We start from the raw sequence: 105,455 nt of genomic DNA on the forward strand, positions 1-105,455 counted from the left end.
CTTCAGTCGTGTGGTCTAAAGCATCCTTAATTGTCACAAATGTATTGCAAAATACTTATGTAAATGTTCTTTTATGAAACCATTTTTGTGACATTACGAGTACAACTAGATCGATGTTCTTTACAATAATATATTTTATCCAATACTTCGTTCAAAAGTCAAATAGTACTAAAGATAAGCCGGTTTTTAGATGCACTTTAAAATAAATAAGCTCGGCTAATAAGCTAATATTCACGTGATGACTGTCATCTAGATTCTAGAGTGATCTTCACTCTGTAATGGCGTCTAAATGACCAGCTGAATGTGATTCTCAGTAATGGCAACACTAATACTGTAGATTAGGCTGATGTCTATCGGTTGATAACTTTCTTGCTTTACTAATGGAATTGTGAGAATGTATGGTAATTGTTTTTCCCGCGATTACATTTGTACAGACTTAGTATTTGCTATACTGCTCCTAAGTACGTGCAAACTTATTGCCACGTACAATTTTTAAATGATCTTTAAATTATTTTATTGTTGCAGTTCATTCAATCTTTAGATGGGACATCTACTAGCACATCTGTTTATAAGTAACACATATAGGTACGCTATAAGGTTCTAGAGGGTGGAAAATGGGCCATGTATTCTGGCTAGTTGTCCTTGTACGAGGTATAACAACTTGAATCGACGGCTTTCCTTGCTCTCTGAGTTACCATGAAGAACCATATTGGCCTGTCTAGACTAGAAGCAAATATTTGTATATAACTAAAGTAGGGCACAGCAGGAATTTCCTGTTCAAAATATGGAGCAGCCCGACTGGGGTAGTACATCGACCTTACAGAAGATCACAGCAAAATAATACTATTTTCAAGCAGTATTGTATTCCTGTTGGTGAGTAAGGTGACCAGAGCTCCTGGGGGATTGGGGATTGGGTCGGCAACGCGCTTGCGATGCTTCTGGTGTTGCAGGTGTCTATAAGCTACGGTAATCGCTTACCATCAGGTGAGCCGTACGCTTGTTTGCCGACCTAGTGACATAAAAAAAATGTGTAATATAAATAAATATAATAGTCTAATCGGACACATTATACGAGAATGCCTGTATATGATTATAGGACCTAGTAATTATTTTAATGTTTTACAGTTTCAACCACAAGTGAGCGCTCAGCTTAAACTGTAACTGTCAGTAATTTATAGCAATGCACAATCTGCGCGATTCTCGGCTCGCGTGTTGCATACTTATTTATTTTCGGTTTGATAAAATTGTGTGTGCTATAAATAAAAGGACATTTAAAAAGGTTTTATATAGATTTGTAGAACTATTTGAATTGATATAGTAATCTAAAATTACAGTTCGTTACGTGTCATGTTAGTTTACTTGTCGTTAGATTAAGAAATTAATTTTTGTTTGTAATTATAATAATTGTTTGCTCGTAAATGAAAAAAAAAACAAGACTTCAATTACATCGACGAGTAATACAACTTAAATAAACGAAAAAATAGTCAAGTTAATAGGTACACGTTATCAAAGATTACTCAAAAAGTTGCCATCAAATCTCGATCAAATTAAAATGTAACAACAAGCCAAGCATTAGCATTCGATTAAAATAAGAATCATTAAAATCGGTACCCCTAGTAAAAAATTAAGCGGTTTAATACAACGTAGGTCGACGAAAAAATAGTCAAGTAAATACGCATTATTAGATATAGCTCGAAATATAATATATTTAAATATTAAACCTAGCACTTTTTTGTTTTCAATATCTTCATAAATGCTTGAACTCAAAACAGCCAATCATAAATAACGCCTGAGTCATGAGCTCATCAGTCATTGACACTCAAACTACGGGACTATCTATGGCGTCTATTTATAGAAAAACGGTGCCACAAATTAAATAAACATAAAAAAAACAATGAGCGATTACAAGCTGTTGACCTTTGGGTCGTTATCAGATTATTTATTTGTCATTGTATTGGGTGCTTTGAAAGCTTAGCTTCTAATCAAGTTTAAAATATTTGTTTCTTTATTAGGCAGGTATTTTGATTGTGTTCAATTCATAGATAACGGAATACACAATGAACACTTATATACTAAAATTACAAATATATTTTTTATGGAGTAAGGGACAGCAGAAAATATTTTGCACAAGATCTGGAACAGTCCGTCTGAGGATGTATCTCAACCTTACAGAATATCATAGCCAAATGATAAGCTGGTGACAAGATTGCTAATTGCTTTTTAAGCTATAGATATTCTGACTAATGAGTTAACGGAAAAATTTTCAACATTCACGACACCATTCCCATTTTTCTACAGATATACATACCTAATTTATTTTTTTTAAGTTTTGTAATTTTATTTGAAATACGTTTTAAATTATTATTATTCCAACAACAATATATTTTCGATAGGATAAATAAATAAAACTAAAAATTAAAATTATATCCACATTTATTAAAATCAATTTACAAACAGACACGCGCTACTTTGTTATATTTACAATATAAGATTTACGCTAAATGCAAAGGAATGTTGAAAAGAATAATTTACAAAAAAAAAATATCAAAGTAGTCTGTGATACACATAAGTAAGAGTCCTTAAAAAGAAAAACCTTTAAATGAGTTATTTAAAAAAAAATACAAATATAATTATGTCATAAGAATTTGATTTATATTTTTAATGAATTATTCAATATAAAAATAACTAAAATAAAATACATATACCGCTCCAAATACAAAACAAATAAAAAAAAAAAGTGTCATGTAAAAATGTCAACTCAATTAAAGACAATAAAAACGAACAAAAAAAAAAATAGGCAGATTACAATGAAGTATTTTGTAACTTTATTAATATTCTATTTTTTTTCTATAAAATTACTAATACTCTTGTTAAACATGCGAAGTAACATTTTTTTTTAAATTGTTATAATTATGTATGTCTGTTAACTTTTTAGGGCACTAAGAAGGTGGGTTATGGAATTAAGTTACTGTTTATTTTTCTATCAAAATAAAAAATAAAAATTAACAACTTACGACTAGACCAGGTACTACACGTTAAATACTTTTGTTTGGTAATAAATAACTTAATAATTATATTAGTAATATCCATATGTTTGAAATATAAAAACAAATGTTGTTATAATTATTTTCTTTAATTAGCATTTTTGTTTCATTATTATCAGTCATCACTGGCATTATTTACTTTGTTGAATGATAAAAACAAATTGTAAATGTATCTAGACATCTTGGCGCTTGATGTCCGTTAAGGTTGTATATACAGATAAAAAAATGTGTGTGCTTGATAAGAAATACAGTTACCTAGACAAAAAATTTACGCATTATTTTTCTTATACATTTCTTTCTTACATATTTATTTAACTATGTTCATGTCATTATAAGTGGACTTTTTGCGTTCTTATGAGAAAATAAAAATATTTAAATCTAAACCATATTAATCATTGAATTAAGTATGAAAGAGACGCATAAAAAAAGAAATATTTGACATTTGTATTTTTTTTTGTGTAAAAATGTCAAGCTTAATCAATTGTTGTCAGAAAAAAAGCGCGGGAACTTTGAAGTGAAAAGGCGGTCTTTTTTTTTCAAAAATATTTTATTAATTTTATAATTCATTCACTGGAGTTTTTTATAAATAAATACTTATAAATTAATCAAGAGATGGGGAGAAGTAAGAAAAGGAAAAAGAAGGAGGAAGGTAACGCTGAGGACGACTCGTTGAGCTCCGACTCCGAGTCCATAAAATCTGTTGAGCTAACAGACGCCGAAAGGTATGCCCCGTTTCGGGTAGCCGATTACGTGCGGCACTACCCTGAGAACGGGGGTAATTTTGACTATATTGTATTCCTGGAGAGTACAGAGGCTGACAAGCCAATCGGAACAAGAGACATGATGACACTCGCTAATAGCATAAAAAAATATAATAAAGGCGTGAAACAACTAAAACGCATTAATAAAAGTAAAGTTGGAGTTATCTTTGATAGACCTGCTTTTGCTAACGCGGTCTTAGGCAACAAAAAATATCTTGATGGGTACAAACTTAAAGCTTCCCTTCCGGCTGCCGCTACAGAGGTCACTGGGGTAATTTCTCATGTGCCTATAGAATTATCCAATAAAGAAATATATTCAGCTCTAACTAGCACGAAAAATATTATATCTATACGTAGATTTATGCGACGTGTAAGAGAAAATGGAGAAATAAAATTAATCCCCACAAAAACAATTTCTATAACCTTTTCCTGTCCCAATTTACCAGATAGTGTGGACCTCAACAGCTGGCGGTTCGAAGTACGGCAGTACATCCCGCCAGTAAAGCAGTGTCTAAAGTGTTTAAGATATGGTCATATTGCAAAATTCTGTAAAAATTCACAAAGATGCAGCATTTGTGGCGAAGGTCACAATTTTAAAGATTGTCAGACTCCTTATACTGCAGCCAGTTGCTGTCACTGCTCTGGCAATCACATTGCCATATCCCCTGCATGCCCTGTTAAAAAAGAAAAAATCCAGCTTAACAGAGATAAATTTCAGAAAAAAAGCTTTGTTGATGTTTTAAACAGCTCTCACTTTCCATCATTAAACAAAACTGATCAGTTCTTATCTCTTTTAAATTCCGAAATAATACTCAAATCTATTACAGAAGCTTTAGTAAAACTTATAACACTAAACAAAAATAATGAAATACCTATCTCTTCCCAAAATATTAAAAATGTCCTGCAAGATACATTAAAAAAGGTTACTAATAAATAATTTGTACTTTATGGATACTTTAAATATTGTGCAATGGAATGCTCAGAGTATTCTACACAATCAACATATTTTTAATTATTTCCTTTTGGACAAAAATATTCACATTGCGTTAATTTGTGAGACTTGGTTAAAGCCTTGTCAAAAATTTAAGATACGTCATTACAATGTAATTCGTCTTGATTCAGGAAACACCCACAATGGCGTAGCCATATTAATACATAGCTCTATTTCTTATTCTAAAATTGATACTTTTTATGATGACTCCATTCAAAATGTTGTTGTTCGTATAAAATACTCTAGCAACAAAGAACTTACTATCATAAGCTTTTACAGTCCAACTAATTGCAATCCTGCTTTTTCTAAATCTAAACTAGACAGGTTAATTAAAAGTTTACCAGAACCAATCTTCCTAGCAGGAGATTTTAATGGCCTAAACTCAGCCTGGGGCTGTTCTACTTCTAATTGTCGAGGCAAAGACATTTTAGAGTCTATCAATAACAATAATTTGGTTATACTTAATGACGGAAGTATGACCACTGTTGGTTCGCACATATGGAGACAGAATGCTCTTGACTTAACCATAGTATCACCTTCATTGGCTCTAGAGTGTGACTGGTCAGTACATGACGATCCCTTAGGCAGCTACCACTTTCCTGTAATCACAAAAATTTTACTTAATAACAATCATTACAATGCCACTCCTATTCCCAATAGTAGCTCACTACCCTGCTTCCCTAACCTGAACAACGTTGATTGGAACATTTATAATTTAAATGTCCAACTATTGCTCACTGAATTTTCTCTTGATACACAAGACCCCCTTCATAACTACACAAAATTTACAGATATTTTACACTCAGCACTGTGGAAATCATCTTCTATTTCTAAGCACTCTTTGGTTAATACAGCTTTATCTTCATGCTCTCCTTCTAACTTAAATAAAAAAAAAAAACTTCTTCCTTGGTGGAATTTCAATTGCACCAAAGCCGTATTAAATAGCAAAAACGCTTATTTGACTTTTAAATCTGATCCCACTGAGGCTAATTACATTAATTTTAAAAGACTACAAGCCACCAAAAAATATATTATCAGAAATGAGAGAAGAAACAGTTGGATAAAACTTTGTGAACAATTTAACAGATCGACTCCTATATCAGTCATTTGGACGTATATGCGAAAATTTAACAAAAGCTATTCTCCACCTTCCCATAACAACTCTGACTATTCTTGGATCTTTGATTTTCTCAAAAAATATACTCCAGATACTGTAGAGCCAGCCTTTAATCTTAATTCTTTCTCCCATATTCTTCCTAATCAAAATTTTATTATAAAATCTTTTACCATTGTCGAATTAAATTCTGCTATTTCATCCAGAAAAGACTCTACACCTGGCCTTGACTACATTTCATATAAAATGCTTAAACACCTGTCTTCTCAATCTAAACTAATTTTATTAAATATCCTGAATCTTCTTTGGGAGCATAATCTTATTCCTATGGATTGGAAGGTTGATTGTTTAGTACCTATCTTAAAACCCAACAAGGACAAGTTTAACTTTGATTCATATAGACCTATAGCATTGACTTCTTGCATGGGAAAAATATTTGAACAACTTTTAAAACAAAGATTGGAACATTTCATAGAGTCTAATCATATTTTACCTTCTAATCAGTTTGGTTTTAGAAGAGGCAGGTCTTCAAGGGAGAGCATTGCTCACTTACATCTTGATATTTATAATGCTATACAATCAAAGCAAGCTCTCGCTGGAGTTTTCTTCGATGTAGTTGGAGCCTTTAATAATGTTAACCATCATATTCTATCCACGGAATTAGCTGCGATTGGTTTACCTGTAAAAGTTATACAATGGATTTTTAATTTTTTGCACAGTAGGAAGGTATTTGTTAAGTATAATAATAGACTTATTGGTCCAAGGCTTTCTCATAAAGGTACATGTCAAGGTAGCATTTTGAGTCCATTGATTTTCACACTTTATATACATAGATTAAACTTAATTCTAGGCTCTCATATATACAATTTACAGTTTGCTGATGATTTGGTAGTCTATTGTTCTAGTAATAATATAACTACCCTAAATCTTAAGTTAAACGAAGCTTTAGTTAAATTAAATTCTTATTTTAATTATCTTGCATTGGACATTAGCTTTGAAAAGTCTAAAGTCATAGTTTTTAATAAAGTAGGGTCTGAAAGAATTAAAATAAACTATAATAATATATCTCTTCTTATCACAAATGAAGTTAAATTTTTAGGTGTTATATTCATGAATAATTTATCATGGAACAAATATGTAGACCACATAGTTGATAGAGCTCTTAAGGCTCTTAATATTTTAAAGTCTCTTGCAAAAACATATTGGGGTTCTGATCCAAAAATCCTTCTTACCCTATATAAATCTCTTGTACGCAGTCATTTTGAATATGGATTTCTATGTTTTTCTGCTAATGACAAGTTGGTTAACAAATTAAATATTATTCAAAATCACAGCCTGAGACTTATCACTGGCGCCATGAAAACAACCCCAATTAATTCGTTACAGGTCGAGTGCAACATTTCCCCTTTACACCTTAGATTTAAATATTTGAAATACTGTTTTTTGCTAAAACTGTTTTCCATTAGTAATCATCCTCTAATTAAAAAGCTTAATTACTTACATAGTAAATATCCTGTAAATGCTCCATTAACTTCTAATAACCCATTTATTCTCTTCGAATATTCATTCATGTTAAATCTAAATAACCAACACAAAATACACAGTTCTAGCAATTGGATGTGTTACGAAAAGGAGTTTGACTGTCTTATTAATCAAATCGATATTATTATTGACCATAAGCTAAAAGAGCGCCAGGAAGTTTACAACCTCATAGCACAATACTCTGATAAGTTCAAACAAGTTTACACAGATGGATCAAAAAATGATATAAATGTTTCCATGGCCTATTATGTACCTCATCTGAAGTTTGGCCAAGGCGTCAGATTGAAAAAGGAGATATCAATATTTACAGCTGAAGCTCTAGCAATTACTGCTGCCCTAGAATTCATTAAAAAACAAACTAATCAATATTGGCTGATCATTACTGACAGTATGAGCGTTCTAAAGGCTTTAGATAATTATCAATTCAGTGCTAATACAAACTTCATCATTTTAGAAATAAGACATCTCCTTTATCAACTATCCAGAAGAAACTACAACATCAAATTATTGTGGACACCTTCACATATAGGAGTAAGGGGAAATGAACATGTGGACTTTCTGGCACGTTCAATTGTTGACAGTGACAGCGGCAGCCCTGTTGATGAGAATGTTGCCGTACCATACACTGATCTATTAGTTGCTATTAAATCAAAAATCCTATCTGATTGGCGTGATCTTTGGCGACAAACCTTGTTAAGAAAAGGATCTTGGTATGCTCAGATAAATCAAGATATTGGAAAAAGTCCTTGGTTTACTAAATCGCATCAACATAGAAGCAGAAAATATTATACAATACTATGCCGCTTGAGATTTGGACATTGCAGATTTAATGCACATTTGAATCGTATGCGTATCATCTCATCGCCCGTTTGCCCACATTGCACCAACAACTCTACACAGTCTTTAGATCACATATTTTTTGAATGCTCCGCTTTTAATCTGGAACGCCTCTTATTTATAGCCAACTTGTTATCAACTTCTGGACCAAAAAATGTCCCGCGCAATACACAAGATTTATTGACTAATTTGGATAACTATACTAGTATATTTGAATTTATTTGCAATACTATCAATGATATTTGAAACAGGATCAGGACCTTCATTCATTGGATGTGAAATTTTATTTTGATATTTCAGGCTTCGGCCTATTACAGACTTGGTTTCGACCTCGCCTATCACTTATAGACAAAGAAGAGTAGACGAAAATATGAAATTTCAGACTTGGTTTCGGCCTTACTCTACCAGTCATCGAATCAGAAGAACAATAAAGTTACTTCAGACTTGGCTCCGGCCTTTTGATATATCAGAACGAAACTTACAAATTCAGACTAGGCTGTATGGATTATAGTCCTTTGCCTTTCCCTATTGGGGATAAATTTTAAAACAACAACAACAATTGTTGTCAAAACAAATAATCATAACGTGTCGTATTAATGACATCACTAACAAATACTTATAACACACAGCAAGCGTCAAGAAGAAAAGAAAAAGTACACTGATGGCTGAATAGTGCAATATCTTAGACGGTCATTAAAAATAATATTATAAAGTTAAGATTGTCGCCAAGCTCAAATTCACTCCTTTAATGGAAATAAAAAATACTTAATTATAGTAACAGTTTGATTTCTTTTATGAATCAATTAATTTTAAATATAAAAAATTTAGTACATCCAGAGAAGTAAGGACAGCGTCAGTTTAAATGTATATGTGCCAAATATTATTTTTATATAATCAAAAGTTATTGTTATCACATTACATTAAATTACATATATTTTCTTTCATATATGTATCATAATATATAGCCTGACATACAGTATGTTGAACCTGAATGAAAAATAAATACATCTTGTCTGATATCTGTCTTATTTAGATAATTGTATACCTACTTGAAAATAGTTTAAGAACAATTCTATTTATTTTTCAAGATAATTTTTTTTAAGAAAAAACTAAAATAAGAAAATATAAAGCTTTGAAGAATTTTATTTTTTTATTTTTTATTAACATATCATTTAAAAAGTTGCCATTTTAAAGCAAATTAACTCAGGTTTAACTGTCAAATATTTAATTCTTTTTTACATGTGTCAAAAGTAAAAAAAAAATTGTTATATAATATAATTATTAATTATAGCAGCAATAAAATTGTAATTAACAATAAAAGAAGGACACACATATTGAGTATATATTTATATACGAAATATGTATGTTATTACAGTATAATATTTATTTCTACTCTAATTTCTAAGAATTGTCATCATGGTAAAAATATTTATATTTATTTACACATTAATCTACAACTAGAATTAAATAAGCCTATTAGATATAAATAATCTAATAATTATTTATGAAAGTCGGCTATTGTTTAGAAATTTTTAATATAGTTTTTTTTTTTCAATTTTTTAAAGCACATACTAAGTTGTCATTTCACCTTATAAATCTCAAATCTAATTTTAATTACGAAACAATAGACAGAAGACTTTGAGCAAACTAATTTCTAATCTAAATAGAAAACTCTACAGACAAAATCATCACAAGAATTAGAAAATATCCTAATGGCAACACCACCATATTTTAATGTCTTTCTAAAGTCTACTTATGGAAAATCACAATAAATCACCCAAAATCACCATAGATCTTCACATACCTAATGCATATACAAACTTCAATACAATTAAAGAGTCCATTTGAAGGAATGTATAGATTCCCTTTACATCAAAGGTCTGTTTTGACCTTAAACGGCTTGAGGCTAAGGTACCACGACCCTCGTTTGGCTGGAGAGCAATCTTCGTACCGACTGATGGTTGTTACCATCACTGCTGGATATGTCGCTTGTGCTTACGACAGTTGGCTGTGAGAAGTTCTTGCAGAGGACCAGAATCTGGGAGATGAAATGATAGATGATTTTTTGACTTTTTAATTTATTACATTGTAACTTGAACGGTATTGAAGTTTACCTCTGTATACTTTTGTAGCAATAGTTACTTTTTTATTTCATACGTAATGTACACATGTACGTTAGTATAATAGGATACGAGTTAAGAGATAATTATATAATTTTACTAAGTTTATTAGACAAATATTAATTGTAGACACCAGCTGTTGGTGATGCAGCAGAGACATTTCATAATTATTTTTTTTACATTTTTTTTTATTTGTAGAAGAGGCGTTGGTCGCTTTGCCAATATGTCAGCCCCTACAAAATTATCTTTTAAATTACAAAAAAAAAAAAAATTACATCCAAAATTAATTTTCGGCTGTAATTCACCGTAAAATACACTTTTATGTTACATATTTATAAATAAATATTTTAACATTAAAACATAAAGAGTGTTTTGCTTACCGTGTATAAAACACTGGATAATCCCATGGTAGCACCACCTAACACATCCCACCAGTGATGTCGGCGGTCCGTGATTCTTGTGAGTGGACAAACCACTGCGTATATAATACACAGGATTTGAACAAGTGGTACCAGTAGGACAGTACGATTGCGCCAGCTGAAAGCTCGTCTTTGTAGGTACCACTGGAAGCAATAGAGAAAATATATTGTAACTTACAAAGCATTGGCTAAACATTCTATACGAGATATTATTGATATCACGTCGAACAATAAGAAAATTGACAAACTTTAAAACTTTGTTTGTCAAATAGTTATTGATTGGACTACTCTGTGTTATAGAGGACAGACGGGCTGTTCTTGTTTCAGGGTTAATTAAGTGAGCAGTCACTGTCAATGTCGCTTCCGCGTGGGGCGGTTGATTGAACGCGGATGGCGCGAGGGAACTCTGACCGAGGAACATTTATGTAATAATGTTAAAAATGCGCAGATATATTTACAGATACAGTGATTTTATTGTTGCTAAGGATATTAAGATAACAAAACGGAGTAATTTTCGAAAACCTGAAGAACAAAATTAGAATGATCCTCTGAAACGTAATGTTCACAAAATATTAAACGTATAAATTCAATATTATCTGAGTAATTTTCAAAAACTTTGAATATTTTGGTATTTTCTCGTTATTTGAAATAATTTATACTTCTATCTAATCATAATAAATTATAATCTATTATTTCTATTATCAAAAGATTTTCAAAATGTAATTGGTCAGTAAACGCTATACGTTTTTAAAGGATGGAAAATACTTTTGAAAACACCGCCGACGAGGCTGACTCCATATTTAAGCTATGGCCAGCCATATCCAAAAAACTGTCCGATTAAATTTTACGATGAAAGTTTTAAATATATAAAATTGTCAAAGGGACAAATTTCCACCACAGAACGTTTTTTGAAGTAATAGATTTATAGGTTGAAAAGAAATCGAGGTATTTCTTACCGCTAAGAATAATCCGCTGTAGACGGAGAGAGATGAATGACCAGAAGGAAAACTTCTGCTGGAGTCAATTTGTAAATACCGGGAGAATCGCGCTGATGTGCAGGTGTAGCTTGTTATGTACTCCGATCTGTGAAATGAAGACATATTAGATCATCTTGTTCGTTAAATTTATAACATAAACTAATTTTTATTTAAAATTGAATTTCGATTGTTCTTGTATATTGATTAATGTAGTTAGATTATAAACAGTATGGACAGTATTATTCAGTATGAGCTTTATGGGTAGTAGTATGTTTTAACCTGAATTTATTTGCGATAAAACTTAAAAAATATTAGCAAACTTTCCGAAAATCATCTTGCTTTAGATTTCTCTTTCAGAAAAAGTTTTTACTACTAATCTATATCTCACTACATAACATTTATACCAATATCTCCGATCCCCGTACGTGGTATACTTTTGGTATTGGCCATACAAATGTTTGCCGTGGTCCGGATGTTTATACTTGTCTATTGTGTGTGTTTCTGGACTCCCGACACAGAATTTAATCCTAGTGAGGGCTGTTAAGTGTGAGGCGTTTAATCTACTTTTTTATTTCGATACTAGTTCCAGTTCCAGAAACATCGCCAACAAAATAAGTTAACAGTACACAACAGCTTGACAGAATTTAACTAAAATATATCACCGACTTTAATTCGCTCAAAGGAAAATTCTTTTAATTTAGAACTTATTCACGAAAACGCTGTATTTTTCTATATATTTTACTTACCCATTGCACGTCCTAAGTTTATCTGGTTCGCATAAATCGAAGAAGGTCGGTCGCGGCGACCCGACCACACATTTGACAACTTCAAGTACCGTCAAATTGACCACTGCGACGTAGATGTAGTCTCTATATATAAACGCCGCGGTTTTTGCACTAGCTAGTAGTTTATTCTTCTTGATAGTGTATTCGTCGTCTCTGTGTAGGATCGTTTCCATTGTCCATATCTGCAATAAAATAATTGCGTAATTGATGAAGGTAAACTAATTTTATTATGTACCTAATAGGGCACCTTAATGACCCTTTTTTTTTAAATACTAGGTCGGCAAACATCCTTACGGCTTTTTTTGGTATCGCAGGGGAACCCATTTACGGGTGATGTCCAGGATGCCCGGGTAGGCAGTCCTAGACCATATGTCGGCTTCAGCACTTGGGGGTGCAATACCGACCAAAACCCCTGCGGGAGCTTTCAGCCGCTTTAATTGGAGGGTCCCAGATTTGCAGGCAAAAGGATCCCTCCAGCGACAGGCTGGCCTCGACGAAAAGGCCAGACTTCTCCTCCATGGGGACTGTCCGGCTCACCTCTGAACAATCCCGACGACGCCATGTCTAGCAGGACCGGGTTCCCATCCCGGCCCGACACGGGCACAGGGGCGTTAGTGGATAGCGCCTCCTACACACCCCCGTTCGTCGCCTGCGGAGGGGGAGGCCTCGTCTTAGCTTACGGCTCACCTGATGGTAAGCGATTATCGTAGCCTATAAACACCCGCAAAACCAGAAGCATCGCAAGCACTTTGCCGATCCGATAGGGTCGATTGGGGATAACCAATTAACCTGTGGACCTTACTCACCACAGGAACACAACATTGCTTGCAATTAATATATCATATTTTAGTACGTTTTTTTCATCACATTTACGCGGGGGAAGCCGCGGGGCAAAGCTAGTTAAAAATAAATTTTAAGGAACATTATACTAATATTTCAACCTTGTTGTTACAACAATTATTATGTCATTAAAATGAAGATGATAATATTTACATTTCTAATATTGATGTTAGTTCGTACTTGTATAGCCTTGTTTATGGGTGGATAATTGATAAATATTAACATACAAATATATTCTCAACATCCGCTATAACTATTTATTTATTTATTTTATTTTGAAATAGCAACACAAAGTACACTACCCTTTAAAAAATAATAATAAAAAACGTTAAAATTGCTTCCCCAATTATAGACGAACACAACTATAACCACCAACCACCGCCGACCAGCGCGGACAATGGCGGCGACGATCTGGATGATGGAAATCCCATCGTAAAATGGACTAACCGACGTTAATGGACTGACCAACGTTGAGATATAGAAAATATAAGCAAGGCGAAGACCCCAAGGGCATTGACACCCTGGCCCAATAGGGCCGAAATAAGGTGACCCCGGAGGCGAAGCCCCGGTGATGAAAGCCCGGGTAAAGAAGGCAACCTCGAGGTCCGTACCCGGACAGACCCTCGGGCCTGTCAGGAAGACCCACACACAGACGACTTAAAACAAAATACACTATTAAACTGTAGGCCGACACCGACAACCGACACACGCTGCATCTTATGGTATATAAGTATTATTCCGATCGGTTCAGTAGTTTTCGCAGTATAACCGAACAAAGACCGGCTCTCCATTTATTTGTATAGAAGATAATTTTTCATCGTTCTTTTAGCGATAAATTGGCGTCTGTAATTTTTTTTTGTCTGTTTCTATTACTACTAACATAGAAAATTTAGTATTCTGGTATACAATAAAGAATATTATTATTAAGACTTCTGTCACACTGCAAGTATAAAATTTGTATATTCATTCAAATGTAAATTTCTATAATTATTTTTGACGAGAGTACAATGTTTGTTCAAACGCGAATTCAATGGCTAACATTCGCACGTTAATAACAAACAAACATACAAAAGGATATGTAAACTTGTCATTTATTTGTGACAAATGTCAAGATCTTCGTAATTTGTTATTGAAATTTTGTCACCGTTATAATTATTCTAGATTTTGATGGTTTAAGCTTTGTTATCTATGACTTAACATCGTTTGTCAAATCGATGGTAATAGTTAAAAGATCTTATAGTACATCGTTTCAAATATTTGTAATTCAGTGATACAAGTCGAGCTATACCCATTTTGTAATTTTTTTTTAATCAACGCTTATTTTCGTGCGTTGTAATATGAATGCAATTGTATTTTATTTGACATTTGGTACCATTGAAACCTAAAGAAGAAGATTTAATTTGACATTTATTATACAGTACATTTGTTGTGAATAGTGATGTAACTTGAGCTATATCTCCCTGAATCTAAAACTTTCATAACCTTATATATTATTTGTATAAAAAATAATAAATCTTTATATTTTATTTGAAACACATTACGCTAGGATAATTCATTTTTTTTTTTGGGGCGTCCGTACAAGGCTGCCCGGAAAAACTTCCGGCATCAGACGCCCCCGGTCGCCGAGTCGTTGGACCCCGTGGTCCTGAACAGGGTGTTGGGCGGGCTTTTCCCCGCAAGAGACCCCAACCACACCCCCCCGCTCATGGACGTTTCCCCTCTCGTCGAGGAACTAGACGAGGGCTCCATCCCGCCTGTGTCGGAGGCGGAAATGGAGGTTGCAGTCCGCCGCCTGCATGGAAAGAGGACTGCGCCCGGTCCGGACGGCATCCCGGGCCGGGTGCTGGGAATCGCCCTCCAGGAGATGGGTGATCGGCTTCGGGAGTTGTTCAGCGCTTGCCTCGCCTCTGGGCGATTCCCGAAGCCGTGGAAGAAGGGACGGCTGTGCCTGTTGCGGAAGGAGGGGCGACCCGTCGACTCGCCCTCCGCATACAGGCCCATCGTCCTGCTGGATGACGCGGGCAAACTCCTGGAGAGAGTTGTGGCTTCCCGTGTCGTCCGGCACCTGGAGGTAACTGAGCCCGGGTTATCCGAGGCCCAGTACGGGTTCAGAGCGGGGCGGTCCACATTAGACGCCCTGCTCTGGCTTAAAAGATGGACGCAGGCGGCGGTCCGCGACGGGGAGAAGGCGTTGGCTGTCTCGCTTGACATCGCTAACGCCTTTAACAGCCTACCACACGCGACGATACTGGAGGCACTCCGCTACCACCGGGTGCCTCTGTATCTGCGGACGCTGCTGGGCGACTACCTCCAGGGTCGCGAGGTCCTATTGCCAGGGCGCGACGGTCTGCGGCGACGTCGTGTCTCGTGCGGAGTTCCACAGGGGTCAGTGCTGGGACCGCTCCTGTGGAACATCGGCTACGACTGGGTGCTTCGGGGCACGTTGCCCGCAAGTGTGCGGGTCTCGTGCTACGCCGACGACACCCTAGTCGTGGCAAAAGGAAGGGACCTCGCGGAGGTAATGCGGTTGGCCACGGCTGGCGCAACACTTGTGGTCGGCCGTATACGAGCCCTGGGGCTGGAAGTCGCCCTGACGAAGACCGAGGCCCTACTGTTCCATGGGCCTCGAGGGGGACCCCGTCCAGGTACGCGGGTGACTGTTGATGGGGTTTCGGTCCGGGTGGGGACCCAGATGAGGTACCTGGGTCTCACCCTGGACGGGAGGTGGGCTTTTGGGGCTCATTTTGCAGAGCTAGCCCCAAGAGTCGTGAAAGCCGCCGCCTCACTGGGAAGGCTGCTGCCGAACGTGGGTGGTCCGAGTGCCCATTGCCGTCGGCTGTACTCCGGGGTCATCCGGAGTATGGCCATGTACGGGGCACCCATCTGGGCGGACGCCCTCGGTCGCGCCAACAAAATCCAGCTGCGACGGCCGCAGCGGGTCATCGCGACGAGGGCGATACGCGGTTACCGGACGGTGTCCTGGACGGCGGCGTGCGTGCTGGCCGGCGATCCCCCCTGGGAACTGCAGGCGGAGATCCTCGCCGAAACATATCATTTTGTGGCGGCGAGGAGATCCCGGGGGGAGTCTCCTACGTGGGAGGAGCTCGCACGCATGCAGAGGCTGGCGCAGGACACCCTGTTGCGGCGGTGGACGGAGGACTTGGCTTCGCCAGTCCCCGGGCAGTGGACGGTGGACGCAGTGAAGCCGGTCCTCCGGAAGTGGGTGAGGCGGCGGTTCGGGCCGCTGACCTTCCGTCTGGTGCAGGTGCTTTCCGGACATGGGTGCTTCGGTAAGTACCTGCACCAAATCGCGAGACGGGAGGCGACTCCAGCCTGCCACGAGTGTGGAGCGCCAGAAGATACGGCGCTCCACACGCTGGAGGCGTGCGCCACTTGGGAACCGCAGCGGCGCACGCTTTCAGCGGTTATCGGACGGGATCTCTCGCTGCCGAGTGTCGTAAAGGCCATGCTTGACAGCGAGAGATCGTGGCAGGCGGTGGTCTCCTTCTGCGAAGAGGTAATGACGCAGAAGGAGACCGCGGAGCGGGCCAGAGAGGAAGACGCCTCTGCTGGCCCACTCCGGCGCAGACGTACGGGGGCAAGGAGAAGGCGGTTTGCCCACCTCCTCCCCCCCTCGTAATAGTGGGGTCGGCGGCCGATAGTCGGGGGACTTCGGCCGGCCGGACGACACGACCCCATACGTCTGGGGGTGGCCTTGTTGTGAGCGCGGCCACCCCACCATCATTCCGGGGCCCGGAAGCTTTGTCCGGGCCTACCGCTGAGGCGAGGTGGCGAATGCTAGCGCGACCCCTCTCGCCCCACCCAGGCGGATGACTGCTAACACGTGGTGGTTTTTAGTCAGTAGGAGTCTGACATAACCCTCTGGCGCCCCCGCGCTGGAGGGTATCCATGATGGATTTTCCCCACGTAAAAAAAAAAAAAAAAAAAAAAAAAAAAAAAAAAAAAAAAAAAAAAAAAAAAAAAAAGGATAATTCATTTTATATTTTATGCAAAGACAAGTTATAGGTAATATAACTGTACAAGTATCATTTAGAAGAAGGAGAAGAAATATACTTTATTGTGCATATTACAAGCTAACATACATAGGTAGGTATCTTTAAAAATAAAACTTACAGAACAACATTATGCACAAAGGCGGTCTTATCGCTAGGTAAGCGATTTCTTCCAGACAACCTTGGGGTAGAGGAGATTTTAAAATGAAATAGAGTATTTATCACAATTTCAGCAGTTAATAAATGTGAAAAAGGTACAACTCAAAAGCTTTTTCTTAAATTACCTTCAAAATTAGATTTTTATCAATAAAAACTCAAATGTAAATTCAAAGAGAACTTTTGCTTTACAAAAGATGATACTCTAGTTAAAAATAGACCACTTCATTCAAGAACAAGAATTTTTTTCTTGTTTTTGCTCTCCTGTAAAATCACGATTTTCGACTTGTATCATTTGTCACAGGAGGCATAGATTTAATTTACAAAATCATCAAAAAGTAATTCTTGAATAGAGAGTTCACGATTTTGACATTAGATAAGATGTATAGATTATCTGTAGCAAAAATGAATTTATTTTATATCTAGATATTAATACATAGGTCTGTTTCACTGACTGAACTAAGTCTGCCAGTAACGATCCACTGTAGAGTAAAGATATATGCCCCATTCAGAACCAACAAGGATATATATACAGCTAGATTGAAAATAAATATTTGTACATTGTAACAACCGGGTTTAATATAGGCACGTGCTCTCTGAGACATGGTGAGGAAACTCACAATATCACGCCGACCGGAAATAAATATTCGTACACAACGAAATATACATTGACATTTAACAAAATTAAAAAAAAATACTTACAATAAGATATGGGACGATGATGGTGATAAAGGCTATGACCGACATCGATACGGTCTCCCCAGTGAAGGGGTAAGAGAGATCGGGATCATTGCAACGGAAACCGCTTTTTCTACTCGGTAAGGCTCCCACTTCTAGGAGTATAGACACTGCTGCCACTGTAACAAGGAAAAAAAGTATTAAAATTTTAGACCAAAATGATAATGACCATTGAAATTTTGTATTGACCGTTTTTTTTTTTCTTCACAAATACCAACATATAAAAATTAATCATTTGAAAATTTTGTTATTGACAATTTTTTTTATGACTTAAGCGGGTAATTTAAAATCGTGATAAATGAATAACTTTTAACGATCTATATTAAATACTATATTAATAAAGTAGGTAAATAATTGTCAATCTTTGTTACAATAAAAACTTGTAATGTTTTATTCAAGTGGTTTACTTCTTAAATAATAAATTAAATCACTTAAATAGTTGATTTTCCATTTATTATATTACTATTGTATTGTATTTTATGGTTATTTTATAAAATTTTCAATTCAATAACGTATATGTGTGTTTTAAGCTTTCACACTCACTGTGAACACTTTTGATTCAACGGATCTAATCGGGATTATCATTTTGAAGCTTCGGGAGCTTTCATCTTATCTTGTATTTTCATCTCAAATTGTTATGGCTTATAATTTTATGCAAGGCTAGCACAAAAATTTGAAAAGTGTTACTTAGACCATACTAAGAAGGAACAATAAAATATATAGTATATGTAAAATTGTAGTTGTAATTTCGTGTAGGTATTTATTCATATTCAAGTTAATGAATTTACCATTAAGGTTAAGAATTTTTGTCGTTTGATAAGTAAATTAGTGTTATCGGTTGTCTTAAATAACTCAGACGATCGTTAAAATGTCGTTAAATATAGAAAAAAAGTGAAACGTTATTAAACAAACGGTATTTATTATAAATGACGAAGAAAAATAAAAGAATTCTTTCGATTTTGTAATCTTATTCGAATCTACATAATCGAAGCTCTATAATTTGTATTTTTCATATTACATATTTGTTTTAATGTAATAACTAAGTAAATTAAAAAAAATATTTTAATTTGTTAATAGGCTACACGACACAAAAGTAACGGAAAACTAGTGTCCAAATAAAAAAAAGCCATAAATGAAGAATAGGCCCCGTTGGTAACTTTGTCAAGTATGATCCTTTCTTATGTAACGAATATAAGAAAAAAAAAATTGCTGCAACCTCCTTTATGCATTCCACACAGGTGAGTAGATTGTTAAAAGTAATTTCATCTTTTTCCTTTTAATTTTGACCTGGATATAATTTTGTTCTCAGTAAAACTAAAAAACCCGATAATTCGAATCCTTATAGCTTATTGTGTAAAACTTTTTATTGACTGACTCACTGACGTAAAATTTCATGATTAGTTGGTCTTAAAATATTGCTCAAGTTTTATTTTATTAATTTTATAGATATCACTGACTTAAGTTCAGTATTTAAAAAAATGACATTTTAGACGTTGAACGGTTCGTAATTAAAACGAATAGTTTCTAATGAACTGTTAAATTATTAAAATGTCTATTATTTAAACCAAATATCTATACAAATAAATTAATTTAATAGTTAAATAAAACAGCTGACGATAAGCACAAAACTTAAGAACAGTTGAACTAATTTCGGCTAATAATCTTTACTTTATAGTTCTGTAATATTTTACACATGGATTTACCGTCATGGATTGTACCTGTTGCGCTGGCGTTTGCGGGTTCGATCCCCGTACATGACAAACATTTGTATTGGCCATACAGGTGTTTGCCGTGGTCTGGGTGTTTGTGCAGTTCTTGTGGGTCTCCCCACCGTGCCTCGGAGAGCACGTTAAGCCGTCGGTCCCGGTTGTTATCATGTACACCTGATAGCGATCGTTACTCATAGTGGGGAATATATCCGCCAACCCGCATTGGAGCAGCGTGGTGAATTAAGCTCTGATCCTTCTCCTACATGGGGAAAGAGGCCTATGCCCAGTAGTGGGATATTACAGGCTGAAGCGTATGGAGTAAAAACTTTAGAAAAATGTGAATAAAATCGATAAATTTAGGAAACATAACGATTATTTCAACTTAACGTGTTTCAAAATTTCTGTCAGGTCAGCTAGTAGGTCATAGTAATATCGATTATACCACTACATTAATAACTTTACTAAATTGTTCCCATCGACTTACTACGCAGGTTTAAAAATATAAATTTTTGTGTAAAACAAACAGATTGATTATTTAATCAAGCTAGAATATAAATATTTACTAAAAATAAATAAACATAGTATTAATGTGGTACTAAATTGTACTGGTAGTTAGTGTAAAAATGTTTTATATATTTACTTATAGAAGCAAAGATATAAAGACAAGATATTTAGACTACTAATATAATACTATTAACTAATACTATTTACTAATATTTACTAATACTCTCTATTATCAAGTGTGTCAGTTACCATTACTATTATCATAAGTCTTTTTATAATATTCGAACCATTTGAATTGGAATAATATTATTTTTTATTACAATCAATGACATATTTTTTTATAAAGCAAAACCTCATTTGCAAATAGATATCTTATTTGACCGCATGTAACACAAAACGCATTAAATTATAAATGTATAAGTAAATAAATTAATATTTACTCGTAGTACGTCCTTGCATTTGATTTTGCTTTTTTATACGTTTAGGTCGGCAAACAAGCATACGGCTCACCTAATAGTAAGCGATTACCATAGCTTTTAGACGCCTGCCAGAAGACCAGAAGCATCGCAAGCGCGTTGCCGACACTATCCTCAATCCCCCCAGGAGTTCTGGTCACCTTATTCACCATTGTGATCTTTTGGTGACTGACATTGTTTAACCAAACTACCCTTTACTGTTACTATATTTGTATTTCGTGAATTGCTGAATTGTAGAGGGTATTGTTAGCTTTATCCAATAAAATAGTTTTCTGATTCAAAAGCACGTTCTTTAAAACTTAAAAACACTCGATCTTAAGGAGTTGTTTTTACAGGCTCAAGCATTCATAATTTGTTATCGATCAAATACTGTTTAGTTACAACTAAAGAAAATATTTTTAAACAGAACTAACGAATACTGAATTTGTTTATTTTTATACTAGATACTAGCTGACCCCGTAAACGTTGTTTTGCCATATACTTATATTTTATTAACCCCCTTAATCCTCCCCCACCTTATAACTTAGGGGTATGAAAAATAGATGTTGGCCGATTCTCAGACCTACCCCATATGCACACAAAATTTCACAAAAATCGGTCGAGCTGTTTTGGAGGAATATGGTAACTAAAATTGTAACACGAGAATTTTATATATAAGATTAATTCCATGACTAATTAATTATTAAATAACTGTTTATTTTTCGTTTAATAATAAAAGTTCCCGTGTACGTACAGGCGTAACTAAATATCATGTACTTATTGTCTCGATGCGTGTCGCTCACTCGCTCTCAGGGCAGACGGTGATACGTCTGTACGACTCTGACGAAGCCGACGGTTATGCGTCAACGATTTGAGAGTTTCATTAATTAAATTATTACTTATTGTTTAAACTCGGAAAGAATGAATTATATTACAGGAATGTTTTTTGTAAATTTTATGCAACAATTATAATTTGTATGAACTTGTCTAGAGTGGCAACTCACAGAAGACCACAGTCATTACTGTTTTCGAGTAGTGTTGTATTCCTGTGCTGAACAAAGTAGCCAGAACTACTGGAGATATGCTGTGTTGAGAGCGAGTGTAGAGTCTACAGTAACCATCCAGTGGGTTTGGTTCTAAAACGATTCGTTTTCCACTATAATGGTAGCGAATATTTATTAACTATTTATTTTATTAAAGGTTTCGTTCTTTGGTCTGCTTATTTTTAGTTACGCATTATATAACAGTTTCCTTCCTGTAGTTTTAGAACACATTGTTATACAATTGTTATTAGTTACAAAAAAAAACACATTTTCGTTAAGTTGAATATTTAAGGAACAATCAACTTGAACAGACATTTAATTGATTCCTCAATTTGTATGCCCAAATGTGTTCAATTAATTACATCAATTACCAGACGACGGAACAAAGGGCGAACAATTAGTGACATTACAAAACACTAATCTAAATAATCAGACCGAATTTGGTGAGAGAAAGCATGCTATCAATAAAAAATGTATGTGGGCGACGAATAAGGACAGCTTTCTATGATACAGATATAATATTAGATGCTTATGTGAAGATATCTATAAACTTGACCTAGTTATTTAAATAATACCACAATTTTGTATCAAATACATTTTTCACTTAAAAAAAGTAAACATAAAACAATTGGTTGGAATATATGAGTGTCAATTTAATTTAATGTCAATTTTAATTAATGTAATTTTTTTTATTTAAAACGTTCCTTTCTATCTAATTTTTTTTTTAATTTTAATAATGCTTAGTATCTATACTTTTTTTTTAAGTCTGACGAGATTTTATATTATATTTTAGTAGTAGAGGAACTTGCTTTATTGCACGATTAAACTGTTATTTTTAATTAACATTTTTAATATAAGTTTGCATCATAATAGCTTAGCATTTCAATTGCGACATAAGCCTAATCTCTTCCAAGACGAATATAAATTACGCCCTTTATTACCGTTGAGACGAAAAGTCGAGTGGGAGATACCAATTTAACGATAAATTCACTAATTTACTGCGATCTAATTCGATGGCCCTTTTATCTAAAAAACGTTCTTGACCGATGACTGTACCCACTTAAAATAAAATTAAAATTTCAGAGAAATCTAAGTTAAGGTAACTCAAAGGTAGTATAAAGGTTTTACTATGTTACAAAGATAACGTTGTATTTATAAATATATTAATGTTTATTGAGAAAATTGACCAGTAGTAATAAAATTACCACGGTATAACACAGAAAGGAGAGCGACTGGTTGTTAGTCGCGGGTTCGATTCCTGTTGTTGTTGTGTTTTTATAGTAGTTGTGATCGTTTTTTTTTTTTTTTTGTGTTTTGTGTATTTTCTGACTATTGCAGACAAAGGCTGACTAAAGAGGCACAAACTTAGCTGACGAGTTAATATTATTAATTATTTAACGAAAATTTATCACAGCCAAAAAGGCGAAAATTTATTAAAAGGAAACCAAAGTTGTAAAGGGAAGTCCCATCGCAGATTTACTGATAGAAAACAAAATGAGACATCTTCACGTAGGTATGTAGTCATGTTACATAATATTAATTTAACAAATTAGTTTTATTATATAAGTTCAAAACTATGTTATGATGTTACATCTGATGGTTCACGTAAAAGCAATAAATATAATTGGATCCGTGAGAAAATACGTTTTTATCATACCTATAGGAGTCGTCGTAAAATAATGAGAAATTTATCTATTTGAATAATAATTAAGCTTAGTTACTTGATAATTGATTTAACGAAATAAATTAAAATGAAAAAAATAGTAACTTATTAGATCTTTTTTGGTTTTGATATTTTTTTTTATATATACGAGCTCAAGGCGTTAATTTAAACCACATGTACTACATGCCATATCTCAGCCAAACAGTTACGTACAACCAGTAAGTGCCAGTTCCGTCGACAAACTGTCACGCAGTTTAGCGGGTAAGAAAACGTAAAAGCGTTTGGTCCATAATAAAAAAAGAAAGTAGTTTAGGCAGAAGTAAGGCTTCAAAATGAGTTTAAACTATATGGTTTTATTATATGACCCTAGCTTGGATCCACTTGTAAATACGATATTATTTAATTGGACTGGTCAATTCTTACAATGGCGTATTAGGAGCTAGCATGGTTAAGCGAACAGAGCACGTAAAAAGTAACGAGCGGTTAAGATTGAAATCCAGGATAGCACTGCCGAGAAATTCCCGTAGGAAGCATGATTTTATTTTATTTATATTGATCAATCAATATAAAAATTTTAAAATTACATTCATTACAAAAGAATACAAAATTTACCAGTTACGTACGATGACTTGACAATAGTTTTGAAATAGAGATGCTAGCTGGAATTCTTCCTGGATAAGGAATCTCTTAAATCAAGTGTTGAACACAGTAGTTACATTGTCGGGCAATTAAAAGTGACAAAGCATTAAAAACCTTGAAGTGTTTCTTTCCGAAATACTACACAATTAATATATATTTATATCACTTGGTTGGCAAACAAGCGTACGGTTCACTTGATGGTAAGAGATTACAGTAGCTTATGCTATACAGTACCTGCAACGCCAGAAGCATCGCAAGCGCGTTGCCGACCCAATCCCCAATCCCCCCAGGAGCTTTTTTTGTAATTCACTAAGTTTTATTTATCTTTTAGTATTAGAACGTTTCTAAATTTCCATGGTTAACATTATTTGAATTCGATTTATCGGGATTTTTACCATGTACCTTTTTATCTTTGAGGCTCCGATATTTCGGCGCAGTTGCATGCGCCATGGTCACGGAAGAACTGTTTGGTTTTTGCGGGTAGATGTTATGGGCAGACATATCGGTCTACCCTCCGTCTCAGTCTTCTATTACGCTCGATACCGGTACCATTGTCTGCAAACTCACTACTCACTCGAACCTGTTCTCGACACACGACACTCACTGTATCCATTCGTGAAACGGCACTTTTACGTTTTCCGTTGTCCCGACACAAACGAACCACTGGACTCCAGACACTCGACAGTTTAAACCCTCAAAGATAAAAAGGTACATGGTAAAAATCCCGATAAATAGAATTCAAAGAACGTTTCTATTTATGTAAACGTCTAGATCCCGAATAAACTCATTAATTATTATAATTATGTATTGTAGGTATAGGTATGCCTAAGGCCATAATAGAGAGGGATTAGTTTCGCTATTAGAAATTGCCTCTCGCTACCTAGATTAGCTGTCGGTGCTTCTAATCCTAATGATAGGCGTTTATCTAAGATCTAGGGCAGTCTGCGTTGCAATTGTTACAGCAAGATGCAGGGCTGGAAACTTACGGTTGCGTAAAACGGGCGTGGCCGTAACGTTTTATTATGTGTATTTTTATAATAGCTAACAGGTTTTAGTAATTTTAATTTTAATAAACCACAAATTTACAAATTATTGAAAAAAAAAAATAAGCGTGTATTTAAAAATATTGTTTTTTTAACATTGACAAAGACGAAAAATAGCAACTCAAAGAGGCTAGAAATAAATGATAGTATTTACGTTATAATGTTTGATAATATACTTTTAATTAATAATAAAAATTAAGGAAAACCTTTCTTCTAGCAACATCACAATTCTTAGAAAACTTTGAATTTGTCTGCTGATGACTTTTATATGTCAACTCATCTTTTGGAAATTGTTGCGACCTCGTTCCAAATAGGCAAGCGTAAGTATTCACGATAGGATATTGGTAGTTAGAAGTAAGAATCGACCTCCGTTACAATTGAGATGAGGCGGCGTTATTGAAAGTGCATCTAACTTGACGGCGGCCCGATTACCATCATTGATAAGAATTTAGAACATTACGTCCTCATAGAGAAAGGACTGACCTCTTTTGATTGTGTAGGACATGGAATCGTCATCAAATAAGCTATTTTTATATCGCTAGGTGATAAACAAGTGGTGTTCCGCTTTATGGTAAGCGGTTACCTTAGCCTATGGACATCATTACAAGCGTGTTGCTGACACTACCGCCGCTGTAAGCACAGAGCAGCTTATGTTCTCTAGACACCTTATTCAGAACAATATTATTTAGCTGTGATCTTATGAAATGTTGAGGTAACTTCCCGTCGGGTTGCTCCAAATTTTAAGCGAGTAATTTTTATAATGCCCTTATTTAAGTATAAATGATTTCAATTAAAACAATACCGAGTAGTTAGATTTAGTACAATTATTTTAATATCTAAAGTTTATAAGAGATTCTATCATTGGATAAGTAGTGCCTTTGTACCAGCATTGATTATAAGAGCTATTTCCTATTGCTATGCTAGTCTACATAAATTGTTAAATAAATAAATAAATATTTGTAGGGACACGCTATCCAACCATCCATCCATATTTTCGAATTTATCATAACAATAATAGTCGAAAGAAACACAACAATATATGGCTGAAAGTTGAAAAAATACAGATATACAATTTTATTATTTATGAATTTATAAAAAATGAAAAAGGAAATATAACAATACATGGATAGAAGCCACAAAAATTCAATACACCAATAATTACCTAACATTGTGCAACTTACGTGTTACAAACATCCGTTCCCAATAACAGTTTACGTTTTATACCGTCACGGGAATATAGATTTTATTACAGTGTTCTAACATTTATTTTCCTTTTTTATATTTACAACCATCCCGCTTTGTACACGGTTTTATTAAATTAGCGTATTGCATCCAACGACCTCATTTTATTTTATGCGTGTTAATGTTTTGTATCGTATTTATAGACTTTTTAGGTTGAAATTTGTTTTAAGTATCAAAAGGTGTTTAGTGTGCGATTGTTTAGGTGTAATTGACGAATATATAATAATATATCGTATTTAGAAAGGTATTATTAACACTATATCTGTCTATACTGTGTCATAGGTATTGGCCCATGTATTTATTGAAAATAGTGGCCGCCCAGAGATCGAAATTCGACAATAATTAAAAATTTAAATTAAAGAAAACCAAAAAAATTATTAAAATAAAGAACCTTTTTCTAAAATTTTCAATTTAACTACAGACTAACAACCTACAAAAGAGTATAATATGCGTGTGTGTGTCAAATACGTAGTAGTGTGTAATGTTTTTTTTTTTATTGATTTTGACTAGCCCGTTGGCGCAGTTTGTAGTGGCTTTTCCTTTTTGTGGGTTGCGGGTTCGATTCCCGCCTGAGTCTGGGTGTAATATAATATTTGTATTTATATATTTATATATGTATTATTTCTATGTATGTTTATCTAAAAAAAAGTTATAACAGTCGGCTGTTACCTGTAACAGACGCATTAAGTTGCTTACCATAGAAACAGATGACCGTGTGTGTATTGTGTACATATTTATAAATAAATAAAAAGCCTCCCGTAAAGCTCTATTTACCTTAATGTGCACAGGAACATATAATTAATTATGAGCAGTAATATTTTAGTTATATCTCATATTGGATATATAGTTCTTTCAGATGTCGAAAATTGAAAAACGAACATAAAATACACTCGAAAAGATCTAAGTTAATCTTAAACTCCTTTGACGAAGAAATGAAAATAGCGCTAAAGATTGCCGATATAAGAGCACGATCCTTATCATTGATACAAGTGACATTCGCAAGTTTCCTGTTTGCCAAAAGATAAAGACTTACTCACGTCATGACTGTGTGGATTACTTCCTGCCATTATTCGGATTTACCGCTTTTTAAGGCGTTCCGTTATTTTTTTTGTGAATTATTGCTTGCCTGTTGAAAATGTTAATTTCAACTGCAAACTTTTTAGTAAAACTGCTGGCTATTATGACTGCTTATTAATCAATTTTGTCTTTAAGTGAAACTGAGATAACATACACAGCCAAGTACTGACTTCTAAGTGCCGAGTTCAAATCAAAAAAGCGTGATTCAAATTGCCGATTCAAAGTTTACTAATAATATTTTAGTTTTACAAACGTCATATTATACAGTCGTGTGACTGATATTACGTCACTTCCGTTATATATTTTTCTTACGGTTTTAGTATCACATTTTTTTCAGTTCGGTCGCCAAATGTCAAGCCTGCCGTAAGGAACTTCGTTCCAATATATATATATTACACCCAGACTCGGGGTGGGAATCGAACCCACAACCCCCGGAGCAGAAAGCAGGCACTACAAATTGCGCCAACGGGCTAGTCTCATGTTACGTCACGTCGGTTTACAGGAGGCTTGAGGGTATTGTATGCAACGCGCTTACGATGCTCTTGGTTTTGAACTTTGTAGGCATCCAAAGGCGTAGCTTACCACCAGGTATATAAATATAATACTTAATTTTACACACCTACAAACGTCTGCTCTTGTACGTCCTAAGGTTGGCTGGTAGAGACTGCTTTTAGCATTAAGCCCGCTTTTTGTACAATTATTTAATGTATTGTGCAATAAAGTATTAATAAATAATAAATAAATAATATTCCGCTTAAGAACTGGACCATACGCTTGGTTCCCACCATAGTAGTATAAAAAATACTCCGCTATCCGTCTGTTACAAGTTTATGTCATTAGAAGCGTAATTAGTAGATACTTGAAGTTTTTGAGATCACGTAGAGCTGCTTAAACGAGAAATTATAAACATAAAACAAAGTTAAATAAGGGCTGTTTAAATACAACGTATTCATTTATATTGTTAGAAATTGCAGTCAGCACAGAACATTTTATTTGGGAGAACGAAATAAAATACAAGTCATCATCATCATCACAGCAGCCTTACGCAGTCCACTTCTGGACATAGGCATATAAAAGTTTACGCCAAAAATGGCGTGAACTCATGTGTTTTGCCTATAGTCACCACGCTGGGCAGGCGGGTTGGTGACCGCAGGGCTGGCTTTGTCGCACCGAAGACGCTGCCGCCCGTCTTCGGCCTGTGTATTTCAAAGCCAGTAAGTATTCATTTTTACAAATAAATAAAATCGGAGTGTCTGTTTGTAATATTAAAATAACCGCTTTTTACTAAATGCATATAGATAAGCAGCACAGGACAAGGTACAGTTACCAAAATAATATTTTTTACAATTTTCGTTTGTCTGTCTGTTTGTTCCGGCTAATCAGCTGGACTGATTTTGACGGGACTTCCACTGGCAGATAACTTGATGTAATAAGGAATAACCTAGGCCACTTTTAGTTTAGAAATTTATTTATTTTATAACTCTACGAAGTGAACAATAACTTTTTTGTTAAATTCTACGCGGACAAAGTTGTGGGCACAGCCAGTTAGTAAATAAATAAGTAGTGTGTTTTAAGACTACTCGCATATAAATTTGATCAAATTGAATTCGGAAAGAAACATCCCGAAAGAAGTTTAGTTGAGCCCTTCAGTAGGTCAGTGGCTTAATTAAGTTATAACTGGTTACTTATTGAGAAACTCTCTTATAATTTGTTGGCACTAATACATTATTATCATTTAAGATTTACATTAAGTGCCAATGGCACCATATCACTAGAAATCTGCTTTCAGTTAGTTGGTACATAAGTGCGTACGTAACAAGTATAGTAAATAATTTTAGCTACAAAACTTTTTTGTCTTCAAAGTTAGCAAACAAGTGTAAGGTGAAGAAGGAGCGCGCGTACCGTATCTTTTCACGCCTCAATATCAGGAGAATTGCAATCAATTTGCTTACCCTTTCCAGGGGCTTTGGCTACCTTGATCACAACAGGAATATAACATACTTGATAACAGTATTATTTAAACCGCGATCTTCAGCTTAATCTTCAAAATGTGCATTTATGCAGTACCTATGTTATAATTGTGTGCAAATTCAACTTCAAATTCATCTCTTATGTTTTAAAGAAAATTTAGTTGTAAAAACGAACCACGATTTTTTTTAACGGTCAAAACTGAGAAGGCAATAAAACTTCTGATTTTCAAAGAACTCTCAGCTCACTTACTGTCTTCGGCTACATTATTTTTAAATTCTTCGCTATAAAAACCTAATTTCACGTAATGTTTGAAATTGACCTTTAAAACAATTTACAGATCAATGACTAACTTTCTTATCCGTCTGTCATTCTAAACGTCTCAGAAACAGTAACACGTTTACATACTTAATTAACTTCTCATGAATAACTCAGAACCTTTTCTAAAACTATATAAGTAGTATTCTGACTTACAACAACTTGTGCACCCCACAACCTGGCTGGATAAACCTTCTCCATATATCATAAAATTAAGAAAACTATGATTTAATTTCTATAATTTGTACTTAATTTTATCTGGCGCGAACTTGGGGAGGCTTATGTCCAGCAGTGGACTGCAATAGCTTGAACTGACTTTATTGCAGTCAGTTTAATATATTTTGATCGCCACTTACAAATTAAATTTATTTACTTATTACTAGTTTTTACTAGTTTTAAGTAATTATGTAATTACACTTTAATAAGCAATATAGTAGGTATACCCACTGTAGTAGCAAATTTACATTAACATTGGATTACAAAAGATTATTTATGTCCCGACAAATCAATTTGTTTTCATAATATATGCCTAATTGTGTAATCATTGCTCAGCTGTATATGAGTACAGTTACCTTTTCAAGTTTATTATATTTTTATTATTTTCGTCGCGGTGGTCTTCTTGATATACGTTTGACAGACTTTCAAGTCACAGTTATGTGGTATATATGCGTTCTCTTTGCACGTTTTAGGAAAATTAAAATTAAGTTTCAATATGCTTTTAGAAGTAGTCGCATATAGACGTATTCGATTGATTTAATAATATTGTATTTGCTCGTAAACGAAAAAACGCGACTTCAATTACATAAACAAGTAATACAACGTAAGTGTACGAACAAAATTAACAAACGCACTAGTCGCCACTATTTTTTTAAATGTATGTTACCTTAGAACTTTTGTCTGGGTAGACCGATTTCTATGAAAGATGATGCTGTCATGTATTAGCGGGTACATTGTGATTTATCTCTATAGTAGCGCGTATTTACTTAACAATTATTCTACAAGTCTGAATTAGGTACTTGTCAATGTATGTGTCAATATATAGAATATATTATATATATCCTGAAGATAAGACAACAAACTTTAACTATTAACTATTATGAACATAATATTAGTACATATTTCAACCAAAACATACGAAGTCTGATCTGTTGGGCTTCTTGAACTAATTTCAGCAACTTGGAAATGGTAGCCCTAATAATAACTTTGATATTTCTGTGTTTGTTAACATTAATAAATAAGACATCTCATGTTAGAGTCGAATGTTATGCGTGTTTTACGACTTCGTGATACTATAACCAATGTATGGTAATACGCTGTCGTTTGAATTTTTACCACCAATAAACAGGAATTAAAATGATATAAAACCTTTCTGAAATTAGTTTAAAATCTGATTTTATAGTTTCTCTTAAGCTTTAAGATATACACATATTGTTATGTAGACATTTGGGTGTTTGTCTCACCAAATGATAAAATTTTATTTCTAGTCAGTCTAGTGGACCGAACGTAATATTCGGTTGTGTCCTTTTTTATGAATTTAACATTTCTTTTTAATTTTTTTATGAAAGGAAGAAGTATCCGATTTGGATCAGCTATACGCGTAGGTACTCACATACATTTTGGCGAGACATTTATTAATTAGAAAACAAAATCTGACATATAAATCACATAACGAGTGTAGTAAGTAGTGTGTCACTACACACTACTTACTCGTATAGTGCTCTTATATATTTTTTTGCCATAATTGTGGTCATCATTATCATAGGCCTTTACGTCTCTTCAAGACGATTTAAGCAGTTCCTGTAGAGCATTTTTTCTGATGGCTGTATAAGCCGATGCGGGAGCGGCAGACTACCACACATCGAACAGGGAAAAGATTCGCTAGTGTCATCATTGTCGCTGTTTTGGTGTTTTTATGTTTCTCCTGTCCGATAAGGGTGCAAACTAGGCTTTATCATGATGTTTTTGACCATCCTTCACGCTCTCACGCCATTGGTCTCTGTTCTCGGCTATTTTTTCCCGGCATTGTATAATTGTGGTAAACAATTAAAATGAAATGAAAAATTTTAATGAAATTTAAATGAATGTAAATAAACGTACGGCTCTAGGAGTGTCTCAAGGGTTTTACTGACCCTACTCTACTGCCAGCACAGCGTATCCCTAATTGAATATAAAATACTTACGATAAAAGTATAAAATAAGTAATGATAAAATATTTTATGTTTTATGTAAGTAAATATATCAATCACTGTATACTGATAAGCGGTCAATCGTTATCAAAACAGTGATATCAATTAACGCTGACCTTGATCTTGTAGAGATGTCATAACAATATATATACATTTAAAAAGGACTTTTTGTTTCAACCTTAACTCATTCACCTGTTTGATGGTTTTCAAAATTTCAACATACTAGAAAGTCTAAACGTCATTAAATTTCATATATAAAATATCTGTGTATGATATAAACTATCATCCGTTGGCGAAGTCTAGGTACAGTGTAGTAGGTACAGTATTTTTGTTTTGTTTTTATATGACTAGGTCGGCATACAAGCGCACAGGCCACATATATATGGTTACCGTAGCCAATAGACGCTTGCGCCACCGACCGACCCTACCCCCAACACTGTTTAAGAGCAGTGTTATTTAGCTGTGATCTTCTGTAAGGTCGAGGTACTTCCCCATTCAGGCTGCTCCATATTTTGAGCAGGATACACCCTGCTGTGGTCTACCTGAATAATATTTACATCTATATTTGCTATACATATTTTTAAGGGTATTGTATCAGTCGGTTGTTACCCAAAACACAGGTATTAAGATAGCTTAACTAAATGCAAGCAGCCATAGCACCAGGCGACTGTATGTAGAACATATTAACAAAGATAATATACAAAATGATATGTTACGTCAGTCGTCAGTTTTTTATGTTATAATATCAGATACTTTGAATAACTTCGTATAAGCGGGTAAACTAAAATGTGTGTAATAGTGTATGAATATTTATAGTTAAAATCGTGTTCTTTGACTTTTTAACACCAATTTGTTTATTAATTCCGTGCCCCAAATATTTGTTCGCTATTTGTTACTTCTTGATAAGGTTGAATTAAAGCTTGTTTCACCGGTCACTGATTATATCTCGCACTTAAGTTACAGATAGCTTCAGGCTCGTGTAGTCTTTTTCGCCTAAACTGATAGTTAACTTTGCATTAAGAGCGAAAATTGCAAGAGTAGAAATATTTGAGTGATAGAGTGGCTTTTGATATTAAAAAAAAGGAATATAACATAGTATTTGTTGGATACGGTTATACGTCAGATAGTTTTATTAGAAACCGGTGGAACAGACCTTTACAAAAAATTAATATGAAAAATAATATATAGATAAGAATAATTTCCTAGAACTTTATTTCTGATATGTAGGTTCTGCGTAAAATATTCATTTAAAATAATTATGTGCTATAATTTAAAATAATTGTTTATTCACATTCGCATTAAAAAAATTGAAAACAAAATATTTTTTAATCATTATCAAATTTATAGTCAAATTAAAACGTATTAACAATCTCGATGTGTAAAACATTTTATTACAACACACATTCTATTCACATAAACGTAAAATTCTGTTAAAAATTGGTATTTAGCGCAAAAAATATCTATATATATATAAAAATGAATGTTTGTCTGTATATCCTTTATAGAATCGTAAACTATGCATATGATCATGTTATGATCATCAGCAAAGTATTGTGAATGAATCCACAAAGGTTTCTAAGTTTGTACGACCAAATAAAATAAAAAAATAAGAAAAAAGCGTAGCAATGCGCGCAGGGTACAGCTAGTACCCAAAAAAAGTCTATTAAAAATTAAACAAAAATGGTAAATTCCATTCACACATACATGCATAGCAAAATTAAAAATAGAACATTATTTTTGTAATCTGTTGCAATTACAACAAAAAAAATGTGAGAGTAAAGCACAGCCTCCATGGAGGCGTTCAATAATAATAATAATAATAAAATAACAAAAAAATGATTTTGTTCACAATTCAATTTGACACCAAATTAAAAACATTACTTACTTTTGTCAATCTCTATCAAACATAATGAAAAATTAAAAAAAAAAAAACATAAAAAAGGTTTTATATGATTTCCTCCGCGACAGTACCTTTCGTCACACGTGCTACGAAATATCAACAATGTGACTATCACTGACGTTTTATAGATGTAATGCGATAACTCGTGTCAAGGGTATGTCATAGTCATATTCTGACTTGCACTATATTGACGTTACGAGTTAGTGACCTTTATCAGAAAAGGGACGATTGGTATAATTATAATTTATGATTTTCATTGTGTCCCACAAAAATCGTGTCCAAGCGAGTGAAGCCGCGGGCGGAAAGCTAGTATATATTAGATATAACAGTTCTTCTTTATAAGTACCTAAATAAACAATGTAGTTTTTTGATTCTGAGAAAGTATAATGTTATGTTTCACAGTGTCCGATTATATTTTTATAAAGAGTACAGTTCTACGTAATGAAGAAAAATAGTGAGTAAGGTTACAAAAACAACGAAAAGCCTTCATACGACACTTTGAAATTATAAGGTTAAAAATGTTATGATATCTACATGTCACACATAACAATATATTTAATTATTTTAATTTATGCATAGTGGACGTACTGAAAATTAGCCGGCGTGGTTTTAAATCATGATGCAGGCTGAGTACTTACTCCAATGTTTTGGTTTAAGCTTGTACTTACTTATACTCTCCAGAAATAATACCCGCTGTTACACAATAAGAAAGATATATATTACAAGAACCCGGAAAGACCAGAAATACGCCTATCTTACTGGAAAACAAACTTTAGTAGTACATCTAAATATTGAGACCTAAGACGGACAAAAATATATAAATATTATTTTAAATATACGTCTAAGTGTCAATCCAGTTTAGAAGTTGACAAACAACAACGGGATATGTGGTGACATTGTTGTTATGTCAACAGTGTCGGGTGTCTGACCACCCACGACGGAAACTGAATATGCCAGCCTAACATCACGATTATCGATAAGTTGTAGATATTTTATCGATGCTAATCTTAATTCTCAATTTATATTGTTGGTATGTGAATTGACCAATCACGCAATAGCTATAAACGTCAAACGTGGACAATCAAAAATGTCAAAACTATTAATATCAAATTTAGTGTCTGTTTAATGTTGAAAATAAAATTACGTATCAAAATTGATCACCGGAACTTTTTATCGTAGGTTTTTTTTACAACTATCTTTTAGCTATGTATATGTAAAGCAAAATAAGTACTATACAAATACCGTTTGGTATTCAACTACAAAGACCTTATTATTACTTATAATTATTTATTAATTTGGAATTTTAAGATTAATCGTTGCAATAATGTGTGTAAATTTTGGTGCTAAAAAACTTAATAAAAATATTAAGTTTCTGCTATCTTAATGATAACATTCATTCATATTTACTCACTACATCTCATTTAGTTGCTGATAAAAGTTTATATTTTCGATGTTTTTCAACTCTAACAAAAGTAAATTTTAATTTTGTGACTTGCCTCTTTTTTTTAAATAAATCTTAAGGCTTTATAATTAGAGCTTTCAGACAAAGAAATTAACTCAACTATTTTATTACGTAAATAAAGACCAAATTATAGAAATTAAGGTTAGCTAGTAATTAAGTAATATGCTGTTGTTATGTATGTTAGATAGCCTTTTATGTATGTAGGTGTATATAAAATCCCAAATGTCAAAAAATAAAATGTCTATGTAATTCTTTAACTGTCATAAAACCCTCAATCAACGTAACTCACTACCGCGGTTACGTTATGACATTCTAATGTCATTTAAGTGGCATGACATCGACGTGACCACCCAAGTCGAACATCGATATGACAGCCCGTCGACTATTATATTGAAGTGTCGACTTTTATTATCTATTAATGAATGCTTGCGGTTTACTCCGTTCTACCTCAAATTACTTCTAACGCGAACAAGTTCCTTTTTGGTAGGCATAATTTATTTTTTCTGGCTGTTGTCAGCGGCTTTAATCCCGTGAAAATATATCCCACATGATTTATTGAGCAGTATTGGCGCGGTTGAGTGTCAAAGATGCATTCAAACAATCGCAATTATACGAATTTTATATCAAATGTGGCTTATTTATTGTATTTATTCTTCATTGTGTATACGCTTCAGCCTGTAATATCCCACTACTGGGCATAGGCCTCTTTCCCCATGTAGGAGAAGGATCAGAGCGCCACCACGCTGCTCCAATGCGGGTTGGCGGATATATTCCCTACTATGAGTAACGATCGCTATCAGGTGTACATGATAACAACCGGGACCGACGGCTTAACGTGCTCTCCGAGGCACGGTGGGGAGACCCCACAAGGTCTGCACAAACACCCAGACCATGGCAAACACCTGTATGGCCAATACAATGTTTGTCATGTGCGAGGATCGAACCCGCAACCGCCAGCGCAACAGGTACAATCCATGGCTGTGACCGTTGCGCCAACGCGGCGTCTATTTCTTTGTGTAAGTAAGTATGATAATTATCACTTTACAAACGTCTTCTTCATTGTGTAAGTATAATAATTATCACTTTACAAAATTACAAAGAAGTATTTATACGTGAGTTGATTTGAAATTTAACAAAAAAATTACCGACCGTCAATTATGTTGACATTGTTTCAAAATTAAAGCCATCATATATACCTATATAATTTTATAATTAATTAATTTACAAAAAAAGCAATAACAATTTTTTTTGTTGTTATCGCCGGTAGAGCAAGCAATTGTCTATAAAATGATATATAATTTATGCGGAATGATTGTGAAGATTTATCTAAAAACGGAGGCAACCATCTTAAACCTTAGCATATATGATATACAGAAAGAGATGTAAGCACAAAGTGTATCTTGTCGATAGAAATTTCTTATATAACCTTTGGGCACAGAACACGATATACTTTGTGCCGGCGGCGGGTAGAACTGTAAAAATATTAAGAAGATAAAAAATAATAACAAATAACGTAGGTACCAATAACACTTTCAGGATATATTAAGTGGTATGTAATTTTTTTTTTAATAAATACATTGAAATTTCTATTGCTTTAATGTCATGCTCATTTGAAAAAGTTCATTGTACTCGGTACTGTATATTGTTGTAGGTACTTTATCAGCAAAATAATAGTTTTTAGCATGTGCGTGCTACTTCCCCAGTTAAGTATTAATTGTTATACTTGGCTGCAGGGCACTATATTTATGTTATGTTTAATCGCCCATTAACGCACATAATACAGTGCTCGACGGCAAATAGTCTTTCTGAATTGCTACTGCGCCACTTAACCGCACGGTATGCGCGGCGTTTGTATCTAGAACTCAAAATTTGAATTGAAAATGGTAGAGACGGTAGATATGGTATATGTATATTTACTTAAAGAGTAACGACACTATCCACGATTAAACTATCGATATCTTTAACCCTAATAATCTTGGAACCGATTTCATTCATAATTTTTTTAAGCTTTTTAATATTTTGTAGAAGGTTATGACGAAAAGAACAGTTAAAAATGCGCAGAAAATTGATAAGTTTTAGAAACCTTAACGACTATTTAAACATCACGCGTTTAAACAGTTTTGAATATCATATCAAAAATTGACCGTTCCAGCGGGGATCAAACCTGCGTCTCCGACTGACCGTGTCGGCGCTCTAGCCAATTAAGCTATGGAACGATAAACCGTTAATCGAATTTTTTTTGATATGATGATTTTTATTTTCGGTTTAAGCGAACCGTGGCATAAATACAAAAACGTAAAAAAATCATCATATCAAAAAAAAAAAACGATCTAACGGGTACATCGTTCCATAGCTTAATTGGCTAGAGCGCAGCAACGGTCAGTCGGAGACGCAGGTTCGATCCCCGCTGGAACGGTCAATTTTTGATATGATATTCAAAAAATGTTTAGAATCCCTAATGTGTGGGTAACACAAAAATAAAATCGTACATATCACGCGTTTAATTCGCAAGACAGCTCAACATCTGTGTAGCTAAGCACTTGACTAGTACGGTTATTAAAAACATTGGGAATTTTTTTCGATTAAATTTAGTGTCCGTACAGGTACCCTACTTCACACGTCGCTTAATACAACACAGCACATTACTACACAGGTAAGACCCAAAGGTCATCATCAACGGCGCTAAAAAAACTGATTTAAGCGCGTAGTTTAATATCTGATATGCAAAATTAGCAACAAATTAGCGCTAACGAAAAATATTTTAATACACGCTATAGTATCGTTTTATTTATCGTAATAGATTATACATATAGAGAGAAAGTTCAAAGGAAAACACCGACGTCACTTCCAATATTCCAACATCAAAGGGCCAACAGTAAAACCAGTTAAAATCCAAACAAAGTACTATTTAAACCTTTAAACATCTTTTAAATGCCTCGTGTTAACACACTGTCAACAACGCTCGAGTTACCGCGTGCCAGACACAAAATGATACTTAAAAAAACAAAGCATTCATATTACATTCGAAACTAAAACGCATTGTCAGTTTACAAAAGTTTTACAGTTATTTATTGTTATTGTGTTTTACACACTCTGAAAAATTCAATTGACGTCATAACCTGTTGTTAAATACAATATCGCGATAGACATATACTGCAGTTTTAGAGTTTGAATTAATAGTGTGATGAAAGATGGAACTCAGATGAAACAAAATATGAGCCAAGATGACAAAGAGAACATAGACAAAACAGACAATCCCCAAATCTGTTTAGAACCATCGTAAGACAAGTTTCTCTAATACTGTTTTGTAGTCTAAATACTGTACAATAGTATACTAAGCAAAACTCTTATCTTCAACGAAAAGGGTCTTGATTCTTCGCTTCGCTTCAGCCTGTATTATCTCACTGCTGGGCATAGGCTTCTTCCCCATGTAGGAGAGGGATCAGAGCTTAATCCACCACGGTGCTCCAATGCGGGTTTGCGGATATATTCCCTACTATGAGTAACAATCGCTATCAGGTGTACATGATAACCGGGACCGATGGCTTAACGTGCTATACGAGCCACGGTGGGGATATCCACAGGGACTGCACAAACACCCAGAGCACGGCAAACATCTGTATGGCCAATACAAATGTTTGTCATGTGCAGGGATCTAACTCGCAACTGTCAGCGCAACAGCTACAAATCAGTGATGTGACCGTTGCGCCAACGCTTCTAGCCAACAGCCAACTCTAAGTGGGTATGAACTCTAGGTAAGTTCTAAAATCAGCAATTGAGAGAACTGAAATTATTTTTAAGAATAAAGCTTAATAGAGAATGCCTTTACATACAATCCACTATCTTTACAAATTTTCACAAACCAACCAGATGGCTCATACGTAAAAACAAATGAACAAACTCTACAAAGTTTAGTAGAGACATAAAGATAGAGATAATCTATAAACTATAAAAGATATCCATAAACCGATTCCCTTGATGAATCAGCCTCATCAATTCCAGTTCGCAGATACCCATTATTTACTGTTATGACCGTTTCATGGTGCATTGCGTTCAATGTTTATTTCTTATGGGGTATTGTGTAATCGTTATCGTACTCTGATACAGGTCAATGCGTTATTTTGTTGGATTTACTATGAATTAAAATTAACTTTTTCTTGTGATTTATGTGAATGTATATTATTTTTGTACGTTTTATTATTACACTGCGAGGTTTAGTAAGCGAAAGTAAATGTATTATTTTTTTGTTTTCGCGATTGGGCAACGACAGTTCTTAGTTTTTTTAATGACGATTACTACATTATTTTAGGTTAATATTGTAGTTTTATAATCAGTTACGTTAAAATTCGTGCCTAATATTTCAACAACTAAGAATCAAGTAATGCACTATAATACTTTGGATTGTACGGAAGTTACCGCGATTTTTATTTTGAAATGCCTGACATTTCGAGGTCGTAGCAGGCGCTATAGTCTCGGATGAACCGCGTCACCACTACACACAAACACACATATTTTCATATTAGAATTTATAATGTTTTATGTAAAATATTATATTAAAACAGCTTACCGAGTAATAGCACAGGTAGATCGATGAGTAGATGCCATAGGAGACTCTGCCGGGCCTGCATCTCAACTGGCTCGGGGGCGCGCTGCTCTGACACCGTCTGAAATGAGGTAATACATGCTATGATATCATATATAATGACAATTTTTACTTATAATTATAAAGAGGTATAGTCGAATATTCAGTAAATCTCTTGATTCATAAACGATATGTCATGTATAAAAATAAATTTCATTATTTTCTACGGATATAAGTGTAACTACACGACAATTATTTTGGTTTTAAGCCGGGTCTATCAACAGAAACCGCAATGCTGTGTCTTAAGAGTACTGTCACATACTCCGTAAAGAGAGAAACTCCAAATGTTGCCTGTTTCCTTGATCTCTCTAAGGCTTTCGACCTGGTCTCATACAATATTTTATGGAAGAAAGTACAGAATAGCGGTTTACCTATAGAGTTCATAATACATTTTTACTAGCTGAGCTAGCAAAAGTTGTTCTACCATATCTAAAGATAGGGCCGCCATTATCACCTAGGGGTATAAAAATAGCCTAGGAACTATTCTCAAAGCTACCGAATATACACAACAAATTTCATTAAAATCGGTCAATTCGTTTCGGAGGATTTCGGTAACAAACATTGTGACATGAGATTTTTATATATTAGATTATATTAATTTATAGCGGTACAAATTGAAGAGAAGTGTAAGCGTTCGTGTTTCTAAGCATATTTCATACTAGCTTGTCTTTACTTGACGACAAGACATGTGTGGTACCTACACGGTAGGTTTACTATTACTCTATGACGAATCGTAGAGTAATCTTTTCTACTCTAGAAGGCTAAAGTGTATCTAAATCATTGATTTTATTATAAATCCTAGAATTATATCGGTAAAATCAACGTTTTTTCAGCTTTACAATCTCAATACACAGAGATATCTATATATTAATAAGTGAACCAAAAACTTTGTACCCCTTTTTACTAAAATGGCGCGAACGGAGGAGTATGAAATTTCGCACACTTATAGCTTATATAAAAAGGAGTGCAGAATGCTAATTTTTAAATTATGCATAAAAAGTACATTAAATCAATAAATAAAACATTACACACTACAATGTATTTGACGCACACACGCGTAAATACTCTTTTTAACCGACTTCCAAAAAAGGGGGAGGTTCTCAATTCGACTGTATTTTTTTTTTTTTTTTTATGTATGTTAGAATCATCAGAACTTTTGACTGGGTGGAGCGATTTCGACAAATTTTCTTTTAATCGAAAGGTGGTGTGTGCCAATTGGTCCCATTTAAATTTATTTGAGATCTAACAACTACTTTTCGAGCTATATCTAATAATGCGTTTTTACTTGACGCTTTTTTCGTCGACCTACGTTGTATTATACCGCATAACTTTCTACTGGATGTACCGATTTTGATAATTCTTTTTTTGTTGAAAAGGAGATATCCCAAGTTTAGTATTATGATAAGGAAACCAGGATCTGATGATGGGATCCCAGAGAAATCGAGGGAACTTCGTGAAAATCCGCAATAACTTTTTACTGGGTGTACCGATTTTAATAATTTTTAATTTAATCGAAAGCTGATGTTTGTCATGTGGTCACATATAAATTTTATTGAGATCTGATAACTACTTTGTGAGTAATCTTTGATAACGCGCAGTTACTTGACTATTTTTTCGTCGATCTACGTTGTACTACTCGTCGATGTAATTGAAGTCGGTTTTTTTTTTCGTTTGCGAGCAAACACAATAATGTTTATTGTTAAAGTCTGTGCTTAAATTATGGTCGGATTTCGACCACTGGGGGAACACTAGTATCAATAAATATTTAAAGACATTTATAGAACTAAAAAAGTACATAAATCATTTTTATTATATTTTTACTAGCTGTTATAATGATATAATATATCAATTTCTCTGTAATATACTGAAGGTACGCGTTGCACAATTGCATTTCCGTAATCCCACAGATATTTTGGACGTCGTTAAATAGTTACGACACGGCAACTAAACTATAAACGTTAACCGTGTTTTTGAACCGAATTAAGATGTAATGTGTCACGGTATTGCAGTTTAGCCATCGTTAAAACCCACCTTTTGTCATTTGTGTAATTGTATTTCCGCGTGAACGAAAAAAAAAATGAATTTAAATTAACATCGAAAAGTAATATAACGTAAATAGCTGGAAAAAAAATCAGTTAAATACTCCTAAAATATAAATAATCCTAATAATTTACGAATAACTCAAATAGTACAGATCTCGATCAAAATATAGATGAGACCACATGACAATCAATAGCTTTCGATTAAATAAAAATAATAGTATCGAATTAAGAACCTCCTCCTTGTTAGAGTCTGTTTAAAATCTTGAGCAAGTAATTTCAACTGTTTCTCAACCTTCCCTAAATATGTTTGAGTGTCGAAATCATTTTAATGTTACGTATTATGACTGCGTTAATCTTATATGTGACAATATAAGTTGTACATATTATGTATGGTTTTTAACATTGAAATGCTTTTAAATACTTCGATTTCTTGTTTATGTCAATAACAAATTTAAAATAAATCGGTAGTTGAACAAAAAAAAAAAAAACACGACGGACGAAGCCCTGGGTATAAATAACTGTCACACAATTAAAGCGTCAAATTTAAGTAACCGATCAATAACTAATTATCATAACACTACGTTACACTATGACATGCGTTTTTTCCTTTAGTAGGTACAAAAAAAAATCTGAATAATTTGATTTTTTTACACTAGGCCTTGGGGAATCTCAAACTTGTTTACAAGTAGCGATAATCGCAAAAACATTTTAAATCGCTAAGGTATTATTGCTGACTTAAGAATCTTGTATTAAATTACAAGCAAATATTTATAATACGTTGCTAAATTCCTGTGTTTACATACTTAGAGGCCCGGCGTTAAAATAGTAACTGCTTGTAACAAAAAAAAAAAAATGATTGATTGGTTTATTGGTTTTCATTTGTACCAGTGGCGCACGGTAAACAAATTAATTTCTTATAATTGTGTATACTGATTTTGACATTTTAAATTTTATGAACAATTTTAACAATTTATTTTCATTTTATTATTTCTAAACTGTAAATATGTACAATATTGTATAATATTAATTTGTTTGTTAGTTTGTTATCTCGATCGCACCCATTAATGTCTTATAAGTCTTCTCTTTTACGTGATATTAGCAAAATCAGACAGAATCATAATATTTCGGTCTTATTAAAAACCATTAAAATATGTAGCGTAGTACGCGTAATGATATTTTATTTTAAGACAACTTATTTCGATGCTTGCGAAGGAAGAAATGGAGGGTATGTGTAAAAAAAACAGTAAGTTTTGTCGTTCAAATATACATATATTAAATTAAAAAGTAGTAAATAGTTGTTTAGAATAATATCTACATCTGTAGAAAAAACGAAAAAAAAAAAAAAACGTTAAAAATTTGCTTATAAAAAGTCCGTAGTAGTAGGTATAGGTGTATGCATGTTATTTTCATTTACGCTCGTGGGTGAGAAAACTTGTAGGTATTTGTCGCGAGAAATTCTAGGTTATGTAGGTAACTTTTTCTTCTCCTGTACAAGGAACCAAAATACATTTCTTATATTTTTCTTTTACATAAGTTATTTTAATATTTTGGAACTTTTTATTATACTTAATTTTTTTTTACTATGTACAGGTTAATTGAAAGACATTTTAGGCGTCTATATAGTTCACTAAACTATATATTTTATTTATTTACTAGGATCCTCATTGTATTGTGATCACAGTTTATTTTCCTTTTTGAATATACTAATCCAACGATATTATTCCCCCCAGGCTTAATATTGTAATATATGTACATATACAGAATACAATCGAATAAAGAGGATTTAATTACAATATTTTAGCTATAAATCGTTTAGTTGGCGGTGATACTATTTGGCAAATTATTAAGGCTCTATGGATGCACGTCGCATTTTCAAAATGGCAGTATGCCATTGTAAATAGACAAAAAGGTTATAAATAATGTACAGACGAGTACACTCGACTCCGACTGTGTCTCCGTTTAGGTTTATATATATTTATAAAGTAAATACATGCATGAACAAGAAACGAAGACCAAGCAATTAATCGTTAAATATTGATAATATATTACTTTGGAATCAACTGAATCTCATTTGAGATTTGACAATAAAAATTACATATGCATATATGTATATTATTTAGTCAAATAAATATTAAGTGTCAAGTGTAAAAAAAGTGTAGTGTAGTGTAAGTCAATCCTTAACTTGAAATTAGTTTATTTTTAAGTTTTGGAAACTGCATTAGAGGTCACAATTCCAAAATCACAATAAATAGAAAGAACCATCATTTAACTTTTAAAAGTAGCGGACGGACGAAATGACATTTTAAAAATGTCGCATATTGTTCATAGATAAAAAAATCAATACACTAATAAATTAAATATTTCTTTATGATAGGCTGACAACCGGTTGACCCGTGACATTTACATTACACAGGTAATAATAGATACTTTGACGACTCATTAAGTGATAATTTATTTATATTGTTGTTTTTTTAATTTGTCATATTGTATACAATTAAACGAAAAAAAAAATGACAATTGAATTAAACGAAGGAATACTTTATCTATAACATTTTTGTAAAAAAAATTAAGTCGTCGGAATAGTTTGAAAATCTAACAATAATATTAATAATTAAAAAAAAAACGTTATTTTAAGAAAAATAATTATTAACTATATTCAGATATTTAAAACCTAACACCATTTTTCTGAATAACATATTTAAAAAAAAAAAAAACAGCCACCCTGCATATATTTTTATTTTTTATTGAATACAAGTCTGTAAATTAAAATAGGTATTAAAATTCCTTAAAGGTGATACAAGACATCTGATATCATCAATAATACATAAAGAAAAACAAAGTACAACCGCTGACAAAGACCTAGGTCTACGTCCAGGCATCTAGGTCATCAGCATGACGCCTGTTCACTGCCTAACAGTTACTTTCGATGCGATTCGCCTAGCAATGGAGAAATGCAAGCCCTTAGCAAACTTTGTTCCAATGTTTGTACAGTTTAAACAAATATTAACATGTGAGGTGTCTATGGAATTTTGTTTAAATGACCGATTTATAAGTTTTATTAAATAAAATTTAATATTATTGAATTTATTGAGGTTAAACCTATTTAAAAGCCTTAAGCGAAAGAAAAATCATAATGCTGACTGGTAAATATCACACATATCATTTTTTTACGTGTCATTAGTAAATAATTTGCATTAGGTACTTTTATAACATTCAACGTTATACAAAAATTTATTGTTTTAGTGCCATAATTAATATTAAATTTAGAAACTTTATAATTCCAAAAAAAAATCATTTATGATTAAATTAATACTATTTCTTTCATAAAGAAAAAAAAATGTATTTTTCTAAAAGAGATATTATGTTTGAAAAACAAAACCAACCTTTGATCAACTTAAGCCAAGTTGGCTGACCGAGCACTATTGCTTTTAATGCAGCGTCAAACCTTATCTATACAAATGACTGGCGTCTGATCCGCGTACTCCTTAGTTAATTGTCGCTGATACGGCGCTTAGTTTCTCTAATTTGGTTATCTTGAAGTCGATAGTAGAAATGTAAAGGTAATGCGTTCCCTTTAAGGGTATTTTAATCTTTAATGTCTTGGAGATACTATTTAAATACCAATGCATTTACTTTAAGTGCAGTAAAATCTCTCTCCATTCTCAGTTGGTAGTGTTTTCTCACTTTTTTTATACAATTGTGTTTGCATCATATCATGTTATCAATTTACTTCGACCCACACCACACACACAAAAATATAGTTGCATTGAGAACCTCCTCTTTCTTTTAAATTCGGATAAAAAGGTGCTATTTTGTTTTTTAAACTAATAAAAATTATGCCTTAAGAACTTGTCCATTGTGAGGACTTCTTTTTGTGTGTAATATTTTTTATTTCATTTTATACGTTATGTAGCATAAATAATAATAGTGTTGCTTTTTATTAAATAAATAAATAAAGTAGGTAATTAATTAGTTTAAATGCAATCGAACATTTCTTTTACAACTGTGAGTGTATTCGTGAACGGAAAATATATTCTTACAAAAACATAATGTTACATAGTATCTACGTCTACACAAAATTAAATATACTATAATGATATTAAAAAAAAAATGGAAAATCAAAAGCGGCCAGGATATATACAGAAAAAAAACGGTTAAGATTTTTGATTTTCTTTAAAATAAATTTAACTTTTCCATAAATATCGCTTGTTCGCTTTAGCCTGTAATATCCCTCTTTCCCCGTGTAGGAGAAGGATCAGAGCTTAATCCACTATACTGCTCCAATACGGGTTGGCAGCTATATTACCTACTATGAGTAACGATCGCTATCAGGTGTACATGGTAACAACCGGGACCGACGGCTTAACGTGCTCTCCGAGGCACGGTGGGGAGACCCAGAAGGACTGCACAAACACCCCGACCACGGCAAACATCTGTATGGCCAATAAAAATGTTTGTCATGTGCGGGGATCGAACGAACAACCGCCAGCGTAACAACCGCCACAAACTGCGTGCTGTGACCGTTGCGACATCATTAAATATAAATCTACTTCAATTGTTGATCGAATGAGAAAGACAATTTATGTAAGATATTCCTCAAAATATATATATAATAAAAACTGCTTTTCTAGAAACTTCGTAAGGAATTTGGTTAATAGAGTGACTGTGTTCGAGGGTATCAACTATTTCGCATTTCATTAAAAATATAATATACCTATTTTGTCTTTGGATTACAAATATTATAAAATTGGCTTTGCCTGATAAATCCTCTTTTTAGTAAGATTTTTATTTATTATTATTTTTCGTCACTTTATTTACCACTTTACACATACACATAATTATCCTTTCGTCATTGAATTGTATGCTGTGCATCAAAATAATAATAATAATAACTAACCACAACTAAAGCGTGCAAAATAAATTGCAGAATAACGATATAAAATGTTTAAAATGGACTCATGCGTAGCTCCTTCCGTTCAAGTCAACGTTTCCATTGACAGTTTGACAAGCCGCCTAAAATGGCGGACGCCATGACAGTTGCAAATTACTGATGCGAATTAAAATTCTAGCAGCGGATTACTAAACGTTGAACTAATAGAACTATTTCTAAGTGGCGCATAAAAAAGTCTTACTGAATTTATTTATTCGAGTTTAATGCGTACAATGATTTATTGAATTTAATTAATTATCTTGCAAATATTAGTTTGCAAAAAAGTATCTACGCAATTACAGTTACATTATTCGCTTTCATATTTAGATTGATGTATTTAACGATGGAAAAAATTCCATTTGTTTGCTGTCAGCCTGTCATACGTTTGAGATAGGTATAGAAATCATATGTGGAAATCGTTTAAACGACAAAAAAAAACAACATTAACAGATAACACAATATAAATCCATTAATACACGTATTTATGAAACCATCAATCTGATCAACTTTTTTCGTTGCACTAAATAAAAATATTCATACAGAAGAAAAAAAATATGTATATAGATAACATACAATAGCGTAAAATTCTGAACTATGGAGCCTTCGCTGCACCTAGGGTTGCCAACCATACTTTATAATAAAGTATTCTACTTTATTTTCGGTAAATATACTTTATACTTTTGCATACAAATAAAGTATTTGAAAATACTTTATTTTCAATCTTTACTGTGATGCGTGAAACAAAATACTCATTATGGGTACTTAACTATTTAACGGTACACATAAGGTAAAACGGATGATGGAAAGGATTTAAAATTACTGAACGAAAAGTTAGATGTCAGATGTGGTGTTTTGAATGTGACAGGACAGGTGACAATCTGACATTTGTCACAGATGTCACTACTCACTATCAACGATATTGTAGAAAAATTGACCGTTGGCTTTGTTTATATGTAGTTAAGGAATCAATGGTTGGAAAAATGGTTTAACCTTAGCGAAGATAACTGGCTTTCAATATTTCCTAACGTGTCCTTAAAAAATGCGGTTAAATTTGAACATTTTGAAATGATAATTATAAAAACTAAATTACAAGACGGATTAAATATTAAGATGCAGGATATATATTCCGAATGTATAAGACAAAAAAAAATCACTAATGATGATAAAGAATTTTCAGTGAAATGTACAGTTGAAAAATGGCAATATATACTTAAAAATGCACCTGATAGCTTACCAAATATAAAAAAAATTTCTTACTTTCTGTTTCCACTACTTAAGCTTTCACTGAAAGGGTTTTTTTAGTAATGAATCTAAAGTAGCGAGAAGAGAGAAATATAGCGTCAATAAATTTAATTAGAAACGAATTTTTTTTATATAAATTTAAATATTGATTGTTAAACAAGTTTGAAACATTTAAACATAACAAAAAATTGTTAGCATGTGCTAAAGGCACACAAAAATACGTTTTTAAAGCAATAAAAACATAAAATTTGAAAAATACTTTTTTTTTTCTTCCAAATACTTTATTTTTTCCTATCCAAACCATTTTATACGTTTTTTTTTGTCAAAAAAAGTTGGCAACCCTAGCTGCACCGTGCGCCACTTTCCTACATTATATTTCAAAGAATACATATGTACCCATTCTTTCAACACTAGGTTTTGAATGAACCTAACCTTTATCGGATTATGCGTTTAGAAAACTGAGTCGCAGTATATTTATATTTTACTATAATCACATTAAATCTGTAGACGTTGTTGATTCGTTTGCATTTCTCAGCCTTAACCTTATCAGAACAATTTAATTTATTAAAATCAGAATATAAAATGTATACTTACCTACATACTTCTTGAGTATGAATTTTAAATATGAGTAAGTACCTAACAAAGCAGAAATCATCATCAGTCTAAACTTTCTTTATTATATTACTAAGACAGATAGTTTGATGAAAAGTTATCAATTGGTCGCATTCATAGAAATTATTTTATCTTTTTCAAAATTTCTACACTCAAGCGTCTCCCTAATAAGTACGTATATATTACTTCATTAGTAATTAACAGGCAGTTAGTATTTAAGCGGCTTCTTACTCAACACTTGTTCAATAAGTTTGTTAAAGGGCCACATAGTAATTGCCATATTGCTGATGTTTACCTTTGTGTTGAAATTTTATTGTTAAGACTTAAAGTTTTAGTTAGGTTGTATAATAACATGTGAAATTGTGTAATAACATGAACATTTTTTTATATTTCACGCATTCTATTTTGGCATACTAATTACACAGTTAAAAGCTCCTGGGGGATTGGGGATAGGGTAGGCAACGCGCTTGCGATGCTTCTGGTGTTGCAGGCGTCTATAAGCTACGGTAATCGCTTACCATCAGGTGAGCCGTACGCTGGATTACCGACCTCGTTAAATATTTAAAAAAAAATTAACAAAATATAGAATTAAATATGAAGACAATTAAATTGCATTACTCGCAACAGGCGGTCATATCGCTAATACAGCGATTTCCTTGCTCTTAGCGATAAGGCCAATTAACTTTGTACATCTTTGTATTTATTAATTTTGATTTGTTTTTTTATGGTGTAAGTATAATACAGAGTAATATGATTCTAGTCAAGCTTTCTTATACCTTTTTAAATATTATATATTTAATATATCTTTTTATATATATACACATAAACACATTTAAATATTACGTAGCTCTACATATTATTATACTTAGGACTCTGACACTATAGTCTACATACAACTCCTTTAAAATGTGTAAAAATCAAGGAATACATTGTAATTTTTATTTTTTTGTCACTAGTGATCTGTGGCACGTAAGTAAATTTTAATTTGATAGGAATACGATACCATTAAAAAATTATTACTTATGCTAGGAATATACCATTCGAAAAAAAATGATTACTTAATTTGAGTAGGCGATATCACGGATAGCTTCTAATTAAAAGGGAATCGTCTATTCCATAAACCATCGTGGAATTTAATTCCACAGTAAGTAGTCATGTTAGAGTTTCCAATTAAGACTTTAATCAGACCCGTAACATTTTATTAAATTCGGTTTATTAAAATTTGACGGGTCTCGAGTCTGATGTCGTTGCGTCAGCTGTTTGAGGTTATGCAAGTAATATAGGTTGACAAGAAAAATATTAAAAAAAAATGTTATTTGAATGTTTGTATGAGCTTATTAATAATTACAATGTGTAAGTTTAATTTTAATTGTATTTTCATTGTATCTTAATTCAATAGCAGCATCTGTCAGTTCACAAACATACTAGGGCGACATAAACCTCAGAGAGAGCTCAATAATTTAGTCATAGACAGATTAGTGCAAATCACTAATAGTGCGTTACTGTGATTTATTAAAACTTAAAATAAAAAAGTATAATAAAAAAAAAGTTTTTAATACCAATAATAGAACTTGAAAATAAATTTTGACACGTAAATTACCACTAAAGTATTAAGTAATACCTATTAGTTAGTAAAACTTAAGTAGCCCTTGAAGCTTATAAATATTATTAATGTGAAAATTTAAACGACTACCATCAATCTAATTTAACTAGTTACGTCATTAACCAGCAAATAAATAAATTTAAAGTTTTCACTTTTATTAGTAGAGATTAAGCTGACATGCGTTGACAGAATTTGATATACCGTCTCTAGATACTTAATGGATACGCTACTTCCGGAACAACATAAGGTAGCCATCAATAAATTAATTTAAAGGGAATGTAAAAACTTTGTACCTGTTAAAACCGGCCAAGTGTCGGATTTCTACGATTAACTCTTTTCTGAGTTCGAATACTTCGAGTTTTTAAATATATTATGGATGTTTGTAATATGTTATTATGTTATTGTATTGACAATAAGAAGCACTTTATCTTTTAACTTCATTGTATTATATAAATAAGCTATATTTGAGTGGTAGGGATTGATTGCCACCGCTTGCTTATGGAACTCTCAGGAACATGCCCTAAGATAAAATAGGTAACAAAATTTAACTACTATTCTGCTCTGTTCGCTCTTACGAAGATTATTTCGCTTACATATTAACGTACTTCTTAAATCACTCATTACCTCCATAAGTAGTTGTTCCACAGCTGATTTCTCAGGTGTTTCTCTTGATGATATCCTCAATTGTCCTTTACTTGTATTGATTGGATAAATATTACTTGCAACTTGCAACCGTACGCAGTTCTATTCGTTGAACTATCTCTCATTTGACATCCAAACTACGCAATTGAGTATTTAAATTTTAACCTTTTATCTAATGGAAAACATTTTTAAATAGTGAATAATTGATTGTCAACATTATCTCAAACATTGGTTTTGATGACAGACCTCTGAGTGCCCTTATGTAATACCTTTCTCTTGTTGACGGAATCATTGCTGAGATTACAGTCTTAGTTGATGTAATTTCACATTGTAACACCATTGCAATACCATAGTACCCAATACAATTAACTAGGTGATACCGGAACTTCATAGTGTACAATTGTCGATATTTTTATTTGTGGTTTGGTTTGTTGTACATATGGTTCTAAAGAATGCCTTTGATTTGAAGCTATGTATAAATATGTACCTACATATATACAATTTAGAGATAAACTATGCTTATAAATATTCAATATATGACAACGAAGTTTCGAGTATTTGGAATCGATTGGCACTGTTCGTGTATGTGAACCGTAGTCAAATATAACTATTCTTGCAAACGTAATTTGAGGTAAATCCTTAAGTTATAACAGCCATCATAACAATCCTCTCTCATATGTATCTAAAAAGAGATAATTTCTAATACTGCATTATATTTTATAGTATTTTTATATTTATATATTTTATTTATTCATTATATATATTTTTAATTTAAGCCTATTATAATAGACTTAAATTTCAAAGCTAACGAGTGTTTATCTTGTCATATTATAATACGTTATGTCATGTTACCAATGTTTCTTTATAGACATTGGTTGTCAGTATGAAATAACTAGCAAGGATAAGACCGCCTTTCCACGATGTCAACTATTTTGTCTTTCTTTCATCTAATTTCCAACGATTTTCCAACGATTTTCATCAAATTTAGTTTGCAGGGGCTTCGGAGGAAATAAATCGATCTAGCTACGATTCACTTTAAGAAAATATCGTTTTATCCGTGTTTTCAGGCAATGAAAAACTGTTACAATATCATTAGAATACAAAGATAAATTTTGCTACCATATACAAGGTCATAAAAGCTCAGGTGGGAAATTGGGCGGTACCCAGAAGCGGGAACCAGAAGGACCCGGTTCGAGTTCAAATGTCTCCAGCCCGATTATTTTTTTCAAATCCTCGTGATTTTAAACTAGTAGTTCATATTTTTTATTATATTGTCGATAAAATTGTAAAATATTATTTATATTTCATCAGTATGTAATTCATATTTAAATATAATTTCCAAAAAATACGATTTACCAAAATAAAAGTACCGAGGAAATCTCGGTCATCCAGGTACTCTAAAGTATGCAATTCAACATTCGTATTAACCAATAAATACTTATAAATTACCTACTTGCTTTAAACTATCTTTATTGAGAAATAAACGACAGGACAGATATCAATAAATGTCAACGCAGATAAAGCCGTAAGGGACTATTTCAGGAGTTATAAAATGTGATTTGTGTAATTTTAAAAGTTTTACACTTTCACTTCATGTAGAGCGGGCAAAATGTATGTTAACCATTGTTGAGATGTGGAGTTACGAGATTACGGAAAAGTAATAGTGCGTCGGTATTGTTGTTCATTGAAATTATTAAAGGCTTCGTAAAAGTGAATGTTCTTGACGTGTTATTAGACGTTTAGTGTGGTGTCACCTGTTTGTCTGATTAATTATCTACTCCTTCGCTTATCTTTTAAATTGATGTTTTACGCCCGGCGCGCCGTTGCGGACCATCTTTTTATCGCTAAACCTCATAAGTGCCTTAAAATAGAAATATTTTAAACTTTTCAGTTTTAACATATAATTCTGTAAATATTCCTTATGTATATTGATATTTGTCAATATATTATCTTCTTACAAATATTGAAAAAAAAAATCAAAAAATCCTTTACACCACGTCGACAAATAAATAAATAGTAAGTAGTTGAAATATATAATCTTGTCGTAAAAATAACAAAATATCATCAATTTTAGTTAAAAGAACAAAAAAGGCCAAAAGTTACTGTCAACTCGGATCAAGGGCCGATATTTTTAGAAGGTTTAAAAAGGGCAAAAATCAAGTCACAAGGCCGCTTGTTAGGAAATTGACGTAACGAGTCACTGGCTACAAGGGTGGGATATACTGATATTATTATGTAATACTAAGCATCCCACTTGATTACACCCGTATATCAACTTATTTTATAGGTAGATATGTTTAATAATAGGTATATAAGAAATTAATTTATTAATTAGCCTCATCTCTACATGAAAATTCTTTTATCATAGCAAATTAAAATATGTCTTCATATTATTGGTAAGTTGGAACAGACGTGTCCTGGAGTGGAGACCGCATGTCGGCAAACGTAGTGTGAGACGTCCTCCGGCCCGCTGGATCGACGATCTACGTAAGGGGCTGGATGAGGAAAACTGGGATGTTTGAAGCGAACTTGGGGAGACCTATGTCCAGCAGTGGACTGCGATAGGCTAAGGCGAAGCGAAGTGAACAAAACATTATTTTGATTTGATAGTGATGCTGCTCTAGATTTTTAGAAAGACATATACAACTATGCCTTATTATGAGTTACATAATATCATAACACAAAGATACAGTGTCTGTTTTAAATTATAAATGTATTAAATTACATTATGTTATGTAAATTAGTATTTCTTTGAACCAGTGTACAGAACCCTTATAAGAATCATTCACCTCCCGACCCTAATGTTATTTACACTCTAGAGATAAATGCTTTGATGTTAATATCTACGATCATTGTTATTGCTTGTTATTGCACAATTACTGCTAAAACATATTTCATACTTAGACAATAATGGTATAAATATAATTGTTTTAACAAAGACGCCGACGAGAACCGCTTACATTAATATTTAACGTAAATAATATAATGAGACAGAAAATTAATTTGAATGGACTTTAAAAGTTAACAAAAAATCATATAAATAACTTCTCCATATTCTAAATAATGATTATTAAGATTCATCAATGGTGTTATGTAATTTTTGTCCCTGATTTCGAGAATCAATTTTTTCACCTGTAGTACCTGGGCAACGAAGCATTTTATGAGTGATAACAAGAAATATGAAGTCCCGAAATGAGACACGTATACCAATTGGGCTGTTCAGACTTCAGACGCGGATTGAAATTAGGGAAAATAGGGCACAAATTTCTTAGCGTGAAAATACAGAGAAAACGTTAAAAGTTAGATATATAAAAAATTTGTTGGAGGTATACTAAGTATATAGTACTTATACCCTACAGATCCAAATCCTTACGAATTATTTACTTAAACTGGTTATTATTTATAGAGAACTGCGACCCGCCCCGGCTTGGCACGGGTGCAAAAACTATAAGTGTTCCTCTATTATATTATGCATGTATTACACATATGAACTTTCCTCTGGAATCACTCTATTTACTAAAGAAAACCGTATCAAAATCCGTTGCGGAGTTTTAATGATCTAAGCATACAGACAGCGGGAAGCGATTTTGTTTTATACTATGTGACTGCAGAAATCAAACGAGATCTACTAATGGTCTAATAATATGGCTAAGCATTATGTATGATAAAAAAAATGGTGAGTTTATGATTGTCAAGGGTAGAGCAAAATATGTAAAATTTAGGTTAAGTTAATGACATCCAAGAACCTTCTCATTACTTTTGACGATCTCGAACGTTTAGGAAAATGTTACGGAAATGTGATAAAGGTGATATCACAAATTGGGGTAAGGTAACTGGGTAAGCGGAATAAATTCTTTTTAGGTCAGTCAAGATCGTCTTGGAACAAGAGGCAAAATAAAGCAACAGACCTTATTTTTTAATTAAGATGTTTTTTAATAATTAAATAACGCTATTCTCTTATAATAAATAGTCCGTTTGTTAGTTATTTGGTTTTTGTATTAAATTAATAAAAAATAATCTTTCACGCTCACTATCAACACTTGATTCCACGGGATTTACCAATTATAATCATTTTGAAACTTCCGATATTATGGCGACATTGTTGACGCACGGTCACGGATGATTCATCACGATAACTCCCGTATTAGTAAAAGTATTAAATTAATAAAAGTTAAATGTCATTTCTATTGGCGTGAAAATGTTTTTTCATGTGTTATTTATAACAAAATCAATTACTGTGTCGGTTGTGTCTTGTACGCGTCTATGTAAATAAGTGTCACGGTAATTCGGTTACAAATTAACACAACAATCATGATATAATATATTAGGTCACAAACGGATTTTGTCACCAATGGTTAAAGTTGCTTAGAGTAACACTTATAGAACTTCATCCTATTAAAGGATCAAATTATCGTCTATTTAATGATACCTTCGACATGGTTCACTGGCCAGGACCCATGAATCCTTAGAGGTAGTAACTTCATTTACGGTTCAGTCAAGTTTTAAAATACAAATAGTCTTATATTGTACACTAATAAACAAAATTTTTACATCGAAAGAAAGAAAATATAAACATGTACAAAAGGCGGTCTTATTGTTAAAAGTGCGATATCTTCCAGACAACCTCTAGCATGAAAAGAATTATACATATATATATGTGTGTGTATACCTCCATTCATATATATATATTATTATATTTATTTTCAAGCGAATTAAGACCGTGAAATTTGCTGTAAAATCGTTTATGAATAGTCAATGATTGCCTCATGTTAAATCATAAGTAGGTATTGATAAGCGACTTAAATCCTACACAACTTTGAAATTATATTTTATTTTATAGTTTGAATCGTTGAGTCTTATTATGCCGAGCAATAAAAAATAATTATAATAATTAACATTTAACGTCATCATTAACATTAATTATTAAAATATCTATAAATAATGTAAGACTATACTAAGGAACTAGAAGTTATTACTTCATTCAATGTAGATGATAAATTAAATTCACCATTGCTAGTGATGTCTCGCGTTCTAATATAAATCGATAGTAGATTATCGACGTGATTAATTACATAAAGTATCAAGATCAAGTCATAAATTGAGCTAGCGGTTGTTTGTAGGTTTCCTATTAAATTTAGTATATTTATATTTGTTTTTATTTACCTTCTAATCCTGATTTTAGATGAGATTTTACATTTACGATAAGAATAAATAACGTCGTAGAAAAATACGTCTTAGCAGAAATAATTTTATTTGCTCTTGTTATGAGGTAGAAAATAGTTTTATATTTTTTTAATTAATGCTTATTTTAGTACAATATTTATGAGATGAATTTTGCACTTAGCTTACGTAAGGATGCCCTTTTCAAAGCAACGAAAACTGTTAATTTCATAAGCGTTTACTTGGTTAGTGCAAATAGTATACTTTTAATGTCGGAATTTAATAATTCTATTTATATTAGCAACTTAATTACCTGTATGCAAAATAAGTCACTGACGTAGACACTATCGATAAACGCCTTCACATTTCTTCTCTGTAAAGGACACCCATACGAGGTAACAATCGACAACATTTCAAATCTACATCACATCACTATTATAAAGGCTAGTTTTCCACTTTCCCATTTCAACTGTCACGTTTTATCTTTCTATGATTATTTTTTATCACGTCTTACAAAGATACCTTATATAGTAGTTCTATAATAATTTATAAACTTGTAATCTTTTTGTAACGTTCGTTTATGTAATAAGTATATCTTCAATATCGCAGACGTTGTACCATTGCCAGGACAAGATAGGGAGTAAAATAGACATTTCGTAAGATCATTGGGGTATAATTAGGTATTTATATAAATATCTGGTAATTGAGCACTGTAGGAAATATCTTGCTCAAAATCTGCAGCAGTCCGACTGGGGCTTCAGCAGTACGGGAGATCAGTGCCATATAATAACTGTTCCTGTGTTAATTATAGTCGTATTCATGTGTTGAGTAAGGTAGTTAACAGCTTTTGAAGATGGTCAATGACAAGGTTGTGCTTGTGATGCTACTTATTTTGCTGACGTCCATAGGCTACGGTAGCACTTACCGTCAGGCAAACTGTACGATTGTTTGCTATCTAGTAGTATAAAAAATCTCCCGCCCTTTTCTGGATTGGATGGGACTTTAAGTACCAGTTACATTCGACCTGTAACATTCCACTGCTGTGATGCCTCTTTCTCCATGTAGGAGAAGGAAACTAGTACTTGAATAGTAATTGTTTTTACACATGACACGTGCGATTACACAACAGTGCCCTTCGGTTAAGTGGCTCTCGGTAACGTCTCGGTCATATACCTTGGCGTTACGACAGACAAACAAAATTTATTTTTTCAGTACATTTACTTGAATAATTATCTCTTGCTTTGCTTTAGTATACTTTTCGTAGATCAGTAATGTAAAAATATGTTCATACAATCGAAACATTGTTAGTGAATATCCATGAATACATTATAAAATACGTTTCACATACATAACGACGTCGTAGAAAGATATACTGTCTCGGGGTCCGAAAACACAAATAATATATTAATCTATTACAATTTCTCAAACATGTTCGTGTAGGATTGATAGGTAAAAGCCCAAATTGTAGTGATTACAACGCCACCAAGTTGATAAAACCGAACAAAAGACACAAATACAGTAATAAAAATTGTTAAATAAAAATCGACTTCGATTCTGTATTTTCACACGTTTATAATTTTTTTCTAAACTTTTGATTGCAATTATTATTACGTATTACGTACACAGAAATCGAATCGCGAACATGACCCCTATTAATCGCTTATAATTAAGATTTAAAAATAGAACATAATTCAAAATGACAAGAGCAGGATTGGCAGTATTAATGAATTGCAAACAATTTAGCCGGCGCCTACTGCAGGAAATGCCATATTAGGGATTCAGTAGCGCGTTTTTATGGTCTGCGCAGGCGCCACTTAAGCGAGTTCTTTCTACAAATCTCATTCCAAATGATTAATGGTTGTCACTAGGATTGAACGTTTGAGACAAACGTCTAGAATTTTTTTTTGCTAAGCGTTTATACTGAGGATCGTTTTGATGTAGTAGTACGAGTGCCTGTGCCTTAATGTCGACGGTTGCGGGTTTGATTGCTCCCAGCAAATATTTGTATTTGTGTTAAGATTTGTTTCTGGTCTAAATCTATGCCCTTTTAGGCTAACCACCGTGACTCGGAGAGCGCATACAGTCGTCGGATCCGTATTTTATCGTATACGTATTTTAAGGATTACTTCACTTGATAGAGAATTTATCGATTGCCTCGCAGTAGTACATTGTGGCATCAAACTTTATTTTATTTCCAGAGAGAAGAAAGCCTGAAGTTGTTTGCCATCAGTGGGATGTTTAACCAAAATCGTTTTCAGTTCAGATTTCTTAAAAATAACGCGTACAATTTTAGAAGAAACTTATATATTTTTTTAATATCATATGAAAAACAACGTGTTTTGAAAGCACACAAATAAATCTACTTTACAAAGCACCGAATAATTCCCGTGGGATAAATTTTAACCTAAACATTCAAACATAAACAGACAAAATTTTTAATCAAACTTCTATAGTGATTATAGATTTGATTTTAAATCTGGTGCAGTATATTATATCAAATTATATATACATAAATCTGTCCGTACGTTAAACTGGGTCAAATATGGATTAACCACCAACCCATCATAACAAACATTTGCCGTCGTTTGGTTTTTTTACTTACTTCATCGAGCTAATTATTTACTTAAAGCAAAAGTTAAGAAACACGATTTTTAATTTTTTTTTTTTTTTTGTAAAATTTAAATATGAATTGAATATAAAAAAAAGCATTCCTGAAGGAAAAAAAAAACACCTATGATTGCAAATGTATGAGTATTTGATTGTCATAATCAAAAGTGTGTTTTCGTATGTTACTTATTTCTTCTTTTCACCGTTGCATGTACATACATATGCATAAATCTTTAGGCATTAAAAACAAACTTACTTTCTCAACGAAGGACGTGTCCTGGTAAAACCGATAAGTTAGCCTTTTTGTGAAATCATCTACATCCGGATCAAAAAGGCGAGCGATGTGGTCACACTTTGACACTGACTGACTTACAAATAATTAATATGTCATGTATATACATATCATCTATATAAATAAAATGAATGGCTCTACCAATTCAGCTGATTTTTTTTTTGTATATTCCTTAAGGCCCACCGAAGGTTTAAATTCTAAAAAAAAAGTTTACTATTAACTTTTGACAGAACGAAGTCTGTCCGGGCAGCTAGTATATAATATAAATTAATCGCTAATTGTATTGAATTTAAAAACTGTTGGATCAATTCAGCTTCTTCTTTCCAGTTTTCTAATACTTTGCAATCTGTCTATTATAAATCTCATATATTTACTTCTGTTTTTGCAGGCATTATAATAACTTTTTTTATCATTAAAATTTTTAATGGTTTAATTTCGGATTGAAAATTTTAAATTCAACACAATACCTAATTAAAAAAGAATGTAATTCAATAATAATTCTATATATTCTATAAATATTTCATTTATCGCTAAAACAAAGGATTTTCATGTAATTAATTAATGCTAACGTTTTGTGGTATAATTTGTATAATTTATATATTATTGGTATAATTAAAATAGACCTTAAACAAGATTACACTAAATGATCTAATTGAGTTTTTTTTGTCACTTCAGAATCAACACCTTAGCCGCAGCGCCGTGAGAACTCGATATCAATAACAAATAAGACAATAACCGGAAAGTGTCATATGTACAAAAAGATGGAACATCGACGATCCCACGGAACAGTAGACAAACATTCGTGACAAACACGATTTCGAGAAACGCTTGTATTTTCGACCGGATCTTACCAAAAAAAAAAAACCAAAAAGAGCTTTCACAGCCGTAAAAACATCGCGGCCCTTATCGATAAAAAGGCGTCAAAATTATATTTGTGGATTCGAATATTTATTTTTGTTTTTTTTTTTTATCAGAGTATTGTCAAAGTCAAATATTATTTGTAACCTTTTTATTATAAATAAAAAACTCAGCTGTTTGTGTGAGTATATTTTATACCACCAATTTTGTGCAGTCGTTCGAAAATTTAAGTCGGTTCAATTCGATTGTTTTTTTTTATTCGTAACTTTTTACTGCGTGTACCGATTTTGTTGAATGTTTTTTTTTTTAATCGAAAGCTGATGCTTGTCATGTTACTCGTGACTTGTTACTCTTGAAATTTAAATTCAATTTTAGAACACATGGAACCGAAATAAAATCGCTTACCATTGACATCCTCATATATTCTGTTAAAGAATCATTTCCGTGTCTTCGAATTGTCTTATATTCTAAACAATTAGAAGCCCAAGAAAGTAGCACAATTTATTTATAAAGAAAGAACCAGATGACAGAGAAGAATCGTAATGACTGAAATATTTAAACGCGTGACGACGAAAAAAAAAAACGTCTATCTTCCCGTCGTTTTCGAATTATTTATTTAGATTTTAATGTTATTTATTCCCACTCGCTTATAAATAGGCAAAACTATGACGATTTATAGATAAATATAGCAAAATATATGGAAATGTTTTAAAACTACTTAAAGTAAGCCAAAGTCAAAGCGGAAAAGGACGAAAGGAATGAGGTAAAACTATATCTATACTAATATTATAAAGAGGAAAGATTTGATTGTGTGTTTGTTTGCATTGAATAGGCTCCGAAACTACTGAACTGATTAGAAAAATTATTTCACTGTTGGGTAGCTACATTATCAGCGCGTGGCATAGGCTAAATAATATTTTTAAAAAAATAGTGAAAAACAACATTTTGAAATGTTTGTTAAAAATACCCTTGCGAAGCTAGGACGGGATGCTAGAATATAAACAAAAATTATAAGCTAAATGTATTTCTAAGTGCAAAATTCGAAAATAGCTGGACTAATTCGGCTATTTTTAATGTTCTCTTACGATAAAGATTGGAATGAAAACAAAACTAGATATTTCGTCAAGTTATCAATAAAGAACAGTTCACAATGTTTTGCTTTGCAATGAATGGATTGTAAACTGACAAGTATAAATATTATGACATGTATGAAATAAATTCGTCTTCCTGATCCCATTTTTAAAATTTCGTATTCATTACATAGTATAAAACAAAGTCGCTTCCCGCTGTCTATATGCTTAGATCTTCAAAACTAAGCAACGGATTTTGATGCGGTTTTCTTTAGTAAATAGAGTGATTCCACAGAAAGGTTTAGATATTTAATACATTCATAATAAAGTAGAGGAACACTGATAGTTTTTATAACCGTGCGAAGCTGGGCCGGGTCGCTTGTTATAAAAACAATATAATTATATCGTTCGTAGTAAAGTTTGGGTAAATTATAATTTTATTCCATTTAAGCTCTAAATACCATTCGCGAGAACTAAGTAATTAAAAGCTTGGACAAATACTTCAAGAATATATATAGACACTTGTTACAATTCTAGTTTTATCTGTTGACTAGCTATTGCCTGTGACTTCATCGAAGTCTGAACATAGTTACAGACTAACTGGGAAGGATTTGTTTGCATCTCCGTTTTGTTGTTGTTCGATAAATTTGATTTCAATGACTGAGGTAGGGTACAGCATAAAATATTTTACTCAACATTTTGCAGCAGCTTGACTGAGGGAGTTAACCTTACTGAAAATCATAGGCAAGTAATTCTGTTCTCCAGAAGTGTTATGTTTCTATAGTGAAGCAGCCAGAACTCTTGAAGATGCACTGTGTCAACAGCTTGGTAAGATCGGCAACGTCCTGATGAATGCCTTGTATAATGGGTCAATAAACTACGGTAATCGCTTACCTTCAGACGGACCAAACCTTTTTTATACTCTAGTACTTAAAAAATTGTGTTTAACCAGAAATACAAAAAAGTACCTTTGATAACTTTCAAGAATACAAACTTTTATTTCTTCCCATACTTTAAACATAGTTCTTATAACTCTTACGACTACACATCTTATACAGACCGCAAAGCATATAGAACTGTCGGCAGTGGCTAGTTTATTACCAGATTTAATGTTCGTGGAATGAAAGTAACCACATATTTTTCCTAGTATCATAAAATACAAAAAACATTTTGAGTTTTTTTAGAAGCGTTTTAGGTAATAAAAATTTCGTCAGTTAATATGTCAAATGATATGAAATGTACCCTCCGTTTTATTTTATGCGATGCCGAAATGTCCCGGATGTAAACATTTAGGGGGACAGTTTTCGTCACCCTTGTTTGTCTTAATAACTTCCGTTTATATACTTTTTTTTTGTTTTTTGTTTTGGCAATAGATATGTATTGACAAACAACGGTTAAAAAAACTCTTAACTTAGCTTGTTAAATTACCACCACTGGATTTAAGCCCTTTTTTGGAGAGGGGTTGGAGCCTAATTTCTAAATTTTACAATGTATTATACGTATAGGATTTTAAAAGACACACGCCATGAAACACAAGTATAGATGTGCTTATATTTGAAATCAATTTTCTCCAGATTATATATATATATATATATATATATATATATATATATATATATATATATATATATATATATATATATAAATATATATATATATATAATTTTATCTTTTTAAGTTTTAACAAAAGGTAAGCAAAAAAGGTGTTAAAAATGCTTAAAGGCTAAATCAAACATTAATAAAACCCTTCACATGTACAAAAAATCGAGTATATATACACAAATTCCAAGACCATTTTGTCAGGCGGTGCAACATTCTTGTCAGTATAAAAAACATCACCCACAATGGTGTTATCCCAATCTCCACCTGTCCTTGTGGCGTAAATGCAGTTTGTTGGTAGCCGGTATCAATAAACCAGTTAGATAAATTGAATTTTGAAATATCTTGACTTGTGAGAAGATAAGGTTACCAAACGTCTTTTTATTTTAGGAATCCCGAAAAATAAAAAATAAAAAATCAAATTCAATTTTTTCTAAAGACAAGAGTCCAATACTATCTTTAAACTTGAAGCACTTGGAAGTTTTTCAAATTTGGCAATGAATAAGTATGTTTTTTTTTCTAAAAGAAAGAACAACATTGTTCCTACTTGACCAAGAACTTTAAGGTCATTTTAATTTTTAATTCTAAAGTTCGGGAATTAGTTTGTTTCTAAAACCGAACTTAAGTTGTGAAATTATTAAATTTGACATTATAAAACTACCAATTATTTACGAAACTAAAATAATATTTGTTATTATCATAATTATTTCAATTAGGTACCAATAAATCGATAAGACTTTGTTACATAATAAGATTATTGACTTTTTATCTTCAAATTTTTGTTTTTTGTAAATTTTAAGGCCACAAGGTTTTGTAAACATATATTATTATTTTTATAATTAAACGTTTTCTGTTTCTGAACGTAAAATTTTCGTTTCGTTCTATTGTCCTGATTTTTAACATCGCTTGGTGGAAACCCAAACTAATGATTGTGTTTCCTAGATTTATTACCTAACTTTTGTTTATGAACGTTTGTATTTTAGATAATTACAAGCTGATTGATGTTAATTAGAAGTTCTAGATTAATTATAATTCTCATTTTTATTACAAACTTACAAACAAAAACTTTTTGTCTAAAAAAGGCTTAATCAAACAGGTTACTGATGATAAATTTATCTGACATATAACTATTATCCAGCAGATTATTTCTGTCTTACCATCGAAATCCACTCTATCAGACATTTCTATTCGCAACCCATAGATTTTCTACTAAGACCCTACCATTAAGACTGTATCCTCTACAACGTCGCGATAATTTCGAGAATCTCAAAATGACAACAGCGATTAGTACCGTGTAAAAATGTCTAGTAGTGGCCGCAGATGGTAAAAAACTTATGATACTTACTATAAAGTATCGTACAGAAATTCTTTCCTGTCTCATTAATACTTTAAAGTATTGAAACTGCAAGGAATTTTCATCTGTTACGTATCCTTGGATTTCGTCAACTCACCGTGGGTGTATCCCGCCTGGGCGTCGAGCACCATTCAAACTGGTCGTTTTAACGACATGCAACGTTTTGTTAACTCGAATTAAGATCAGACTTACAACAATTACTTAATAATGTTTTTAATTTGGACTATGACATGAAATATTAAAAATTCTGAAAATTGTCGACGTAAAGACAGTCTTTGTAAAAGTAACTGCTGAATTCCTTGTCGATTCTTCGTAATCTACATTCCGAATCAGTAGCTGTGATTAATCATACTTAGATTAATTACACAATCATTTACATATTTAAATTTCATAATAACAATGTATTCATCAAGAATAAAAACAACAGTTGCATCGCTTTTTCCGCAAGAGATTTCTTTACCAACGCATAAATCCGTATTGAAAGAAATCAATGAATCTTTCTTTCCGCACTAGATACTGCAGTAAATCGCTCTCAACGCTGTAATTTAAGTAAACGGATCGGCAACATCAGTGGAAACTCGAGTGCATTTAATCTTCAATCTCCGAGCATCGAGATACAAATGGAGCAGTTATAATGAAACTGTACGAGGCTATGCACTAAGAAATAGTCATTTGATACGTTGAGACCGACAGATCGATTTATACTGACGAATGCAAATGATGTTAGGTGCAAGCGATATTGAGGTTTTTTTTGCTTATATTTTTATATTATAAATATTATATTATAAATGTGTATGTATGAGTTTGGGTATTTTTTGCTCTATCATGTAAAAACTATTAATCCGTGTCGTGTTTGCTTTAATATGGTTGTCCATTTAACAAATTAAAATTGTAATTTATCATAAATTTAACAACTGCTAGCAAACCTTGATAAATAAATCTATCGAAATAAATAAAATTGGAGTGTCTGTTTGTAATATTAAAATAACCGCTTTTTACTAAATGCACGATGTATACACCGATGTATACACGGTACATATACCGAAATAACATTTTTTACAATTTTTGTCTGTGTGTCTGTCTGTCTGTTTGTTCTAGCTAATCTCTGAAACGGCTGGACCAATTTTGACGCGACTTTCAGTGGCAGATAGCTGATGTAATAAGGAGTAACTTTAGCTACTTTTATTTTAGAATTTTATTTATTTTTCAACTTTACGAACTGAACAATAACTTTTTTGTTAAATTCCACACGGACGAACTCGCGGGCATAGCGAGTAGATAAATAAAATAATTGCAATGGAACTCAGTATGTGGACGGTTGCAGATCCAGAATGATACCTAAATAGACCTTATTTTTTATTAAAGAAAAAAATCCTTACATTCTGACGGTGTCGGAAATTACGTGGATAGTATTTCCCCAAAGTTATGCGTGCAAAACCACAAACCGTAGCTACTAGGTTATAATTTTTTTAAGACTAAACAAATACTATACAACAAACAATACACTACTATACAAATACATTTCCTTGAATAAATATATATTTTTTACTCATTTATACAATAATAATGTGTAATGAGTAAAACAAAAAACGATTATTTACAAATAATTAATATTAACTACTGCTAACAATACACATGTAAATGAAGCGATAATGACATATTTAACTAAATACGAAACATTGAGATACAACAATTCTTAAATGAGGGCGAAGCGATTAGAATAATTAAGACGTACTGAATGCTTTGGATGCGCCGGCGCAGATGTCATAACCGCACCTGCACTCAAACACCGCTAAGTTTTAGGTGTCATATTTTGACAACTGCTTGATGCACTTGTTTTAATGTTCGAGATAGTAAAGATTTCGTTGTTTTTATTTATCTTTATAGATCATCTATCTTTGTCAAAAAGGTTGTTTCTAAAAAAAAGTACCTATATGGTATAGATATGTGTATATTAAAAACGTTTGGAATCCTAAGATTTTATGTGACAATAAATTTTTATTTCTAAGTTTAATTTTGTTCATAAAAGTTCTTATAATAAATTGTTTTATCGTTTGTCTCTGGAGGTGTTATCAAAACTGTAAACTTAACTGTATTGGAAATATTTATGTAAAAACTATAAAATATTTTAAATTTTATAAAAATCATTTTGATTAAATGTGCTATTCATGGACAGACATAAATATTTTAATAAGAATTTTCTGCAAATAAAATGCTCTTTGAAAATTGACGCCATTATTTCCGATAATTGTAATATACTTATGTATATTATGTACAATTGTACAGATTTATATAATAAACTTCTCCTTGAACCGAACAGGTCAGATGCTATTCAAATCTCATTACAAGACATGTAGGTGTGATTACTGCTTATGTTAATATAATGATGCACTGGCATTACTGTATTGCATCCGAATTAGTCAATGTTGTGTTACTTTTCTTTAGCCTCGTCGTACATTTACCTTTGTTCGAATGGTTGTTTACAACAAAAAAACAATATTATGATTACATATTAAGGATTAATCTCTTACTGGAAATGTTGTGACGTGTACTAGATGATACTCTTTTTTTATACAACTGGGTCGGCAAACTAGCGAGCGGCTCACCTGATGGTAAGCGACTGCCGTAGCTATAGACACCTGGAACACCAGAAGCATCGCAAGGAACTTGCTGACCCAACCCTGACTAAGAGCTCTGGTACTCACCACAGGTACTCAACACTCACAGCTAAACAATACTTGAAAGTATTAATATTTAGCTGTGATCTTCTGTAAGGTCGAGGAGCAGGATATTTTCTCCTCCTCACCTCAGTAGTCCTCACTCTTTTCACAATAATACCATTTGCACTTAATTTATTGTAGAAAATGTAGTTGTAGCCAATTAAGTACAACTGGGTCGTCTGGGCAGCACATACCCATAGGACTTTGCAGAAAGAAGATCATAATTGTGTTCTTTACGATAAATGAAAGCCTACTAACTTATTCTCTATTTTTGTAGTTCATTTATCATGTGTCGTGTCGTACTGTGTACTAATGTAGTGCCGCAAATGTCTATTACGACTGTTATTACATTACATTGTATAATAAATTTTGTCGACTCTGCTTACTGTCTGTATTTCCATTAAACAGTACCTTTTTTCAAAGACCCTAAATATTTTTAGGGTGAAGACGACGATTCAGGCTGGCACGATAAAATTTAGAATTAAAAAAAAAAAATCAGAATATCTTACAATCTGCGGCGGAACTAAGCGTTTTGTATATTACCTAAACAGAATAGGCGCCCTAGGCGAACAATTTCGCATGCTGCCATAAGAAAATTATCTTATTGTAGAATATTTTAAATATATGCCTATGGAATGTTGTTACATCCCTTAATAACCCATACCCTAAAAAATTAAAACAATCAACAATTAAAAAAAATGTGGAACTTTAAAAACAAAAAACAGCTTTCTAATATTTTTTTAAATTTATTCATTTCTAATTTTAATTTATTATCTGTCTCTATGTCATTTATATTAAGCGTTAAAATATTGGGGATAAATTTTAAAACAACATTAAGCGTTAAAATGTCAGTAAGACGTATCATGAATGGTTCTTTTAATACTTAGTCGTTACTATGGTAACACTTACACTAACTTTATTGCCCTCACGTTACTGTTGTAATGAGCTAATACCATTTTCTCTCTTGCGTCTAAAATAGACGATTATGTAACTTATAACTCATACTATAAAGTTCTATGCCATTGAATACATAAATTTGGAACAGTTGTTAAGTGTACAATTTTATACTAACACTTCTGGATGCGATTTTCGATTTTATATTGAAAGCAATAGTTTTTATTTTAAATGCATTATTGGCTGTCAACTATGCATTTTAGTATTAACAATTGAGTTAGAGGATTATAGACTTTATTTATATCAGACTAAAGTGTAAACAAATTGCATTAATAGGTTATTGGTGAATAAGACGCTGTATGGCGCCAAGTTAAGTTTGTTGCACTGCGTTGAAATGTTCACAGTATACATGCAGCAATTAATAGTTGAAGTATACACTAAATGTTTTATGAATCGTTTGTATCATACCTATGTATGAGTAAAATATAAATTGGTACTTACAAATTTTTATCCAATACAACACGTAGCTGGTTTGTTTAAGCCGATTTCAAATAAGGAGAAATTTCAAGAAATGGGAACCTTTCGACTGTTTTTATTTGTGTATATTACCTCGGCCTTATTACTTTTTACTGGGTGTACTGATTTTGATGATTCCTTCTTTATTCAAACGATGCTTGTCATATAAATAAATAAATATAAATATTTACAACATACGCACACGGTCTTCTGTTCCTAAAGTAAGCAACTTAATGCTTGTGTTATAGGTAACAGCCAACTGGTATAGCTACATATATGGTAAATATAAATAACCCACAACCCCCGGAGCAGAAAGCAGGGTCACTACAAACTGCGCCAGCAGGCTAGTCTAATGTCATATGGTTCCAAAGTTTTAATTTGAGCGAGAACTGACAAGTGACGAGTGCCCCTTTTACCGGTGACGCTGTAAAGGCCAGTAGGGTCAACAGAAACAATCATTTCGAAAAAAAACCTAGTTTTAAAGTTATCTTTTAATAATTCTTATTCAATTTTTTATTATTATTTCAACTCCTTCGTTTTCCTACATTGTTGTATTACTTATCGATGTAAATTGAAGACGTGTTTTTTTTGTTTTACATTTTATTTATTTACTTATTTATTTATTTATTTATTTATTTATATACAAGGGATGGTACACAGCACAGAAAAATTATAAAACAAACAAGGATTAAATTACATTTTATAAAGATTTAATTTGAACTTCATTATAAATATTTCGGATTTTACTACTGTGAAGCTTTTTTGTATATTCCTAAAAGACCATCTTACTAAACAATAGATCTATCGTAGCGCATAACCTGGAAGATAAGTGTTAAGGGCTTGAAACTTCAAAGAAACTTCAAGCGGATAATGTCGAAAGGGGTGTGCAACGGTAGGGTTGCACGAGGGTCGCGAGTGGTTTGCAGTTTCAAATTCATCGTCAATTACACTCTGCAGTGTTCTTGAAGGGCTACATTTCTCTTCGAGAGTAGTTTATTAGCCTTATGTCAAATCTCTTTTGATTCAGCTTTGCCTTTCTTTTTTTTTTCAAATAGACGGTTTTATTTATTTGTATTGAAAATGCAAACGTGATAAATTTGGAATGAATTTTCTCCTGCGGTTTTTCTAGAGCTCTATTATTTGGGGTTTTTCAAGCGTTGAGTGTACTTTTTCCATAAAAACAAGGCACCTGTAACACTTTTATGTTGCATATGTCTATGGGATGCAGAAACTATTTAGACTATATAAAACAGCTACAAGCAACGTAGAAACTTATGATTAAATGGACAATTTTAATGCTTAATTGGTCTAAAAAGTTTATATATTGAACATTCGAAATATAATTTACATTTTAAATACTAACCTATCTGTTATATTTAGCTCCAATTGTCATAGCCCAAGTAATTATATGGTTAATTGGAATTTACCGCACAACTCACAAAATTTTCTAAACAGTTCATTGACCTAAACGTACTAGATATTTCTTATAACTGTCATAGTAATAAATAAAGTCTCAAACATTAATATTGAATGTCTTAACTAATTACTTACTTACTTTTAATATTTTCGTTCTATTTTCTGTATGATTTGTTTGGCAGCTTAAATAATGTTTAAACCTAATGTTTTACTTAGCGCTGGAAGTTACAAGTAACAACAATACAACAATTTCGCGTTTTATTTATATAAACAAAGGCGTGTTTGTAATGTTGTATTTGTTTTAAAGTATGCAACATTTGAATTTTTTATTTTATACTTAATAGTATAAGTAATTGTAGTGTAGAAGTAAGAACATTTTTAGCTTGATTTTCTTTATACAAATTTTAATTTTTAATCTGTGTAGCTTAATCATCGTATCCCTTGTGTTATTATGAACATTGATAAAGGTTTTAATCATTGTAGGGTAATTATTATAATCTATATACAAAGGAGATGTCGACCAGCAGAGAAATAAAATACAGGCCATTTAAGTTCAGTTTATAGACTAATTGAAATATCTATATCTATTAATAATATAAGGGACGTTTTCATGTTAATTGAACTCTGAAAGTATTGAATCGTTCAAAGAAGTTCCCTCGTTATTCAAAAGCAACATTGACCAGAAGCAACATATGCTGCAAAACACGGAAACGTGTAGCGCTTGCTAATCCGCGATGAACGGCTAGTGTATGATAAAAATTCCGAACTCAAAATGAAGAATTATTATTTTGTGGTAACACAGATAATTTTAATGTAATTACATTAAAATCGGTAAATATACACATATGTAGGTATAAATTAAAATGGATTGCCGAAATGTATGTACGCGTCTAATTTCCGAACGTTGCACTAAATTGACTTTTTTGTTATGCTCGTTATTTTCACAGGGTTGTATTACGTAAATTAAAAAAAAAAAAAACATTATTTTATGGAGAAAATGGCAAAAGAAAATTCACCACATCAGCTGATATTATTATATATTTTCACAGGGTTGTATTACGTAAATTAAAAAAAAAAAAACATTATTTTATGGAGAAAATGGCAAAAGAAAATTCACCAGATCAGCTGACATTATTATATTACTCGTTATAATAGCTTCCTTTTTAATGTTCTTGTTTTTACACTTTTATTTTACTAGTCCACGTTTGTCATTTGTCAGTTTCATAACAGGACATACTTAGGTATATAATTGCATTAGAAAGAGAAAAACAATTAAGACAATACACAGATTATTACTTTTTTAATGTTTTTTTACGCTAACCACAATATAATACATTCAAATTTGTATTTATTGATCACAATCACAACACTGTCGTAAGTTATTCTGAAATTAAAAATCGATAATCGATTTTTAATAAGCTTCAAGACCAGTCATTAAGTCAAATGCTTGATAGTTGATATCAAAGAAAAATAAGCACGTGTATGTTGTTTTCTTTAGTTTATAATCGACAGAGTTGTGACGTCACATTTGGTCTTCGTTTTATGCACTTTCATAATGCTAAGCGTATGCTATGGCTTTAATACTAATAACATCGTTGAGTTAAAAATGTCGCATGTACAATTCCAGTGATTTTTTTTTACTTTAAATGACTTATTTCCTGTGGAAGATTATAGGCTATAATATCACACTAAGAATTAAAGAAGTGGAATAGAAGGGTATAATCATCAACCTTTCTAAAATGGTTATTAAGTTTGACTGTATACCTAGTGTAGATCAGCAAATACTCAGTCCCCAAGTGTTGAAGCTGACATACGGTCTAGGACTGCCTACCCGGGCGTCCTGGATATCATCCGTAAATGGGCTCCCCTGCGATAACAAAAAATAAAATAAAAAGATCAGTAAATACTCAAAGCTACTCTCATAAAACGTTACGAATGCGAATTGCTAAGATGTGTCCATCAACCAAAGGTGCATCTTCCTGTCTCTATATTTATTGCCACACACATAACTTTGGTCAATTTAATTGTGAGATAAAAAGTCAATATACACTTCGTTGTAGTCTCCTCCTATTAATACTTAAATCTGCGTCCACGTAACTTTGTGATCAGACCCAACTTTATGATAAATATTTTAGAAAACTGAAGCTTTTTTATTAAGTATTTATGAAAACTACGTTGCATCGTCAGTATGCGCTCAACATTATCACCCAAAACAGCTGCAGACCGACATCATTTACATACATAAAAATGTGTCTAACAGGGATGTATTGGGAAATGCATGTTAAATTATCACTGCTTCAAATCTTGTTTAAATACAAATTGTGACAATAATTTTAAGAGTAAAAAGCTTCTTGACAGAAATTTTATGTAGAATTATTGACTTAACACAGTAAGTATGTAAATAAAATGTTATTATCTATTATAGTACTTCGATAGTTCATTAAGTATATACTTAAATGCCTAAAGTATTACTTCGAAAGTTCAGTATGGGGAAACTCGCCTAATGTAAAAACTATTTAGAGTTTGCATTAGTAATTCATTTAGACATTTATAAATTATGTTAATATTATATTTTGTTATTATGGAAGTACCTACATATGTATGTAACTTTAAAATTAATTTGTGCTTGAATATTACAAATGGCGCCAAAAATCTGTACTTGAATAATGGAAATGCTGTCAGCGTTTTTCGTATTGTAAATATGTTTAATTTTAGTTGATAATTGTTTAACATATAATGACAAATACACACAGTTTTGTTTAACTAACAGAACTATATGTAGCTCGCTCGATGAAAAAGTAGTTAGTTTAGGTGCGTTGGTGTAAAAAGTGACAAGTGAAAAAAAAAAATTCCACACGAATAACGCAGAAAAATTTATATTGTACACGTTACAACGGATGGGCGTCAACAAAACGGGTTACCGGGGCAACGGTCTTATTATAGAAATAACGACTTTCTATTGTATTCATATAAATTGCATTTTTATAACATTTCTCACAATGTAATTGTCGTGTCGGTGAAAGCGTTATAAACAACACATTTATTCAAATTAAATAATTAAATTTTATTTTTAATTGTTTTATTAGAACAACAAAGACATAAACCTAACGTTAAACCTTGGATATAATCAGTTAAATCATTTTATGAGTTAATTATAAATGCATTAAAATCTTACTAAGCCTATAAATGCGAAACCTTGTTTAACGGATCTTTGTTACTCAACCACGCTAAAGCGATCTGGGTGAAATTCGACACATGTATTTCTGGTATAGATGTCTCCACTTTTTGTTCCGCTAAAATGTAGTGTTCCAGTGGGATAGATTTAGTTTGTATTTGTCTAATTATTATAGTAATTGATAATCCAGTTGACTAAATAAAATTTATAGAAATAAAAATTAATCGCCAACATATCTCTAAAATGTAACTTACGAACGATGTAGTCACATGAGTTTTAAAATATTATATTATTGTTCGTTATTTTTTAAAAAATTTTACATATTTGTAAATTTTAAATACCTAAAAAACTTGAAATTCGATTTTTTTTCGGACAGCTAGCATAAATAAAATCCGTCCTTAAAAATTTGTCACTTTAAATATTGAAATTAACTTCAATCCGACTCTGTAGCTAAATATTATATTTCTGTTCGTTATTGTCAAAAAAATTATTTGTACATTTTAAATACCTAAAAAACTTGAAATTCGATTTTTTTTCGGACAGCTAGCATAAATAAAATCCGTCCTTAAAAATTTGTCACTTTAAATATTGAAATTAACTTCAATCCGACTCTGTAGCTAAATATTATATTTCTGTTCGTTATTGTCAAAAAAATTATTTGTACATTTTAAATACCTAAAAAACTTGAAATTCGATTTTTTTTCGGACAGCTAGCATAAATAAAATCCGTCCTTAAAAATTTGTCACTTTAAATATTGAAATTATCTTCAATCCGACTCTGTAGCTAAATATTATATTTCTGTTCGTTATTGTCAAAAAAAATATTTATACATATTAAATCCCTAAAAAAAAAAAAATTGAAATTCGATTTTTTTCGGAGAGCTAGCATAAAATAAAATCCGCCCTTAAAAAATTTGTCATTTTAAATATTGAAATTAACTGAAATCCGACTCTGCAGCTCGTTCCCGGTTGACGTAACTTGTTACGAGGGGGACCGCATTAACACTTGTACTAGAGATTGGTTGTATAATTATATCTACTTTTGACCACATGATTTGTATGAAAAGACTCTTCATCTCTTCCTGTTTCATTCATTCATTCAAAGGTAAAGAATCTGTGAACAAACTTATGAATAAACAAAATTGTTTGTTTTACGATGAAGTGTTTTTTTCTTTACTAATTTAGTGCTATTTAACAAAAATTGCCTTTTAAAATTTTGATACCCATTAAGAACGAGCTACACATGTACGGGTATGTAAGTCTTTATGTAATCAAAAGGAAAACCGCGTTTAGGACATACAAAGGCACACGTGTTTAAAATTCATTTAAAATATCAAAAGGAGAGGAAGCGAGTTTTAGTATTTGTTCTCTTTAGTTTTTTTATAGTGTGAGGGACTACTTCAAATAACTTTTCATCTAGGTACTTGATTTTTATAATAGTTAGACCTACTTATTATTAAAAAGGATATTGTAATTAGTCATTTATATTAATTCAGTTTTTAATTTATGTAGTTCGTGTTTTGGAACTCCTTTTATGCGTTAACACTATTTTATTTTTTAGACTTTTAAACTTGGAACAGAAATAATTCAATTTTAATTGTATAGCCTTCCTGTCTCCAATTTCTTGTGTCCAGCAAAAAATTTGACAAGTTAATATTATCATCTTTACGCACGCTTGACTTGGGAAGTAAGCTGATGAATGCGTGACGAGAGTGTTATGAAGAGTGTGATCGGGCGAGGCGAACGAAGCAAGAGAGAGAGAGAGAGGTGCGAGCACACATTTTCTTTTTTTCTTAGTCAGTTGCGTTTCGTATATCTAAAACAAATTGCAGGCCTATAGTACAGATCTATTGCTAGTGAAGTTTTACTTCAATCAAGTGGTCTAACGCTCACTCGTTTTTTTTTATAATCTGTTAAAAAAGAAAATCATGAAAAGTCAATCACGAAACGAAAACACCAATTAATAGGTTAACTGACTTATAGAGTACGGTCAGACGTCTGATTATATATACGTATGTTATATTATCTTTTCGGGTTCCGTACACAAAGGTTACTAACAGTATTCCATTACTACGTTGTCTGTTCGTCTATACGTATGTCTGTCACATAATAACTTTGTATTAAGCATACATTTGGAGTTTTCATAAAGTAGTAGTAGTAGGTAGGGCACAGCAGGAATTTCCTGCTCAAAATATGGAGCAGCCCGACTGGGGTAGTACCACGACCTTACAGAAGATCACAGCAAAATAATACTGTTTTCAAGCAGTATTGTGTTCCTGTTGGTGAGTAAGGTGACCAGAGCTCCTGGGGGGATTGGGGATTGGGTCGGCAACGCGCTTGCGATGCTTCTGGTGTTGCAGGTGTCTATAAGCTACGGTAATCGCTTACCACCAGGTGAGCCGTACGCTTGTTTGCCGACCTAGTGACATAAAAAAAAGTAGTATTATAAAAGTAAATACTCAATAATAATACATATTTAACGGAAATATGTACATTTAAATGTTTGCTCAAAAAATTTCATATCACGAGTAGCGATCGCTATCTGGCGTCTATGGTTGCAACATGGACCGACAGCTTAACGTATTCTCCAAAGCATGATGGAAAGACACACAAGGACTTACAGCCAGACAAAGAAAGAAATATTCGTATAATAGAAATATCTGACCAGTACGAGAAAATGCGGAGTACAGAACATTTAGTGGACAGCGCGACTCGTACTTGACCGGCTTTTATAATAGCGTGGATTATGATATCACATGTCAGTCCTGGAGTCTTGACAGATCGAGTTTGTTTTATAAATTGATGCTAATTGGGTCGGTTCAGCTCGAGTTACTGTCTTAATGTGGGAAATATATTTTAACACCTTCATGAAATGCAGCGTGTTATTATACTACTAATAACTTTTCAATACCTATACCAATGAAAATAAAAAATAAGTATATTGACGTGACAACGTCTTATAAATTGGTTTGCCGGGTGACACTTCAAGAAACTGCGTTACGCTCCGCTCACGTTATGCGCTCACAATGAGAGCGAGTGAGAGGCACGCGTCCCTTCCACTCGGGCATGGTTAGCCCGCCTAAGAGCGAGAGAGACAGACATAAAAAGTGAATGAAATTCAGTGCGAGATTCTTTGTATACATTAATGTTTTAAATATAATTCTTTGTATAAATAAATGTTTTAAACTACTACTACTAGTGTTACTATTATTTCATCCTTCTTCCTACTATACGAATGAATATTCACATTAAAATTATTTTACCACTCAAAGTCGTTGTCACGTAAAACTTTCGCCCGTATACCGACTTTACAGGCAACCAATTTTTTTTTTTTGTACAACTGGGGTGGCAAGCAAGCGTGACCTATAGACGTCTGCAACACTTGAAGCATCGCAAGCGCGTTGCCAACTCTAACCCTCGGCCCTCTTCAGCCCTGACTACCATACTTAACAAGAAGACAACTCCACTTGAGAGCAATGTTATGTGTTGAGTAGTAATTTTCTCTCAGATTGAATTATTACTCTAGACAGACTGCTCCAAATTTTGCCCTTGATTAATTTAATAATTTCAAATACTTAAGTAGTAGTGAGTAGTTAAGTCAACTCTGCGTTTTCCTGAAGTGTGTCCTAGGCGACACACTGTCTGAGACTGTCTAAATCGTCTGCAATAGACGACCTAAGGCCAGTGATGAGTAGTTAAGGATATAATCATCTTTGTTATAAATTTAGGCTACATAAGCTTCAGATTAGAGACTCCATATAAACTGTGTTTTTATAAATATATAGTCAGGACGTATGTATTAGATAAATGACTTGATCCACTCTAGCTCTATTGGCCCCGCATACACATCATTTTTCATTATCACGACTTAACTGTAAGAGATCTCTATCAGAGATCAGATTTACCAACAATCTTCAATTATACATATACAAGCTGTGCCCCGCGGTTTAACCCGCATTAATTTGAGGAAAAAAAGCCTATAGTCTCTTTGGTAAATGGCCTATACAACCCAAAGAAAAATGTTCAATTCGAACCAGCAGTTCCTGAGATTAGCGCGTTTAAACAAAAAACAAGCTTTTCAGCTTTATAATATTAGTATAGTATAAAAAGTAAAAATATTTATGTATCATCTATACTAATACTATAAATCTGAAGAATTTGTTTGTTTGAACGCGCTTATCTCAAGAACTTCAGGTCCGATTTGAAAAATTCCTTCATTATTAGGTAGCCCATTTATCGAGGAGGGCTATAGGCTATATATTATCACGCCAAGATCAAAAGAAGCGTAGCACTAATGAAGAATGTCTCAAAATCGGTGGGTATTTTTTCAAGTCAACGCGGACGAAGTCGCGGGGAGTAGCTATTATTATATACTTAAAGTTCGATAGCTTTTATTCTTCTATTTTTTCTACATTTTCATGTACTATAATCTAATTATTAAAAGTCGGGTTGTCATTAGAACTGCAGTAGCAAGGACCTATTCCTATTCTATTAATATTATATTTTGCAATTGTCTCAACATAAATTTAAAGTGTTTATTGAAAAGAAATTAACAGATAAAGCCTTTGGTTCAGGATTACATAGATGATAAAGATGTGTGTGTAGACTTAGTGATGTATAGTACTAAACTTTATATATTATTTTAAAAGAGTAACCGGGGAGTTTATTGTCGATTTTTCGCTGCAGAATCTACATTCCGAATTGGTGTTAGATTTACTTTTAAATATAATAATATATCACTAATATAATTATATATATAATATAATATAATAATAATCAATTTTAAAATTTTAATTTTTAAAATGATTTGGAAGCTTATTTAAATATATTTAATTTTGATTTTGTTATAATGTTTGTGAGTACAGATTGATGAATGTAGGTACTCTTTCACGCCAAAACTACTGAACCGATTTTAACGAAACTTTCTACATAGTTAGCTGAAGATCCAAAATAACACATAGGATAACATAACACATAGGATTTTTTTCTGACGAAGTTATACGGGTGAAAATGCAAAATAACAGCTAGTATACCATACATGTAAAGTTTCAACTTTTCTAATACCTTTTCTAAGTGTATCTTAGTATTGAAAGTCGGGTCGTCAATAATATAAGTTTAAAACAACAGGTAATGCAAGCGGAAGTTGTAAACATTTTATAGAGTTCTCGTCTATAAACTAGCGCCACGGAATTTATTCGAGGAAATGATTTATTACACATTTATTGTTATAAAAACAAAATGTAAGTGTAATGTTTATAATATTTCACTTAGACAGCATGCTTTTTTTTTTAAATAAATATAAAGCTGTCATTTATTTTACAGAACTTTTTTCCAACAAAAAAAAGAATTATCAAAATCGCTTCATAAACGACGAAGTTATCCGCGAACATACATAAAAAAATTTAGAAACCTCCTTTTTTGAAGTCTGTTTAAAATAATGTACCTACATTTATACGGGCCACAAGGCTCTTAGATAATGTAGACTACACTTTGAACAAAATAAAAAGTATTTTATTATTATTATTATTGATTACTGACGTATGTATGTAATAAATTTACGAAAATAAATCAACGATTCACATTCAAAGCTTAGACGACATAAATATGAACAGGTACATGATATATGAAACATTTGGCCGCAAACGCAAGTCAGTTGTGACCACAGAGTTAACATAGTATATTATCCTCTAGTACCTGCCTCCTAATATAATAAAAAATATTCTAATTCATTGATCGATTCAGCTTGTTAGATGCCACACATCAAAGTATATGTTTAGGAAGGAAAGTTACAAGCTGTACTGCAGCCGTCAACACGAGGTGTCAGAATGTTAATAGTGACCGAAATTTGTTAATTAATCTGGCAACTTGACGCGAGCGAGTCTAGTGATATGTCTGGTCTAAAAATAAATTGGTGAAAATTAATGAATCATTTAATGACAATTTAGCGCAGTGCATACGAACTGACTTTTGCGCTCTATGTCGCAGGTTCAATCTTCAATTTATATTAATCTTTGTTTAGACAATAGAGACAATAAGGTCAATTCAATAACTTAACGGATTATGATAAAACTTTATAGTAGTTTCACGATTTAGCCTGTAACATCCTACTGCTGGGCATAGGCCTGGCGAAGGATCTCCACGTAGAAGTATTGGAGCTTAATCTACCGTTCGCTGCTTACACATTTGCAACTTACTGCTTATTAAAAAATCGTAAATGATGAATATGTAAGTGAATAAATAAATATTATAAAAAAATACACACGGTCGTCTGTTCCTATAGTAAGCAACTTAATGCTTGTGTTACAGGTAACAGCCGACTGTAATAACTATTTTTTTTAAACATGCATTCTAAACATACATAGAAATAATACATATGTAAATACAAATATTATATTACACCCAGACTCAGGCGGGAATCGAATCCGCAACCCGCAGAACAGAAAGCAGAGCAACTACAATCTGCGCCAACGGGCTAGTCAAAGTGAATAAATAAGTGCGTCAAGTTCATTGCACACGTGCGAAATCACGGTATATCACTAGTTAAAAATAATAATCCCATCTTACCTGCTAACTACATAAAGAACGTTTAAAGAGGTTACCCAATACATAAGGCGTTAAAAATATCATCGCACTTATCGTAGAGGCTATCGCTAAGTTCAAGTACAACTTACATGCAAATCAACACGTGTTCATTTTACACAACACGGAAGTAAGTGCAACGATTACACATGTACAAAATCACATTTTGACAACGCCTGAGTGCAACATTTGTATGAGCCATGCATGTATTTGCTGTGATCTGGCCGCTTGTTCTAATCTACAAAAAATTCAACCCAATGTCTGTCAAAATATTAATATTAAAATTAAGTTGTCCGAATTCTGTATATCGGTGTTTGATATGTTATCTCTGAATACATGTTACATAATATAATAATAGTACGAAAAAAAACAGTTTTAATATCAATTTAACCTCAAGATAATATATCATTTAACATTTTTATATGTACCTAGGTACTAATGTAATGCAATTTTGATACTAGCTCTTAAGTAAAACTATTAATACAAAATTGCTTTGGTATCTTTTGACTAGCTCGTTTGCGCAGTTTGTAGTGTCCCTGCTTTCTGTTCCGCGATTTGCGGGCTCGATTCCCGCCTGATTCTGGGTGTAATATTTGTATTTATATATTTATATATGTAATATATTTATATATGTAATATTTCTATATAGGTACATATGGCTAAGCATTACGTTGGTTACCATAGGAACAGACGACCGTGTGTGTTTGTTAGAAGATATTTATTTAGTTATTTATTTATCTTGCACTGAACTGAGGAACTTATCAAGATAAGTTTTTCAGTTCAGTGCGGTCAAAACTTTTAACTTAATACATTTACATTTTTAATTTGAATATTTGTGGAAATGTACAAAATTTAATAAACAGTAAGAGTATATTATCTCTGTACGCAGATAAACCCGTTAGGTTTTTGTGGTACTTTAATTATAAAATTATTATCTAATTATGTATTGGCGAATAAATAAAAAAAATAACCGTAAAGATGACATAGATAATACATTGCGTATAAAAAATAAATAAAAAAACCGTTACAAATATTAAAAAAAAAAATCGTTCGTAATTTTAAATACAAAGCGTTTCAATTTGCACATACTAAGATGATAGGTAACTATGGCGCGTAGGCGCAGTCAAATGTCATCACTTATCGATAACCTGCATTTAATGGGAACGGGTCAACATGACATGACATAAGTGCAAGTGGTCACAATTTCCATAACCTTGATATATTTAACCGACTCCAAAAAAAGAAGACATAACTTTTTCCTTCGTGTAAGTAGCGATTTTAACGATTCTTGTTTAATCGAAAGCTGATGCTTATCGTGTGGTAAGTATATAAAATCTAAGGTTGCCTGAATGAGATCGCTCTTTAGCGATAAGGCCGCCTTTTGCACCCAATGATATATTGTTAAAATTTTTCTTTCTTTGCTATGTATAATTTCTGTTTTTGGTGTAGCTATAATAAAGTGCATTGTTATATAAAATTTAAATGTAATCAAGATCTGACGATGAATTTTTAAATTATAGCCAATAATATACACGACAAACACTACTATTGTCTTTCGAACTTGACATATTCGTAATGTTTAATCTAAATAAAAAAATACGATATAATTTTTTTTATTATTATTGGACAAAGATTACACGTTAATTGTAAATTAATTATGTATGATAATATATTTATATATTTAGTAACGACGATTAATAAAAATATTTTGAAGTTTTTTCGTAATCTAAATTATTTTTATTTAAAATTTAATAACCAACTTAAAATAACTATATTATCTTTGAATATTTTATTTATTACAAGAAGTCCCTATAAATAAAAGAAAACATTATAAACTAGCCAACCTGACGAACTTCGTACCACCTTTTTTTTTAGATATAATAATTACATAATATCAAAATAAAATATAGCCTATCTTTCAAGTTGGATCAAAAAGCACACGGTGTGCAAATTTGATTAAAATTGGTTAAGTAGTTTAGGATTCCATCGCGGATAAACAACGTGACGCGTAATTTATATATATTAAGATAATCATAAATACCATTTTATTAATTGTTTGTTATGAACTAATAAGAGTTAAGTTTAGTTTTGGTTATCTAACAATGATCTGATTGAATGAAAAGTTTTTTTTTCGAAATAAAAATATAATTTAGATTTAAATTTGTATAATTAACGAAATCGATCTAAATTAACGAGAATTAAATAAAAATTAACTTTACATTTTTATTTAACATGGTCCTGTTTTTTTTTATAAAAATTTAATTTTTTAAATATTATTATAATCCAAAATTTACACTTACATTAAAGTTTAAAATTTTTCGAATAATAATTGACTAATAATAATGACTTACCGAAATTAATTTCTCGATCTAAGCCGTCAACTCGTTCGTCAACATTTTATAAACACACAAAAACAAAAACAAAATAAATAATTTACACAACACACACAAAATCAAAAATTCTTTCAAAATTAGAATACGAAATATAATCTTAAATTATTTACGAAATAATAATATATTGAGATAAAAAATATAAACAAAATACAGTCTTCGATAACTCGCGTTTGTACGCGATCGTAATCTGACAACTGAAATGACGCGTAAGCCCTACACCGTTCGGATCTACACTGACTTGTGATTGTGAAGACTGAAGTTGTGATGTTCAATCGGTATACCTATCGTTGCGTTCACAACTTCATAACAATATAGGGCTTTAATATCGGTAACTTTTTTTCTATTACATAAATTTAATAATACGTCAAACTGTAAAGTATAAAACCTTTTTGGTAAAAATTGTGATAATGGAAGCACAGTATTTCCTTTTTTTTATAATTTTCCAAAATCTTGAACCAATTTTTATCTTTTATGAAAGGTTTTCTGTACTAAAACAATTTATTTATATTGTTTTAATTAATATTAACCGTAAATTAAAATATTAAGTAGATATTTAGGATTAACAAAGTACTTACCTACTTACTTTTGCGTAAAAACTTTTTGACATTTTACAAGCTTAAAAAAGTTTATACAGTTATTTCTTTTTTTTTCGAAAGTGCTTAAAGATCAAATTCGTTAATGTATTTTTAGAATTCCAAACAGACTGACACTTTTATTATGTAAAGTGATAACGGAAACAATCCACTCGTCCTTTAACTTGAAGTAAGTACTTTAAAAATACCTTAAAGTGATATAAAACCTCGTTTAGAAAGTAACATAATTTTTTAATGTCTTCGATAGGATAAGATGTGAAATTAAGGTTAGTCTATATATACACATATATATATATATATATATAACTGAATGTTTGTCTGTATGTCCTTTATAGAATCGTAAGCTATGCAATTGATCATGTCATGATCTTCAGCTAAGTGTTGAGCATGAGCCCAAAAAAAAGCGTGGCAACGCGCGCTGGCATCAGCTAGTCATATAAAAAGTTTTCTCTTTAAATGTAAAAAAAAAAAAATGAAAAAATGAAAATATTAATAAAGTTTTTAAAGGTATTTTTTAGTTTTTTAAAAGGTAATTTTTTATAGTATCTTTAATATTTTTTTTAAATATTGTAATCAAAGCCGATGTTAAATATTTCATAAATTATTTAATTTTATATGATAGCCTTTTTATCACTACTGAATGCTCTTCTTCAATTAATTAATAGCATAACTTCTTCACTAAATTATATCACAATTTTTTCATAAAGCTTTTTACGTCTTGGTGTTTTATTTCTTTAAAGTAAAAGTGGATGTTAAGGTATTATGTAACATATCAAACGCGTTAAATTATAATCCAGACACCATAATTGGTTAAGCCGATTTCTCACGGTGCAACTTTTCTTGACGTTCTGTCAAGAATTAAAAGTACAATTTTTATTAAGTACGTACTTCATTGTCAGAAAAAATTAAACCAATCTGCGTACTATTTGGATTAAATTGCTTTAAACATATCCATATATGAATTAAGAAAGTCCGGTTAGTTTATTATTATTCCTACATATTTTACTTGCGAGCTTCATGCTATTCGTTGATAGATGGCGTTAGGATAACATTATCTATTTATCCCTAGATGGCGCTGTAGTCTTAACATGTGGTTGAATTTTATCCTTCCAGGAAATGTTACACATGTCGTAAACAATAGTAATTGACAGATAATTATTGTTATAATTGAATATATTATTTATTATTTATGACCATTGTTCGTGTGCACTAAACATTTATAGCTTTATAAGATCCTTTCGGATCAAGGGTGCCATGTCATGAATGTAAACAATAGAAAACGAAGCTTTATAATTTTTTTCTGCAAATAAATTTATAAGTATTTCACTGGTGGTTAACTAGGTTTATCCTGTACATAAGTTACAAATAGACTTTAAAAGTAAATAAATAGCATTAGGGCCTGTTTTGCGTCAATTAATAATTTACAACTTTTAGATTCAACTAAGTTACTTTCCAAGTCATGCTGCTCCAAATATTGAGCATGATATTTTCTGTTGTGCACTATCTCAATTTGCGCCATTTTTCGCGCGAACTTGTAGAGGCCTATGTCCAGCTGTGGACTGCGATAAGGTGAAGTGATGATGATGAGTTATTATGATGACTATCTCAAGAATAATTTGTTATTTTTAATCTGCATATTTATGATTTTTAATGCGTACATAATATTTAAACACCAGTGGCTAGATGTATATAGTTTTTTTGCGGCGTGTGAAAATTTGTTCATCTTCGGTAGGTAACGCAGGTAATATCTTCATCGCCCCTTCCTGAATGCCGGCGATTCTTTAATAAATAACTTGTGACAAATATATTATACCTGGAACTATTTAATATAAAAATATCTCAGTAGTGATACAGAACAACTTTAAATTTATCGCTTCTTTTATGCATTAATGGTTCTGAGAAAGGATTACGTTCTGACCTTTGCGATTGTATTCTTAAAATATAAATAAAAGACCGACTAAACACAAGCTTACGTCTTGCGTGAAGAGTCGTATTACTAATAAAAAAAGCTTAACATATTCTTTTAAACTATATTAATTAATAAATTAAAAAAATGTTAATTAGACACAAACGGTCGTCTCTTCATAAAATAGACAAGCTAATCTCTGTGTAACGACCGACTAATATTGCTACATTTTTTCTATCAACATGGGTATATATGGGTATATTAGACCTACCCGATATGTACACAAAATTTCATAATATTTTATTAACCCTCTTAACACCCTCCCTCCGTATAACTTAGGGGTATGAAAAATAGATGTTGTTCGATTCCCAGACCTACCCGATACGCACACAAAATTTCATGAAAATCGGTCAAGCCGTTTCGGAGGAGTTTAACTACAAACACCGCGACACGAGAATTTTATATGTTAGATATATCAATAGAAACTAAAAAATAAATTGTATCGTTTAATATTATTCATCTCTCCTATGTTGTTATCGGTGGGTCTGCTTTATATTTAATTTAATTGTGGTAGTAAATTCTGTAATTTGTTTATAAATATGTCAATTGCGAGGTGGCTGGATTGACAGGATCGCAAATACAATGCTCATTTATATTAATTGTGCTTATTTTTAGTGTTTTGTGAGATGAACGTAGCAACAAAAATAAACATCTAGTAGGTATTAACAGAAATAAAAAATATATTAATAAATAATATATAAAAATAATAATATATAATAATTAAAATATAATAATATATAATAATTAAAATATAATAATATATAAATAAAATTATACATCAGGCTTATTTTACCAGCGTGTGAAGAACGGATTCAACAGATATAAGTTCTGTTAGCGTCAAATTCTTCTTCATCGATTAGACATTTATTTGCAACCCATGAACCCATGAAACCCAACATCGCATTTAATCAGCTGACTTGAGATCCCTAGGACCCTAAGATCCTTTTTCATTTTATGCTAGGAATGTATTTGATAGTCTGTCAGACACATATGTGCGAGATACACTTCTAAAATTTGGAAAGAGTATTATTTAATCGTACTTATTACTTCAAACAGATACATAAACCTCGGAAGATTTTACCAATATTATGTAGAATGGAAAATATAACATCTACATAAAGAGGCAGTATCACCACATTATACAGGTTTTTACCACTCACTAAGGAACTCCAAAACGAACAATATACTTAAAGATAATAGAAAGAATTATCATTTAAAACGATTCATTCCTTCTCACGGTTCACTTTGTGACATTTGAATGTAATTTTTGAAAAGGATCTTTATCGTAATCTCCTTGGAAGTCATAATTTAGTCAATTAGGATTAATTTTTTTATATAATATGGACTCGCTCTTAATAGTAATGTAATTTTAGTCTTGCCTATCCTTGATCATTGAATTTGCTTACGATTTTTGTCACAATTTGTAATTCTATGTCAAAACCTTATCACAAGTAAATTTAATCAAAGCAAGATATCCCAAGTGAGAACCAAACAGCACCCATCAAATTAGGCGGCTAAACGCACCACTACACAATGGGTTAACGAAAATATTCAGTTGTCGTCAGTCAAGCGTCCGCAAATATCACATGTCAACGTCAATGTTATTCGTGCAACTTCTGTTCCCAACGATTATAATTTCTTTTTACTTTCTAAACGGAACTAGACTAGCTCGGTATATTTCTTTATTGGTGACATCTTTGCTGTGTATGAAGATTATCTTGAATATGTTTGATCCAGATTAGACTACAATCATTTTCATGACGTTGATGCAGTGATTAAAACAACTAACTTGTGCTATAGAACTATGATTCGACCTCAACACGTGACAAACAATTTGAAAAAATAAAAAGAAAGTTAAAAAAGATGAAAGAGGAAAAATTAGACGCTTTAAATGATACCTCATTTGTCAAAATTATACAAGTAATTTGGGAGATATGAGGGGACAGATGAACATACATAGACTAAAATTATAACCCTCGGCTTTGCCGTAGTTGGTTAAAATACATGATTAATTATTAAATACTATTGTTGTGATTCTATCGGGAATAAACAAATATGTTTTTTCCTATTCTATAAATGGTCGCGCAATTTATATGAGTAACCATAGGAATTGTTGAGCAAAGCGTGTGATATAATAATGTAACGGTTGTTTTATATATTATTTGTTCAAATACATTAACCATAATACTATGTCCATAAATGTGTATAACACATATGATGACTGTATTTTGGCCTATTTTAGTATGGATATTTTGGTGGCTGGTTGAGTTTAGTATGTTTGGGGGACAAAAAAGAGATGTTTAAAGAAGAATTTATGTCAATCTTTTAAATCATAAAATCTTTCAGAGAATTATAAGTTCCTTAATCGCTGTGTTGCGTTGGCGGTTGCGGGATCAATCCCCGCTCACGACAGACATTTGTATTGGCCATATAGATATTTGTCGTGGTATGTGCGTTTGTGCTTGTGTATTGTGTGTTTCCGGACCCCCGACACAGGAGAAAATCCTACTGGGGGCCGTTGATTGTGAAGTGTTTATTTATTTAAAAAAAAAGTCAACAATTTTGATTTGTCTCTATATGAGATAAAATAGCTATTTTCCTCTGTTTAGGTAATAATTTCTGCTTAACTGCGCAATATAATTTATTAGATGTTCACAAATAGAAACAGCGACAAGCTTATATCAAATACCTACTCTTCGTACTTTTTTAAAATGGCTTTGAGCCTTTTTGAATGATTAAAATACATTTATGTAGGTACTGATATTAGTAGTGGCTTTTGACCATGGCATTTGCAACGTCACCGAATTATCGGGGGTTTCTGAATGACAATCGCGGTAATTTAAGTGTTGATAGTGATCGTAAAGCTTAAAGCTTATCAAGACATTGTAGATCTATAAAGATGTACATAAAAATTAGCAACTTGGTATACTGACGAATCTATAAAAAATTGCAACAGCAAGGTATAATCACAATAACTATTGTTTTCTTAATATTTTGTGTAGGTACTCTCGACACAAAATCTTTTAAAAAACGAATGTGCCTTCGACCACGCGATTGAACTAAAACTTATAAACGTAACTCTCTCTCTTTATATCTTCAATAACTTTCATCTCCCTCTCAATTTCTATTCCCCTCGCCCGATCTCACTTTTCGTAACGCTCTCGTCACATATTCACCAGCGTACTCCCAAAGTCAAGCGTGCGTAAAGAAGTTATTACTACAAAAAAATTATTACTAAATTACTTATTTTTCGAATAATATATAATAATAATTGTGTTTGCTCGCAAACGAAAAAAAACCCGACTTCAATTACATCGACAAGTAATACAACGTAAGTAGAGGACAAAATTAACAAACGCACTAGTCGTCACTACGATTTTAGATGATTTCCCTCGATTTCTCTAGGATTCCATCATCAGATCCTGGTTTCTTTATCATGGCATCACACTTGAGATATCTCCTTTCCAACAAAAAAGAATTACCAAAATCGGTTCATAATCGACGAAGTTATCTCCGAACATACGTAAAATATTATACGGTCGAATTGAGTAACCTCCTCCTTTTTCGATTAAAAACAAGGCCTAAACAAGCTTCACAATTGTATAATTTATCACGTTTCAATTAATCGTTCGTTCAAATATTAAACAATGATTAAATATTCAAACGGACGAGTTTTAAGAATCTTACTAATACATTACGATTTTGTTTTATAAAACACGTTAATGTTAGTTCCTGAGGACTACTAGTTGTTAATATAATAATAATACTCTTTATTGTACACCATTAAAAGAAACAAAAAAAATATATAAGATGTACAAAGGCGGTATTATCGCTGAAAGAGCGATCTCTTTCAGACAACCTTTGGGTATAGGACACGAAATAGGAACTGCAGTTAGGAAGTAAACAAATAGTTCAATCTAAAAAGAATCTTTATGTTAGATAACCCAATATCGACGAAGGCTCTAGCCGCTATAGGCTATATTACGCTACGACTAATAGGAGTGGAGCCAAGCCTAGATAAATAAAAATACTGGAGACAAATAGGAGAATGGCTTCAGGTCCTATACCTATGATGATATGACCAATAGGAAAATAAATCAATGATAAATGTTGCACAAAAGGTAGGAAATATATTTCTTTTAGTACCGTATCATCCCATAATAATGTTATGATACCAAGAGAAATCTATTTCAACCGTATAATATGAAACATTCCAAGCGAACGATGTCACGGGCGACCGCTAGTAAAACATATGAGGTGTCATTTTGTTCCGCACGAGGCCACGTGACAAAGTCACTCGATCTGATGTGGAAACGGGTTTGCTGTGAAAACAATTACCAACTTTTTATAACAAAACCGATTAGCGGATTTCATTACTTTACTGTTATTTTTTTCCTGCAATTAGCGATTTTATTGCCGTTTGTTATATTTTTAACAGCATGTGAACTGAGTGATGTAAATATTCAATGTTACTTTTTACGGCTCAGCAACAACGGTCAGGTAACATCTCACTGCTGGACATACGAGTAGGCCTCTTTCTGCGTGTACGAGGAGTTACTTTATAATGTCCATGTATTTCTGTGGTCACTGCGTGATGATAGCTTTTCTTTCTCACATCATGAAAATAATAAGGATTTATTTCACTAGTACAAAAAAGAAGTCAGATTTTCATTTGACATAACCAATAGATTAACTTTCTGATCTGTATTTTCAGCCACACCTTCAAACTACAATTTATAGGTCACATTATATTCGTAAGCATCTCTTAGTGCCTGTTTTACTTCCTGCTGATAAATTCCACTGATAACCTATCAGTGGTTTATGTGTAAGATGAAATTTATCACTAACTAATGAAATTGATCCTCAGAATCGAAATGAATGAAATTAATAGGGTATAAAAATTATGCTTTATATGGTAGGCGAAAAGGAGTCATCATAATAAATAAATAAATAAATATCCTTTTTCGTAAACCAAAGAAAAATACAATATATTAAGATTAGTGTTAGCTTTGTACAATAGGCGGCCTTATCGCTAAAAAGTCATCATTCACCACAAATTCCAAACGTTCCAATATCAATTTTATAATTACCAAAATATTTTACTGTAATACAATTCTAGTATAATATAACCGGAAAACATGTTAGTAAATTACTGTCACAAAAACGTATTTTAATTCTAACTGATCACTAAGCCGTGACACCATTGTGTCTCTGTGACAGGATGCGTTTTGTCACGTCTTAATAGTAAAATGCATTGAACAGTTTTCAATGATTTTGTGATAATTCGAAATAAACCTAATTAGAAACAGTTTACATGGCTTCGCTTCTCTGTTTACATGACTTAAATTTTATTTATTATTATTATATTTGCTTAATATTGACACTATTAAGAAACACACCGGCAAAAGTGTTCACAAAAGTGATTATGTCTAATTGTTGTTGGAACAAAGTAATTAGACACACAAACACAAGGAAAAGTTAGGGCACAGCAGGGTATTTCCTATTCAAAATATGGAGCAGACCGACTAGGGCAGTACCTCGACCTTACAGAAGATCGCAGCTAAATAATGCTATTTTCAAGCAGTGTTGTGTTCCTGTGGTGTATAGGGTGACCAGAACTCCTGGGGGTTTTGGGGATAGGGTCGGCAACGCGTTTGCTATGCTTCTGGTGTTGCAGACGTCTATAAGCTACGGCAATCGCTTACCATCAGGTGAGCCGTACGCAACGAAGTAAAAAAAAATCACAGATAAGTCTAGACTAAAACCAAAAGCATAAAATTATTAAAAATACAATAGGTACAAGCTTTAAATAAAACGTACATAATTTAACTAACATCATTAAAAATTATTAATAAACATTAAAAACTTTTTTAGATTAGACAAATAGTGCCACAGTTGCGCAAAAGCATTTCTGAAGCAAAAATTACTATGTCTAGTTCTTAGACTATATTTAAAAAATCCCCTTTATTCTATAGAAGAACTTAATAATACCGTCATGTGTTTCACTTTTAATTTAAAACTTTATTCTTGTGCTTACAAGGTACAATTTACATTAAAACAAACATTTAACTTATTATCATATTTAATTATCATATTTAATTTCAACCTTTTACACTTGAAAATAAGGGTCTATTTAATCTATCACTTCAAGCAAAGGCTTTGTAGGAAATACCTCTAGTGATTGTACCGGGAATTCCTTTGTGAGTGTTTCATACATTTTGAATATTTTAGCTTTATAAGGAACTTGGAATATTTTAGGAACCTTAGTGCTAAGTCAAAGGTAATATTTAGGAGCCATTTAGGGTCAGGAATGATAGAGGTCAGTGACCTGCGATGTTTGGATAAAGGTAAGAATTTGGCTTTGTGAATTCTTGAGATAGCTTTGTGTTTTGGTACTATAAGATAAATTCGTAGTAAAAAAAAATTGCAGCTAACTCAATGGAGGCCTTTCGTTGCGGTTATTGTACTCTATACTATTATCGATCATTGCATAACCGCCATGAACGATATATTAGCGAATCTTAGCAGTTTGTTTATCATTTATTTATTTCTGTACATAATATAGTATACATAAGTATATAATATTATAGAGTTAGTTATTATAGAGTGGAGACCGCGTCTTGGCAAACGCAGTGTGGGACGTCCTCCGGCCCGATGGACCGACGATCTACGTAAGATTGCCGGTGTAGGCTGGATGAGGATTGCGGAAGACCGGGATGTGTGGCGCGAACTTGGGGAGACCTATGTCCAGCAGTGGACTGCGATAGGCTGAAGTGTGTGTGTGTGTGTGTGTGTGTGTATATATAATATTAATGCAATAATAAACGTCGCCACTTAAGCCAAGGACAAAAGCAGCAATGCTTCGATATACACAATTACACAACTTTATAACCGCTAAATGAATGCAGTTTGCATTTTATTCTATTTATTTGATTTAAATATATATATAGGAGTTTACTCCCCCGGTATGAAAAGAATATGTGGAGTAAAAATCTACTGACCGAATGACCTCGTTATGTTTTTGCATTGTTATGTGTTATTTGATTCGTTTATTTACCATTTGATATGGTATTAATCTTTTTCTTAGACTAGTAAGCCTTTTTTGTGCCTATTTAGACAGACGATCTGAAGGAGTAAACTCCAGTCGTGCGTCGGAGCTGACTCACATACTTTTTTTTTAAACTTGTTAAATATCTTTCCCATTCGAACAGAATAGAGTTATGTAAGTACAACTATTTGTTTCTGGTCTGATCTTTATAGGGTTGTCGATTGCGCCTTGAAGATCACTTTTAAATAGTTGTTACTGTTATAAAATCCTGATAACGAACGCAGAGGTCTTTGCCCAGCGGTGGGATATTATACAAGTATGATTGCTAAATACTAATTAATAAAACAATTAATGTCAAGAACGACTGCACACGCTAAGTAATATATAATGTACGTAATGTATAAATAAATTATTAATAAATCTGAAACCGTGATAACGTAAGCGTTGTGTCACTTAATAAAATATAATAATTATTGAGCATCCCGATGCGGGCGTCAAAACATTAATAATATTTACTATATTTAACTTATTGGTAAACAATTGATTATTTCAAATGTACCTACATCCACGATCGAGTGGGAATACGTTACCTGTTAGAGACAATTCACACTGGACGCAGTAGGTAACAGGTCATAAATATATAAAAAAATCTTTTGTGAGCTTCTTACACTAACAAAACTATTCTGAACAAAATGTGAAATAAAACTGCTTCGTTGGGGAACACAATCTCCTTTGTTTCTACAACTTCACTTCACCAAGCCATATATAATGCCCTGTCTTCTCTGTTAACGGGTAGGTATTTACACTATTTAAACACAGTTAATTGATTGACAAAATTACATTTAGTTACCAAATGGCATATGCAAATTATTTTAATTATGTATTATTAATTAAAAATACTAAATTTAACAGTTGTTTTCTAAAATAATACAAGATAATCACATAAAATTATTACATTTTACTTAATAACAATTTCTAGTATAACGAATAGAGCTAGTATTTTTTTTTAAATACATGTACTTATAAATATAAGTAACTTTCAGCGTACGAAAAGCACTTTTTATATACATAGCTAGCTGTGCCCGCGACTTCGTCCGTTCGGAATTTAATAAAAAAGGTATTGTTCAGTTTGCAGAGTTATAAAATAAATTTTGTAAAATAAAAGTAGCCTAAGGTACTCCTTACTACATTAGCTATCTGTGAACTTCTAGTCAAAATCGATCCAGTCGTTTCAGAGATTAGCCGGAACAAACAGACAGACAAAAATTGTAAAACATGTTTTTTTGGTATATGTACCATGTATACATCTATATCAGTGATGAAACGGATAGCAGTTTGGCCGGATACCATGTGGCCGAATAGCCGAAATCTCGCCGCCGGATACGGAACGGAACTTATCTGTTTGATGTATCGCACACACACACACACTTGCCTTTCTTCCCACGGGGGTCGTAAAAGGCGACCGAGGGATAAGCATGGCTCAAAATCATCAGGGTCCTGGAGAAGGAAAACTTCATTTGAAACCCGGAATGGCGCCTTCGTCAAGACTCCTGCAGTCGAACTGGCTCCACACGTATCGACTCGTCGTTCCTGTGGGCCTAGCCAGTGAGGTCGAGAGGGTGGCGCAGAGCTTAGGCAACTCTGCGTTTTCCTGAAGAGTGTCCTAGGCGACACAGTGTCTGTCTGACACTGTCTAAATCGTCTGCAATAGACGGACTAAGGCCAATGATGATGATACTGAATTACTATCCGGTATCCGGCCGGATACTGAATTACTATTCGGTATCCGGCCGGATAGTGAAAACAAAGCCGGATAGGCCGGATACCGGATAGTTACCGGATATCCGTTTCATCTCTAATCTATATGGATTTAGTGATAAGCGGTTATTTTAATATTACAAACAGAGACTACAATTTTATTTATTTGTATAGAATGACGAATGTTTATTTTATTTATTTGGTAAAACAACGGCTGTTTAGATTAATTCGTATATATATAATATTGAAAAAAAAAATCATTTATGTAGCAACCACTTACAAGCTAACACAACATACACAAATCACGTTTGCACCAAGTGATAACAATAAATTACAATTGAATAATCATAATTCTATATACCATAGTTAATACTGATTCTGTAAAAGTGTTTAAATTTAGTTTATTACAGTTCCAAAGGTATTTTCTGGAAGGATGGATGGATGGATGGATGGAGGACGGAGTTTTTATTAGTGCTACATCTATGTTTATTAGTAAGTTTGTTTATGTTTGTTTGTATGTCAATGAGCATATATAAAGCAATATCCAAAATCTTAAAAACTTTGTAGCGATTTTTTTTGCAAAATTTACTTTATTATATATTTCATTGTTACTTTTAGAATATTTTTGTATGGTAGGGATTGTCTTATTTATTATTGTTCTTGGAATGCTTTTTAATATAAGGATCATGAATTACTTTTTTTCTAATACGTGTATTAAATATGAGAGCGCACAGTCTCAAAAGTCCATTTATTGATAAAAAAAACTTATTTTTATTGAAAAAAAGTTTATTAAAAAAGATTTATTACTCATAAGAATTACTGTTTTCTCTGCGTTGACATTTGTTGCTACTTTTTTTCTTGCTGTACCTCATACCAATAAACTTCATACAATGTTTTATGGCCTATTTTATTTCTAATTAAATACATGTTATATGAATTTCTAATTGTGTAAGTATTATTTAAACTGTTTGTGAGACTTGCTGTGTGGTTACGGCAGTAAAGAATATAGCCACCCCCTTCGGCGGAATAATCATCCAACTGCAGGCTTTGAAATACACAGGCCGAAGACAAGCAGCGGCTTCGATGCGACAAAGCCAGCCCTGCGGTCACCAACCTGCTTGCCCAGCGTAGTGACTATGGGCAACACACATGAGTTCACGCCATTTTTGGCGCGAACTTGTGGAGGCCTAATCTATGTCCAGCAATGGACCGTGCTGGGCTGAAGTGATATTAAAACTATTTAGCAATTACAAAATTTATATACAATAATATTTTTATTATATATTTAATAAAGTTAGCGTAGACATTTAGACCTTGTATTCAAACAATTAATTAAAATTTTAATGTTAAGCTTAAAAATGCACAAGCGATGTATTTTTACTAGTTAGTAATTATAAATCTTTTTCAAGAATACGAACTGGTTTAGTCACCTTGGAGGATGTCATTAAATCACGATAAATCGTGACTACAACGATATATGTGCGTTTTTATATTACGACTTGTATATGCACATAGCATTGTATTTAATCAATGGAAAAAAATTCTATGAAATCCTATAAGAAATTTTATGAATTCTAAACATATTTGAAATTATGTTTAGGAAAGGAGGTAGGGAAGCGAGAGTGTATTTAAAATACAAGTGATGATGATGATGATGATGTGTCGTGTTTTTAAAACTATTAATTTAAAGTGTTGAGTTTATTGCCGATTGTTCTCAGAAGAACGTATAATTCGAATTGGTTTATTTTTATTTTTTATTTTATTTTATTTTGAAAACAAACGGCACGGTTGGTACACTGGTAGGCTGGTTGGTAATTTTACACTCACTATAAATGAAATAATTTATACGGTAATGTAAATTTATGTTGTAATATATTGTTTTTAAAAATAATTAAATAATATAAAAAAAATATTTGATTTGATTACTGAAGTTATTCAAAGTAAATCTTGTGATTGAATTATTTAAAAAAATATGAGCGAATAGCTTAAGCTTTGTCTTATGGATATTTTAAACAGTTCTGTGAAGACTTTTTGAAATTCACCCTGGCAGAAATAGAACTAGAGGAACTACAGTTAAATTTTTCTTTTTCTTTTTAATGACTGATTACTTCAGTAGGGTGAAATCCCGTATCGAGGGTCAGACCATTAATCTATTTCTAAACCACGGACTACATATGTTGACAACAATATAAAAATTAATTAATTAGATATTTTGTATTGGTAACACCTCCAGCACTCTAGTTCTCTTTTGAATTACTGTGGTCGACTGTAGTGTGTGATTTTTGTACCAATTTTTCCTTATAATTAAAACCCAGTGAAATAGTGCGCAAAAATATCTTTTACTTTATATTTTACTCTTCTTCCCGCCTCTCTATTCAATACAATCCACTCAACATCTCTCCCATATCTTGTTTTTATGGTTTCACCAACGAATATGTCTCGCCTTGAACTCATAAAACCCACCCAACTAAAATTATCATTGTAAGAATTTCAATTGTATATTATATTAACTGGTTTAAAAACTGGTTTAGAAGATCTGAAAAATTTATACAATTTTAGATCTTAAAGTTATAGATATATAGGTTTATATTACTAAAATTGGAATATGACCGACTTCGACAGAGTTTTGTTGAATTATTTGGAACAAATTCGATCGACAATTAGTAAATTGTCTTTAAAATAAATCGTTCCCCTAAGCAACACTAAAATTATGGAAATTAATTGTATCTAGATAAATATAAAATTATCAGTGTTTATACATTCCGCGTGAAACTGGTCAAGTATAATGTTTATAATTAGAATTATTTAATCACGAGCACGATTCAGCCTGTAACATCCCACTGCTGGGCATAGGCTTCTTCGTCCATGTAGAAGAAAGGTCGGCGCTAATCTAGCTTAATCTAGCTTACTTGACTGCGGGTTGGCGAATACGTATATTCCCTACTACCCACCACTACTACAGACTAAAGATTACTACCAGTTGTATATGTTACTACCTCCGAGGTACGGTGGGGGAACTCACAAGGAAAGACATCCAAACCGGAAACAAATATTAATACATTTTATACATATATTTATTTAAGACAATTACCGATTTATGCATTCAATTAAACATTTAGTTTTACAATGAATTTTATTTTAAATTTAAGTAATTAATTAATTATACACATTAAAAATGAAAAACAATTTATCATAATAATAATTTAAAATTAATTTATAAATTATATGTCAGCAGACCTTATAGTACGAACATGATTAATTATATAATATAATTTATACATAGCAACAGCTTGCTAAATCTTTAACTAACAAAACAATTAATTTTGAAACGAATTTAATTTAATCATTTTTAAACAACTTTTAAATTTTTAAAACTTCCTTATTCACGCTTGACTTTGGGAGCAAGCTGGTGAATGCGTGACGAGAGCGTTACGAAAAGTGTGATTGGGTGAGGTGAACGGAAGTTGAGAGGGAGAAATAAGTTAGATGGAGCTAAAGAAGTTTTACTTCAATCGTGTGGTCCATTCGTTTTTTTTCACTGCTGCAGTCACTGGAGAACGCTTCAGCCAATATTTTGAGGGCTGGATTTACACCTAACTGTACTTCTACTAGGAAATATGATACTGAATTTCAATGCCACTAGGGGATACCAAATGAATAGCTCAATGGCGGCAAATTTGTAAATCCGCCACTGATTTATATATATAAATGAATGTTTGTCTGTATGTCCTCTATAGAATCGTTGGCTAAGATCTAGATTAGGTAAAACCGAATTTCGGGACCGTGGGGGGATGGGGGAGGGGAGGGTGGGGAACACTACCCCTGGTACCACTATAACACCTCGGAACCCCATGGTTATGGAGATATCGATGGTTAAAGTTTTGAGGTTAGAAGAAGAATTGGTCATTTGTTAGTTAAGTGGCCTCCAATTTATGGGGTGAAATGGGGGTGGGAGGGTAAAGGGTGGTGGGGAGGGTGGGTTTTTTAGCCCCCCGTAGTGTGCGTTTCGCGTAAACCCCGTGGTTTCGAAGATATCGTGTTTGAAGTTGTGGGGTTAACTTTACGTGATTCAGAGATATTACAATACTTTAGAGCTCCGTGTCTGACTCCACCTTAACTCCGGTGCAGCGGGAAGTGCACTCATATGCTCCATTCACCAACTTTCACATTTTATTTTCGAACAAATTTACGTAAAAACGATCTCGATTGCAAGATCAACAAACGATACGAACTGACGCTTAACGACTGACAAATCGACATTTTTAAACAAAATAACGCGTCAGACATAATATTCTAATAAAATTAGTAACATTGCGTGCTAGAATATAGGTTTAGAAATTCGAAAAATACCCAAAACCGAATCGGAGCACCCCACTGTCCACGTGGTCTTGGTCTGTCCTACCCCTAGAGTGTTTTTTTTGTGCCGCGGAGGCGCGGAGGGAGGGCAGCCCTCACCCGCCGTGCGAAAGCGCGCGAACGAATGCGTAGAGGAGCGGCTGAGGCTGGTCGCCGAAGGCGACCAGCCTCTGCTGCGGAACGGAGCATGAGTGAGCGTGCTTTCGCACGCAAGGGCGGAAGGGCTGCACTTCCCGCAGCGCCGGAGCCAAGCGTTCCTCTAACTTTCGAAATTCTTCTTCTAACCTCAAAACTTTAACCATGGATATCTCCATAACCATGGGGTTCCGAGGTGTGACAGTGGTACCAGGGGTAGCGTTCCCCACCCTCTCCCCCCCCATCCCCCCACGGTCCCGAAATTCGGTTTTACCTAATCTAAAGCTTTACCGAATCGTTAACTATGCATTTGATCATGTCATGATCTTTAGCAAAGTGTTGTGCACGAGCCCACAAAAGTCTGAGTTGGGACGCCCAAAAAAAAGCGTAGCAACGCGCGCAGAGTACAGCAAGTTAATTATAAATATTCCGTACCGCAATAGTAAGTACATTTATTTGGGCTAAAACGGATAAGATAAATTAATTTTCCTTATTATTTTTGCAGTAAAATGCAAAATTATACAACATATACTTCAGAAAATCTAAAAAAAATTATATAAATAGGTATTTCGAAAACAACTGTTTCAAAACGATTCTCAGTACCCATTAAGCATTAGATAACCATTATTAATAATTATATTTCAACATTTTTACGCTCTGTGAATGCAATCAAACCAGTTAAAAAAAACTAGTTCAATTTGGAATGTTACGTGACATTGACATTTGACATTATGATACTAAAAATTATATTTAGACACGCACACAGAAATAAACGCATATATATGTATTTATAAAAGATATCCTATATTAAGAAACTAAAACCTATTTTCTACCACCTCTTTTACTGATAACAGAAAATAGTTCGACTGGAAGAGTTTTAATCGTTTTTCTAAGCCAGGTAGTTTGTCGTGTAAAAAATAAGGCCATAAAAAAGCACGCAATAGAATCGAAGTTGTAACCGTTATTTCAACAATCAATCACTATTCATATGTAAAGTACACATGTAAAGTTAAGTGGCCATTATTATTAATTGTTTGATAAAAACATAAAACACAATGTAAGTTGCAAGACTTTCTCTTCCTAGATATTGTCAGGTAGGGAATAAAAAAGAAATTGCAACCAATGTGCGTTGTAACTACACTGAATTGCAGACAAACTAATTGTATTTCTTATAAAATATAAATATATATATTTTAATTAATATGTTATGCAATGATTGATTTTGAGAGATTATATTATATTATTACGCCAATTAAGTTTAACTTAAGTACCATTTCGAGGAAGCCGGTGCTAATGAAATTTTTAAATCATCGGGTTGTCTGGAAGAAATGGCTAACTAGCCATAAGACCGCCTCTTGTACTACACATTCTTAAGTTGTCTGTATTATTATTATTTTGTATTTGCATATTGTGGTGTACAATAAAGAGTAAATAAATAAATAAATAAATCATTTTATTCGATTCCGAAATTTGTCGTACTTAGAATAAGATTCAAATTCATGTGTCAGTAATTTGTGGCATTTTTTGTTTTTTGGAACTTACTGCGATGTCCAATGTCGAGGTCGATGACATATCAATTGTAAACACCCCCTCCCCACTGGGGGCTGGCACCACCTTGGATCGTTTCGGCATTTTGAAACAACCTACCACTTTGAGTGTACGAACCATATTCATAATAACATAGAAACACTAAAAACACTATTATTGTTATAATCACTTAACCCACTCACATATACACACACACACACACACACACGAATTAAAATTCCAATTTCAAATCGCGCAACACATTATTTCATTCAAATATCGAACGATTACCGTCGTTTACAAAGCGTACGTGCGCACGCGCAACTTTAACTCAACGGAATGACAGGTTTGGGTCATTATGCCATGGTGCGAAACGTTTTGCTTATGGTGACTCATCTCAGGTAGAAATTATTAGACTCAATGGAGATGTTGTCGAAGGGTTTTTTATCATTGCAAGTGATGCTGTAAATTTAACAAATTGTATGTTTACATTTGAAAAACCTAAATACATTTTTTTGTATTTATTAAAAAAAAAATTGTTGGTTTTTGTTAAAAATTTGTTTTTGCACAAATGTCAATAGAATTAAATTATAAAGACGAAGAAGATCTGGATGCTTGTGTATATCTGTAGTACGCAGATAAATAATAATAATATAAAATGAAAAGAACCTTACATAAAACCTGTTATAGCCATTTTTGGGCTCGCTCATTAAAGATATACTTAGTATGCTTATACCTTTTACACAGCACGTGTCTTTTATAAGCGTATTTTAATGCTATAAATTGTATCTTTGCTTGATTGATAAATTCTGAAAGGCCAAACATCCCCATTTTCCGCAATCCATATCTAGTCTACACCGGCAATCTTACGTAGGTCATCGGTCCAACGGGCCGGAGGACGTCCCACACTGCGTTTGCCAAGAGGCAGTCTCCACTCCAGGACACGTCTGCTTCAGCGGCCATCGGTCCTGGAGCACAGGCGACCAGTCCACTGCCACTTCAACTTGCTAATGAATGATTTATGAGTTCGCGCCAAATTATCATTACTTTAAATTTAATAAAATATAGATATTTAGTACATTATTAAGTAATTACATTTATAATATTATTATTTTGAAAAGTATATTTTGAAATTTAACTCTAATTACTTGACTTGCGGGTTGAATTATGAAAATTTTAATTTATATATAGATTAATAATTTATAATATGAAATGACGGCAAATAAAAACCACGTGTTTTATAGCAAATGTATTTAATGCCACTATTCGTAGTCAATAGACTTGATTCTATATATGAGGAAGGGCACAGTAGGGAATTCCCTGCTCAAAATATGAAGCACCTCGACCTTACAGAAGATGATCTACCTGCTATAAAATTTAACTAAAATACAATAAAGTACACTTACAAACAATAGATTTACTTGTTTGTTTCCTTTTTGTTGTTGTGTTGTTTCCTTCACAAACCAAATACATAACAGAAATTTTTAGGCCTTCAAACCGCAAATTGTCTTGTATAAACATTTACTCATTTATTTTGCCATCTATCTCTTCGATTTTTATTTTTATTGTTTTACGCTATTTTTGGTTTTCAACTTATTTATGTATTAAAGAAAAACAATGAATCTTAATCTATAGAAGTTGAAGTACTTTTCTCTTCTCACCTAATTCTCATCTCATAATCTGCAATGTTATGTTGCTGACCATATTTATGTCGAGTTATGGTTTCAAAACCTTTGAAAATTTAGTAGGCGAAATCACGAAGAGGTGATTTCCAAAAAACAACTGAAGAAAATATCAAGAATTTAGGTATTAAATGAGTAAACATTAATAATTGTGCAATTAACATTTGTGCGCCCCATCTCACACTTCTCTAGTCCTCTGCCCAAAGGTTGCCTGGAAGAGATCGCTGTATTAGCGATAAGGCCGCCTGTTGCAACTTATGCAAATTCAATTTTTATATATAATTTATTATGCTGTTAAAACCTTGCATTAGTGTGCTAAAGAGTAAATAAATAAATAAATAATTATTATTATTATGTTAAAAATATATTCGTGATCCTTGGTTATTGACACTACTTCATATTTTAATGATTTATTAGCACTCACTTGACGATTTTTTGGATTTTTATCGAGTACTTATACAATGTTCTTTATCCTGAGAGACAGATCTACTATGCTTTGACATAAACCTTTTGACTACTAAATATACATGCAAACAAGCAACAAGATGCATCCTTTTATTTTAGCGTCTTATTTGTAAATTTCCTGAAGCGATTTCATTTATTAAAAATAAGAAGTCTATAAAATTCTGTTATATCCCACCGCTGGACGATAATATTTTTTAACCGACTTCCAAAAAAGGAGGAGGTTCTCAATTCGACTGTATTTTTTTTTTTTTTTTTTTATGTATGTTACATCAGAACTTTTGACCGGGTAGACCGATTTCGACAAATTTTGTTTCAATCGAAAGGTGGTGTGTGCCAATTGGTCCCATTTAAATTTATTTGAGATCTAACAACTACTTTTCGAGTTATATCTAATAATGCGTTTTTACTTGACGCTTTTTTCGTCGACCTACGTTGTATTATACCGCATAACTTTCTGCTGGATATACCGATTTTGATAATTCTTTTTTTGTTGGAAAGGGAATATCCCTAGTTTGGTACCGTGATATGGAAACCAGGATCTGATGATGGGATCCCAGAGAAATCGAGGGAAACTCTCGAAAATCCGTAATAACTTTTTACTGGGTGTACCGATTTTGATAATTTTTAATTTAATCGAAAGCTGATGTTTATCATGTGGTCACATATAAATTTTGTCGAGATCTGATAACTACTTTTTGAGTAATCTTTGATAACGCGTAGTTACTTGACTATTGTTTCGTCGATCTACGTTGTATTACTTGTCGATGTAATTGAAGTCGGTTTTTTTTTCGTTTGCGAGCAAACACAATTATTCTAGTAATAAAAAGTCTATTAAAAAAGTTAGTAAAATTGATGCACCTACGATGAACTGTTCCTTTGCAGATTTTTACAAATTGTTTTACTTTTATTTTTTAAAGAAAACCGATATAAAGTATTTGCTATGGATTTAAACCCCACTCGAATAAAAAAATAATAGAAATACAAGTTTGATGAAAATTAAAAAAAAAATCATAGTAACCGCTCTGATCATCATCAGCATCGGCCATAGTTTGATTTTTGATCGTTCGTAATTTTTACTGAATGATGATTGATCATATAAGTAAATAAATTTAATGTTAAAACGTAAATTATTTTGTTATTACTAGTAATCAAACTATCGTTTAACCTTCGATAAAACAATTAAATAACAATCTGTAATTACCAAGCCCCTATGTATCCTAAAGTTGCGTGATTCATGTAAATATTTCGCTTTTGTTTAACTTGCTTACAGTATCACAACATGGTACAATAAAAACAAAAAAATGTGGTGTTGAAATGTACATTAAAACCAATAAAACAATAATGCTAAAGTCTCATAAACAATGTCTCGTTTTCAACGGGCCCCAGTCGAATTGGAATCTTGTGTAGGATCGGGACAAACAACGCACAAGCACAAAAGCCCAACATAAACATTTAATTATCTGCTCCTAAGATAGGCAACTTAATGTCTATGTCATAGGTAACGTCCGGTTAATATAGATACATATATTTGAGAGAAATATGCATAAAGGTAAGACATAAATAAATCTATGTAGGTATCTATTACACTCAGACTTGGGGCAAAGATTCCCACAACCTCAGAAGCATCAACAATTACAAGAAAAGTTAGTATGTATTATAAGAACTTTTTGTGTACGGAACTGTAAAAATCGTGTAAACAATATTAACATTTTCTTTTCTGTGGTAACATTAAGTAGACATCTGTGTCATAGACAACCTTGAAATAAAAATAATATGACAGCAAGCATTCGAAGCACCTGCGGTCTTGGACGAATTTTTTGTTTTTGCGTTTCCGTTTAAAGCCGGTCTTAACAACTTTTTTTTTGTTATTACTTACTACAATTATATTAGTACTGTTGTATCTTTTACTACTTTTATATACTGTTATCTTTTAGCTACACATTTTCGTTTGTGTATACAATTTGGACGACTTTGTTATTATATTCATCAAATGAGATTGAGACATGAGGAAATTTTTATTGTAATTTGGCCCGTCTGGGAAAGTACGTCGACTTTACAGAATACGCTTCAACCTGTAATATCCCACTACTGGGCATAGGCCTCTTTCCCCATGTAGGAGTAGGATCAGAGCTTAATCCACCACGCTGCTCCATTGCGGGTTGGCGGATATATTCCCTACTATGAGTAATGATCGCTATCAGGTGTACATGATAACAACCGGGACCGACGGCTTAACGTGCTCTCCGAGGCACGGTGGGGAGACCCACAAGGACTGTACAAGCACCCAGACCACGGCGAACACCTGTATGATTACAGAATATCACTGATAAATAAAACTGCTGCTCTCGAGTAGTGTTCTGTTCCTGCGGAGAGTAAGGTGGCCAGAGCTCCTGGGGATAGTCAGGGGTAGGATGGAAATTCGTTTACGATGCTTTTGGTATCAATGTGCCTTTAACTACAAGATTCAACATGTTACATCCCACTGCTGGGTATGGGCCTCTTCATGTAGGAGAAGAATCGGAGCTTAATCCGTCCTCCTACAAGCTACGGTAACCGCATATCAGATGGGTCGTACTGTTATTCTCGCTTTTGCATGAAATAAAAGAACTATGAATAAATAATAATAATAGATATGGTAACTAAATTCTTTTTTTTTGTATTGCGGTATACCACGGCAGACGCAAATCCATTGAAGCGTTGAGTAAAATTATAATATACATTTATTAATAATAAAAAATTACATGCCTAGTACTGCCGCGATAAAAACCGTTACACATAACAATATGCTGTTTAAAACGGTCCGCATTGTGAGGTTTCTCAGCCTGGATCTTTAAGTACAGATGATAGCCTAGACTTGAGACTTAAGCCTCCTACCGGAGGTGTACTGTATACTCATAATGATTTTATTAATTAATTATGAATTTAGCAAATGAACTGAAAAAAATGAACTTGTAGACCTAATGGATGTTTATCAAATTACCATTTATTTAAGTTTTATAAAAATCGTATCTTCTGTTGGTACTAAATAATACTCGTATAATAACGCTGTGTGGTTACAGCCACCCCTCTCTTCCTGTGAGTGTTGTAAGAGGCGACTAAGGGATAACACAGTTCCACTACCACCTTGGAACTTAAAAAGCCGGCCGATGGCGGGATAACCATCCAACTGCTGACTTTGATACACACAGGTCGAAGACGGGTAGCAGCGTCATCGGCGCGACAAAGCCAGCCCTGCGGTCATCAAACTGCCTGCTCAGCGTGGTGACTATGGGCAAAACGCATGAGTTCACTCCATTTTTGGCGCGAACTTGTGGAGGCCTATGCCAGGAGAGGCCAGCAGTGGACTGTAATAGGCTGAAATGATGATGATTATGATGATGATGATGTAGATATATCATTTTATATATTACTAGCTGACCCCGCAAATGTCGTTTTGCGATATATGTTATTAACCCCCTTAATCGCCCCCCCCCCCCCCACCCCCTTATAACTTAGGGCTATGAAAAATATATGTTGGCCGATTCTCAGACCTACCCAATATGCGCACAAAATTTCACGAAAACCGGTCCAGCCGTTTCAGAGGAGTATTGTAACTAACATTGTGACACGAGAATTTTATATATAAGATAACAAAAGTTTATTAGGTTTTTACACTTAATATCATATTAATAAATATATCGCTATTATTATTATTAATATTCTTTTTATTCGATTACCCGTGGTTTGATCCACTGAATCGATAATCGTTACCTATTATTCATATTTATATTACCGGCGCGTGCGCTCGAGAAAGCGTGTTATGCAATAGTTAATGACCGTGGAACGATTTCATTGGAATAATTGATTTCCTAGCATTTTCTAAATTCGATAAAAAATTTGTCAAACTATTATAACTCAATAAAAATAAAATAAAATGTTGCATTTATCGAATTCTGAATACTTAATTCAGATTCTGATTTAAATTTCAGATCACTAATGTTGATAAATAAAATTTATTTAGTATATTTCAATATAATGGTCCTAAAATGCAAAT

The 105,455-nt window shown here is 32.7% G+C and overlaps 1 protein-coding gene across 1 annotated transcript; it reads right to left on the minus strand.

The window, feature by feature from the left end:
- Positions 1–9,621: 9,621 nt before the first annotated feature.
- LOC123661622 (phospholipid phosphatase 2-like) lies at positions 9,622–99,613 on the minus strand. Its single transcript, XM_045596578.1, has 7 exons — positions 99,291–99,613; positions 40,114–40,210; positions 18,302–18,456; positions 12,552–12,772; positions 11,785–11,911; positions 10,790–10,972; positions 9,622–10,327 (listed from the first exon to the last, which is right to left on the minus strand). Exons 1-7 carry the CDS (start codon positions 99,420–99,422, stop codon positions 10,196–10,198), a joined length of 1,047 nt encoding a protein of 348 aa, XP_045452534.1. The 5' UTR covers positions 99,423–99,613; the 3' UTR covers positions 9,622–10,195.
- Positions 99,614–105,455: the final 5,842 nt, after the last annotated feature.

This window comes from Melitaea cinxia, chromosome 17, assembly GCF_905220565.1.
Source record: "Melitaea cinxia chromosome 17, ilMelCinx1.1, whole genome shotgun sequence".
In the NCBI taxonomy this organism is placed as follows: Eukaryota; Metazoa; Arthropoda; class Insecta; order Lepidoptera; family Nymphalidae; genus Melitaea; species Melitaea cinxia.

Bases quoted from the DNA above. Each gene is read 5' to 3' on its own strand.
- LOC123661622 (XM_045596578.1), bottom strand. From the start codon at position 99,422: ATGAATATGGTTCGTACACTCAAAGTGGTAGGTTGTTTCAAAATGCCG. The intron at 12,773-18,301 runs GTAAGTATTTTT...ATTTTATTGCAG, and splicing joins TCATCGTCCCATATCTTATT to ATATGGACAATGGAAACGAT. The intron at 10,328-10,789 runs GTAAGCAAAACA...TTCATCTCCCAG, and splicing joins TATCCAGTGTTTTATACACG to ATTCTGGTCCTCTGCAAGAA.